Below are 144,179 nucleotides of genomic sequence, written 5' to 3' on the forward strand. Positions count from 1 at the left end.
TAAGTCAGAAACAATGCAAGTGGGCCCAGCAGTCTGTGCATGAAAACACCCTCCAGATGGTTCTTTTGCTGGCTAGAGTTTGAGAATCACTGCTCTAAAGCATCGTTCGTCAGCCCTGGGATGAAGTCCAGCTATGTATCCTTTCAACATCCCTACCCTAAAAGCCAACGATTTACTTCACAGCCCAAGGTCAGCGCCTCCCTGGTCCAGACCGTCTCAGGAGCACAGGGCCCACGTCCACCACTAGCAGATGCAGGAGCGCAGGTCAGGAACCCCTGCCGGTCCTTCCTCTGTTTCGAACAGCAGCAGAAGACTTGTCCTTTATGACACACAGAGGGAAAAACTGGAATGTTTTTACAAGATAATCTGGGTCAGCTTGTCTCCAGCTAAAGTCCGCCTCATCAACCACCTGTTAACATCTTGTCACAAGCCTGGCCGTTTAGAAGGCCCCACTGTAATGTGTGAGGAATTGGCCACTAGTGGGGATTAAGACCATGTGATGTTTACCTGGTCTATAAACAAAGTACTAAAGTTCTGCCAAAAAGGCCACTAATTTACGATCAACTAGAATATACCTAGGACATACAGGTTGAATTTTTAAACTTCAGAAAATATAATGTAATTTGACCAAGATAATGGCAATTCTAATTATTGCATTCTTTCATCTTTCAAACTCAATATTATAATAATGAAGTTTAATGCTATCCATGTTTAAAAAAAAACAACTTTGTCTTTAGCTAAAAATTCTCAAGAAAACAATTTTTTAAACAACAGGCAATACCTTACCATATGTAAGTACCATAGAAAAATTCTGATAAAATTTCCCTCCACTGTTAAGTCTATATTCCTGCCAAATTCTAAATTACGTTTTCAGAAATGTTTCAATTATGCAAATCAATGTTTTGTTACGTTTAAAAATAACAACCTTGTTCTCATGTTCATGAAAGCTAAACAAAAATGTACAAAAGAGGCTGAGACTGTCTGTTGGAATGGGTGCAGCCTTCCCTCCTTCCAGCCTTCCCTTCCTGCTCTCTTTTTTCTTTCCTCTTGCCAAAGTCTAGTGGAGAGCCCACAGATGACCTGCGGGATCAATTTGCTCCCCTCAGGGAAAATACTGTGCGTATACATCTTAGGTTATACGATATTAACAAGAATTGAACCTCGCTTTTCTTTTTTCTCCCTGGCTCACTCCTGCTTCCCAAGTGGGGGGATTCCAGTTGCACCTTCCCACACTATCTAGCCAGTCATCAACCTTTAAGCACCCCGATTCCAGTCAAAACCCATCCTCTGCTAAACTGCTTTCAGGATTGGGGCCTGTAGAGAGACCACAGATGGCCAGTCTTGGATGGGGCAGGCTTCTTGCCAGACACCAAAGTCATAAGACTCTGGAGGGAGTAAAGTGGAAGAGGTCGGGAGGTGGTGAGGAAAATGTTCTTTATCCAACGGTTGCTTGTTTCTATAAGACTATCAGTCTTCCACTACATCCTGCTTGGAAAGAATAGGCAATTCTTAATGCTATGCATTAAGAAATATGAGCAAGTGAAATCTATTTAATAGCATCAGATCACACAAAAGTCAGTTCCTGCTTAGCCTGAAATACATTATGATTTTTTTCCTATGAAGTCAGTTTCCCCTCCTAATAATCATGTAAACGAGTTTGCTTTTAGTGAGCACACACCAATTGCTCTATGAGATAGTAGGAAACATGGCAAGTAGAAGGAAGGAAGAACTTAGAAGAAAGCTTATAAAATAAAATATATATATACACACACACACACACATACACACTTGCCGTAGGTAATACACAAGGTGGGTAACCTACAGATAGCATGAACTGACTATGACAATATAACATACAGCTGAATAGTAATTTACTTTCATGTATATTACTGGGAAATAGCTTTTAGGGTTAAAATAAATCTAATGATTTGGAATGGACTCTATTTTCTTATTCTACATAATTTTGTCATGTATTTCTTTCATTCCTAATTGTCTCAAATGAAAAATATAAGTATAAACACCAAATCCTATTAAATCAGATGATGCAATAACACGCGGAAGACAAGAAGGGACTGGCCAATACAGCAAAGTCATAGAAGGCTCGACAGGAGAAGGAAACATGACCACGTGGTCCACAGGGGACAATTATGTAGGGTATCTATCGTATGATTCAGGAAAAAACTTTTCTCCATGCCTTCCTATGATCTTGAAATAAAAGCTAAAAATAGAAACAACTATATTCTACCAGTTCTTTGAGCAAATTGTTGAGACAGAGAATAACCACAGTGGAGAATGGTACCCTCATGGTCTAGAGAAAGAACAAGGATATTAGGGATTTACTTAAGATGAAGTACAGTCAGCACCACCCAATTGGAAAACATTCACGCGCATCAGTGGAATTTCAACACTTGGCGCAGGTAGTGGTTGAAAAAGAAAGAAGTTTCCACAGGATTATTCGCTACAATTTGAAAGCGGATTTATATCAGTACCTAGGACAGCGCTGTAGCCAAGCAGCAGTGCTAAAGCCACAACTGTTCCCCCGATGGGCTCCAAGTCACAGGGCAACACCTGGCCTATCTCCCAATGGCCGACACCATCTATGGTGGATTCAGCAGCACGTATTAGCTCATTTCCTCTGGATACTTCCTGTAGTCTGGACACAGCATGGAAACACTCACCATTAACTGTGAAGGGAAGGGAGAAAGTAATAGTTCCTAAGGCCAGCACCGCACCAGGCACTACTCAAAAAACAATAAAATAAATATTTTCAGAATGCCAACTTTCTGTTTCAGAAAATTCGTTGCCGTCTGAGAATTTAAAAACGCAACCCTGGATACAGACGGTGGGGGGAGGGGTATAACGGCTCCCTATTCTCACCGATGGTTGACCTTGCGCATGGCCACAGCTAACACAAAGGGGCTTTTTCACTGTTTCTCACCAGACTGGTTTGTGTGTTTAGAACACTTTTCCCCAGGACAGAGACTGGGTCCAGCGACTTCACTTACAGCACCAGAGTCGATGGTGTCCCTCACAGGGAACCAGAACACCCTGAAAGAAAAGACTGGCCTCCAAAGAAGGCGCAAGAGCACTGGGAAAACGAGAGCAACACCATCCTGAGGTGTCCTCTACGAAGGGCACCATCCTGGAGCCGGAGGGAGCAGAAACTGGAGCAAAAATGTACCTGCTCTCAGGGAGCAGGAAGAGGAGCAAAGATAGTCTCAGTGAGAGCATGTGAACAGGAGCAAAGGTCGGGCTGCAAGTGTTAAGCTCTGAGAGAGAGTTAATGAGAGAGAAGTCAGGCACACTAGGGGGGGCCACCATTCAGCAGGATGTTGAGGTGGGACTGGACACCTCCTGGGACGGGCCCACAGAGCAGACGTGGAGCCCTGGGACACTGCACCACTGACGGCGGGGTCTGGTGCAGTCGTGCTAGCGGCTGCTGTGCACACCATTTCACCTGAAAACCGCTCTGTGAGGTGGGAGAGCACCTGTCAGCCCTTATCGCTGATGACACCGAGCGTAACAGTGGTTCAGCGGGTGTCCAAGGTCAAACTGCCAGGAAGTTGCAGGTATCTTTTCACCAGGTGGGAAGAGAGGCAGTGGTAAGCAGATGTCCTTTTTGCAAATCCAAGCACATATGGAGATTCCTCAAAAAAACTAAAAATAGACTTACCCTTTGATCCAGCAACCCCATTCCTGGGCATATATCCAGAGGGAACTCTAATTCGAAAAAATACAAGCACCCAGTGTTCACAGAGGCACTATTTACAACAGCCAAGACATGGAAACGACCTAAATGTCCACCAACAGATGACTGGGTAAAGAACTTTGTAGTATATATACACAAGTTATAGTATATATATATATACATACACACACACACAATGGAATACTGCTCAGCCATGAAACAGAATAAAATAATGTCATCTGCAGTGACATGGATGGACCTGGAGATCATCATTCTAAGTGTAGTAAACCAGAAACAGAAAAAAATACTGTATGATATCACTTACATGTGGAATCTTAAAAAAAAAAAAAAGACACAAATGAACTTATTTACAAAACAGAAACAGACTCACAAACATAGAAAACAAACATGGTTACTGGGGGAGGGGGGTGAGAAGGGATATATTGGGTGTTCGAGATTTGCAGACACTAACTATTATATATAAACTAGATAAACAGCAAGGTCCTACTGTAAAGCACAGGGAACTGTACTCATTACCTTGTAATAACCTATAATGAAAAAGAACATGAAAAGGAACATATGTATGTATATGGATGACTGAAGCATTCTCCTATACATCGGAAATTGACACAACATTGTAAACTGACTATACTTCAATTAAAAAAAAAGACAATGGACAACAAAAACAAACAAACAAAAGAGAATTAGCATGGCTACGGGCTGGGAGTGGCTGTGGTGAACTTAATGGGAACAAGAGGTCGGTGATAAGGCTACTGCAACAGTTTGAGTCAGGGAGGATGGCAGGTGCCCCCAACAAGGGCACTCAGTGGAGAGAGGAGCCAACAGACTCGATACACGAAGAAACCTTATAATAACTACAACTACATAAAATGAATGGCCTTATGGGAAGATGCAAATGGAAGTAATTTAGCCAAAAGCTAGATAAATATATTTCTACATTGTTGACTTTGGTGATTGGAAGAGAAAGCAATTTATGTGGGTTCTTCCAGTTCAAAAGAAAGTTGATGATTTTATGATCATCTGGATCTTCACTTTTAAAATCATGCTCCCCTGTCACATTAAATTACTTTGTGTGAGCTGCTGAACCAAGAAATCCATTTACTTAATGTAAGAAGGTAGCTTATTCCATGTACTTCTAGCCACAAAACAATAACCGTTAAGTTTAATCCCACTTTAGCAATACAAATTTTACCAAGCAGAAAAAATAATGGGCAAAACACAATTGAATTCAAAGGGGGGAAAAAAGTAACATTTGCAGTGAGAAATAAGAAAATCGGGGGTGGGAGGATTTTTAATCCTGAAGAAAATGGACAAGTCTTCCATAAACCATCCCAAACAATTATTTGGCTATTCAAGTTTTTCCCTTAAAAGAGAAGGAGATCTTGTCTTTACACATGTAAATTAAATAAGTTCTAGCCAGATGAAAACTAGGTAAGAAAGAGAGAGGCTGTGGATGTGAACCTTCTGAATGTGCAGAAGACATCTAGTGTTCCTTGTTACCTAATGGGCAGACCTGCGGCAACAGCGTGTAGTCAAAAGAAGGGAGTTTGGGATTAGGCTGGGCTGGGCTTCTTAGCATCTCTCCAAGCCTGGGAAAATCACTTCACTCAATCGTGTATCTGAAAGTTCCCAACAGCTACTCAACAGACATCTGTTGTGTAACTATCCCACACTGCTCGGGGTATGGAAATGGACATAACACAAATGTTGACCCAAAAAACTTACAATTCTGTAAAGGCATACAAACCTGTAATCAAGTAATAGCCTTCAAGCGTTAGAGATGTTATAATAACTACTTTAGGGGTGGCAGAGGAAACAAGAAGAAAAGAACAGTCAACTTCACTGAGGGGAGGAAGGGAGGAGACTCAGGGAAGGCTCAAAGAAAAGGCCACCTTTGGTGTAAGGCTGGACAAAAGGGCCGATATTTACCAGGTGTGCATTCTTGGTAGCAGTTATAGTGGTGTGTGTATTTGCATGTGTGGGGGCAGAGTGCTGTGCCAGGCAGAGAACAGACCATGAAAAAGCACACAACTAGAACAGTAAGCAGTCCCCATTGGCCGATACATCCAATTTGAGAGCCAAATCAGAAGAAAACCTGGGGGGTTAGAAAGGTCTTAAAAGTATAAGGCTAAAGCATAAAGCATAAGCCATAAAAAAAGAAATCTGTCTAAATTCTAGTAGGATTTGAAAAGCAAAGGCAAGATACAAACATGACATTGACATATAGGATATGACACACAGGCCATACTGGCATATGGGATAGCAAAGGGTTTACAGTTGGAGGTAATTGATAAGAGATGAACAAACCGATTAAAAATGAATGAAAGACAATTTGCAAAACAAATGTCTACTAAAATGTCCAATAAAAATATACTAAACTATTCATTCTCACTACCAGACAAGGAATACAATTTAAAGCAATAACGTACATTATTCATTTATCAGACTGGCAAAGGTGATACATTGTAAATATCATGTCAGTGAAGTGTAGAAAAACTGTTTCTCCAGTGGCAGTGGTAAGACATTACCAAATAATATTTCTGGAGATAATCTGACAATGTCTTTAGCCTAACCTAGCAATTCCTTCTAGAATTTAAGCTTAATCAACAAATCAAACTACAATAAAAAGCCATAATTTATATATACATATAAAATTAGTATTATTTACAAGAACCAAAAAAAAAATCCAAATGTTCAGCAATAAGTTACTTAAATTAATTATGATAATTATGATATATCTAAACCATGGCATATATAAATAAAACGATGCAGGGTTTTTATTTTTATGATAAGGAAAATAACCATAATAAAATAGGAGCTGAGAAAAGACAGTTACTGAGTATTTCAGTATTTATGAAAAAAAATATGCTTAAAAAAAAGATGACATCTTAGACTGTGGTTAAATTTTGTTTCTTTCCAAAGCGGTCAAAATCTTTAGGAAATTCATGTTTGGAAGGTAGTCAACAACAGCGTGATATTCATGAATTTGGGCACCTCACAGACACACGTCAAGTTGAGAAACAGTAATCTTTTGTTGGTCTTTCTACCTCTATCAAGGAATACACAAATCCAGAAAAAAATAACTACAGATTTATCTCCTTTTGAAGAGGCCAAGAGATATAAAATAAACATTGTTGAAAGGAAAACAAATCCTCCAATTATATATGCTAAAGCTTTAAGCAGATAAAAATTAAACTGGCAGAAAAATTCAACAAATCTGGCTAGATTTTCAATATGACTATGTCAAACAACCAAACAAAATTAACTGTTTTAAAGTTAATGAATTCCAAGTATTTCTAAATACCATATCATTCTAATTGAGAATTATCAGAAATACACATAAATGCATATGTAAGGTGTCACATTTCTAAAACTTAAAATGAAGTATAAAACTATATACAATGAAACCCTCATACTTTGCTGATGGAACTATAAGTTGGTTAAAACATTCTGTAAAAAAGTTGTGAGATACATATATATATATATTGGAATACTCAGCAATAAAAAATAGAATGATGCCATTTGCAGAAACATAGATGAAACTGGAGATTGTCATTCTGAGTGAAGTAAGCTAGAAAGAGAAAGAAAAATACCATATGATATCACTCATAAGTGAAATCTAAAAAAAAAAAAAAGACACATATGAACTTATTTACAAAACAGAAACAGACTCACAGACATAGAGAACAAACTTATGGTTACCAGGGGGAAGGGGGGAGGAAGGGACAAATTGGGAGTTCGAGATTTGCAGATACTAACTACTATATATGAAATAGATAAACAAATTTTTACTATATAGCACAGGGAGCTATATTCAATATCTTATAGTAACCCATAATGAAAAAGAATAGGAAAAGGAAGATATGTATGACTGAAACATTATGCTGTACACCAGAAATTGCCACAACATTGTAAACTGACCATACTTCAATAAAAAAATAAAAATTTAAAAATTTAAAAAACCTTTTAAAAGCTGTTATTTGCTAAAGCTGGAATTACATATATGCTGTGATCCGGCAATTTTGCTCTCAGGTATTTAATCCTCCTGAGATTATATCACATACACACGCACACGCACGCACACACACACACACACACATATATAATATAAACATTTACACACATATGCATCAAAAATGTTCACAGAGATAGAACCAATCAATACATTTCACTGTAGTCACACAATGAGAACAAATTAACAATAGGTTCACTCAACAACATGGACCAATTTCACCATTACCATCAACAAAAGAAATTGTAGTGGATGGTATGGTGTACCACGGAGAATTCCTCCTTTAGCACAAAGCATGGCCGCCAGGAGTGCTGACTGTTGAAAGCTCATGCCTGAGTTCCTCTGTCCAAGGGAAGGACCTCATCCCATGAGTGGCTGTGATGTGAGCCTGGCAACCATTGCTTTAATTCATCAAGCTGGAAACTGTGTTTACTGGATTCTATTTATATATTCTATACTTCAAGAAAATATTTTTTAGAAACCTGTATTTTACAACCCTTCTTGGCAATTCAGAAAGGATTTTGCTTTTGGGGCACCACAAGGTCATCAATACAAGTATGAATTATCATCCTTCATCCTTACGCTCTGAATCTGACAGTCTGTTCAATGCCAGACTTAGATATTTACTAACCATGTGACGCTGGTCAGATTTTCAACTCTGTGGACCTTATGTCTTCAGTCTTTAATATGAATAAAAGCAGTACCAAATGGAAATTTTGTGATTACTAAATAAGATAATTCATGTAAAGAACAAAGGACAACGCTATGAGAGAATACAGAAAACATTCAGTAACATTTATTATGGTTCCTTTTTATGAACAGATTAAAGTAAATTTAAACTATTTCTAGGACACCATCCAGAAATTGCTTTTCAAAATAAGAGATGAGATAGTTCATTTTGTTTTACTCATAGAAAGTAAATAGAGTTACTGACTGTTTAGATTGGAGTACGTGAAAGAGCTACGTTTATGTGATGCTTAGTATATCATCAATGTCACTAGGACAGACGTTTACTCTGTTACAAGAATCGTAGTAAGTAATGTAGAGAGTTTATTCTCTCTTAGCAAAGTGAGAGTCTCTGGCATCTTCATATTATCAAGTGAACATGGGCTATAAAATCTGATAGTCTCAGATGAATTCTGACTTTGTCAATTACTAGCTGCATCAGTTTGTACAGGTTGGTTCTCTTCTGAATCTGTAGTTCTTCGTCTCTAAAGAAAAGATGATGCTCACTCTGCAGGGTTTTCTGTGATATTATATAAAACAACATTGTGTTTAAAACACTGGGTCAAATTGAAATATGTATTTCCTATTCCTCTTCCTGCTTGTGGCCAAGGATATTATGTTTACATAATGGCTGCTAATACTAGAGGAACCATCTTTAGCCAGTGAATAATTTTCAAAGAAATTTTAAATCCAGTGCCATGTCTCATACTCCCTGAAAAACCTTGGAAAATTTTTCAAAATCAGAAAACTTGTACACAATGAATCAGGTTACAGATTTATTAAGTCATTAGAACATAATGCTGCATAATGAACTGCCTTTTAACAAAGGATTAATAAATCAAGTTTCTAAGCACAAATAGTATCTTTACTGTAAATGTGGCTTGTGTTTTTTTCTACTGTTGGAAGAGTAAGTTTGGCGGAATGTAAAAGACATGTATAGATGTTGTACTTCAGCTGACACAGGCTCAAATATAAGCTCTATCACTTACTACTTTTGCGTTTGGAGCTAAGTTCCTTATGTCGCTGACCCTCAGTTTTTTCATTTATAAAATGGGAGTATTACCCACCTCAGAGAGTAATTATGAAGAATAGAAACTGCCAGGAAAGAGACTGAAATACACTAACACACTGAAACACAGTAGGAGTTTCATAGAGCAGGCTCTTTATATCATGGGCATTTGCATTATGAATTACATTGCTTGGGGTCTGAGAATTTATTTCCTTTTAGTTTTTACAGAATCTATCTGTTTTCTTTCTCTGTCTTCCTTTCTTTTAATCGTTTTGAGGTTTCACAGTAAAATATAACCTGCAACACTATTCATTACGTTTATGCTGTTCAATAAGCACATTACAGTATTTCAACTCCATATCTTGGCAAGCATTCTGACTAGAATATATTTTATGCTTCAGGGCCTAAATGTGTAGTGACATATTAATACTCAGGAAATTCCTCAGTCAGGAAATTCAACAAAGATGCAGTGGACTTTAAGAAAGAACAAAGCATATGTTCACACCCCATCACATAATATTGTCCATCCTCTCTTGATTTATTATCAGGTGTCTTGGGAACTGTGTCCCTCATGGACAACTTATAATAATTCCAAATTCCAAAGATGAGCTATACAAGGTTAGACTGCTAACAGGCTGCTAATTTGAGTTATGCTACATTAGAAGGGAATTATCAAATAGGCATATTTTATTAATAACAAATCCTTTACTTCGAATTCCCTTCGTGCATGAAAAATAAAAGAATTACACATTGGTATCAACCATTTTCTAGTTCAAGTACGGATTTTACCATAAGACATGAGTAGAACAACACACAATGTGCATTTTTTAAAGGTATTATACATGTTTGGTTAACATCTGAAACAGTAAGAAATCTATGAATTGCCTGTTTACGTACAGACCTTATAAATCTAAATACCCAAAGGTAATGCTTGTGACTTAACTCCCTATAAGATCCAACAATCTAAACATCATTTACAGATCGAAGGGGTAAGAGATGCTGTTATTAGTTTGGAGAAGACCAATATAGATGCCATAGGAAACAGGTGCTAACTGTACAGTGCACTTTGGCGAGCCCGTTTTCCAACCAATCCAAGACACAATGGCATGGGAGAAAGGTTACAGGCTAAGAGTCAGGTCAAACTGGTTCATGTGACTTCAGTCACGTACTAGATCCACTTTTACATTTATATTTTTCTCTTTCTTAAAATCTCAAAAGTGTAGTGTATTATATGAAAACTGAACTTTCTAACACAATGGGACGTGATATATATTCAGCAGTGTGAGGGTCAGAAGTCAGGGGTATAGTTTCATTTACTCTCATTGTGGGAGGTGAATCCTCATCTCGTTGAGAAGTCTTCAAAATTCAAACTATTTTCAGACTAATACTAAAATTCACTCTCACTCTCATGAGTTTACAGTAGAATTTTCCAGAGGCTCTGTGTTGTGACGTGGCAGCCCCCTGAATGTAGGGAGGAGACATGAGGCTCCAAGTGCGCTGTCTTTTAAATCAGATGGCAAACAGCCTTGGGATATCAGTAAACTTAGTCAACAAAGTATTTACCACTAAATATATTTTGTTCTATAAAATATGTTTAATTTTCCCCAAAAAAGTTATGTGAATATATAACACGTTTATTATTCTAATTTTAAAATGAATTAATAAATTATTTAAAAATCTCAGCTTTACTTTCTAATACAGTTAGTATCTATAACATATCCTACACAAACAAAAGATCTTTGGGGGTTTCAGTAAATTTGATGGAAAGGGGTCTTGAAACTAAAAGGTTTGGGAAATGCTGCCTTAGTGTCATGATTTAGTAAGAAAATAAGAGCTCTAGGGACTTTCAATTTCCATTCAGGAACTTACAGAGAAAATCAGTAAGATTATAGATGACCTAACCATGCAATCAGATTACTTGACATAACTTCTATTTGCATGTACAGAACACCCATCCCAACAACAGCAGGATGTATAATCTTGTCAATTTCACACGAAACATTCACCAGTATAAACTATATGCTGGCTGGTAAAAAAAACCCTTAAAATTTTTAAATAATATAAAGTACATCCTCTAAAAAGAACCTATGGGCCAACCAGCAAAAGTCAGGGAATATTTAAAATATTTTGAACTGAGGAAAATGAAAATACAGCATATCAAATTCTGTGGGATGCAGCTAAAGCAACGCATAGAAGAAAATGTATGGTATTGAAAGGATTGTATCAGAAAAATGACTCTGAAGTCAGATCGCCAGCATTCAAATACGGGCCCACCTTGTACTAAATGTATGTTGGGCAATTTGTTTAACCTCTCAGTGGATCAAATCCCTCACCTCTAAAATGAAGGGAACAATATATTTCTTACTTCCTGGGGGTGTTGTAAGATTAGATGTAATTGTGGAGAACCCTCAGGACAATCAATGTCTGGCATAAATGAAGTATGTAATAAAGATCAGCTAATTTTTTCGTGAATTTCTAATGATCAGTAGACATTTTGGTAGAACTGGAGACAAGCACGATGAACAGTCCTTACCCTAAAGAACCTCAAAGTCTAATGGGAAACAAACATCGATTTATAAAAAGTACCACTCCTAATATAAACCTGGGACCACAGGGAAATGCCGTTTATAACAAACTGGGGGGTTAAGCAAGCTTCCCCGGTACAGCAGATCTCTCACTGAAGGATGTGTGAGTCTGGCTTACACATCTGTGGGGAGGGAGGGATGAGTCCTCGTAGTAGACGATAAAGCACATGGAGCAAGATATACATACAGCTCAGCAACAGATATGCGAGGTTTGAGGTGCTAATAAGCTATCAAAAAAAAAAAAAGGCAAATTTCCAGTGTCTACAGCTCAGCAGTGACATGTGAGGCAGAAGCAAGAATTTGAGACTTAATGCATAGTAGTAACTGAGACGAGACTTCCTGAGGCAGGAGAACTTAGGTGAGGACAGAGACAAGGAGGTGACCCAAGGCACTGGTACTCATTGAAGACAACTGAGGTGATAAGAGAGAATGATAAACAGATATTAAAGATCAAGTGGCAACTTGACCAGGTATTGATGATTCTTGAGAATTTGATTCAGAGATTTTTTTTCCCTTCAAACTAATAATATCTCTTGATCAAGAATGAATTCTGTAAAGGAATACATTAACTTCCTGGGGCTGCAGCAGCAAGGCATTACAAATTGGATAGCTCTAAACAACAGAATTTATATTCCCACAGCTCTGAAGGCCAGAAGTCTGAAACCAAAGAGTCACAAGGGCCACATCCTCTCTGGAGCTTCTAAGGGAGAATGTGTTTCATGCCTCTTTCAACTTTCAAAGGCTGCCAGCACTCCTTGGCTTGTGTTCACATCTCTGCCCTGACTCCCCATGACTTTCTCCCCATACATTTCCTCCTCAAAACTCCCCCTGCCTGTCTGCTGTGGGATTGCACTCAGGGCCTAGACAGATAACCTAAAACACACTCCTCTCCAGAGCAGTAACAGAATCACACCTTTGCATTATAAGGTCATGTTCATTCTTTGGCCATTTTAGGTGTTACCCACAGGTTCTGGAATTAGGACTTGAACATGTCTTTTCAGGGGCCACCATCTAGCTCACTACAAGCATTCTGTCAAAAACTTAAAATAATAAGACTCATCATTAGCAAGGTATTGGGGAAAGGCTAATCACACACTAGTAACAAAAGTTATATTGGCACGATCTCTGCAGAGAACAATTTGGCAAGGTTAAAAAAAAAGGCTTCAAAAATGTGTATGTCGTCTTCAATATCGCAATTATAAGTTTAGAACTCTATCCCATGAAGAAATGTGGTTCACATATGAACGTGCAAGTATGTCCGCCTAAGTCTTTATTGATTGATTGACTGACTGATTGATTGACTGGAGGTACTGGGGACGGAACCCAAGACCTTGTGCACGCTAAGCACACGCTCTACCACTGAGCTATACTCTTCCCTTTCACCACAGTCATTTTAATATTTGAAAAGAAAACCTGGATCTAGCCTAAAGTGCTCAACAATAGGGCTTCAATGGAATTAAATTGTGTGTGTCTATACATATAATATCTGTGTATGTATACTGAATTCATACCATAACATGTACAGCCATCAAAATTGGAAATGTAATTCCAAATTCATAACATGTAAGAGGATTCACGATACCATCAAATCCAAGGTTATAAAATGACATGAACAGTACAACATTTTAGTAAATAAAAAGGCACATCTAAAAGAATCTGAATCAGTTGATTATATAAATATTACTACTGACAGGATCACTGGGATTTTATCAACTCATTTTTCTATAATTTTGAATTTTCCTTGTGAGCTTACTCATATTTTTAAATAGCTGAAAAGTAATTACTGTGTCAGACACATAGTAACTTTTCTTCAAAATATATTTATAACTCTCCTTAAAATTTCAAAATACTTTAGCCGTAACTTATCTTTTGATGGATTAAAAAAATAAAATTATATAAAAATATATACAAGTGAATTTGGATAAAAAAACCAAAATAGTTTTATAAATATTACAAAGACCAAATGCGCAAAAAATTTGAACCACTTGAGTAAAATTACTAATACTATCATTTATCTATGTATATAATAAATGAGAATAAAACCTTTATTCCTAAGTGTAATCAACATTCATTATTTAAGATAAAGCTAGCCTATAGCTGTAAATATACTCTACAGGCCATTTCACAAAGCCAAGTATGTGTATGTGTGCTTGGTAAACGAGACTGTGAAGGAATTATATCAACAAACTTAAATTATATACATAAATTATAAGATTTAATTGTTTCTGGAAGAGGCTCTCATCTTATTAAGCATCATGACTAGTGATGTTATTGCCCACAAAATGCATCTTTCAAGAGTTATTTTGATATCTAATTCATAAAAGAATGATCTTTTATATACCCCTAGTACAGAGTATACTTTACAGCTCAAACCTAAAAAATATCATGAAATTGCTCTTTTGCTATCATTAAATGTGATCCACCAATTCTTCCAAGACCAATAAACATTCACTTCCACTGGTATTTGCTCCCTCAACTGGAAAATGAATTAATCAAAAAATGTCCTCTTAGAGCTTTTATGGAAAACTTTATGTAGCTTTTCGTAAAATGAATAATGAAAATTGTGCCGTGTTCACTTGCAGAACGTCTGCATTAATATTAAGGTGAGAAGTAGTTCACAATTCATTTAACTGTGACAGTGATTAGGTTGCTGTTTGTTTTTACATTCTCTATGACTATCTGTTTGCCTAAGTGCGAGACCTTTCACGTCAAGCTACAGGCATGGTCTTCCCAAATTGTTACTGCAGGTTGGAATCCTCACCTTGTACAACAAATTCAACCTTGTTCACATCATAAATCATCTAAAAGAAAAATTTCAAAATTCATAAAATTTTTACTGATGTGTAATTTATCATGTTAATTTCAGGTGTAGCGAATTCATATTCTACCAACAGAATTTGCTGGATTGTTTCAACACCCTTCAGAAAACAGGGAAGATGTGCTATCTACACTTCTGTCTTGTCAAGAAGCCAGAGCTTCCCAAATGAGCCTCTTCTAACACATGGAAAAGCAGCTTCGATTCTGTCAGCCCAGAGGATTCTTAAAAGGTGGCCTACTCCAGAGTAACATTTATACATGTCCTGGGATGGTGACAGACTGCAGAGACCCGGAGGGCAGGAGACAACAGGTAAGTGGGAGGTGACCAGGAATGATCTTATCATTGCCTGGAAAGCAGAGGGTGGAGAATTTGAAGCCACAGGAATTTACGAGGCACTTGGTGAAGGTTAACAGAAAGTCCTAAAAAGGATGTTGTCGATTATACGCAACAGCCAAGACATGGAAGAAACCTAAATGTCCTTCGACAGATGACTGGTAAAGAAGTTGTGGTATATTTATACAATGGAATACTACTCAGCCATAAAAAAGAATAAAATAATGCCATTTGCAGCAACATGGATGGACCTAAAGATCATTATTCTAAGTGAAGTGAGTCAGAAGGAGAAAGAAACATACCATGATATCACTCATATGTGGTAACAGAAACAGATTCGCAGACTTAGTAAACAACTTTATGGTTATTGGGGAAAGCGGGTGGGAGGGGATAAATCTGGGAGTTTGAGATTTACAAATGTTAGCTACTATGTATAAAAATAAGATTATTTTAACGTTTCTTTTGTATAGCACAGGGAACTATGTTCAATATCTTGCAATAACCTTTAATGGAAAAAATATGAAAGCAAATATATGTATATGTATGCATGACTGGGACACTGTGCTGTACACCAGAGATCCATGCATTGTAACTGACTGTACTTGAATAATAATAATAATAAAAAAAAGATGCAGCAGAACCCTTGCAGATGGAGAGGGAACCTAACCAAAGTTGTTCTTTCTAATTTTACTTGACCCCAGATAAATGAGTTGGTAACATGCTGGATCCTCTATCTCAGACCCCAAGTTCCTCATTCTAGTTTAGAGACAGCATAAAAGATTAACAAACATTTGCTAAAATTCATCTTCTTCTGTTTCTGGTTGTTGTGACAATCTTCCCAATGTTAAAATTATCAAAAAATTTTATTATAAATTTTAACTCATGTACACTTGATAGATAATACAAGGCAACCAGAGTCACTGGGATAGAGAGAACTTTCTAATTTCAAGGATAAAATTAGTCATTTATCCTGCATTCTTATAAAATTAGTTTTTCTTTAAAACCATCTGGGAATGCCTTCAAACTGTGACCAAATAGTCAGCATACTGTTCCCTGTGGGATTCTGATTTAATTCATGGCATATCTGAAAGGGCAGAGTTATTTATCACCAATTAGAAAAAAGAAAAAGCAGCAGTAGTTTTGCTGAAGTATTTAGTTCTTAGATGGCTTTTGTCTTTTTCCTTTTGGGAAGAAAAGTGCAAATACTAGAGATGGGGATGTTAAGTACTAAATTTGCAACTTATTCTTCATTTACTTTTCCAAACTCAATTTATTGGTAGATTTCCCTAGCAGCAGGAATCTGACATTTACTGCCATTGTTTATTCCACCAGAAGAAACTTCTTTTAAATCTAAAATACAGTTATGTCCATCTACCCGTCCCCTCCAGCACGCATGTAATGCCTAGTATACACCAAATGCTGTGCAAGTGTTCAGGGAAATGAACCATAATGCCATATTCTCCGGTGGGCTAAAAATTGACTTGCATTTCATTTACTTTTTTGTTGTTATTTTTTCAAGCTCAAAATCAAGGAAAAATGGCAAAACAAGCAAAAGTATTAAGTTTAAAAAATGATTTCATGAATCATCACAGGAGTTAATGAAAGAATTCATTTATACTTGAGCAAAATAAGATACTGTATATCAATTCTGAAATCCAATTGTGAAACTGTTTAGTATTTGGCCACCAGTACTGAAGGTGGCCACCGGGGACTAGACTCACACATGCTCTCATCTGGACCCGATTCGAGCTCAGGCTCCTGTTGTCCCACTGCTGAGGTTAAGGTAAAGGAAGGTGTCAGCTCTTGCTTTCTAGGGACTGGCTCCTGACACAGCCAGTCTGACAGGACACACTTAGCACAACTTTACATAGACTTGAACTTGTGCCAAGGATGCTGACCCGCCTGCTTGAAGACACAAAGTTAGTTAGTTCTCCAGACACTGATTTCAGGCATGTAGAAAACTACTTCCCTGTATTTTTCACCCCAAACATTCAAACATTTATCAAACATCTGCTACAGCCTGGCATTATGCCAAGTGATGAGGACACTTCACTGACCAAAGTAGACTTGACCACTGCCTTCCTGGAATCTAAACAACACGACACACTGAAGGGAACACCCCAACTCATTACCTCTCTCCATCTGCAAACCCCCTAACACCAGCATAGTATAATGGTTTGGTACTTATTTCCCTAAAGCCCAGCATTGTTTTTGGTTTTATTTCTCTAGTGAATTTGGTCACACCCATCTTTCCCCTCTCAGAGTAAATTCCTTGAGGGCAGAAAGCCTGTATCATAGAAATTCTTAAGACCTCCTCTAATACCCAGTTGCAGTGGTTCCCCTTGACCCAGCACTTTTCTGCAAGATGGGTAAGGTTATATTCACTTTCAGGGAAAAGTAATAACAAAAGGAAGTCACAGCACCAGAACTCGATGAAGCACAGATAAGATAAAAGTTCTCCATGGAGCAGGATGCCCGGGTGATGGCTGTGCTGGTCACGTCACAACACAACTGACATTCTACGTGCACACAAACTGCCAGTCCTTTCTGGCCCCCCAGTGACCCTAATTCTCATCTCACAGCCTTAATGCAGTGCAGACAGGAAATCAATATGGCCAGGTTTGAGGCCACTGTAACAGGAGATGTCCTCCCCTGAAAAACCTCTCCCCAAGTGGCCTGGGAAGGCATCTGAAAGTCCTGTCTCACTCATGCCTTTGAGTTAAAGTCCAGAAAGGCTCCTTTTAAATATAAATACTGGCTGTGATTACTTCTGTTTTTGAATTCTTATACTACTTTCTGTCCATTCTCTCATACCAAGGAATAGATTTATTTATTTAAAAGAGCCATCTTAAGGGGAAAGGGGGGGGGATAAACTAGGGGTATAGGATTGATAGACACACACAACTGTATATAAAACAGATAAACAACAAGGACCTACTGTAGAGCACAGGGAACTACATTCAATATCTTGTAATAACCTATAATGAAAAAGAATCTGAAAAAGAAGATATGTGTGTGTGTGTGTGTGTGTGTGTGTGTGTATGTATGTATGCATATATATATAACTGAATCACTGTGCTGTACACCTGAACCTAACACAATATTGTAAATCAACTGTAGTTCAATAAAATTTTTTAAATTAAAAGAACTGTCTTGTTCAGAAAAGATCTAAAGAGGATGACACATGTATCATGTTGATAAAGTAGAGACCAGAGATGAAGACAGTTGGCACTGGGGACAGACTTCTTGTGTTTGCATCCTTTCTCTACTGGTTCCACAAGCTACTTCCTATGTGACCATGGACAATTCCATGCCTCAGTTTCCATATCTACAAAATGGGGATAATAACATTACTACATCAATAACTTATTGTAAGAATTAAATGATAATACAAATAGCACACATAGCAAACTGTCATCTGCTTAGGACAAAATAAGATCTCAGTAAATTTTCTAGGTATTATTAAGTCGCTGTGTTTTCCTTTTGAACATGCATTATCTCCTCGGTTAGATCTGAAATCAGGCAAAACCAATAAAATATGATTGGATACTTTCAAGAACACTGAGTAGCAGTAATCAAAAGGGAAATACATTATAATGAAAGAGGAAACATATTAGGTTAAATAAGAAGCATATGAAAAGTATTTGGTTAAGAAGACCATTTGTTGAGATATGATTATGAGATTATTGATGTTATTATGGATTATAGAACCATTATACATTTTTGAGTTAGCAGAAATAGAATGCCTTCAAGTCATGGAATTTAGAAATTATAGTTTGTTCAGGACAATATATGAAGAAGCAGAAAAACTAAGAAGGGTAATTCCAGAGTTTTTATAATCTTGCAAAACAAGGTGAGCCACAGACACAGTCGGAGACTAATTAACCAAATGGAGCAGAGAGCCTGCATTCCCAGGCTGGCAGTATCACATGGAGCAGAGCCACACGCAGAGGAAGTGAAGAATAAATGGGGACAGAGCAACAAGCAGATAGGTTAGGTCCACCTTGGGTGAAGGTTGGTGGTGGAGTTGGAAGGGAGTTATGCAATAAACAAAGGACAGAACCCCTGGGACACCCTTGGCTATACTGAACTTTTCAGCTCCAGACCTTCGGAAGTCCTGCAGCTCTGCCAACATTGAGTCAGACGGGGTTTGGGAATCCACGTCACCCCAGCTCATCTGCTGGGACCCCTGGTGCAAGGAAGGAACATAGGGTTGGGAGAGCTTTTGTCAGTTGAATGGCACCTGCTAATGTCACACCTTGGAATTCAGACTGTGTCCCACGCTGCCATCAAGGAGTGAAACCCATCTAAGGAGAATAGCAGGGGTGATGGGAACCCTGGGTGCCAATGCCCATTCCAACTAATTTTAGAGAAAAAAACCATCCACTGCTGGGATCCACTGTTTTAGAAACTCTGGGAGGGTCACAGGTTTACACTGGTAGTTGTGGAGAAAATGCTGAGCTCCGAGTAGATCCTAAAATAACCTTGGTCTCCTAACTCTGTCCCTTCTGATTATTGCTAGGTGCCCATCCCAAGTCCTTATGGCAGCTATAACACCTGAAGTGACCCCCACTGTGTCCATATTCAGTGTCTCATTACAAAGTAACTTCATAATACAAAGTCAGTCTTTTCCGTCAACCCTGAATATAAATTGTGCAGATCTGCGATCATGGAGGGAGATATTTATTAAATCTCATTTGAACTTGGGGCATTTACTGGGTCTGTACCAAAAGATGCTCCACTTCTCTGAGTTTGTTCATCTATTTTTGGTAACAAGTTATTAGAGCACAACTGCTCTTCCTGGATCAGTGGAGTGTGGAAGTGGATACCCAGGGATGCCAAAATTTTACCAGCACATTAAAATAGGAAGCTGGTGCTACCACAACAGATCCCACCAGGGCAGAAAACAACCTATAACATGAGCTAAGAGAGCCTGTGTCACCACACTAGGGTCATTAAATGTCATATAATAAGCATGGTCAGGGCACTTTCCAACCAAGGATCTAAGAGGGTTTAAGATAAATTGTGAAAATCTCAAAACAGCCCAAACAGTTACAGTGTTATTACTTCTGTAAACCTTGCAGTGTAATCTATTTAGGTCAGTATATGATTGCATCCTGAGTCATTTACATATATTACAAATGTAAATGTACATATGTATATATAGATATATAAACTCCCATCTTGCAATATTCTTTTCCAGGATGAGTTAAAACAGCAGGAAAAAATGAATAACTATGAATAAATTGAACTTCACTTAATTAATTCAAGATTATCATTAAATATTAACGAACAAAAAGGTGTTATTGCTGAATACATCAACAACCATCACTCTGTGATGATCTCCCTCCTCTCACATGTCACTTTCTGCATAGAATCATGCTGTGTGTTTTTCTTAATCCTTTTGTCTTAAGTGAGTATTTATAAACTGTTTTATTTTTGCATTCCCTTGTAACATTGTATATGTATTTCTTACAGGAAAAATATTAGACCCGAAAGCACAATAAAAATGACCTTTGAATGCTAATATCCACCCACCAGATTGGCAAAAATTAAGAAGGCTGGTGACACTAAGTGTTGGCAAGGATTTAGAACATTGGGGACTCTTATATGCCACTGGTGGGAGTCCAAATTGGCCCAGCTACATTGCAAAACAGCTGGGCATTATTTTAAAAAGCTGGGCCCCTGCCCAGCCCAGCCTCTGCCACTGATGTTTCATGAGACATGCCTAAGAAGGTCTGCGCAGCCTGGTTGGTAATAGCGAAAACAAACAAAAGCAACCAGCCAACCAACCAAATATACAGAAACGAGAGAACGGAGGAGTGAACTGCACAACAGTCACAACCTGGAGTTTCTGTGACACCAAAAATATACTGACTGTGCCCATCAGCATGGATGGGTCTTCAAAGGACAGGATTCAACGCAACAGGCAAGGCGCATACAAGGAGAATACAAACATTTTGCTGCCATTTTGATCAAGGTCAAAAGAAAGGAAAGTTATTGAAAAACTGATTTGTAGGAATAATGCATATAAACAGTAACAGAATAAAGAGCCGAGAGAGAATGACAAAAAGGAAGCTCCCGAGATGAGGTCGCTGTGGAGGATGGGTGCCAGGGCCTGCTGGGAGGAAGCCGAGGGCACGGGGAGCATCTCGTGGCTGGTGGCGAGGCTCTACCTTGAGATGGATGGCACATTTGGGGGACACGTGGAGCCGTTAATGCTTCACAGCACACACAGACATTTTACAATGAAAAAATTTCTTAAATGCACCCCCTTAATTAAACCCAAATACTTCCTTTAAGGCTGTGTATTTCCTACCTAAAAAGCAATATTCACTTCTTCCAAATGAAGAATTCTGGTTTCTGTTTCTGAAATAGTCACTAAGAGTTTTGTGACCTTGTACACGCCACTTCATCTCTTTGAGGATTCTTCTTTCAACCGGAAAATACAGGTCTTAGGCAACAATCCCTTGAGTCTTTTCTGGAGAATATTCCTATGACTGTGTCAACCTCTAAGCCTTCTACCTTGGGCGATGTCGCGTCTACCTGGACTAATTCTCTCATTCTCAAAAACAAGCCCACAAGGAGTTAATCAAATGTACAAGCGTCCACGTGTCTTTGCTAAACAGTAATTTACTTACCTGTACCTCAATGTTAATTTCCTCCCCGTTCCAGAGTTCTGCCACCCTAGGATTTTGCAGCAGTCACACAAGGTGGCTTCTCCCTGTGGGAATTTAGCAAAGCCAGATGGAGATTTCTTCCTCACAGACTTTGAGCTAAGACTTGACTAAAAATCAAGGTGGCCTGCAGTCTTACACAACGGAAATAATACCGACTGCATTTTAGAAGCCAAGTCCTAATCTTGGCTTCGACATCTACTACTTGGACGACTATGGTTAAGTCATTCAACTTCTCTCGACCTCAATTTATTCATCTGTAATAAAGCACCAGAAATAGATTAAAGCTCTCTGGGAACATTTTCTCTTCCAGGACAGTGTAATTCTACCTTAATTTAAGTTTGCTCTTGGGAACAGTTTTTTTTTTTACCTAATAATCAACTGTTAACAAAAAGTGTTCAAATTGCTTGCAGAAATCACATACCACAAGATTACACTGTATAGTACAGGGAAATATACACAAGATCGTATGGTAGCTCACAGGGAAAAAAATGTGACAATGAATATACATATGTTCATGTATAACTGAAAAATTGTGCTCTACACTGGAATTTGATACAACATTGTAAAATGATTATAAATCAGTAAAAAATGTTAAAAAAAAAAATCACGTACCAAAACCAAACTTCTAAAACTCACTAAGTTCCACCAGGAATACCTTGTTTTTGAAGAGGTTCTTTAGGGAAATGGGAACATAGAACGACTGAGACATGTACACAAATTCTCAAGTTCTTTTGTTCATCTAATACTCAGGCATATACTAGACACTGTTCGAGCCACTGGAAATACAGCAGCCCTCACAGAGCTTATCTCTCCGTCACAACCGAGTAAGTGCCCATTCTGAAAACTCCTGATCAGTGGATGGTAAGGATGCTCATTATCACTTTGACCATTTATTCTGTGATCTCAACACCGGAATCTGAAAGCATCTTACCTTTTAAGAGACTGGGTGACATCAACCCCTATCCATGTCTACTTGACTCACCTATTCCTTTTTCAGCCATTTCCAGCTTATCCAAGTATCAAAGTTTGGATGGGCTATAGAGAGAGCATTCTGCTTTTACAAAAAGATGAGGATGGGGCCTGAGATGGGTATTTTATTTTTTTGCACTTTTTTCTTTTTCACTACAGTTTATTACAGGATATTGAATATAGTTCCCTATGGTATACAGTAGGACCTTGTTGTTTACCTATTTTATGTACAGTAGTTTGTATCTGCTAATCCTATACTCCTAATTCAGTATCTGCAAATCTCAAACTCCCAATTTATCCCTCCCCTTTCCCCTTTGCTAACCGTAAGTTTGTTTCTATGTCTGTGAGTCTGTTTCTGCTTAGTAAGTAAGTTCATTTGTCTGGACTATAATTCGAAAAGATACATGCACCCTAATGTTCACAGCAGCACTATTTACAATAGACAAGACAGGGAAGCAACTTAAATGTCCATCAACAGACGACTGGATGAAGAAGATGTGGTATGTATATACCGTGAGATCAGTAGTTTTTAAAGTTCCTGAGATGTTTCCGATGCCTAGACAAGGTTGAAAGTTACTGCTACATGGAGATGTAAAGTTAAATGGTGACAAGTTAGCTCTGCTTTGGATTCAGCAGGGTACTCTTCTTTAAGGAAGTAGGCTTCTCTCTTTAAACTATGGGCTTAAATTCTTCATGGGGTCTAATACTGGGTATGTGTGACCAAAACATTTTACTTACAGCTCCTGCTTACTTGAAATTCTATTTATGCCAATAAAGTACTTCCGGTAACATCATCAATAATTTGTCAATCATCACAGAAGACTCAATTTATACTTAGGAGAAAAGGAGAAATCTCTAACAATGGAGGGAAGACTTTGGTTTTCTCCATCTATGCTGCTAAGACTTAGAAGAAAAACAAGTTTTCCAAAACGACGACAAAGCAGCCAAGAGGAAAATCCAGTAAAGTTGCCAAGGAACGACTGCACTCTAGGGACAGAGGGGCTGGTTCATATCTGAAATTTTACAAAGAATATTGATGGACTGAAACATTGACAAAGATTTTTTAATGCAACTTTGGAGACAGGGAATATCATCAAATCCCTTGCCACATACTTGCCAAGTGAGATATCTGACTGAGGGGATAATGTTTTTACCTTCTTTCACATTTTTTGGAATTACAGAATAATTGATCAACTAACAATAACTAATGGAATAAGTAATGCTGGTATGCTTGGTTTTATTTACCAATTTCTTACCAGGTGGTAATTATGAGAAGCAAATAAGTAGTTCAAACAAAGCCTTGTTATTATAAGCAAAAAATATTAAGTTATTGAGAACTTATTCATTCATATTCATTCTTTGGACAAATACTTACTAAGGAATAATATTTGACAAATATCTATTAAGAATTTCTATGCAAGCCAGGGTGCTGAGCATATGGAGACAGGTTGAACTACTTTACAAATGGTGGCAAAAAGTGGCATTAATCAGAAAAAGAAAATATTCATGTGAAAACGAGTCAGGTGTAGGATTGGGGGCAAAATTCCAGGCAGATAGAACAAAATGTTTTAGAAAATATTAGTTATCCTTACATTCTATACCTAAACTTATGTGACTCTGTGATGTAAACCACGCAGTTCAATGATAGAATTTCTAATAAAATGCTTTGACTTATACATGTCATACGTGTGCATACAAGTTAATTTTAAGAACATGTCTAATATAAATAAATTGAATATGAGTTTCAGTGGAAGACACTTGTAGACTGACAAACGGCAAAGCCTTTAGCCATACCTTTCCCGTCTCCCACAAATTAATGCAATACTGTTAGTACATCACTTTTATATTAGTATCGGTCTAGAACTTTCACTAAGTTTATACCCTAGTCAATTCAACACTCAAACTTATTTTGCATAAGGAATGTAAAGCAATTTTGAACAAAACAAAAGCATTAGAGATAATCTATGCAGAAACATGCAAAGAAAGATTGAAGACACTGCAGTTACAAAATGCATTTGTTTTCTGCAACCCTATGGCAGCAGGGACTTTATAAAAGGCACTCACTCTTCTACTAGTTTACATGCATCCATCTTCATTTCGGCTTCTGTTCATTTACACCAGCCAAACATCATACTGGTATTTATTTACTTTAGACAGAGATGCTTATATAGTCAAATTGCCTTTTCCTTAAAAAATTAAAGTAAAACCAAAAAAACTATTGCACTATCCTAGTATTTTATAGTTCAGTTGAATTACCTAGCTCTTGAGTTAAGGATACAACAGTGTTGATTTACCAATGTCTGTTTAAACAGAATGAAGTGTTTAAATCTATCAGACTGAACTTCAAAGAATCCTAAGAGGCAGTGAGCACTTTTCTGCTGGGATTCTTAGGAGGGCAATCTAACATCTTTGTTCCCCCTTGCCACTGAAGTCCTTATCTGAACCTCACCCCAGGCGCGCCAGCTCTGTGTGCCGGCTTCCCTGAAGCGGGTCCTTCTCGGTGCATCCTCTGTCCTGGGGGGATGCTGGTTTGTCCTTTCCAGTAGATTACGTGATAGGAAGGAGGAGCTGAAGTTTCCCTTGCAGCCAACAGATCCTTTGTGAGAAAGAAGGGACTGACCTTCTTCAGAGCAAGCAGATGGTCCCATCCCTATAAGGGTCCACAGAGACTCACCTCCGTCACACAGAATTTCTCTGACAAGCGGGAGGAGGCAGGTAGGAAACGGAAGGTGAGCCGAACACAACGCATTGATGCCCTTGGTCCTTGGAGCCGTGGAGACGCCTGCATCCTGGAAGAGCCCACGGAGCAGCACTAGTTGCAATTAAGGTGAAACAAACCAAAGATCTGTGGAGATTCCTTAATAAACCAGACATCACAAAACAAAAAAGCTTCCCTTCCAAACTAGAGGGTTATGATTTTAGCAGAAGTAATTCTGTTTCTATTGTGTTCTCCACAAATGACACTTAGGCATTTAAAAAATACATATTATTATTATTATTTTAATGGAGGTGCTGGGGACTGAACCGAGGACTTCATGCATGCTAAGCATGTGCTCTACCACTAAGCTTGTTCTCCACAAATGAGCTGTGTGGAAACAGGAGACAGGATTCAAAGAAAAAGAACAGGAGTTTCGCTTCAATAATTCCCAAATAACCACCTCCTGGGCCAGCAAGGCTGTGAAGTGAAACAACTGGAAAGAAAAAGGTATATCTTGTAGGCCACTGGAGACACGTGTCTGAGAGTTAGTAGTTTGACCAAACTGCCACTGATTTGATTTCCATTCACTCCATACTATATATAAAACAGATCAACAAGTGTGTGCACAGCACAGGGAACTCTATTCAATAGCTTGTAATAACCTATAATGAAAAAGTGTGTGTGTGTGTGCGCACGCGCGTGTGGGTATACATGTAGCTGAATCACTAAGCTGTACACCAGGAACTAACACAACACTATAAATCAACTATACTTCAATAAAATAAAATAGCACTTTTATACCAAGGTGTTACTTTGACATAAAAAGATGGTTGGCAGATGAGTTCTTGCAGATAAAATATATTGTTAATAACAGCATTTACTAGTTACCCACCATAAGCCCACTGAATTAGATACTTTAAAAAGGCTCACTGCATCTTTTCAAGAACTCTGATACATAAGTTGAATTATCCTCACTGTTCAGATGAGGAAACTGGATTCAGAAAAATTCACTAAGTTGCTCCAAGTCCTCTAGTTAGTTAGATATCAGGGGAGCAGAGTCAGGACTGCGGCTTGTGGGGCTGGAACACAGAAACAGCTGCTGGTATCATGAATCTAATGGCACCTGTAGCAAATAATGCCCTCATCAAGACCTCAAATTTTTATCATTTCATAAAACTCAGATTTCATGTTCCCCAAGTTGTTGATGGGACATATCCAATATCATCTCAAAAATCAACATAACTGAAACAGAGCTCAAGTTGTGCTCACGGCAGTTTAGCTCCCTATCCCAAATCCTTCCATGGTTCAGCAATGTCACTATTCCCAATGGCCCCACATTCCAAGTCTCCTCTCAGCCCAAGCCATGTTCAATAACGAGTTACAGTCATCAAAAAAGCAGCCACCACCCATCAAAAACTCTTCTGCTGGCTACTGGGTTTAGACAAAAGCATGGAAGCCAATTCATCAGGAGAAGCAGCTGATAATCTAGGCATATTCACATAAAATGTTTTAAAAGTAAATCATAAAGCAAATGATCCAGAAAAACACAACTGGAACTCAGAGCAGAGTTTACCCCGGGCTGGGGTGGTTGTAAAACGCTTCATGGGAGAGGCAGGATTTGACGGGGACTTGAAGGAGAGAGAAAGCTTTGAAACAATGATTGGAAAAGAAATTTCTTGTCCATGATAAAACATTCAAACTGTACAAAAGGACCCAAAGGGAAGAGAAAATCCCAGACCCCACTTGTCCTGGTCCCAGGAGAATCTTGCGAGTGATTTGTCAAGTTGACAGAATTTAAATACATGAAGAAAAAAGAAGGTTAGTGCAGACCTGGTGAGCAGGGGTGGTCAGGGTGGAGAAGAGGTTTGCTGGAAGCAACGAATGAAGAAATGGAAGGAGCCGGCTGCGCCTCCCTGCCTGGCCCCTCTGCACATCAAAGGGACAACCAACCACGTTCCAGGTACCTGGAGGATGCAGGCCGGAAAACACGGACTTGACTGCAGTCCTCACTGGTCTCACGGGCAAAGTCTGAGGAGTCTCACAATGACTTTGATGGGGTCTTAGAGAAGTCAATTGAGATGCAAGTTTAATCAGGAAGAGACCCGGGGGCCAAGCAGTTCCATTAAGAGACTTTTGCACATTCCAGACATAAAAGGTTGAAGCCTTGAAGTGGGGTGGCAGCAGCGGCACCCTCACAGCACAAATGCTTCAAAGTGTAACTTCATGAGCAGGAAATGATGCCAAGAGACGCTAAGCGTTGTGCCCAAATTGGGAATGTAATTAAGGGCTTTAGGGAATAGCCTTTGATAAGAAAGTCTTGAAGAACTAATGGTGAACATAAAACTTTAATATTTTATGAGCTATGACAGGGTGATACCTTTGTCCCTCAGAACTGGAAAAGACTTCTTAAACAAGATACTTATATTATAAAGAGTGAAAGTCAAAACTGCATTTATTTTAAATTTTACAAATAATCTTTTCACTCAAAGACATCATAAAAATTAAAAGACAAGCCACCAGTGTGGAAAAGCCCACTGAAATGAGCCCAATGAATTTTTGAAATGAAATTGCAGGGGGGAAAAAAAAAGCCTCTGGTATCCAGAATATATAGATAACTCTTACAAATCAGTAAGTTTTTTTTTTAAGGCCCAGGGAGAGAGAAGAACACATATCACTATGCATTTCAAAGAAATCGGAATGTTAAGAGAAGAAAAAAAAAAAAAGGTCAACATCTTCCTATAATTCTCCAAGGAAGGCACCCTAAGGAAAGTCTCCTTTGTTAGCACAAGGAGATGTGTGTGTGGACGTTCACAGCAGCCTTGCTGGAAAATACCCTACGCGTCAACAGAAATTGACAGATGAATCGCTATATATTATACAATAAATGGAATACCACCTAGTAGTAAAAGTGAACAAACAGTACCTACACAGACCAACAAAACACTGATCAATTAACGTTGGGTACAGAGAACTAAAAAGAGCCTGTTACTATTTATACAGTTTTGAAACAGCAACACAAGACTCCACTGTGGAGGCACACACACATACAGAGTGAAGCATGAGGAAACGTGGGAGAACGATAAACACACACTTCACGCCCAGGGTAGCACTGAGGGGAGGTACGCTCGGAGAGGGAGCACTCTGGGAGTATCTGACAGGATGCGCAATGACTGGGTACACAGGTGCTTATTACAATATTTAATGTTTTGGTGGGGCTGATATATTTCGCAATAATTCTTAACTAATAATAAAGAATGGAAAAGCAGTTTGTGACACAGGGATAAGGTAACAGAGGAACAGTCAAATATTGCTTGAGAAGCTTTCAGAATATTTCATGTCTTGTTCTCTTGCGTCCCTACATCCCAAGACCTAAGTCTCATCATTTACACCTGAATTAGTGTCATAGCTCCCAAACACTCGCTTCTGTCCCAATCTGGTGGCTGACTGATCTACCGCCATCGGTCCAAGAGGCCACTTCACCATGGCATCATCTATTCAAAATCCTTCAACACTCTTGTTCACTGTAAACACTCTTGTACAGTCAATAAAACCCTCCACAGCATGTCTCCACCCTTTCCAATCAAATTCATCCAGGTCTAATTAAAATGCACTAGAGGAGCCAGAGCTGAAGAACATCTCTCTGACCCAGGAATACACCAAGTTGTTTGCAGCTCCATGTCCTAAATGTTTTGCCTTTTCTGAAAAGTCACCCCCTATTTAAGTCATCCTCCTATTTAAGTCTTATCCCTCCAGGAAAGCCCAGCTTAAGACCCTCTTCTTTCAGAAATATTCCAAAATGAGCCCATTTCTTCGGATTAGATTTGCAGCTGCCCAAGGATTTGAACCACGTGTTGCATTTCTATACTCCCCGTGCTAATGAGCACAAGGAAGACAGTGTAACTTCGGGTGCTTGTTTGCCTGTACTTGGGAAGGCTACGTACATGCCAAATACCTGACGCTAATCATCTAAATCCCTTAGGATTCGGATCATCAAAGCAACATATTTTAACTTATTAATAAGGTGAAGGCAAATCTAGAAAAATTCTTAGGCATATTATAAAAAACATGGGTCTTGTCCATGCTGAGTCTTACAGTTCCTCACAGACCCTTAAGGCTGAACAGTGGCTGTAGCACCTGTCTGGCGGGGTGCCAAGGGCAGGTGAGCAAACCCACCCAGCTGGCCCATTGATCGCACATGTCATTCAAGTACCTCAGAAGCACAGAGTAGGACAGAATATACTACAGGCCTGGCCAGGAACTAGTGTAAGAAAACCAAGGAAATCTCTAGAAGGCTATGATTCCATATAATTTAAAACAGCAGACTGCAAAACCCGCTACGAGCAAGAATCGCCCCACGTGGGTTCTAACTAAGTGCCTCTACAGAAATCAGTCTCCAGCAAGAAAGTCAGCTGTCACCACTTCTCCCCTGCCCACCCCCTCTCTCTCATCCGGGGATCTGATTCAATCTTTCAATCCTTAGTGCACATCATTCTAAGTGAAGTCAGCCAGAAAGAGGAAGAAAAATACATATGATATTGCTCATATGTGGAATCTAAAGAAAGAAAAGACACTAATGAACTCAGCTACAAAACAGAAACAGACTCATAGACATAGCAAACAATCTTATGGTCACTGGGGGGGAGGGGGTGGGAAGGGATGAATTGGGAGTTTGAGATTTGCAAATATTAACTACTATATATAAAACAGATTAAAAAAACAAATTTGTACTGCTTAGCACAGGGAACTATGCTCAATATCTTGCAGTAATATCTAATGAAAAGAATATGAAAATGAATACATGTATGTATGTGTATAACTGAAAATTTATGTTGTACACTAGAAATTGACACCTTGTAAACTGACTATACTTCAATATTAAAAAACTGAAAAAAAAATCCTCAATGAATATTTGCATCTCTTCCATATGCAACCCTCCTCTTACCCTCAATCTCTCTTGTCCCTTGAATTTATGGTCTCATAGAGGTTGACAAACACATAAACAGAAAATGGAATATAAGTATGCATCAGATTCAGTGGAGACACAGAGAGGAGCACTCAATCCTCTGGGGTAAAGGATAGGAAAGAAGCCATTAAGCATCAAAAAGTGGGGGAAATTCAATAAAGGCAAGTAGGGAGGTTAAGCTATTCATATGTTTTTTCTGAGCAAGAAGGGGGAGAAAGAAGAGGGGACAAATGATTTTTTTGCAGGGGGGGTGGTTGTATTGCTTTGTTTGTTTGTTTGTTTGTTTGTTTGTTTGTTTTAATCCTTATCTTATTTCAGAACCTCCCTCTGTCTACCAGAAGACTGCAGCTTCCCTAGCCAGGAAATACAGCACAACCAAACCCATCGTATGTTGGCCATGCTGATATCAGCCATGTATTTACCAGGTATTATCAGAGTAAGCTTAGGACCAAAGAAGGCAGGGCTTGAGACTGCAAGGAGAGCCAGGCAGAAGCCATGTAATACTCAGAGTTACGGTCCTGACACAGAATACAGATGTGCGAGCACTCATCTGTTTATCCATTCATTCACTAAACCAGTGTGTACTGACTGTTCCCTAAGTGCTAGGTGCTGTGCCCGACAGCAGTGGTATTTCATGAACATGCTGTATTTCCTTCTCATGGAATGAGTGGTTCAGCAAGGAATACAGTTGATTGGATACTCACAAAAGTCAACGCATCATTCTTTACTGTAAAAGGACCACAATACAAAGTATAAAGCACTAAACCTGCATGCAGCTGGAGAGAGTCATTGATTAAATGACTTTCCAGCTGAAGTCTAGGAAAGAGGAAATTACGCCAGAAACCATGTTCCAAGGGGCTCACACAGTAAAATTCTGTGCTCCCCTGCTACCCCTTCCCAGCTCCAAATGGGACAGCTCATCCCTGTGTGAAAGAATGAAAAGATGACTTTGCTTCTAGATTAATGTCTGGGAAAAGAGCTTCAAGGGGAGCAACTGTGTCTTCTTGCTCTTGCTGGAGTCATCTGATGAATCATACTGAAGAAGACTTGTTTGTAAAGTCTGAGACAAGATCAAAATGCCATTTTTCTCTCAACCTGCAGCATGTGTTTTGCAAAGAAATCACAGTGATATCTAGCAGGGAAATTTCTAGTGCAGAAATAGGCTTGCCATTGTTTTTCCAACTGAAATTGAAAGGAAGAAAGCCGGGGTCCCCAGGGAAAGGGTGTAAGCTGGAGGTCAGAGTGAGAGTTAATGCAGGTCCTCCTGGCAGATACCTCCTAAAGGCCCTGCTTTCTCTCTGCTGCATCCTGAGAAATCCTGGCACTGGGCAGTTAAGACAATGCCAAACCACATGCATCACGCTTGCTTTTGTGTTGTTACTTACAAATCCAACACGGAACATTGAGAGAAGATGTAGACGTTGTCCGTGACAAGAGATGCACAAACTATGATGGTTAGTGTTGGGCAAATCCAGGAGGAGGGGGGGTTGGCATCTTCACAGAAGATCCAGAGCATTGCTACCTGGTTCACAACCCCAAATGAGGCAATGAGATCCCAGCTATAAGGGGTTCTCACCTACCCAAGAAAAAAAGGCCCAAGAAACTGGGCCAAAGATCTGTGGCAACATATCCAGAGGGCTTCCTGGGTGCGAGCTGGGCTTCCCAAGTGGGATGTCACTTGTTAGTCAGTCATCATTACCTCCTACAGGAAGGTGACAACAATAAACACCACCCTGGAAAAATCTGAAGTCAATAAAGGTGGAGACTATCTCCAGTTTCTCACTCATGCACCAGTTGGCGGGCCCGACTGCTTTCTGGAGTGAAAGATGTAAAATGTATGGGTCAGGGCAGTTCCTACATAGTACCAACCTCTGTGCAGAGAAGGCAAGAAAAGACCTCAAAGAGAAGTTATTCACCTTTTTCACCTCCTTCCATCCACATCCCATTCTTTCTGACTCAACCACGTGTCTTCCTCTGCAAGTTTGTGTGTTGCAGAGTTACAAAAAGAGAAGCAGCAAATATATACATATGTACGTAGACATGTATATATGCTTTAATGCTTTATACATTAATGGTATTAACCCCAATAAGTATGTGTTAAAAGACAAAAAAAACTGGTACTTGGTATCTCATACAATGAGTTATCAGTGGGTGTTTAATAAATTAAAGTGAAGTCCTAAATCCTCCTCTGTGTAGAACAGTTTAGACGTTCCTGTGACCGAAATCTTTGGCACCTTCATTGGGCAGTAACAGGAAACCGGCTACACACGCCCCATGATTTAAAAAAAAAAAAAAAAAGGAGGAGGAGGGGGAGGAGGAGGAGAAGAAGAAGAAAGAAGAAGAAGAGGGAGGAAGAGGAGGAGAAGAAGGAGAAGAAGAAGGTCAAAGAAGAAAGGACTGTTTTCTTTGAAACTGAAGAATTACAAGTCCTGAGGATCTTCTGGAAATAGGAGACAGCACAAGACATGATGGGGTGCTTTTGAATCTCCAAGCGGCTCAGCAGCACAAATTTTTTTAGAATTCTGTAATAGGGTCTTCTTGTGATTGTGTTTCTTTAAAATAAAAATGTATAAAGAGAACAACATATCGTAGACATAAGGCAGAGATTGTAAGTGTGGGAGGTGAAGACTGGAGAAGTGTTTAGATTTTTCAGAAGTCCTTTCAGCCCTCCTGCTTTAATGATGCTCCTTTGGGAGCAGGGAGGAGAGAAAGGAGAAAAAGAAACAAAAGAATTTACAACTACATGGCTATCTGAAATTAACCAAGGAGAGGCAAGCCTGATTTCTCCGGAGATGAAGTCTTCATGAAAGTCTTCCAAATGAAGGCTTCCTAAAAGGAAACAGATCCTTCTGCGTGGAGCAGAGTTGCTTTGCTCAAGGGTAGAACAATTTGTGGGAAGGATGGAGAAGAGAGCATAATGTGAATTTGACTCTGTCATAGAAACGTCACTATTAAAATACACATTTAGATAACATTGTATTATTCTTTCTGAACTTGAAATGCCACATGACACCAAAATCAGAACGCTGAATTTTGTTTTCAGAAGAAGTTGCTATTCAAAGAATGTTACTTGTCTCAATTGAGTTGTACCTGAAACGATTACTATGCCACATGTCTCTAAATGAGTAGTTGGTAAAACCTCCGACCCCCTTTGCAGTTTTAAATTTATTTTTAAAAGATAATCAATCTAGACAGCAATATGGAACAAAGGCATACATACCTAACAGAGTTAAATCAAAGTGCATGCAATTTGTATTTCCAAATTTGATTCAATAGAGCACTTAAGCCTAGAAGAACTTAGAAAGTATACGATCACTTATTTAGTTTAGACTATTTCTCTGTATAGGCTTCAGAATATTGTGACAAAAAGGTCTTGATTTGTATAACCATGCCTGTCAAGGTTTTGGTCCTGGGAGAGCAAAGTTTACACGGAAGGAGAAATTACAGATGCTAACCCGTGAAAAGTCCCCACAAGGAAAACTCAAGTATCATTCCTCCCAAAGCACAGTTGCTAGTGTGTGATTTGAAGAGTTTTGTCAAAAAATTACTTTCACAAATTCTTTAAGAATCCTTTCACCAGGTCATTTTGCCAATATTTAGACTGTCTATAATTTTTAAGAGAAAATATTTTATTTGGCAAACTATTCTTAGGATAGAAATATACAGAGAAATAGATGTAATTTTTTCAATATTCTGTATGTGTGAAAGCATTCAAGTCTCTTCTCATACAAAGTAGATAATCCTTTCTCCTGTATGAGTCTATTTTTGTTTGTTTTTTAATAGTCATGAAATTTTAGCTCTAAAACTAGGAATATTTCAAGGCAGTACTCCACTGCAGCAACTTTAAACTGAACCAATACATCCAAAGGAAATTAATAAGGCCACTGACACCAGATTTCTATGAACTTTCCTATTTCATGGCAGAATATGAATTTTCTGAACCATGGGTAGCTTTTGTAACCTAAACGTTTAATTTTCATACATTTTTGCATAGACATTCAATACTTCTTTATGACTTTGAATTTCCTTTTGAAAAATTTTAGCGAAGAAAACTATCCTTTTGACATTAGATAAATGAGAACACTTGTATCTCTTGCTTCCATGTCACTTCCGTTCAGTTGGGATAAAGGCTACTGCTATATATGCAAAACCACATAGGCCAACAGAAAGTTGTTTCTTGAAGCTGAAATTCTGCTATAACAGTCAAAAGGCAATTAGCTCCTTCCTGGTAAAAATAATTTGCAAGATGTTTGCATGGTCCTAAAACTGCTTTCCTAGTTCTAAACACTCCCCACCCCAGGGTCTGACTGCAACTTAGACTGATCCATCACCACTTTACAAAGCCATTCATGAAGACAATAAAAGCTAAAGATCCATCTTTAATTGTGACTTTTATTACAGGTCTTTCATCACTGTAATTCCATAACTTCACGTGTTACGCTGTAGGGGAGACTAGGAGCCTCGGTCTCTCAAGAATGGAGCTGGGCTCACGGAGGCAGGAGTGTCCAGTCTCGCCTGAGTCCATAAAGGAAATAGCATCTCACCCCCGGGCGTCCCGGTCCCGGCCTTCTCGCCGCCTCGAGCCCTCTCCCCTTCTGGGACTGAAAATTCCGCAGCGCTCGGGGCCATAAGGGAGGTGAGACCGCGAGCCCAGGGGCCGGAGCGACCGACAGTGTCACGGACGCAGGCACCTGAACCACCGGCTGCCCCTTCCCACCGCCTCCCGGGGCCACCAGGCCAGGCCGGGCCGGCTCACCTCCCGCGAGGAGCACCGCAGCCGGAGCCCCGCAGGCAGGGTCTTCATCTCCGCGCCACCCACCCCCCACCCCCCGCCACCGCAGTTCCTGCCGCCCCTCCCAGAAAGTGCAATGTGTTATCTGTCATCGCCCGGAGGAGGGGTCCCTGTCTGTCCCCAGCTCAGCCCCGCTCGTTCAGTTTGCCCCGTTCATAGCCAGGTCTCATAGCCCGCCCCGCTGTTTGCCCGGAATTGGCGTCGGCCGCGGGCACGGGGGGCGACTCTCCAGTGACCTCTCTCTCGGACCCTGGTCTCTCTGTGTCTCTCTTTCTGTATCTCCGTCCCTCCCCGGGTGCCTCTGTCTCTTTGTGTCTCTGCTTTCTCTCTTGCGCGCGTGCACATACACATACACACACAGGGGAGGGGGCTGTCTCCACTGCCAATGCCAAAATGTCACCTAAAAAACAAGTGCAAAAACTTGCTTTGCCAACGACCCCGAAGCTAGTCGAGAAACCCGCCGCAGGGAGCAGCCCCCTCCTCCCCTACAAGGTGCATCAGGGCTTGGGGGCGGGGGTATGCATTTGGCCTGGGGACGCGACAGGGAAGGCTGTTCTCCTCCCCTCCCCCTTCCAGGACCCTGTCGCAATTAGAAATCCATTTTCTCCCTCGGGAGCCTCGATGACCGCAAGCCCAGAGAGGGGCATGCCGGTCTCCGGGTTCCTTGGGTTCCCCCCCCCGGGGGGGGCAGAGCGGGAAGGCGCCAAAGGCGGCGGAAGGGGAAGGAGAAGCGGGCGGGCGACCAGAGGAGCCCAGCCCCTAGTCCCTCCGCCGGCGAGAGACACCCAGCGCGCGGCGACCGCGGCGGCGGTGGCGGCGGCCCGGGACCTGGTGGCCGCCGCCGCGAGCGCACGCCCCAGCCCCCGGCGCAGCCTGGTGTTACCTTGCCGCTTCCCGCAGTCCGGCCCTCGGTCCTGTGTCCGTCCGTTGGCCCACGAGTGTCGAACGGAGGATGAAAGAGGGGTCCCGGTGGCCGAGACAGGCTCTCAACGATGTAATGGGAAGGACTCGAGAGAGAAGCCAAGGCGGCTGTGGCCGCTTCCGCCGCTGATGCTGCCGATTCCCCGGGGCCGGAGGTGTCGGAGAGGCCGCGTCCTCCGGATTGCGGCGCCGGGAGCGCTGCGCTCACCTCTGGCGCGGAGGCTGAGCGCCGGGACGTGGCGGGCTGGGGCGGCGAGGCTGAGCTGGTCACCCGCCCCTGGGTGCATGTTAATACGATGCGGAGGAGGAGTCCCGCGCTTCCTCCGCCCAACCGCCCGAGCCGGCGGGCGGGTGGCGGCCGCGGCCCGGAGCCGGTGCTCCCACCACCCCAGCTACTACGCCGAGGCCACTCGCCCTGGCCCGAGCCCAGGGGAGGCGCCGGGCGTCTCCCGGAGTGGGCTCCCGGCCTGCGGGTGGTGCCCGCGCAGCCTCTGGGCAGCAAGTGCGCTCACACCGCACAGAGGGGAAAGCCCCGCATCCCGGAGAAGGAGCCGCGAGGCGGCCGCGCGGTAGTGGGCGTGCCCGGTGCGTTCCCTGCGCCGTCTCCGGAGAATTGAACCTGCCTCTCCTCACTTGTCAGCTCTTGTTCCTCACCTAGGCTTTTTCAGGGAGGCAATCCGGAGCACTTAACACTCTCCATCACAGGAGATCACGTTGGCGGGCAGAGGGTTTGATGTTCTCCCTCCGTCCTCGGGGTCCCTAGTAGAACTTCTGAAGAAGCAATCGCCAGGGAGGAGACTAGGGAGGGGGAAAGAGTCTAGTCTCACAAGGACCGACGTTCAAACACAGCGCCATTATTTTCAGTTATTCCTCAGAGCCTCAGTTTCCCCATGTATACCATGAAGGCTCTTTGGAGTGTAGATCAGATTACACGATATTATTCCATCGGTTTCTCAAGGTATTGGCCTAAAGGTAATTAGAAAAACGAGTTTCTCTTCTTCCTGTCTTCTGATCTCAGTTGGGCTATCCGCCCCAAGCGCGTTTGGAAGCCACGCCCATTCACACTGGCTAAGGACCACACCACCATGTGCTCTGAAAGTAGGAAGACTCCATAAGGCTTCAAAGTAAGAATAGAAATAAAAACTGTGTGAACAGATGAACTGAGATTTGGGTCAAAGAGACAAAAGAGTCTAGTGTTTATTGAGCTCCCGCTCTAACCACTTCAGTAAGATGTTCTGGAAGATAATAGTTAAAATAATCGTGGTCAATCACTGCCTTCCTGTTTCCCTCTACTCAAAAAAGAATGGGCATCTTCACGGAGCATGTCTGTCCTTTGTGCTACAGCTCCCCGAGAGAACATTATGCCAAAGAGTGTGTAATCTTCTTTATGTAATTGTACCCGTAAAGTTATAGCATAAGATTCAGCATCTGCTTTGTGTGATATCTAATTATAAATATTAATAGAATATCCTTTTTAAAGAAAACACTTCTAAAAATGCAGAGAAGTGAAAAACAGTTTCCATAAAAATATGACTCAGATAAATAATCACTTTTCCACAATTTCACTGAATGATTTTCCATGAAAGAGGGGGAAAAAATCTTTAAACCACTAAACAGAGAAATGGAGGTAAATCCTCAACATTGTAGCGCGGTGATCATAAAGCTTTAACAAAGCTCTAGAAGATATCCCCGGGCATTTCAGGAGTGACTGTATAGAATCACTTATTCTTCAAATAAAATTCCAAGGAAAGTCGAAATACTGACATAGGAGAACAGCATGCATAATCCGGAAAGAGCAGCTACCTTGCCTTTCTAGATTTGTAAGCATGTTTAATCCATTGAATTTTTAATGAGGTCACATAAATGAGAAGGCCATTATAACTGTCAAGCCCTAAATCAAATTAGGTGGCTTTAGTGAATAAACTTACTTGAAGCAGAAAATCAATTTTCTTATACAATTCTTATGGTAGATTCAACCAGGCAATAATAATATCTTTGTAACACTGCTATTATCAGGGTTTGCTGACTGTGACAGAAACCAAATTTCGCTAACTAAGGAGAAAGGTATTTATTGGAAAGATACTGAAAGCTTCCAGTTTTGAAACAGGCAGGATTTGAGGCAGGCCTGCAGTGTGGGTAAGTTAGGAAGACAGAAGCAGTTTTGTTTGGTGCCGCACTGTCAACATCAGTGTCAACTGTGTCTCCTAACCTCACACTCCTAGATCAAGATTTAAGTCACTGGGCAGAGCATTTGACTGGCCAAATTTGAGTCAGGCACCAACTCCCCAGGTGTACCAGAAAAGGGAGAGGAAACATTTGGTTCTTTGACTTCCAGAATGGAAGGTAGGAACCTAGATGTATCATGCTTCCAAAAATACACATGATCGGAGATAGGTAATTCTTCAAAATAAGTTCAAGGAGTTATTAAGAAGGAGAATTTGATTTGTTTAAAAAAAAAAAAGAAAAGATAAATGTCTGTTACAATGACTGGCCATTAAATTTATATTGTAGAGTATTTGGAAATAAGCAGTGATTTTGTACAAGTAAACCTGAACATTTGCTTCAGTTAAAGAATGTTGTTCAAATACTGTATGTATGGCCAATTACCTTATTTATACAAGCATAGTGCCTATTATGAGCACTACTGCAAGCCAGGGTGAGCAGATGTGTTCATTTCTCGTCATGGACAGTGTGGTAGCTGAATAATGGCCCTGGAAAGATGTCCATGTCTTAATCCCTGGAACCAATGAATGTTATCTTACAGGACAATTTGCAGATGCCATTAAGTAAAGGATCTTGAGATAGAAGAGTCATTCTGGATTATACTAATGGCCCCAATCTGATCAAAAGGGCCCTTATAAGAGGGAAACAAGAAAGTCAATGACAGAATAAAAAGATTGGATGATAGAGGAAAAGGTTGGAGTGATGCATTTTGAAGATGGAGAAAGGCAACCACAATCAACGGAATCTAGAAGCTAGAAAAAGTAAAGAACAATTCTCGCCTGGAGCCTCCAGAACACGTCACTCTGGTTTTAGCCTAGTTTAACTGATTTAAGATTTCTGATCTCCAGAATGGTAAGGTAATAAATTTGTGTTGCTTTAAGCCACCAAGTTCACTAATTACTAACAGCAGCTACAGGAAACTAATACAGATAACTTACCTAACACTCGGCAGCACCCTCCCCAAAGCCCACACTGGTGGCAGGTGGCCCGAGAGCCTTTACTGTAGAAGAAACGCAGAAAGGTAGACCTATCTACATCTGAAAATGACTCAGAGCGGGGCTGAATCAATAGTATGTTGGTAGGACAGGAAATTGGAAACCATGGACAGAGAGGGTTCCTGCTCAGGAGTTTCCATTTCTCTGGTCCAGTCAAAATGCTGGCCTCCCTCCTACCACCCCATGGTCAAACAGGTGAAATCCCATTAAAACAAAGTACAGTTGTGAAAGAAGAAAGAACTGGAAGGACAACCTGAATGGTACGTGTGAAAGACACACCAGTTTCCTTCAGCATTAACAAAGCATCCTCACTCATTCTCATGATTTTAAGTAACATTTAAATGGTGATTCCAGATCTGTATCTTCAGCTTTGACCTCTTCGCTAGGTTTCGTATTTGTGAATCCAAAGACCTGCTAGGCAAATCCACTTGAAGCTTCCACTGTACCTTAAACTTAATGGATCCAAATTAAACATCACTTTCTGCCTTTTCCATCCATTCAAATTTTTATTCCTTTTCCTGTGGTACTATATAGCTTCATGGCATCATCATCCACCAAGTCACCCAAACCAGAGTTATCCTAGACTTCTACATTCACCAGTCACCTCTAGTCCACCACCAAACACTGCTGACTTCTCCCACCATCCGAACTGACCTTGACTCCCTCCTCTATTTCTACTTCTATTATATACCCCATCCATCATGCTGTCATCTCACCTCTCGGTTATTACCCTCCTAACCTCTTTCTTTTTTCCCAGACTTGCCTCATTTTCATTGCAGCAAGAATGGTCTTCTAAAAATATAACTCAGACCACGTTACATCGAGCTTTACCTACAGTTTAGTGCCTTATACCTTTATAAGATTTAGTTCCTTAAAATGACACACAAAGCTCTCCATAAACTTGCTTTCCTCTCTTTCTCTGGCCTTTGTTCTCGGGGTGTATGCATTCTGCTTCAGCAAATCAGACCGCTGCTTATCGTGCCATTCGTGTGGCATGCTCTGGAACGTATCTGTGAGTGTCTCAGTTCTACTCTTTCTGTCTTGACTGCCCTCTCTCTGCTTCTGCTGGCAATATTTATTTCTCCTTCAAAGCTTGCTTCGACCTGAATCATTAGGTTGGATTAAATGTTGCCCAGGCTCACTGAACCTACTACAATCTTAGTTTTTACGATATTATATTAACTTTTTCAGGTTATCTAGGTTGTCTTCTTGAGACTGTAGCTATGCCTATATGGATTCCCAATACCTAGCATAGTCATTGCATCTCAAAAGAAAATCAATACATATCTGTGGGGCTTAACCCAAAGGATTTTGAGAACATTCTGTGATGTTGGTATGTATCATAATATGTTAGTAGACGCCTATGTGGGATATAACATAACCTGTAGCCAAATTCTAAAACCCATCACTCATCAGGTTTAATAAGCGGAAACTTTCTTTTTTGTTTAAAAAGCCAAAAAAACTGAAGAAGGACGTATGAAGATACTATGTCTAGTTTTTCCTTTGAACAGCCAGTTCATTGAAAGGAAATGGCCTTGTTGTCCTCAAGCAGTTTTCAATGAACATTATTGCTTTATGTTTTATTGAACATTTTTATTAAAGATATAAATACTAGAATCCAGTTGATTTAGCTTCTGTCACAACTCTTGTTTTATACTCTATCATTCCTGCTTACACATTAATCTATATACATCTCCCGTTCCTGTCATCTCCCTAACACCCCCCTCCCCCATTTTCCTTTTCCCTCATTGCAATATGGTGTGAGCCTTGTGCAGTGCGATCTGGCTTTGTTCTGGTAGAGGTGGTCTAATTTTCCCAACAAAAAGACGCTTTGGAGTTCCCATTCCCTTCACCTCCTAGTTAGAATTTCATGCAGTGGATACCTGATTTTTCAAAATTTCCACTAGAAATGCCCATTATTTTACTGTCTCCTGGTTTTCCTTCTCGTTCTCTGCTACTAAGTGTTCTTACTTCCTCTCCTAAACTGTAATTATTGTGTCCTCAAGATGGCAGCTGAGGATACTGGTGAGAATGAGGTCTCCAAAGAGAAAGTGTTCTTGGTCAGGATGATGGCTTTTGTCTGCAATACCCACCGGTGAATGAGGAAGAGCCCAGCATCACAGGTGGGAGGTAACTCAGGAAAGAAGTGCCATGGAAAGAGCAGTTCCATGCAAACCAAAGAATGAGAGAAGTTTAGGAGACAGGACAGTTTGATGCTGAATTTCAAACCAGCATTTCTACGTGTGTAACATCTCCACTTGCAAGGAATGTACAGACATCACAAACTCAGTAGGTGCAAACCGTCCATCCTCCATCCAGCAGTAGTGCTTTCCCACATAGCCTTCCTGTTGACGGTCCCTTCCACCATATACCCAGATACTGAAGCCACAAGTTTGGATGTCATCCTGGTAATCCTTCTCCTACCTAATCTACTAGATCAAAATTAGTCACCAAGTTTTAAGAAATTCATACAACAATAAGCTATTTCACTCTACTGCTTAAAATTATTCAGTACCTCCACTTTGCCTTCAAGATAAAATCTGAAACCTTATGCATGACATGCAAAGCCCTTTACAATCTGATTCTTTCTTCATTAAATTATCAAACTAACTTATGTGAGTGGAGTGATTTTCCATGTACTGGATTAGAAACTTTATTAAAATAATTTTAACAGTTTGGAAATAAAAATTTATAGTTAAAAATGAATAAATCCAAGAATAATAAACGCACAGAAGAACGTATGTCCGCCCATATACACTAGGGACTGCTGACATATATAGTACACGCACGTATGCCAACTATGTATCAGCACATAGTGCAAGAGGGGGAGTAATCAGAATACCCTCACAACAAACGTAAATTGATGTATTACTGCATACATTTGAGGAAAGAAATACTGTAGTTTTTTGTTTAGAAGTATTGTATTTAAAGAGTTCCTTTTAAAACAATCCCAATCCCTAAAGTACTTAGAAATAAATTTAACCAAGAGGTGAAAGACCTGTGCACTGAAACCTAGGACACTGATGAAAGAAACTGAAGAAAACAGAAATAAATGGGAAGAGCTCCGTGTGCACAGATTGAAAGAATTATTATCTGTGGCTCCAACTTCTGTGGCTGCCACCCGAGGAACGGGCCCAGATTTCCGGGCCCTGATGGTCAATGAGGCTTGTGTTCACAAGTCCCCTCGGACTGCAGCAAACAAAGAAACAGCTCTTAATGACCACAGGAACATCCCTCACCCAGCTCTACACCTCAGCCCAGCAGAGAAGGAGCAGGCAAAACACCCATCTCACTTTTTCTCCTGCAGGGACTTAGGTACCTACTTTCCCAGCTGCTGCCTGAGGGTCCAGCTTCCAGTCAGTCTGCATCTATGTGCTGACTGCAACAGATGCTGTCCCTTTAGGACACTGACTGATCTTTACACACCTTAGGAGCCACTAACAACAAAGAGGGAGTCTTAGAGACTCACAAACGTTTGAGAGACAACTCTGAAGTTGAATCAGACTTACTGGAGCTTATTTGCAATAGCCAAGGTATAGAAACAAGTGTCCATCCACAGAAGAATGGATGAAGAACGTGTGGTACAGATCTACAATGGAATATTATGCAGTCTTTAAAAAGGAAATCCTGCCACTTGCAACAACATGAAGTTGGAAGGCCATATGCTAAGCAAAATAAACTAGATAGAGAATGACAAATACTACATGGAATCATTTACCTGTGGAATCTTAAAAAAAAGAGTCAACTCATAGAAAGAGTAGACAAGTGGTTGCCAGAGGTTGGGAGGGTGTGAGAAATAGAGAGAGGTTGGGAAAAGGGTACAAACTTTCAGGCACATGACCAATGAGATCTGAGGATTTAATGTCTAACATGTTGACTACAGTTAACACTATATTGTATAACTGAAATTTGCTAGGAGAGTAGAACTTAAACATTCTCACCAAATAAATACATAAATAAAATAACTAGGTGAGGTGACGGATGTGTTAATTAACTCAATGGGGTGTATCATTTCACAGTGTACACATGCATCTAATCATCGTGATGTGTACTTTAAATATCTTGCAACTTTGTCAATTATACCTCAGTAAAGTTGAAAAAAATAGTTCTCCCTTAAGGATTTTAATTGAGCAAGACAGTTTACCCTTTCAAGAAATCGCTTATAATTATGTTGTCTTCTTGTTTCTCCAGAGACATAAATGCTTGTGACAAACTACAGTGAGTAAAATTGTTTAAAAACAAATAATAGGATTAGGATTTGACATTTACTTTTACATGCGAAGTATCCAGTCAACTGAAGGAATACATCAGAACATTATTGGTCTTGATGATGTTTTTTCGCATTACACTTAATTTGATTGATTTTTTCAACTCCAGTTCATATTTAAAATTTTCATATAAAGATAAATATGAACTTGATATGTCTAGAGGAAAAATGCCATTTTAAACTTTACTCCTGTTAAAGAGAATCTAGATTAAAGGATAATTTATGATCTGAAATGACCTGAAATTAGCATAAACCAGCAATAAGCATGCACACTTCTGAAGAATTCTATGTTTCTACTGTTGTCTTCAAAAGCAAAACATCTCTCTCTTTTTTAGTGAGAGAATATGTTATTTAAGAAAAATCAACAGTGAATTTTCAGTGTTTGTGTGGATAGCTGAGTAAGTTACTCACAAAAAAATTCTGTAAATAAGCCATATTCTCTTGAGAATCAGTTTGTCAGTTTCTGTCGACACAAATTTGTCATATGATATAATTTATCGAATCCTCAGAAGCATAGCATTATTAATATTGACACGTCCATCCTAAGACACTTAAAGGTCTATTTAAAAAAGTGGTGAGCCAAACATAAAAAACAAATTTATGGTTAACAGGGAGGAGGGTGGGAAGGGATAAATTGGGAGTTTGAGATTTGCAGATACTAACTACTTTGTATAAAATAGATAAACAAGTTTCTACTATACAGCACAGGGAACCATATTCAATACCTTGTAGTAACCTGTAATGGAAAAGAATATGAAAAGGAATCTATGTATATATATTATGACTGAAACATTATGCTGTACACCAGAAACTGACACAACATTGTAAACTGACTGTACTTCAATAAAATATTTTTTTAAAAAGGCGGTGAGCATACATTCATGTCCAGGAAGCTAGGAATAACTGACGTAGATTTCCTAGGTGTTAAGGTTTTGTTTCTAATCTTCATTCTTTCAAAAATATCAGTCAGGGTCTGTTTTCAGTCTGCTCCCTATCAGAGTGCTTGCAGGAAGAAAATAACAAGGTTTGCCTTCTGTATGTAAGAATTCTCCACTCTAAAACAGAACCTACTGAGATAATGTTGGCGAAATGCATCACCTGATGCTTGTTGGAAAGTTGGAATTCAAGTAAGGTAGCTGATGACATCCGCGGGGATGATGATTATGATAATTCTGTAAGCACTAGTGTTTAGGGTGATAACACATCACATAAGAACTCACATATCAGTGCCCTCAGCTCTAAAACACAGCGCTGATACAGGCTCTGTACAACAAGCAGCTGCCACCACAGCTATGTCCTGACGCCCACCTGCGTGCTCCCCAGACCTCCGTTCTTACTCTGCACAGGGCATGCGGCAGAAACACACTAGCTGTTCGCGAAAACTTGGCTTCCATTTCTTCTTAGGCTACAGTCGTTGACTCTGTTCTGGCGAAGCGAATACTGCTAGAAATGATGTCTAGTACCTCTAAGCCTGGCCCACAGAAACCTCGTCCAGTCTCCAGCACTACCCGTCTCTGCATGGCGGGCTGGGCACTGACACTTGCAGGGTGCTTGCACTGCTCACCACCCGCTGCCTACTCCCTGCCACCAACCGCACAGTCCATAAGCAAGAAATGCATTTCTACTGCATTTAGCCATTGAAGTTTTGGAGACTTATGAACTACAGAGTTAATGTTAATTCATCTAATACAATGAAGAAAGGAATGAAAAAATCTGATGTGCCTACCATGTACTACACCTTGTATATAGAGAGTTTTATTGATCCTTGAAACTAAACCTATGAATTAGCCAACAGTAGTCCCATCTCATGGTAAGGAAGATGAGGCTTGGCTAACATAACTTTCCTGGGACCGACAGCCAGTAAGTGACAGAGTCAAGATTTGAACCTGAGCTTTCTGACCTTAAAGACTATATTTTTACGACACATCCTCCTATAATCTTTGGTGACTTCTAAGGGTTACATTTCTATGACAGATTTAAAGCAACAAATCAAAAGACAAAACTTTTGATATTTGAAATCACAGATAACAAATAAACTCTAAAAAGCTGAAACAAAATTTCACAAACCAAAGAAGCCCAGGGCCACTTGTGTGGGTAACAGGCTTAATTTCACCAAGAGAGACCAACACTATTTGTATACTACGGTTCTAAAACTTGGTTAATATACCCAATAATTATGCTGAGTTGGAAAGGAAATTTTATTTATATTAAAGGTTTAAGATGGCAGAGGACTATGCAATTGTATTAAGCAGCTTTGAAATATACAGTAAACTGCATATGGTAAATTTCTGCATGTATGTGTGGGCGCATGTGTGTGTACGTGAAACCCTCATGAAACCTTCACCACAATCAAGAGAATAAACGTATGCATCCCTCCAAAATCTTCCTCTGTCCTTTCACCTCACATTTATCAAACCCGCTCTTTCCCTGCAAACTCTCTTCTCCTTCTTGTCACCATAGATTATTTTCTAAAGTTTTGTAGAAGTGTAATTACATGGAATGCAGGTTTCATCCCCTGGCTTATCTCATTCAGTATGGTGTACCTGAGAGTCATCTGTGCTGTACCCCTCGCATCTTAAAGAATGCTGGCACACAGTAGGAGCAAAATAAATATTTTTGGAATGACCACATCGGTTAATTAATTAGTTGTGATTAGTTAAAAACTATTAACAATTAATTAATTATAATCAAGTAGAACCATTAATCATTAGTGAAAAACTAATCCTGTCTTCCAACTGTGGTCACAACCCTCTTTGAACCCCACATAGGGAACATATTCCTCCACTGTCTTATTTCAGCAAGCATTCTTTGAACAACTTGTATGTAGAAAGCATTGTGATGGATGCTGAGGGGGTTGCATAGACGTGTAAGACTTAATCTTTGCCCTCAAGGAATTTTCAGTCTAGAGACTGAGAAATAGGAACAGTTAATACAAGACACGATTATCTATATGCTGAATCTATAGAAGCATTTCTTTGGCAATTAGGAGTAAAAAAAAATTTAGTAGGAATGCCTACTTCTGAGTGCTCGGATGATAATCTATATGGAGTAGGTCCTAAATAAATGTTGCTAATTTACTGGAAATTTGGTAATTTTCAGTTAATTAGTTCTGTGATAAACGAGGGAACTTTTCCCCGGAAAAGATTCTGCTTAAAAAGGCCAGTGGCGTAAGCGCATCACACGTTTAGAAAGCACCCTATACCTTCCACGCTGTGCTCCTGTCCCCCTGACTGTTTAGTTTTGAATTTCAAGCACCTGTTCCAATCAAGTCTGGATCTAGTAGCATAGATTTATGTTCTTCACTAGCATTAAATGAAAACAAAACCTCCTGATATTTCAGCCAATTCTTTCTCTTTTTTTTCACCTTTTTTTTTTCTGGTTGACAATAGCTAAGTTAAGAATAACGAGGTGGTCCCAGATATTACTCTAAGAATGGAGACTTCACACAGTTCTTTTCTTAAGATGCCCCGATACTGTGAGGGCATCTGGAAAGAGATTTCAGGTGGAAGTGTGACTATTTCATGTTTAAAAGCTCAGCTCTTCCAATCTTATTTCACAATGTAACCCCCTGCCTCTGCTTTGTGGTGCAGTGCTCGACTCTTCACGCCCCTGGGAAACAGGAGGGTCAAGCGCTGGGAGCGTGCAGTGCTGTCTGCTTCTGCTCTGCACGCGCACACGACACCCTCAGCGCTGCCCCAGGAAGGCCACCAGCGTGGCCTCCTTGAGCAAGACGCAGTGAGCTTCAATGTAGCCAGGAGTAGGAAGCCACTGGGGTGTTTTGGTCAACAACAAGGGACAGTAAAAATATATCAGGTATCATGGGGGCAGTAAGAAAGAAGAGAGACATCAAAATGTTAGAAAGCAACATTCTTCATGGCTTGTTTCTATTTAAATAAAGTCTGCGAAAGATTCAATTTGCTTGCTCTTTAAATCCCTAACAGGAAAATGCAGGCGAATAGAAACTGGAGACCTTGAAGAATAAAATGAAGAAAAGATGGGGGGCTTCTGCAGACCTTCTCACTCCTGACATGATCCTGTAGGACTGAGACAAGACACCAACCAGAGGGAAGCCCATTTTTGACTGATACTCATACCTTAGCTTAAGGAAAAACGATGGGATTTGGTCATTTTAATGAGCTCAAGTCATTTTGGCAGAATATTTTCCTTTTTTTTTTTGAAGGGAGAGGTGAGGGTGGGAATATTAAACTTGAAAAATACTCTTTGAGAAAGTAGAACAAAGCATTATTTCACATTTACAATATCCTGAGAAATGCACTCATTTTTTAATAACCAGTGTTCTATTGAGCAAAACTTCAGAAGATTAGATTTAATTTTTAAAAATCCTAATCTGCCAAGAACCAATACATGTAACAACATACAAAATGTGCTTGACTGTTACACCAACGTTACATTTCTAGAAGAGTTTTTAAATGTTTACTCTTATTTTTGGTACTAATCTCCCCACAGTCCAGTAGTACATCTTTGCAGACCAGCTCCAGTCTAGAGTCTTTTTGGAGAAGCTGAGAAAGAGAATCGAGTTTCAAGGGGACCACCATCTACATATAAGAGGTCAAGTGGCCCATCAAAGTGGAAAGGAGGAATGTGTCCTGGAACACCATCCAAACTCTAGTCTATTTCTGCGTTTAGTATTCCTTAAGTGCAGTCAGGCGTCAGCGAGGTACTCGAGACTACTTGATTTTGAGCCACCAGCCTTCCCCCTGCCCCTCCTCAGATAACCAGTCTGCCAACCTCAGTGTCCTTGCAGGTTGGGCAGGCTGGGGGTTGAGCTGACTCCCTCCAGGACCTAGCTCTTCTGCATCCTTGCTGATGTGTTTCAAACACTACTGGAGACATGGTCTCCAACAGTTTCCCACTGGCCAGGCCGACATGTCTAGCAGGGATCCTCCCGTCTGAGCCAGTGGTTATTTACTGTTTTCTTTTCCTTTCCCTTCAGAAGGGGCCCCATGACATAAACAGATAAGAGATAACAACACAAAAGGCATGGACAGAGGAGAGGGCTATTCATTTGTGGAGAGTTCTAGATCCTTGTGCTTCAAAAGGACTGGCTTTGGGGAAATCCTAAAAATAGAGATCGAGTATTAATTGGAGTGAAGGATTTGTGATGAGAGCTAAGCAGATGGCGGCAATGGATGATTGGGAGATTTCGTAAGTTAATGTATGAAGTGGCACTGGGAAAACTCCCACCTTCCACCTCCTCGGTACCCACACTGAGCAGGTGCGTGAGGCTAGAGATGCACACACAGCCATGCTGCCCTGTCACTGAGCATCACCAAGCACAGCTGCCTACTGTGCCCAGTTACTCCACTCCACGCGCCTGGTGTGTTGTGCTCTCCCCACGCTACGTTAAGCAGATCCCCAGATGACTAGAGCTTCTGACAGCCAGGAACTGACCATCTGCCTGGGTTCTGCACAACACTTCCCCCTACCCTGCAAAGTTCTGGAATAAAGAGTGATGGGTCCTAGGTCACTAACATGGAGATAGGCTACCTGAGTTCTCCCATAGAATGTAGCTCAGCTCTTTCGAGAAGAGCCTAGAAAGTTTCTTCAGGGCAGCTTATTATCAAATGCAGCTGCTCTACGTGCCAGGCTGACCATCCATGTTATTTTCACCTCCCCTGTTTGTTCCCTTCCCTTCCCTGGTCTTACCAACACCTCCGCACATGCTGGTCCAGAGCTTCCTGGAATCCATTTCACCTGCCAGCGCTGCTCTGTTAAAATATCTTTTCTATTGATGTCCCCAGTAAGTATCTAGTGCATTGAATACAAAGTCTCCAACTAGGGTATATAATCATAAAAATCTAAAACAAACTAGGGTATATCATCATAAAATTTTAAAACACTGCTGGTAAAAGAAGAATCTCAGTATTCTCTGGAGAAAAAAAGAAACATGTCTTAGACTAAGAATGGCACTGCCCTTCTAAAATGGCACCCACTTAAGAGGACAATGGAGCACTGACCCCCAAATGAGTCCTGCTGAAGGACTTGATGTAGATGCCCACATGCAGAAAAACAAACAAAACCCCCCAAAAGTTTTATATATGCCTTATACTACATAGAACCATGAACTCAAAATGAATCATAGAACTAAGTGTAAAACCTAAAACTATAAAATTTCTAGAAGAAAATCTTTGCAACCTTGAGGTCTGTGAAGAAAAGCACAATCCATAATACATACACACACATGTATATACATATACAAACACACACACATATATACATATCAACTGGACTTCATCAAAATTTAAAATTTTTGCTCTGGCAAAGACACTATCATGTAAAGAAAAACACAACAGAAACCCTTGAAAACTCTTTTTGCCCATCACATACCTGACAAAGGCACTGTATCTGGCATACATGATGAACACTTAAAACTCAGTAAGAAAAGAAACAACCCAATCACAAACTATGTAAAATATTTGAACAGACACTTCACTAAAGAAGATATACAGATGGTAAATTAGCCCGTGACTCAAATTTCAGTACCATTAGTCACCAGGGAAATGCCTAAGACTAAAAATAATGCATGATACCAAATGTACATGAGGATGTGGAATAAGTGGAATGTTCATGCCTGGCTGGTAGAAATGCAAAATGTTACAGCGTTTTAGAAAAGAGTATAGTGGTTTCTTACACATTCAAATATATACTTGCCATATTCAAAGCAAACCTTTTCTAGGTATTTAAACAAATAAAATGAAAAGCTATGTTCACACAACAGTTAACATGTGAATGTTTATTGGCTTCATTCATAATTGTCCAAAATAAAAATAACCCAATGCTCTATAGTTGGTCAAAGATAAGCAAAGTGTGGTACATCCATACAGCGGAATACTACTCAGTTATAAAATAGAGCGATACATGAGACACAGATGAATCCTGAAGGCATTATGCTGAGTGAAAGAATTATGCCAGACTCAAACTCTACATATTGTATGATTCTGTTTATAGAAATCTATAGGAAATAGGAGCACATTGGAAGCTGCCAGGAGTTGAGGACAGGGGGAGGAGCTGGCCGCAAAGAAGTAGCACAGGGAGTATTTGGGGATATTGGAACCATTCCATATCTTATTTGTCTTGTTTAGACTTCTATCAAAATTCAAAGAATTGTACACCAAAGTAAATTATATGGTATGAAAGTTAAAATGACAACCCCAAAGTCAGTGAAGAGAAAGATGAAAGACACCATAAACTATTTAGTTTGGTTAAAAAAAATTACAAATAAAATAAAAAGGACTCATTGAATGCATAGAAAGATGGGTCCTAAATCCACACATATATACATCCCTGGGAACTCTCATAATGCTCAGAATTAATGTTTTTAAATCTGAGAGAGACAGAGAGACAGAGACAGAGAGAGACAATACAAAACTTACAAAATAATCAACATCCCAACAGATTCACAGACATAGAAATAAACTATGGTTACCAAAGGGGAAAGGGGGTAGGGGAAGATAAATTAGTTCAGGACTTGTGGATACTAACTACTATATATGAAATAAACAAAAAGGTCCTACTGTATAGCACAAGGAACTATATTCAATATCCTATAATAAACCATATGGAAAAGAAAAAAATCCCACTGACAGGAAATTTACAAACAATTAATTTATAATTCTATGTCTGATCAATCTGTTACTCAATTGTGGGTATAAAATAAAGAGAATTTAATTCTTGCAGTAATAATGACAGTTTCCTTTTGATGTACCCTTTTGGAGGAGATTTCTTGAGGTTGTGCTTCAGCAAAACAAGGGTAAAAATCAAGGAAGAGAAACCCTGCAACTGAGTTAGGAATGCAGTGAATCAAACATTGGAGTGACTTGCTCATAGTAAATCTGGAAAGTAACTGGTTCAAATTAGATCCCTAAGACAGTGATTTCCAAGAAGAACATCTTTAAAAGGATGGGATACGTTCCAGCTAATAGATGAAATAACAGGAAACTGGAGATTCTTAGTGTTATGTTGAAGAATGCATATATTTATTCTCTCAGCAATGAAAATGTAAGGAAGATGAAAAATTCTTTAAACAACTATACTAAAAAGTCATGGCTAATTTATGAAACAAAAGAAAATAAGACCCGATTTCAGATGACTGAAGAAGAATATAAAAAGTACATTTGTTTGATTGGGAGTTAAGGAACATTCTTCTCAAGTGGTCCTGGAATGTGACATTGGACACCAAGAGATTAAAATGCCAAGCTAGACCAGTGTGTTCTTTCTTGGCAGTAGTTACACAACTGTAATAATGTAAATACTATTTATTAGTTTCAAGAAACTTATATAATTATAGTTATAAAATAACCTAAAATATGATTGGCATTTCCATTATAAAGATAAAACTACACCTGACAGAATTTAGAAGGTAGATGTAAGGAAGATGAGGAAGATAATTTGGAAAGCTAGTAACTTCAACTGAAGGAGAGATTGAAATTAATGGATCAATATTACAAAATCAAGCAATGACTGAAAAAACAGGTATACTTCGGAAGTACTGCATTGTGATTCCAGACCACTGCAATAAAGCAAATATTGCTGTAAAGCGAGTCCCGTGAGTTTTTTGATTCCCAGTGCATATAAAAGTTATGTCTACACTATACTGTAGTCTGCTATGTGTGCAACAGCATTATGTTTAAAGAAGCGTACATATCGTAATTAAAAAATACTTTATTGCTAAAAACTGCTAACCATCATCTAAGCCTTCCATGAGTCATAATTTTTTTGTGATAACATCAAAGATCACTGGTTACAGATCACCATAACAAATATAATAATAATGAAAATGTTTCAAATATTGCGAGAATTACATAATGTGAAACAGACATGAAGTGAGCGAATACAACTGGGAAAATGAAACCAACAGACTTGCTTGAGGAAGTGTTGCCACAAATGATCAGTCTGTAAACAATGCACTGAAATGTCATACAACAAAGCCCAGTAAAACTAAGTCTGCCTGTAATAATATAATTCATAAAACTCAGAATATTATGAGGTGGCTAGATGTTGGGGGGACGGTATTTGAACTTAACTAGTGCTTAGTAATTTGTAGGAAAATTAAAATTTTGTTTAATAAATCAAGAAATATTTTTATACTATGAGTTATAGGCAAAGAGTCACTAGGAGAAATTTTAAAAATGCTTGCCTGCCAGCAGCAGGATTGGACATGATAAGGAATGAGATGAAATATTATCAATTATTTAATACTATTTCATTTTTACCATGTATATGGGTTAGTTTGATAAAAGTGAAATAAATGTGTTTATTATAAGTAAAAATGGCAGAGGAAGTTATTATAATGATAGGAAAGATGTTGAGTATAATCGGACAAGACTCCCTCATTTCCAAAATACATGGAGAAAATGATACAATCTAATAGTGAGAAACTCTTAAACAAAATAGTAGCCAAGAGGGATGAAACCTTCTAAAATTAGTACAGTCACAAATTATTCCGAACTGACAGAGTAAAGCTTCTAAAGAAACAAAATTAGTTTCAGAGGAGGCTTTCTGTTGAGCTCAGATTTTGAAAATTACAATTTTAAATGTTATCAAGAGAAACATAGAACCAAGGATGTCTATGAAAACATGGTCCAGACTCCACTTTCATGATTTTAATATAAAGGAAACACAGGACTTTATTTTTTTAAAATTGGAATAAGACCAAAGATGCCCTAAGCACAATCATTTAGGCAGATGGCATAATGTTATCAAACTATTTGTCTTATTTTCTGTGTCCTTTTTGCTGTTACTAATATTTTTTTAACTGAAGAGAACATTCTACAATACAGAAGTTTTAAAACCTTTATTAAGTGATACCTGAAGGAGACGAAAGATAGTAAGGAGATGAAAGATAGTAAGTCACCCTTCAGTACTCAAAATGTGTTTAAATAAAATATTTTCAATGAACTTTTAGATACAATCGAAGAAATATTGTCAATGTCTTTTTTTTTTTAAATCCTGGTATGGAGCGAAGTGTTGGGTGGCTTTAGATTTACCAATGTCACCATAGTATCTTTTCAAAAGGGGATAAAGAAAAAGCTGTGATATTAAATACTGCCAAATTTTATATCAGTCTCCAGCAAAATTCTACAAAGAACGATGAAAAAGATAATTTAATAAATCCCTTAAACAAAGAAGTTGATTATCAGTATAAACAAATAAAGAAATTCTCATGGACTCACTTGTAAATAAAAAATAGGATTATTGACTAGGTCAGAAGTTTATACATACTGAGGAGGTATCTTAATTTTCAGTAATTCACATAAGCGCTGAAAGTGAGGAAAGCTTTTCTTTCCTTCTAGGGTCTTTGGCTGGTCCAATAATTAAGTCCACATAAGACAGACTAAAAGGAGAAAAAAATTAATTTTGTATGTATGGGAGTCTATAAAAATGAAACTCAAATGACCAAAGCAGGCAGGTTTTATACCTTTTAGACAAGGAAACAATAAATCTGTGAGGAATTGACAAGTAAAAGGGGTTTGGGCTTGGGGTAGCAAATTAGTGAAGATGTAACAAGGTTTATTTATACAGCCTTTTTGGCCCTAAATTACCTATCTCTGGTGACAAGGATGCCTTCCACCTCCTGGTACAGGGAGGGTACCCCTCACATGGTAGGTTTATTTCCTGCTTTCAAGAAGATACAGGAAATCAGAATGTCCTCCTCGCACTGACAGTTTCTTAAGTAACTTTAATTCAAACTAATCAATATGCCAAAGTGGCTTATTTTGAGGGTGGCATATTCTGCTCCCCTCAAGTACGACACTCGTAACCTGAGGACAAGAGGGAAAAGTGTGGATTACATTACAGTCCAGTGAGTTGAAATCATTTATATTTGAACAATTTTATTCTAAGAGGGTTGATGAATGCCATCTGTCAATCACTGAGGATGACAAGCAGAAAAATCAATAGCTGCATAGAACAGGGTTCTCCCACGTCCTCTTTACAAATGGATTTTGTCACTGGATTGAATAAGGAAGCCAAGCTGGTTAAATCTTCAATGCCACAACGCTCCTAGGACAGGTGCCACGTAAAGGACCAAAAAATCACTCACAAAGGTCTTGGCATGCTCAGACAATGAGCTACAACAACACAAACCTTGTAAGAAGAAATGTCACGGCCTCTTGTTAAAATTTTTCTTAAAATTTTAAAAGATCACTTGATTAAGCAGATGAAGTAATTTTACTGACAATTTAGTTTCTGAAGTGACAAGCTTAATATAAACGCAATGTGAAACAAAAGTAGGCATGCCTACCTTAAAATTTAATGTAAGACATAATTTCATTAGCAGACATAATAGCTCTCTGATCTGGGGAACTGAGCCTTCCAGTGTTTACAGCTTATTTCAGTCAATGGCTGAAGGGTTAAAACTCAATCTGCTAGTTGTATTTTGAGTTGACGGATAAGACAATGGAATATGCCCAGAGCAGGACAAGCAGAATGATGCAGAGACTAGAATTCGGACGATGTAAGAAAGAGTTGGAAAAATAGTGATCGGCTAGCCCAAAAGATAGAGAATTTGTTCATCTTGTATTTTCAGTTCCTAATAAACTTGTCACTAAATGTTCATGGAAAGATTAAATCTGTTGTGTCTAAAACAAAGGTATATCCAAGAGTGATTACATTCCACTAAGACAAAGAGGTCTTTTCCATGTATAAATATTACATGCTAATGGTTTTTTAATCCTTGTCTTAAATGAATTGAGTTCTACCCTTTTGTGATAGCTCACACATTATTTCCTTCGTCCTAAGGCACTTAAAAGTGAGTCAGGCTTTACAGAGTGTGGTTTTTATAAACAGACTCATCAAGTAAACTTTCTGGCAAGTGACATGATGAAGAAAGAGTTGAAACCTTAGCCATGTATTATTCAGAATTAACTTAGATTGGCCTAAAATAAAGGCACTTGTCTGGTACCTGAGTTTTCTTGATGTTTTTTTTATCTTTATATCCTCTAGGTAAGTATTTGGTAAAAAGGACTCCGTTCGAAGTGATTCCTGGATGTATTCACAAAAGCATGGGTAATTCCATTATTTCTCCTTAAATTCAAGCCTTGGCCCAACAGTAAAGTTCTCACTATTTTTTAGGTACTCTGGGATATATAGAGAGAGACTATTTTAGTTTTAGTGGCCAAAAACAAAATATACGTTGTTTGTTTCCTTTGACATCTTTTAAGAAGGCAAAGAAGGATGATATTAGGGCAGAGGTGACAATATCCTCCTACTCCTCTTCAAAATTCCTTCTGGTATTCAGGGAATTTAATCTGTATGTGGAAGTCATCCAATTCTAAATTGAAATGATCTCAACGACAGTAAGGTCCCAACAAACTCAACCTTTATTTTTATGCAAACTATAGCCATGTTCTACACTCTTCAAATATCTGAAATCTCTTATCTGGAAAAAAAGCCTCCTAATTTTGGTCAACCTTCTGTATTCTTTATCACAAATAATGGTATCACAATCTACCCAGTTTCTCAAACTGAAACCACAGAGGAATCTTCCATCATTCTCCCTCCTTCACATCACACATCCAATATGGACACTTCCCAGGAATGTTTATGGAATTTTCCACTCCAATCTGTCACTGCTAAAATCAGACTCTAGAGTATTTAAAGATTATTCCAGATTCTTTCTAGATTATTTCAAAAGAGCCTTCTACATTTGTCAATTAAGATCTTTTACAATCTGTCCCCAACAAATACCACCACTATTACATATGACCACATGCTCCAGTTATACAAAACTTACCATTATTCCCATGATACAACAATCTCTTTTCTAACTCCCTGCATCTCATCTGTCTGTAATAGTCCTCTTTCCTCTTGTGAGCTCTAAGACAAATCTTCAATTCCTTAAACAGAGAGAACTTAATACACGAAGTAGAGTGTTGAAAAGACAAGTACTAAGATCAAGTATGCTCTCATAGTACAGTAGAAAGAAAAACACCTAAAAAATATAAAATAGTATGCTGTGTAACCTAACAAAGGTGTGTACAAGGCAGGAAAATGGAACAAGGAAAGAAATGAATTTTTTTTGGTTTGTTTTGAGGCAGGGAGGGGCTCAGGGAGGAGGACACATTTGAATAGGAAATTGAAGGACTGTGGAGGGTGAATGAAACTTTGCAAGGTGGACATGAAGAACAAGAGAAGTCCTGGCAGAGAGAACCCCCCACGGCATAGCACCCAATACATACCCCAATACATACATACAGGAAAAGGTAAGTCATTTGATACTTTTGCAGCATCAGGAAGTTGGCCATATGACTGAAGAAATAAGGAGTCTGATTAAGGACGGTGGTAGATGTTTGCTAAGGGGTTGAGACATGCAGACTTTGCTCATAGGCACTGAACAACTGTATCTGCATTTTAAGCCAGAGAATAAGAAGCAGCTTTGTAATTTTATGAGATTATTCTGGTCATCTTTGAAATATAGATATTTTGAAGGCAATCAAGCATGGAGGTTGGAATGTCAGGAAACCATGGTTCTGGTGAGACTGAGAAAATTCTATCAGGAGTTGAACAAAGAGGATGGATGATTGGGATATCAAAGAGTTTAACTCAACAGTGTGTAGAGGTTTATTACGGCAGGAAGTTAAAGCCTTAAGGACAGGGATGTAAGTTCTAAGTTTCTGGATCCTGTGACAAGGTGGATGGTGCTGTCAGTAACCAAGACTGAAGATGCCAGAGGACCAGCACAGGAGGGGCATGAAGCTCTCTTTTGACTACCCTGCGTTTTAATGTTGTTGCCTCCAGGAGGCAAATGGGCGGGCACCGCTGAAAAGCTTGATTCACCACCACTGCCACCACCTGGAGCAGAACTGTCCCAGTGGGGCTGCTCTGCAAAGGGATCAAGCAAAGCCGAGCAATGCTTGTCATTACTGGTTAAGTGAGGCTCGCAGGCTAATTTCTTTACCTTTACTCATTTCTTCACGTCAAATCTCTCTGTGATTCCATTCATTTAAAGAACACTGATGTGATCAGAGGTTTTGTAGCCAGGTTAGGCTCTCCGTACAAACTGTCCTCAAAGTGCATGTGAATAAACACTTACGAGAACCAAAACTGTGGTCTGTCATGCTTTCATCTCGGTTCCCCACAGCACGAGACAGTAGTCATGGGATGAGATGACAGAATCGAATGTGGCATATAATTTGCACTCCCTAAGTAGTATTAAAAAATATTTCACTGAAAAAAACAAAACACTCTTTCTTTACCATTGCATTAACAAACTCCTGATGGCACAAGAGATACTAAATTTTACTTCATTAACAGAAAGAAAGGAAATGGACAGACCGATTCCCTCTCCCTTGTCCTTCCTCCCCTTTCAGTGACCACGTAGCTGTTACCAGCGGCAACGGCACAGGGTTTTCTCAGCAACAGTTAGCACCAGTGAGTATACTGTTGTTCCTAATTATTTTAGAAACTGAAATTATCCCCAAACCTTAAATCCCTTAATTTGAATATGCTATTTTCTCTTCGTTTCGTAACCCCTTGAGTCACACGGTACCTACACGGGAGTATTTATCCAAGTGTAAGCTTTGTTAAAGAGAAAACCGTACGTCCAAAATGGCATCACTTGTGCTAAAGCCGGTGAAGTCAAACCTAGATTTAACACCTGACCCCTCTGTACTTTCAGCCTTCCCCAGGAAGGAGGTGAGGTCATCTTAACAGGCCAGTGTGGAATGTTCTGGTCAGCACCAAGGATGTAATCTGTAACGTGGACCTGCTCCACTCCGTCTGAAGGAAGAAGAGGTGATCTGCTTGGTGACAGTCTCATCCTTCCCCCAAACGGTGACCTGGCCTGAAACAATCCTTTCTTTTCTTTTGCTAATAGCTTCCTCGCTTCCCCCCACCTCCTTCTGCCTATAAAAACCTTCCATTTCGTACAAGCCCTTGTAACACCCCTCTATTTACTGGATTGGATGCTGCCTGATTCATGAATCCTCCAATACAGCCAGTTACATCTTCCGATTCACTCAGTTACATTCTGTTCTTAACAGCTTGGCCAGCCAAATTGTCTGTAAGATCACCCCATGTAATTGATTGAAAACATTGGACTAAGCACTGTTTCCTGCAATTGGTTCGTGATTTATTCTGTGTGGCAAACAATTTTATTCATTGTTTTTGATTTCATAAAAGTATCTTTATTAATTTAAAAGCACAGATAACTTTATTTTCTACTTTTTATCTACAAACAGCCTGATGTGCCCCAGGAGAGTGAGCATTCACAACAAAACAAAAACCCCAAAACTTTAAGTACCAATCACAGGCTTCCTCATACTTAACTGCGAAGTGCTCCATTTTCGAAAAGTTTATTTTACACATTTCTGCTGAGATTCTCTCTCATACCTGCTTGGCCCCTGGCCCTTTTTACAACACCTGGCCCTCCTATCCCGCCTGTCACTGAAAGCACCTGACCACCGCTCCTTGTTCTGCCTACAGGAGCTGATTTCCTTTCCTCTAGTTTAGGCCGTTACTTGCATCACTGCCTGGAGGCCTTTATTCTTGCTTCTTCCTGTTCCTTACAACACAGGAATTTAAAAAAAGAAGATACTGATTTCATGATGATATTGCTTCTGGACAAAATGAATCATTTACCTTCCTAGGACATTTTAGAACATGGTTAGATTTGTAACAAAATACATTACACATCTGAATTGTTGAAAGTTTAGTTGGAGGAAAAAATAATCAGAGATGGTGAAACAAAACAAAACTAAAGTAAGAAATAATCCAACAACTGATCTTAGAACTTTCAAGAATCCACTAGACATTCCACAGCAATGAAATACTATTCAACCAAGGAAACACCAAATGGAAACATTTCTAAACTAAAAGAGATGCACATACACATATGAAGAAAGTGATCACCAAGTGGTATCAAAATAGGAGATCTTTGAAAATTGATGGAGTAATGCATGCTTTGTTAGAATTTCTCTAAAGCTGGTATTTAAAAAGCTTCCTGAATAATCTATGAGGTACACAAATATATAAAAGGGATGAAACTGTTAAAGAAAGGTGCCACGTATAGAACGCCTGAAGAATTGCCTAGAAAACAAATTAGAAAAAAAAAATTAGAAAAGCAAATAAAGAGTGTGCTAGCAGGACCATAAGTTAATCAAAATTCATGTGTTTGTGTGTGTGTGTGTGTGTATGTAAACACAAGCTTTGCATTAATTATTTGATGATTTAAGGAAAAGAGACAGACAATTTAATCTTTGATATTCATATATGAATAAAATGTACTTTTCATTATTTTAAGAGCCTTTCAGAATTTACTTCCTCAATAATAAATGTTAAACCATAGGAATTATGACAGTGGCTAAATTGAAGATCATCTTAAAGATTTTGATTCTGGGTTCCCTATCCTGTGATTTGTACTCAGTAGTTCTGGGGTTGGCCACAGGAATCTGTATTTCTACTGAAAACCCTATGTGTATTCCATTGTCCGTATAACCCATACCATGTAATTTTATTTATACCATAGTTTATCAGTTCATCTACTGAAGGACATTTGACTTGCTTCTAGGTTTGCTGATTACGAAAAAGTTTCTGCAAACACTGATGTGCAGACTTTTGTAGTTTTAAAATCAGCTGGTTAAATACCAAGAAGCATGATTGCTGGGTTGTGTGAAGCTATGTTTAGCTTCATATGAAGCTGCTAAATTGTCTTCCAAAGGCGCTGCAGCAACCCTGCACCCTCCCCAGCTATGAATGAGTTTCTATTGCTCCACACCCTTAACAGCAACTGCTACTGTCAGCTTGCTTTGTTTTTTAATCCCTTTTTAGCCATTCTGCTAAGTATGTTGTGATACATCGCTATTGGTTTAATTAACACTTTCCTAGTGACAAATGATGTTGAGCATCTTTCTGTGTATTTGACATCTGTGTATCTTGTCTGGAGAAGTCTCTTTTCAGATCTTTCACCTGAATTCATTATTTTATTTTTTTGTTTTGTTTTCCTTTTATTAACTTGTAAGAGTTCTTTGTCTATTTTGGACTCAAGCCTTTTGTCAGATATGTATTCTGTAACTATGTTCTCCCAGTTGGTGGCTTATTTTTTGATTTCAGTATCTTTAGCAGAACAGAATTTCACATTTTAATAAGATCTCATTTATTGCTTTTCTTCCCTATATCCTGCTTTTTGAGCTGCCTTCTTTATTGAATGATTAAAAATAGCTTTATTCTTCACTGAAGGATAGAATGATTATGGAATAAATGATACTTTCAATTTATACAGTAACAGTCCTGGATTACATGTATCTTTTAAGATCCCATCCAGCTCTGAAATTACCATTAAATATATACATCTCTAAACACTGATTATTTCCATAATGTTTTCTGCATTGTGTGTACACAAATTTGTATACTTTATATTCTCCTGGTTTCTGCTGAATCTGTTTTATCTTAAAATATCCAAGTGTTTTCTATCTTTGTAGTTTTCACCCTTTAACTTGAAAATATTTCTGTATCTACTACATAGCTTTTTGTCCTGATAGCCTAGCCCTTTGTCCGAGTCCACAGACCAGTGGTTACAACAGCAATCTCGGGAAACTTAACTCAGCAAATACTTTTCTTCTGTTGAATAGGTGGTTCTTAATACTTTTGTATTAACTAAAATTCTTCTAGCTGTGCATACAGATTGGTGTTCAGCAGCATGCTGACATAGCTAAGCCGATGTGGCCCCAACTCCAAATGTACTCCCCAAGCAGTGCTCAGGGATCCTGGAATTCAGACAGAAGGCAAGGATCTCAGATGTTTGCTGGCAAAAGTATTTTAACCACAGGGCCCCCTTCTTGATTCAGGCAGGCAAGACTGTCCTCATGGCCTCCTTGTAATGCTGAAAAGATGACTTTGGCAATTCCTTGTATGGCTCCACTGGTCCCTAGGCTCTGGATTTGAATCCTGAGATATCTGCGAGAGGTCAGGGCACAGCCACCAGCAACCGACTCGGGATGAGCTGTTAACGCCAGCCCTGAGTAAAGCTGTGAAATGTTCAACTTTCATCTCCATTCCTCCCCATCCTCACATTCTTCACTTTCTCTTCAAATATTCAGTTAAAATATGAGCTCTTACCTCTTTCTAACCAAAGTTCATTTTAAGAGACTTGATGCACTCTGAATTATAAACAATAACTAACAGGTGAGAATACTGCGTCCTTTTTAGGATGATTTAGGTTTTAATAAAGATTCACACTATAAACCAAGCGAAGCTTCTGCTATAGTTTCACGGCAGTTAGAGGTCTTTTCGACGTCTTGAAAATTCCTCCCACACAAAGTTGCCCGTCCTGTCTTAAGCCAGTTGTGTTTAAGGGTAAACTTTCACAGCAGTAAATTGTTAAGTAAGAAATGTTTTCTCTTCTTGTATATCCTCATAAAGTAATATCCAACAGAGGAAAAAAGTCACAATATAACTATCACTACGGGTCTGAAAATGCTTTACTTACCTATACAATTACAAGTATTTTATAGTAAAAAATCAACAGTATGTGCATATTCAAATCAATTTATGTAAACTATTTTTCACTATACATTTTTTTTCTGATTTTTAGGAGCTTGTTTATTAATAAGGAGCCTTAGAAAATCAGGTTTTTATAATTGGAAGTAGTACTCTAAAATCTTTAGCATTTCTAAAATGTATTCACGATTAAAAGTGCCCAAAGAAAGACGGGGGAGGGTATCACTCAGTGGCAGAGTAAGTGCCTCCCATGCACAAGGTCCTGGGTTCAACCCCCAGGACCTTAAATAAACAAACAAACACACCTAATGGCCTCCTCTCCCAAAAAAACAAAAACAAAAATTTTTTTAAAGAAAGATAATTTTAACTCAGAACAAACTTAGACTGATTGTTTTTCTATTTTAATTCAAATAATTATTTATAATCCATGTATTACATTGTTTCTTTCTAAACATCATCATTTGCATCACTCACAGTTTTTAGCTGTATATGTGTTCTACCTTACATTTGCTCACTCTATATTTTGTTACCTTTTATTAAAATGTATATATTTCAAATATTTTGTATCACTGCCATGTATTTAAAATGATCTCACTTGCCATAAGTAGAGCGATTATAAATGTAAATATGATTAAAACCAAGCTTTTATGTTAAAGAATATATAAGTAATGCTAAATCTAGTCAATTTGCAAAACTGCATATCCAAAGTTACGTTACTCAATGAGAAAAACGTAACGTTTTTGATTAGTCAGAGACAAAGGTACAACTGGCTTAGTATTAGGTTAAGAAGAGATTCCTGAATAAAATAATTTTGTTTTTTAAAGTTTATAAACTAACTAAAGAATCAAAACTTTGCATGTGGGATCAGAAAGAAAAATAAACAACTTATTTCTCTAAAATAGTTGGACACCAAGGGTTAATTCCTGAAAAGATACGTGACCTTTGTTAGACTTTTGTTTCAAATTGTCCTCTGGAGTAATCCGCAGAATGAATGAATCTAGTTCCATTAGTACTTTGCCCATGCATGATAAGAAAAGGATTCATTATCCACTCACCAGAGCCTTCTGACTGAGTAGAGTTCGAGATATGCAGATACGAACCACTATATATAAAACAGATAATCAACAAGTTCCTTCTGTATAGCACAAGGAACTACACTCAGTATCTTGTAGTTACTTCTAATGTAAAAGGATATGAAAACAAATACATGTATATGTAGAACTGAAACATTATGCTGTACATCAGAAATTGACCCAACACTGTAAACTGAAGATACTTCAAAAAAAGAACTTTTTTCAAATATTTCAAGTGCCTTTTTATAGCAATTCAAACGGTTTAAGAGCGCAACTCCAAACAAGTTCATAAGCAGTTTAGACAACAGGACGTCAGTTTGATCAGGGATGTATATCTACTTCTAACTATGTGATGCTTCTGTTCTTTTTGACTCCATACTTAAGCACATGTAACTTGTAAGGAAGCTAAGGTGTCATTAGGAAGCTAACAATATTCTAGTTCTCATGATTCCTGGCCCACGGTAAGCTCGAATTTCACACCTTCTTGAAATCCGCCATGTGACATGCTTTCGTGAATGGAATGTCGTGGGTCACTTTCTGGTGGAAGATTTAAAAGCCAGTGTCCACTTCCTTGTATCTCCTTGCCCCTGCCACTGGCAACTGGCAATGCTTCAATGGTCAGAGACTGTCCCATCGGGTTCCAAAATGAAGGCCACCACTGTGGAACCAGGTTCTAGCCACACTGAGAAGGACACAGGCTCATGTTTTGCATGTCAAAAATGGGGCACTGTTTATTGCCACAGCTTCATCTAACTCATATGGACTAATACTCACCCATTCAGAGTCTTCAAATGAGCAGTTACATGTACAAAATTAAGTTAATTTGCAAATTCTTGCATATAAATCTTAATGATTAAATATCTCTTCCAGAGACAGTTAAGTTCTAATTACTTGATGAAACACTGTTGTGACTTGGTCAGAGTCAACCTGATTCAGTCTGAAATAGCAGTTTTTTTGGAAACATTCCCTATCTCTTCACAAATAGTCAAGAATTTGGAGGTCTATCCATAAGACAAATGAAAATTTCAACAGATGTTAAAATATTTTTCCAAAATAACTGTGTACAACTAACGGGACAAAAACATTCCTTATGTGTTCAACACAGAATATAATTTGCTTCTGTTGGAACACCTTAAAAGCCTGAAACAGGTTTTCTTAGCCTAAGACCAAATATAACTTTAGTGTCAGTGCTTTACTCAATATATCATGTTGAGTCTGTGTTACTAGTTGGGATGGAGTTGTCAAATTATTTAGAAATCTCTAATCATAGCTATTTTCAATGGTTAAATGAAAAAAAAGTCTTCACGGAATTCTTGGTCCACTCACACTTGAAAGCCAGTTGTTAAGGAATTGTATGCTGCCACACTTGAGGTGTAATCATTTCTTTGGTTTCTGCCACGTCTAGAATATTAAAATAAACTTTACTTTTTGATGAAAGGACTTTATCGATTCTTGTATTCATTCTGTGCCCAAACAGGATTTTCATCATTTTTAAATGGCAAAATTACTAAAGAACCTGCCAAAACTTCAGCGTCTCTAGCCCTTGTGTTTAAATGGGACACTGAATGCGAGTACTCCAAAGCTTTTGCATTTGTCCCCATCACAAGAGACATTAATTATTGGGATGCACCTGAATACCCTTACACTTAACTTCAACTATTTTGATAGATCCCCTTGGTATTCCTTGGGTACTTCAAAATTATGCTTGAGGTTGATTAGCTTAATTTGTGTCTTTAAATATATGATCAGAATGGAATAGAATAAATTATGTTGCTAGTTTATAAAAACAAGAAACATCAAATATACCTGTATTTCATTTTTTAAAAATGCACTGAGGTATAGTTGATATATAACACTGCATAGTTTTAGGCATACTACACAATGAGTCAATGTTTGTATATATTGTGAAATGAACACAAGTAGTCTAGTTAACATCTGTCACCACAGTCATGAAGTTTTTTTCCTTGTGGTGAGGACTTTTAAGGTTTACTTTCTTAGTAACTCTCAAATTAGCGATACAGTATTATTAACTCTAGTCACCATGCTTGTACATTATATCCCTGTGACTTATTTATTTTCTAACTGATGGCTGGACATTTTGACTCCCTTCACCTATTTTGTCCACCTCCTACCCTCTACCTCTGGTAACTGCCATCCAGTTATCTCTGGCTTGATTTTGTTTGCTTTCAAAATTCTAAATACAAATGAGAACATATAGTATTTTAATTTGTCTGACTTATTTCACTTAGCACAATACTCTCAAGCTCCAACCATGTTGTCACAAATGGCAAGATTTCATTCTTTATGGCTGAATAGTATTCCACTGGATATACAGCCTATGTCTTCTTTATCCATTTATCTAAGAATGGACACTTAGGTTGCTTCTATGTCTTGGATATTGTAAATAATACTGGAACAAACATGGGGGGCACATATGTCTTTTCAAGTTCAAGTTTTTGTTTTCTTCAGATAAATACCCAGAGGTGGAGTTGCTGGATCACATGGTATTTTTATTCTTAATTTTTTCAGGATCTTCTGTACTGTTTTCCATAGTAACTGTACCAATGTACACTCCCATCAACAGTGCATAAGAGTTCCCTTTTCTCCACATCCTCACTAACAACTTGTTACTGCCTGTCTTTTTGTTAATAGCCATTCTAACAGGTGTGAGGTAATACTTTGTGGTTTTCATTTGCATTTCTCTGGCAATTAGTGATGTTGAGCAATGTCTCATGTACCTGTTAGCCATCTGTATGTCTTCTCCAGATCCTCTGCCCATTCTTAATTGGATTTTTTTTTTTTTTTTTGCTACTGAGTTGTATAAGTTCTTTGTATATTTTGGAAGCTAACCCCAAGTCAGGTATATAATTTGCAAATATTTTCTCCCATTTAATACACTGCTGTTTCATTTTGTTAATGATTTCCTTTGCTGTGCAGAACATTTTTAGTTTGATATAGTCAACTATTTTATATATTTCAACAACATTTTAAGGGTTTTTGTAGATGACATTTATAAAATGGTAAGTAACTTATTTATGTAGTCAACTATTTTATATATTTTAATGACACTTTGAGGGTTTTTGTAGATGGCATTTATAAAATGCTAAGTAACTTATTTACTTAGTCTTCATAACTCTTTGAAGACATCTGACTGTATTGCTACCAGTACCATGACTCTCATTTCTATCATTCTCTCTTTGTGCTTTAAAAAAATTCTCTTTTAAACATCATTCATCCATGATGGGATAACCAACAACAAAATAAAAACCAAAACCCGCCAAAAACCAACGGCAGGTCTTATTCCACCACCATGTTGCATATTTACCTAGAATCACCAAAACCAGAGACAAACATTTAGGGCAACTGAAATAGCACAATGTAGTATGAAATTATTTAACTATCTTTTCAAAGATTTTATAGTTATTAATCAATTGCTTTTTCCCCCTTTTTTGTTTTATGTGCTACAGTCACTTCATACTCAGTTCAAAACAGAGAAGTTTCCTGCAAGCAATGTGACTTAAAAAAATGGTTCAGACAGACTGTCAAAGCCTTCTTTAAGAAAGCTCAGGGGCTCTCAATAAGCCGACAAGACAGTAAGGGACATCTACTGGTCAAGAACAGAGTGGAAAGCAGCATGACAGTAATTTATTTATTACAAAGTAAATGCTTCTTCACGCAGTTTTACAGAACAGGTATGAAATTGCCTAAAGCTCATTTATTCTGCTGTTTGAAGCAAAGTATCATTTTAAAGTAAGCTTTCTAGAAGACAGCAAATATGTCAGGTAACTGAAAATTAATATTTGTAATATGTCTTCAAAACACATAATTAAGTTTTACCAAAAGTGATTTTTTATAAATAGAGGTACAAAGTAAACTATAACTGTTGCAAAATACAACTCTTGTATTGACTTCCGCTGACAATATTGACTACACATCAAGCTACCTGATAACATAAAATAAGAATTGTATTTTAACAGTATTTTTCCTAAAATCATTATTTATGACTCCACATTTAAACAGTTAAGATTTTAAATAATTTTAATGTTTAAATATTTCTAATTTAAGTATTTTGCATAATCCTTTTCTCTTAAATGGCAAAAACTTTTTCTGGGAGGCTTTTAAAAAAATTGAAGTATAGTCAATTTACAAATGTGTTAACTTCTGATGTACAGCATTGTGAGTCTATTTTATATATATATATGTTATATATATATTCCTTATTCCTTTTCATATTCCTTTTCATTATAGGCTATTATAAGGTACTGATAGTTCTCTCCTGGGATGCTTTTAATGCACAAAGAAGTAATCTGTTTCAAGAACCTAGTCTACAGTTTGCAGCACTAACACCTAGGGGTGTTGTGGGTTGAACTGTGTACTCTAAAAAGATACACTGAAGGTATAGCCCCCGATGCCTGTGAATGTGACCTTATTTAGAAACAGGGTCTTTGCATACCTGATCAAATTGAGGTCCTACATAATTGCTGATATCCTTACAGGAAGAGAAGACAGAGACAGAGACACGGGCACGCAGGGTACACACTGTACACCATGTACAGGTGGAGGCAGCGACTGGAGCAATGTATCAACAAGCCAAGGGATGCCAAGGATTACCAGAAACCATCAGAATCGAGGAGATAAAACAGGGAACAAATTCTCCTTCAGAGCCCCCGAAAGGAACCAAACTGACAGAGATCTTGACTGAGTTCTACCGTCCCGAGCTATGAGATAACACACTTCTGTTGCTGGAAGCCACCCACTTTGTAGTGCTTTGTCACGGAAGCCCTAAGACACTGACACAGATTTTGGTACCAGGAGCAGGGTGCTGCTGTAAAAAAAAATACCTAAAAATGGGGAGTTCTTTGTTTATTTATTTATTAAAGTACAGTCAATTTACAACGCTGTGTTAGTTTTTTGGTGTACAGTAAAATGATATATAAAGAAAGATACATATTCTTTTTAATTACAGATGATTACAAGATACTGAATATAGTTCCCTGTGGTACACAGGAGGATCTTGTTGTTTATTTTATATATATTGGTGTGTATCTGCTAATCCTAAACTCCTAATTTATCCTTCCTGTCCCTCCCACTTTGGCAATCAAAAGTTATTTTCTATGCCTGTTTTTCTTTCTGTTTCTGTTCTGTAAATAAGCTCATTTGTGTCACATTTTAGATGCCACGTGTAAGTGATATTATATATTTGTCTCTGTCTGACTTACTTGACCTAGTATGATAATCTCTAGGTCCATCCATGTTGCTGCAAATGGCATTATTTCATTCTTTTTTGACTGAGTAGTATTCCATTGTATACATATACGTGTGTGTGTGTGTGTGTGTGTGTGTGTGTGTATGTGTGTACCACAGCTTCTTTATCCATTCATCTGTTGATGGACATTTAGGTTACTTTTGTATCTTGGCTATTGTAAATAGTGTTGCTATGAACACTGGGGTACATGTATCTTTTTGAATTAGCCTTTTCTCCAGTTATATGCACAGGACTGGGATTGCTGTATCATATGGTAACTCTATTTTTAGTTTTTTAAGGAAGCTCCATATTTTTTTTCCATAGTGGCTGCACCAAATTACATTCCCACCATCAGTGTAGGAGGGTACGGGGAAGCACTTTGGAACTGAATAATGGGTGGGGCTAGAAGAATTTTGGTACCTAGACTGTAACCTCAAGGAACAAAATTTAACTTAAAACAAAAGCTCATAGAATCAAGAGAAAGTTAGACATTATCCTTTTAGAACTGTGTGGGACTATGACAGCGGTGAGGAATATACTTTACATTTAACTTTAAATTTAATCAAATTTCACAAAATATTAACTCCTACAACACATGATGCACTCTAATCTGTCTATTCTGTTCTAGTTTCCCTGATGTCATAAAAGAGGGAGGACCATGACTGACCAAGCTGATTTCATGAATTAATACGGAAAGTAATGTGTATGGGAAGTGCTGCCCTAGCACAGCCTAACCTTCTCACACTATTCTCACGGAGGCAAAAGTAATCCGCACTTAACTGCATACTAAAATGGTGTGTTCTCTTACATTATGTTTTATTCTTGTCTGCTACTCTTAATATTATAAACAGTCTTTTAATAGAAAAATATTGAGATATATTCACTAATATGGTACATAAGGCACAGTGCCTTCCATGAATAATCTGACATATGTTCACCCATTATTTTTACGCTCGTTATGTAAAGAGAACAGGGAAGTTTCCAATCTGCCCAAGTGTTTATGAATAAATGTTATCATCTTGATAAAACTTTCCAATGTGGCAAAATATATAAGGTGGCAGATAGTCATGTGCTGATGCCATTTATTCTGGTACAGATTCAGCTCTTGTTTATCAGTGAGAGAGGGGATGAGAAAATCACCGAAATAAGAGAGAATTTGCGTGGACTTAAGCAAACAGTGATTGGCAGTGGTAGGACATCGGTGGTAATCTACTCGTTAGCCAGGGATGTTACCATGGACACCAGTGCAGTACAGAAAACCATGAGTGGGAGAAAAAATGAGAACCAAGAATAGTATCTTTACATAAACTATGTATTTCTGAAAGATAATTATTTACTTGCAGTTTTCTTACTGAGTTTTCCCTTTGTTTCAGTCTCTGATCATTTTAAATGTCAAAGTTCCTCCTAGTAGAAGCAGATAAACAAAAGACCTTGATGTAAGTATTATTAACTACTGTTTCCACTCTACTTCATTTTGGTCCTCTCTGTCTGTCAGTTTGTAAAAATGTTTATAGAACGGAGGAGAAGACACGTGGGCTTTCCTCTAGAATAGACAGTCTCATAAACAGTACGCTCCTCTGATGTTGTGTAATGTTTGTTATGGTGGAGATACAAATACTGTAAACTTGCTTTTGAAGAAATATTTTCAACCAGTCATTGAGCTCTATTTTCAAATACTTCATTCATATACTTATATTTTCATTTATTTCATAGATTAATAATGTCTAAAATGATATTGAGATTCTGAAATAAATGTGTATCATACATGTATAATGTCATGGTAGCCACAAATTTGCTACTGTATTCGGAAACACTGATGGGAACTTTTTCATGTTTTTGTTCTGGGCATGATGTATGTATACAATGAAAGCTAAGGCCATACAGCAGTGTCCCACAAAGAAAAAGTGGAACATCGGTAGAACAGAAGACGTATCAGTCAGGGTTCAGTGAGAGAAGAAGAAACCAGTAGGTGAGAGTGAGAGAGAGAGAAGGCGTGAATGCATGTGTGAATTTCTCTCAGGGGATTGGCTTACACTATTGCAGGGGCTAACCGAGCAGTCTCTGCAAGACTGACGTCTCCTAATAAAACACTAGAACTTGAAGTTAACAGGGCAGCGGTCAAGAGGAGGACAGATGCGAATGGAGAAGACCAAAAGCAGGATGGGACCCACCACCATGAGCTGGAAACCCACGTGGATGAGCTGACTCCATGGCTTGTCTCTGGCCTTGGTAATGAATGCATAAGTCATTCCTTTTGTCATGAAGCTAAAACCTGCAGCACAGGGGGCAAAAAGCAAAAGGAAGTTCCAGGAAAAGGCGGAACAACCGCAGGTTTAGCCACTGCCTCGCACTGACGCGGTGAGTCAGCAGATCTGCAACAGCACTGTATCAACTGCAGTGTTGCTGCTTACTCTCTGCCTTCCAAACAGCACAAGGATATCCCCCGTGGCTTCCTCTTGGGCCTCCGCTGTCCTTTCCAGGTACAGTTAGAAGTTCCTCCTCTGTGTTCTCTTTAAAGGCCTTTATAAATCCTAACAATTGTAACAACAGTTAATCATGAACTGAACATCTGCTACGCAGCGGGCACATGTGTTGTCTCATAAGTCTCAAACATTTCTTGTGAAGTCTACTAATAATCCAGTTTTACAGATGAAGAAACTAAGGCTTAAAAGGATTAATAAATTTGCATAACTCAGCTATAAAGCGGAACCATGGACAGCACTGGAATACAGATCTCAGTGTCTAGGATCGTGCTCAGAGTCTGAATTTCAAAACGATGCCTGGCTTTACAATGACACACATGTGAATAAATTCTAATTTTCTCTACATATATGTGTGCGTTTTCACCAGTGTGCTGGAAACTCCTTAAAGGCAACAGAACATCTCAGTCTTCTCCTCTCTCATGTCAATTTGTACTTCTTCTGATACTTTGTACTTTTATCGCTCTATAGCCAGTTTATTATTTTATTTTTCTTTAAAAAACCAGAATAGAATCTAATTTTAAGATACCTTCAGTAAATTATGATAAAATGCTTCTTTGTGGCAGTGACTTTTAGGCAAATAATTATGACTATGAAAGCTCCAAGAAGATTCCAGAAGCTCAACAGATTTTTTTAATTATCTAAAAACATTCATCAGTTCTTGGGAAACAATAAACGACCATCATGGTCTTGTACATAAAACTTCAGCATCATCGTGTCTGATAATGACTGGCCCAGGGCCATCAGCATAATCACCGGGGAGAAGGGACTCTGCTGTCAGGCACCAGAGAAGTGCTAACGAGAAGGTCACTTCTCTTCACCACGAAAACAACAGCCAAAAGAAAACAGAGACTTTGGTGATGACAAGATGATAAAGAAATAAAATTAAAAGGAAATTAAGAAAAGAAAAATATTAAATAAGGAAAGCAAAACCAGAATGAAAACAGTGGTACCCATATTAGGAAAAGGATCTTCATTATTAAAGAAGACTTCGCTGACAGCCTCCTGAGCGCAGTAAGCACATTATTGGAAGAGATGTCATTAGAACAAATCTTCAGATAGAGCATTTATTAGCACTGGCTAGAGAAAATTACTGAAAATAGAAAACAGTTTTAAAAAATGGTTCTATAAGAAAGCAGAGGATTTTTATCACTGATTCTTGGCTTGCACCTTTAGAAGTATTAAATGTGTGATTCCAAATGCATTTTGAGCTGTTCTTAAAAGGCAGGCATTCTGCTAGCTTCTGGGTATACAGTGGTGAGTCAGTCGAGGGCCTTCACCTTACAGAGATGACAGTATAACAGGGACACACACAGGAATGAGGTGATTCCAAGTCAGGGTGAGAAGTGCAACCACAGGACAAGACACAAGAGGGGAACCCGACCAAGTGTTAAGACTTCAGAGTAGCCTTTCTGGAGGTTACGTGACACAAAGGATAGGTAGAATTTAACTAACGGAAAGAGCTGAAGAATAGGAAAGAATATTTAAAGCAACAAAATGATCAAGTGAGAGAGAAGATGGCGTGTTCTGGGAACCACAGTCTCTACCAATCAAAGCCTTCTTTTTCAGAAATGCACTACGAATGGAAAACCATGGTTGGCATAGGCAAGGTGTCATAAGAATCTGAAATCAAATCAAATAAATGAGGGAATATATCTATGCTTTAGAAGGTTATCTTCTTCTAAAAGCAAACAGTCCACTGGAATTAAGCCTCTACTCCAGTGTCGACTGAATATTCAGTTTATTTGGAAATGTTTTTGAGTTATGCTTCTCACAAGCCTAGTCTCCCACCTACTTTATGTTCCGCACCTAACTGTTGAAGTTTTGAGCTAGTCCTATTGCACTTACAATCATTTTCGCAGTTACTGGCAGATCCTCGCTGGAATTTCTGTAAGTTATCACGGAATTTAAGCGCTTGTCTTCTCAGTCTTGTGATCACTTCTGTACTCTTCCTCTCATAATTAATTCCATATGGTCTTCAATGTAGGGGAAACAATGTTTTGTGTTGTTTTTCTTTAAAAAGACTCAATATAACTTTGTAAATCATGAAATGACATGACACATTAAAACCATTTGTTGTGTGCAAGTGTACCAAACCGTACCGAAACCAAGAGCAGACAACTGCACAGTGTGGTCAGAGCATAAAATAAGGTGAACGTCGAGAGATGAGATGAATGAGGTGAGGGAGAAAGCTATAAAGCCTTTTCATGTTCAGTGAAAGAGCTTGGGATTTATACTGAAAGCAATGGTTAATAGCTAAACAGATTCAGTTAGGTTAATATTATGAAACATTATCTGGTGACTTTGTGGTTTGTGGATCTGAAGTTAATGAGACTGACGAGAGGAAAAGCAGTGGGTTTAGATGATGATAAGAGTTGGAGAAAACAGGAGATGTTGATGGCCTCAACGAGATGCCAGTGGATACCTGAAGTAGAAGGTGTATTTGAGATATATTTAAATAGGACCACCAACAAAACCAGGTGGCTGAATGAGGAGTGTGAGTTCAAAAGGGGAGTAAATGTTGATGCTCAAGTCATTCACTTGCAGAGTTAGGTGCATTAACAGGTAACAGATCGAGAACAGAATCACAGTGGTTGGACAGAGCACTGCAGTTGAGCACCTACTATGTGCCAAGAGCTCTGTTGTTGGTTTTTCAAACACTGTCTCAATTTTCCCAATAACTCAATTAAGGAAACTGAACCTCAGAGAGTTGTTTTAATAATATGTCCAATGCAACACAGCTGGTGAATTGGGAAAGTGGATTTCAACGCAAAAGCCCAGCCTCTTTCTTTCACTAGCTTTACATGTTTTGAGTTAGAGGTCCCAGGACAATCTTCAAATGAAAATGTCAAAGTGGGAATTTCAAATTTTGAGCTTAAGAGGGAGGCTATATAATTTGGAAATGTGAAGCCATGATAATGAATGTCTCTGGGCATGAAGAGTGAGGCACAGAGTCTAAGACACAGAGCTGAGGCAGACACAGAATAGAGCATGGAGGAGTCAGAGAAGACAGACAACAGGCAGCCATATAAGGGAATCAAAGAAGAAACACCAGTGCATCATAGAAGCCAGGAAGATAGCAATTTTTAAAGGAAGTGTCAGATGCCCACAGCTAACACTACTCCATGATATGTGGGAAAGCTGTTTACAGAGGACAGCCTACTCACCCCAAGGAGAATATTTCCTTCTCTTCTTATTGCATCTACACGAGATGATGCGTGTTAACTAAACCTGCTGTGGTAATCATTTCAATACATATGTAAATCTAGTCATCATGCTATACATCTTAAACGTATACACTGATGTATGTCAATCATGTCTCAAAAAAACTGGGGGGAAAAAAGATTAAGTAATAACCTGAAGTTGGCCATGGAACACAGCAGCATGAAGGTTGCTGGTAACGATGAAGACAGTCTTTCAGTAGAGTGTTTAGGGTGGAAGCCAGCTTACATGGGTTTTCTTTGATGACAGAAAGGAACGGACAAGTGCGGAGTGCAGCTGTTCAAGAAGTGTGACAGAGAGGGGGAGGAGAAACAAGGGGAGAGGCTGGTTCTAGGAAGCCTATTTGTAATTATTAGAGATTCTTAAATATGTTTAAATGCTGTCATAAAGGAGCCACACAGCCAGGCTTCCTGTGGAGGGAATGCAAAAGGTCAGGCTTTGATTCATAGTTTTGCTATTTTGCAGTAACAAGGTAATGTTTTATACCCGTTTACCAAACCAAGTCATCAGGGAGACGCAATATATACAGGCTGCTAACTGACATTTTGGTAAGACATGAGTATTTTGCACCTCCTTTTCTCCCGAGTAACATCGTTGCTAAAGTTAAAAGGCTCAACTGTGAGATTTGTTCAACACAGACAATGTAAGTAGGGTTCCCTGGTGATAGGAGCTTTTAGGCTGTGAGGCTCTTGCAGTAATTATAAAGTAATTATAAAAAAATGTGGCCTTGGCCGATCATTATCCATCACCAAGAGAATATGGAGAGAAGTGAGCAGGAGTTTGGGGCGTGGGACATGGACATAGACCTTCCTCTGGTGGTATCTGTTGGCATTTCACAAACTCATGAAATGAATGGAAATGCAGTGAGATGGATTCCAAGACACAGTACCTCAATAACCAAAATAGTCATATTTGGGCAGCAAAAGCATAGCACTGCTAGATCAACTGGTAGATTATCTATAAAAAATATTGCTTTTGTGATCTTACAAATACTTAATACTTTGAATGGATTCACAATCCTTTATTTTTATTTCTCCAATAAATCATAAATTGGAAGTAGGCTTTTAGTTTGTTTTAAAATCAAACCTCTTTTGATTTTTTTTGATGCCCCTCAAAAATATGAATGATTGAAAATAGGAAGTTTAGGTAAAAGAGCATTAAAGGCAGAGAATCAGTTCATTCTTAACTGGTGCCTGGCTTCACTGGGATAGGCACCTTCTAGCCCTGAGCAGTGAGGCGTGCTAAGGGAGCCAGGCAACCTCCCTTCTCCCACAATCAAATCTACGCTTTGTTACGAATTTCTGGACTGTCAAGCATACATATTCAAAGATAACAAGAGATAGTAGAATTGCATTTGACCTTGAATAATGACAGAATTACATGAAGGGGAAGAAACAAAAAGGACATTGCAGGAAAGAGTATAAAGTCAGAGCGATAGTCACATGCGAGGTAAGAGTGTAACAAAGGCTGTTCAGGGGACTGTGTAACAGGCAGAGTGACAGGCACTGTGGGTACAAAGATAAATACGACACAGTCTCTGTCCTCAAAGTTTATCCACTCAGCCACTGATGGGCACTCAGGTTGTTTCTGCACTTCAGCTATGGTGAGTAATGCTGCAGTGAACATGGGAGTGCAGACTCTCTTCAATATCCTGTTTCCACTGCCTTTGGATATATAACCAGAAATGGGAATGCTGGATCATATTGCAGTTTTATTTCTAATTTTTTGAGGAAATTCTACACTGCTTTCCTTAGTGCCTGTATCAATTTACATTCACACCATCAGTGCACAAGGGGTCCCTTTTTTTCCATGTCCTCACCAACATTTGTTATCTCTTGTCTTTTTGACGATAGTCATTCTAAAAGGTGTGAGTTGATACCTCATTGTGGTTTTGATTTGTATTTCCCTGATGATTAGTGATGTTGACAATCTTTTCATGTATCAGTTGGCCACTTGTATGTCTTCTTTGGAAAAACATCTATTCAGTTCCTTCACCCATTTTTAAAAATTAGATCTGGTGTCGTTGTTGAGCTGTAAGTATTCTTTATATATCTTGGATACTGATCTCTCATCAGATAAAAGTTTTGCAGATATTTCCTCCCATTCTGTATGTTACTTTTTAATTCTTTTGATTGTTTCTTCTGCTGGGCAGAAGCTTTTTTAACTTGATATAGTCCCAGTGTTGATTTTTGCTTTTATATATTGTATTTTTTATTTTGTGCTTTTGGTGTCATATCCAAAAAAAAAAAAAAAATTGTTGCTAAGACCAGCATCATAAAGCTTTCACCCATGTTTCCTTCTAGGAATTTTACAGTTTCACATATTATGTTTATGTCTTCAATCCATTTTGAATTAATTTTTGTAAGTGGGGTAAGTCAGAGGTCCAGTTTCATTTTTCTGCAGTGTGATTACCCAGTTTTCTCAACACCATTTACTGAAGAGTTTATCCTTTCCCCACTGAGTATTCTTGGCTCTTCGGTCACGTAATAGCTGAGTGTATGTGTGGGGTCTATTCCTGGGGTTTTTACTCTGCTGCTCTGGTCTCTGTGAGCACCATACTGCTCTGTAGCGCAGCTTGAAATCAGCGAGTGCGATACCCCCGGCTGTGCTCTTCTTTCTCAGGATGGCTTTGACTACCTGGGGTCTTTTGTGGCTACCTACTAATTTTAGGATTGTTTTTTCTATTTCTGTGAAAACAGTGTTGAAATTTTGATAAGGAGGCACTGAATCAAGAGACAGCTTTGGGTAGTGTAGACATTTTAACAGTATCATTTCTTCTGATTCATGAACATGGAACTTCCTTCCATTTGTTTGTGTCTTCAGTGTCTTTCATCAGAATCTTGTAGTCTTCAGTGTGCAGATACTTCACTTCCTTGATTAAATTGATCCCTAAGAATACCACTGTTTTCAATGCTATTGTGAATAGGGCTGTTTTCTTTATTTCTATTAGATATTTCATTGTTAATGCACAGAAACACAACTGATTTCTGCACGTTGACTTTGTATCCTGCAGCTTTACTTAATTCACTGACTAGCTCTAACAGTTTTTTGGTGGAGTCTTTAGGATTTTTTGTATATAATATGATGTTATTGGCAAACAAAAACAATTTCACCTCTTCCTTTCCAATATCTTTTATTTTTGTCTTGTCTGACTGCCCTGTCTAGGACTTTCAGTACTACACTGAGTAAGAGGTAAGAATAGGCACCCTTGTCTTGTCCCTGAACTTAGAGGAAAAGCTTTGAACCTTTCACACCTGCGTATGATGTTAGCCGTGTGTTTCTCATATATGGCCTTTATTACAATGGGGGTATGTTTCTTTTTATACTCAATTTGTTGAGGGTTTTATCATGAAATGATGTTAAATTTTATCAAGTATTTTTTCTGCATTTATTGAGATGATCATATGATTTTAGCTTTCATTATATTAATGTAGCATACCACATTTACTGATTTGCATATGTTGAATCATCCTTGCATCCCAGGAATAAATCCTACTTGGTCATTGTATATAATCCTTTTAATGTGCACTTCAATTTGTAAAAGTGTTAAAATTTTTGCCATATTTCTGTTGGCTTAAACCTTTTATTCAAAAGTAATTTTGTTGAATAATATATGTTGCAGACAAATCCAGAAATTTCCACAACTAGGTCTATTTTAGTTAGCATCTGAACATACTGCTATTAAATAGTAGTTAACACAAATTTATATTTAAATAACCAAGTAGGTTTTTACAATATGAAAGAGATGAGGTGAAAGTTGCATGTCATTGAAATAAAATAATCTTCAGTGTGTTTAATAAAAAGTTGAGAAAATATACATTATGTACTTATTTGAATTTGATTCTTTTAAAGCTTTGCTCATAATGAAGTTTACCTTTTGAAAGCTTTGCATTTAAGAGAGACTTTTCATTGAAAGTGTTCTAAGAGGTCTATATTCAACTCTTTTAAATATTTTAATAAATTAGAAGGAAAGAAATGTGGTAATTGGCTTTAACATTAACCAAAAAATTATTTTACCCTTTAAAGAACATTATGTTCTCTAGTACTACTTGTTCATTCCTTATTTTTTGAATATACTGTAAACAGTTATGACGTAGAATTGCATAAATTCTTCCCAAGGTATTTCTCAGATGTTCATTTTTCTCATTTTGACATCACTCTCTAGAAAGTAGTCTGAGTGATTACTTTATAACTAACAATATTCGTTTTGGTTATAAAAGGAAATGTCACTTCAAAATGAAGTTACTCTGTAATAAAATATAATAAAGAAGACAGACAAAATTCTACTGGCATTACGACAATTTCAGAAGTACTTGTTTTATTTTAGAAACTTAGTCTTGTTTTCTGAATAATTGTTGAAATTCTTTTAAAAAAGGAATGTGAACAAAATAAAAAATTCAATACTCATTTTTTACTGTGGTGGTGACTGTCATGACTCATTATGATATCTGTTGAAATGAACTAATGGATATTTTAACAACTTTATCTCCATGTGTCTTTAGGTGTTTTTACCCTTGCATTCAAAACTGATTTAGACACTTCAAATAACCCATTTTGGCTCTTTTAGTCAGCAATATAACATGCATTTATACTACAGGATGCTAAATATTTGATCAAGGTTTTATAACAACCAACTTTAAAAATCAACTGTACTGGGATGTACAGACAAACTGATATAGTTAATTCATCCTCTAATCTGCTGCAAACACAAAGCAGTAACCAATGGTATATTCAAGTTCAAACCAAAAGGACTTACTGAATGGAAATATCCAAGAACAAGTGAAGTGAGAGCCCTGGGTCTTCTAGAAGAGCACGAGGGCAGCCTGGTGTCTGGACTGGCCAGAGCCTAAGAGTGGGTTAGTCAACTGGAGAACAGTTATTAGGACATCACCTAGACTGTCACCCTGAAACACGTGTAAAACAAAAGAAACAAACGAAGGAAAACACCTAAGGGAAAAAAAATGCATAGCAAGGCGCCTACATTCATGCAACAGAAGCTCAATAAAAGCAGAGTAGAGCAAATGTCAGAGCAATAAAATGTGAAGAAGTAATTGCTGAAAACCTCCCACATCAAAAGTGTACTTCAGGCACTCAGCAGGAGGACTTAAAATAAATGAATCCATAGCCCTGTGGCGGTAACGCTGTACAGCATTAGGAGAAAGAGTAACAACACGTTCCCAACCACGGTCTGACCGGTTACACCAAGAAGAGACCTTCAGCAACAACAGATGCTAGAAGACAGTGTGTTAATGTCGATTGTGCTGAAGGAGAGTAACTGTAACCCTAAAACTTCATACACAGATAAAATGCTTATTTATGAGTCAATGAAAACTGATGTTCATGCTTAAAAGTACCAGAATAATCTACCACCTACACAGACTCTCATTTAAGAACTATTAAATATATAATTTAGCAAGCAGAAAACTGAACAAAGAAGGAAGCTGAGGTAGTCAAGAAACATGTGAGTTCCTAAATTGATTAAATGCTGGGAAACTTCATTAACTATTGACTGTAAACACTAAGTAAAAACTTGTATCTTAAAATAAGGATCTAAAACTAATAGCCTACACAGTAACAGCAAGATCAGAGAGGTGTCTTCATTTAGAAATTAAAGAGTTATCTTTTCAAGTTTGGGAGAAGGGGCAAAGAATACTGAATCAGTTTAGACACTTTAAAGAAAAAATGTAAGGGCAGAAGAGTTCAATCCTATCTATACCTTTTAAACCAGAAGAGGGTTTTTTCTTACGTTAACAACATAATAAAGTCAGAAGGAAAGAGACTCAAAGTAAAATACAAAATGGCAAATAGACAATTATATGATTTAAATAAGCCCCAATATTTCAGAAATCACAATGACTATAAAAATTATGCTCAGATATTAAAAGACAAATTGTATTTTGAAAATCCCCTTCATGATACTTCAATGAGAAACATCAAAAGCAAAATCAGTCAGAAAGTCTGAAAATCACCGAAAACCTTGTAATATCCTTAATATATTGGAAGATGCCACTGAATTTCAATTTCTGTTTATACAGGAAGTATGGAGCTCACACATCTGTATAAGCAGAGACCTGCAATAATTTTGCGGTACTATTTATATTAAAACATAATATAAAATTATACTATTTATAATAGTCAAAGTTTATATACTTCAAATGTTCATCAACAGCAGCGTTGATACATTGCTATATATTGATACAGCAGTAAAATGTGCAGTGATTAAATTTAGACTTCCAAATTATCATACATATATAAATATTTCCCCACATATTTTTGTACCCATAATCATTACGCAAAATTTGAACAGCATATAAATTCTATCACTCTTTTCCAATTTGCTTTTTATTCTTACCAACAGGATTTCTTTATATTGTTTCATATAGATCAAGCTTATTCATTCTTACTACTCTTACATATTTTATCAGAATTGGATCACAAATCCTTATTTTCCTAGAACCTGACCACAAACCACTTAAAAGTTAACTAAGAATTTGGAGTATACTATTGAGTATTTTCTCCATGATCCTCTTCTTTTGGATGATAATGAATCTCAGTACCAACCCTGGACCCCCACAAACTTGTGCCAGCACTATTAACCAGACGTGTTTCCCAAAATATAAATGGGGTCTCTCTAAACGGACAGTTGCCTTATTCCCACTCATTGTTCTGACGTGCAACCTGAAATGGGAGATGAAAATTCCTCCATCTCTGGTAAACTCCCAACTAGCCTCTCATCTCCTGAAGTCTGCCTTCTGCACTCCAACCTCCTGTAGCTTTCCTCATTACCACCCCGAAGCTACTATAGCTATGTTACCAGTTCAATGACATGGTGAGTTCAGGAAAGATACTGAAGTGGGATTAAAGAAGAAAGAAGGCATATCTATATGTCTGTCTGTCTAAGAGGAAATTGCATCGTTTATAGAAAATTACTCAGTATACTTGTTTTAAAATGTACAAAATTTCTCCATTTACTTATTCATGTATAAACTTTTATTTATAGGCTGTTATTTGGCTCTTGTTATGAGCCAGAAATTGTGCTGGTTGCTTGAGAGATAAAATATCATTAAGATAAAGTGATGGTCCCACTGGGTCTCACAAATTGTGGGCAACAAATTAACCTATTATCTAAAAATAGATCAATTCATCAATGCCATTACCTCTTGAGTTGGTCTTTTAATGCAACTTCTACTGAACATTATGAAGATTTTAGCCATTGGCAAGAACTGTAGGTCAGAGCAAAGGGTGTTAAATTTTGCATAAGTAATTCAGCTAAGTTAAGCAAAACACAAGAAACCTCTGTTCTTCAAAGCAAAAGAGTAATCGGGTGGATGACTCAGAATGAAACACTGCCATTTTCTAAAAGGTCAAACGTGTATGACTTAGAGCCAATTAACCAATGGACTAATGCTATCAAGATGTGTTCCAAATCGAACAGCTGTTTTGTAACCATTACGTCAATGGTTAAATTCTACCCACCTTGCTTCCTCTGAATACACCAAGGTGAACTAACCAGCCAGTGGCATTTACAAATCCAGTGCCAATGGAAGAGAAAAAACTACCGCAAAGGGGATTCAAGTGAAAGTCAAAAGCATGTACAGCCAACCTGGGAAATTAACATAAACTTGCAGGTTAACCTTGAAGACTAGATATTGCATAAAAGAAACATAAAACTCTACCTCAAACAATACATTTTTAAAATTCTAGAAAAAAATAAGAGAAATAAATTTGTCAGTGGCCCAAGAAGGGGATCTAAGCAGCTTTTTGGGGAGCAGGTTCTGAGAGCAGGGGCAGGCACTGATCAAGGCTCTGACACTGAAACAGGTATCAGAACGACGGCACCGAGTGGGAGGGAGGTGGTGACCAGGTGGGTCGAGGGCACGGGGCGGGCTTTGTGTTTGTGCATGTAGTCACTTTTTTCCTTGATATTCCTAAAACACTTGGAACATGCTGTTATTAACCTCACCCCTTACGCCATGCCGTATTAATTCCTCTCTGCATAACAGAATGGAATCGCCCCTGGCAAAGCCTCTTTGTATCTCCTGCATGTACTTCTGAAGATAGAAGAGAAAAAAAAATCACAAATACGCCTAAAAGTCAGACTGATGACAGAGTATTTTTAGTGTCCTTTCTGATCTGAGTGACAGAAGTGGAAAACGAACTAGATTAAACAAAAATGGAATGCATCAGATCATAAAACTGGGAAGGCGGAAGCCAGCACTGGCTTTATATACAGCAGGATCCAGGGACTCAGGAGATGCCACCAAGGCCCTTGGTTCCCAGGAACCCTCGGCTCTGTTTGTCCTTGGGCAGCTTCATCCTATATCCAGCTCCAAGCACACAGCAGCTGTTCACGTATCAGTTCCAGAAAATGACTCTGATCGTCTCCACTGGGGTCTCCTTCACACCTGTCTCAGGATTAGGGGGAGGTACAGTGACCGCAAGTTCTACCCCACAGAGGAGGTGAATTCATGGAAGACGGAATCACTGTATGACAACGTGTTGATTCTTTTGTTTTAAACTTTTAATAAACTTTGACTTTGGAATAATTATAGGTTCACAGAAAAGTTGCAAAGGTAGTATAGAGAGTTCCCACGTATGTCTCACCCAGCTTCCCTTAATATCAATACCTTCTTTTTCAGCTTGATAGAGGGAGAATTGACAAATGAAATTAGAATATATTTCAAGTGTTTGAAGCAGTTATTCTTTAAGTAGAGAAGAGATGAGAGCATCCTTGGGAACATCTTCAGACCATAATCACCACCTAAGAGATATTCTGCTATGCCCCACAAAATTAAAAAGGACACATATTCAAGGTGTTAATAAACAAAACTGGCTTGGCTTGCTGTGACAATGAGTGACCAAAATGGTTTTGATGTGATCTGAAGAAGTTGAAGCAATGAATCCAAGCAAGCAAATTTAAGTTAAACAGATAAAGATGTAAAGTTCCATGTGCAGATTTTAAAAGGTCTAGAAACAGAAGGGAAAGGCTTAGAAGATAATTTGGGAGGGGGAACTCAGGATCAGAAAACTAAATTAGGACGTGATTGTTGGCATCTGTCACTTCTGACAGCTCAAGATAACTGAATCACTCTCTGCATTTTGCTATTTTCCTACATTGTGTATCTTGCCTTCTCCACATGAAATTAAGCAAAAACTGTTATTTCCTAGCTTCCTTTATCGCCAAGGTGCAGACATGTAAGGTGCAGACATTCCACCCATGAGATGCAGCCACATTAGTCAGGTCAGAATTGAGCTGCCTGAGGAAAAGGCATTGATTTGGGGGTACAGATGGAGAGGCCACAATGTCTGGGCTCAGTGGCTGCCAGACAGCTCTAAGCTGTGGTTCTGGGAGCTTCTTCATGTGAACCTATTCTTAGAGTCACCCAAGAATCTGAGAACTAGCTATAATTTTGTAAAACAAGCAAATGCATAAACAAATACAAGTTTATTCAAATACTACTTCAGTCATCAGAGCACTTGACATATTAATCATCATTGTTTTTAATTATAATTTTTCTTGATAGCCGTGCTGTACCAGGCAAAAGTGAGGTGGGAAGCCCCACAAAAAGATCAGCAGGACCCCCAGCCAGGGCCACAGCTTTTCCGCCGGCGCCATCTGGTTCCCCAGCCCAGCGGCATTCTCTCGCTTTTGTGCTTCTGTAAAACATCTTGCTTCTAGGAAAACGAAACTTACCCCTAAAATTCATTGAGTCCCAAAAGCTCACTCCTGATTGCTCCATTTCTAACACCTCATTTGTATATGGCACAAACCTAACCAAAACCTGAAACTCTATAAAAGTATATGTAAACCTACAAACAGGGTCCAGAGCTTGGAGTGTTATTAACTCCTCTGGGCCCACCAGCATAATAAACCTGAGTTCTCCAACCCTCCAAGTGTCGCTTGGTCTCTCGCCGGGATTCAGGTGCTGTAACACTTTGCTGTAACATAAGGAACTGCTATAAACAGGCCTTTAGAAATGTGGTGGTGAGGTGTCGGGGGGTGGGGGGAAGCACCCCACAGTACTAGGATTAGGTCCCAGTCTCTAGTGAACCTGTCCTCTGGACTGTGAACATGACAAGTGTTTCTCAGGTTTTGATTCTCGCCCCTCAGGTGGGACAGGATGGTGAGAGTGGCCTGGAGTTGGATATCTCCCTTCCCCAGGTCAGACAGGCTCCGATAATACCCTAGCATGTTAGGCTCTGCTTCACTGTTTTCTCCTGAGGACAGGCCTTGTGAAGAACAGCGTGCTCTGCCATATTTCAACATATTTCCTATTCCTCTCCCCCTGCCGGGAGCCCAAGGAATTTTTCTCAAATATTTACTGTGAGAATCTGATAGAATTCCTGGAGGTAAATTTCACAATATTTGGGGGCCCTCCCTAGGACGGAGTTCTGCTGAAGTTTTTAACTCTGAGATTCGTCTCCATTGAGCCTCCAGCAATTCATCACTTCTACTTCGGGGCTTCCTACTCTGGCACAGGTCTCTGCTTGTGAGTGTGCTCTGGGGAGCCCGGGTGACCTGTATTCACCTACCCGTCCCTCTAATCTTAGGGGCAGTGATTTACTACTGCATCCTCCCCTCTAACAGATCCAAGAAGAATTGCTGGGTTTTTAGAGTACTTTGCTTTTTATTCGTTGTTAGGATGGAGTGACAGCTTCCCAGCTCCTTACATGGGAAACTGGAAACTGGAAGTCCCTGCTTACTCTCTTAACAGATCATTAACTTCACAATGGACTGTGGTAGCTTCCTAGAGATTTGCAGTAGGAGATTAGAAAGAACTACGCCAACCCTCGATCCTGCTATACGTTCAATACAGTTACAGCATCTGAGCTCTGGGGTAAAAAGGGCCTGACCCAAGGGCAGACAAACAAATGCCTAGTGTTTTGTCACCTGTTTTTCTGTTATGTAACTGTTCTTTGCCTGTGACACTCTTCCAATGTTCTTGTGAACTCCATTCTTGTATGTAGGTGACAAAGTTAAATTTACAAGAATTGCAACTTTTTTTTTGAAACAGGAAAAGAAATCTGTTTTGGCATTTTAGTTTTTATATTCTTCTGTATTACATTAGCCCTAAAACTAGAAAAGTCAAATGAGAACACAAGCTATCCACTCTGAATATACTGTTTTGATATCCATTTTTACTATGCACCAGGCACTGTGCTATTTTATAGATAAGTGATCTCATTTTACCTTTACCCCAGCCTCGGACATAGGTTGTCACAATGTTTATTCTATGAAAGGAAAACTGAAACATAGATAGGCTGAAATACTCAAGAGGTAGAAAGTTCTGGAGTCAGTACTGGAACACAGATATGATCAATTCCAGAGCCCACAGTCTCAACATATAAATGCAAAATTATCATCATTGTAATTTCTTCACTTTTTGAATGAGGAAAGTAAGACCTCAAGATATTTAATGATTAAGTCTAATTATGCAGGGCCACAGAACACAGTTGTTCAGGTTGTGCATTCCACAAACCTCAGGGCATTAGATGTATCATGCTGCTAGAACAAAACTGGTTTAATGCATTTTCTTCATGGCAGCCCTGCAAATATTTGTAGATTCCTATCACGTGAACCTAAAACCCTACGTAACTGCTCTTAATTTTTACTCATATGATTCCAATTTCTTATCAAGTTCTCTTCAGTTCTGATATAGTTAGATTCACTTGTCATAGCCTGCATCATTTCCTGGGATCTGTGAGGTATCAGCTGAATTTTTCAAAATTTTTCATAAGGTAAAGTTCACCTTTTGCAGCAAATGGTTCTGTGAGTTGTAACAAAGGCATAGTGTCGTGTGTCTACCAAGCCAGTACTCAACAAGGTACTTCATCTAGGGTCACCAACAACCCTGGTTTGCCTGGAAGTAAGAGGCATTCCTGGCATGGAGGCCTTGCAGCTGTAAAACCTGGACAGCCCTGCGAAAACTAAGATGAGCATTTGGTCAGCCTACTTCTATCGCCCTACCACTCCTCCCCTGCAATCCCTTGTTGTCAGCCCCGTCTCCAAGCCTCACCCCCTGGCAACCACCCATCTAGGTGCCATCTCTGTAGCTTTTTTTTCCAGAAATGTCATATAAATGGGGTCATATCACATAACATGTATCTTTTGGGGCTGGCCCTGTTATCCAGTTCTTTGATGGCTTTAAGAAAAGTCATTAATTTGCAGTTTGTCCAGCTTTTTTCTTATTGTAGGGGTAGGTATGTTGCTCTTTTTCCAGCTCTCTCCATTTCTGAGCTGAAACCACTCATCTACTTTTTAAATGAAGGAAAAAAATGTCTTAAACAACATAAAACCCAAATGGTGATCTAACTTCATGACTTTCTCACATATGATTAGCAAAATGAAATACATGACAGTTTGATAGCTTTTTTTCCAAAGATGATGCAAGAAAAGGAGAAAGCCACAACAAAAGGAGGATATGAAAATGTTCAAAGTCATAGAGAATCCACAATGCAGACCTATGTGCTACCCTGACTACTGGAAGACAATGGTCCCTGTGTGACCATTTGTGGGGGGGAATACAGGCTGAAGCAGCTCTCCGCTAGCTGTTACTGCACTCTGCTATTGCCAATTAAAGACCAATGTTTCAAGGACAACTGTGACTGGTATCATAATTCTCTTTACATGGTGCTGTAAGGGACAAACTGTTGGCAATTGCTGTTTCCTAATTGACTTATCTCCTAACAACAATAATAAAATTACTACTCAGCAACCTTGTGAATGATTACAAATGACTGCAATAAGCAAAAGGTATGCAACCTCATAACTGCACAGTCAAGGCATTTCCAGATTAATCAAACAAATCAGTAATAAACAAATGAAGCATTTCTTTTCACAAATAGAAATGTATATTGTTCTCTGTCCCCACCCCCTCTGTAGGTTTGAAAATGTGAAAGGAAATTATGGTCCTCTTCAGAACGCTGCCGCTGCACCACATAGCACAGTTCTGAGATTTGCATGTTTAAGCCTCCTTTATTAAATACAAGAGTAATAATTTTATGTCAATATTTAAAGAGAGAAATTTTACCCAGGGTAGCTGATGAGAAAGGGAAAAGACAAGTATTGTGTAATTCAGACTTCCAAATAATTTTAAGAAATCAAAGCTGGCAAAAAAAAAGTTTTTGTTTTGTTTTGTTTTTTTTCATTTCAGCAACATCAGCAGAAGCACATCAAACCCTAAGGTCATACTGATAAAAGCAAGGCAGGCCCACTCCTCTCCCCTATTTTAGATAACACAGACCCTAAGGTACAGTGAGAAACACCAAAACACAAAGAAACACACACACACACACACACACACACACACACACACGAATTCACTGGCTAAATCTGGGTACAGAATGGGAACTACACTTGGGAACAAGACAGGAAAGTCCAGTTGCCAGAATTGATTTGACTTGATGTCAATTCTATAGAGTTTGGTCAGCATGAGACCCTTTCCAACATAAGGATTTCAAAGCTAAGCCTGGAGTTGTAGATAGAACAGCTTTAGAAGGTAAAAAGTACAGGTGACAGAAGTTGCTAACCTGACCAAGTCTACAAGAGCTGGCGAAAAGGCACAAGTATGCTTGCTAAGTACATCCATAATGCCTGCTCAACGCACCCTTTGAAATCGATCTCAAAGAGGCTGTCCTAGTATAACTGTAAGAGGCCAAGCTGTCTTGAGGATTTCAAGGTCACCTTGTGAGGCACATGACACTAGTTGCCTACTCCGGCATCCACCTTGCTTCTTGTAACAGAACCCCACATTTTAGCTGGGCACACTGCCTCCTGAAGCCAGAGACTGTTCCCCATCCTACCTAACAGCTGTATGTGACATGTGGCCAAATTCTGGCCAATGAGGTGTAAACAGACATGAGGGACTTCCAGGCTCTCTGAAAGGGGAGGGGGCCAGCCTTTTCCCCTTTTTGCCCCTTTTGTTGCTTAGAGAACAGAAATGAAGAATGGAGGAGCTCTACAATTTTTCATGGACAGAGGGTTAACCTTGACAATGGAAGAGATGTGTGGAAGAGGGTGGAGGAGAAAAGGGCAAGAAAAACAGAAACCCTAAATCACTGACAGAAGAGCCACCATACCCGCCCTGGGTGGTGTACCTGCAGACTGTGTTCCTGTGAAGAAGAAATAGACTTCTATCTTAAAAGAAAAAAGTTTTCTTCTCGACATTGTTGTCATATAAAGCCAAACTTAATCCTAAAAAGCAGCCTGTATTTGTTTTAGACTATGGCGTGTTACCATGAGACTTGTGTGTGTGTATGTAGTTGGTTGGTGGCAACGTAACTAGAATTCATAGGTTTTCAGAGTCATGAATCATTTTTAAAAACTTATGTTGTATCTATGAACTCATATGTCCTGGCCATGGTCAGGTTTACCTGTTAGCTTGACAAGGCTACAATTCCAGTTATGCAATCAAACACTAACACAGGTGATGCTATCAGTTATCTTGAAAATTTAACTTAAGTCCATAATCAGTTGACTTGAAGTAAGGAAAATTACCCTAGACATTCTGGGTAGGTCTGATCCAATCACTCAAAAGTCCCTAAAAGGAGCCTCAGGATTCCTGATGAAGCGACAACTCCATCTGTGGATGGCTATTCCAGCTCCCCCCTCCTGTCTGCCCTTCCTCACAGCCCATCCAACAATTTCCAACGTACTGAAACAGGAGGGAAGAGGGCAAGGCACAACCATTCAAAGAATAACTGATGAAAGGACATAAACTGGTTAGAACCAACTCGGCCCAAGATGACGGAAGACTCAACTTCCAGTGGACCTTGAGCCCTATTATATGCTCATTCTAATTCTCTATATTCTCATTAGCACGCTATAGGACACACCCACAGATGCCATGACAGTTCTGAGGCTGGCCATAAAAGGTCAAAAAGTGGCAATGGACTAATTTCTGGAAATCCCAACCCCTTTCCCAAAACAGCTAGAATAATCTTCCTACTTGTTAGCATATGAAATTACCAAGCCCATAAAAACTAACCACTCCTGCACCCCACCCCTCGCCTTTTGAGATGGCCTGCACCTGCCTTTGGAATGTGTGTCTCCTGTGGCTGCTCTCGCTGCCCTAGATGACCCCACGCTCTGGGGCCACCACTCCCCCTTCTGAGCAGCACGGACTGCATTCTGTCCATGGAATGTGTATCTCCTAGGGCCACCTCTCTTGCCTGCTGCGACGGACTACGCTCTGTCTATGGAGTGCGTATGTCCCTGAATAAAGCTACTTTCACTTTACTATGGCTCTCTCTTGAATTCTTTCCTGCACAAGACAATAATCTATTCTCCAGCAACAATGCCAAGCCAGTCCTACAAATCACATAAACCAACTCTGTGTAATAAATCCCTTAATATATATCTCCTCCTGGTTCTGTTTCCCTGGTTCAATCTTGACAGATACAGTCCAAAATCAAAAAGAATAAAAATAAAGAACAATTTTTTTATAGAAAGAGAGATGAATTCTAGGAAGAAATTTAGCTCTGATTTTTACTCTCTCACATGTAAGTTACAATTTGAGAAACATTTTCTTTCTCCCTCCTTTAGCCTTAGAAAACTTGCCATCTTCAGTAAAGTTACTCTGTGCTTTTTTGTTTCTCTAGGTACTCTCTCAGATGACTTCATCTCATGACATTGCATGAATCAATTTCACCCACGTTTTCCTATTAAGACCACAGCCAATGGAAAAACCCCATTTTGACTTAGGAAGGAGCATTTATTATATAGACAGCTCATTTTGATTCAGCTACTCCATGAATTTAGTCTATCAATTTCTAAGATAGAGTCTGCAAATGGTTTCTAACATTCACAAATTAGCTCTAGGATTGATTCCAGAAGTCATGTTAGGGTCTTTGCTCAGATTCTTTGTTCTAACAGGTAAGAGAACAGAGTGTGTATTTTGAGCCTTGACTACTGAGACTCTGCGTGTCTGTTATGCTAATTATCTCCTGGGTGGGCCGCTGGAGGCCACTGGTCACAGTAAGTGGCTGGAGCCTGAATCACTGTGATGTTTTGAAGTATTTTAAGGATAGTAGGTACTCAAGACAATTTGACACCGGAATCAGTGTATTTCCTTTGATCTGATTTCCCTAAAGAGTGTTTTTGGAATACAAAATGATGGACATGTTAGTTGGTTTATAAGAAGAAGAAAGAAAAAGATTTCCTAGTTGTATGGACTGAGTGTGTGTGGCCAAAAGTCAAATCTACTCCCCAACGTGATAGTATTAGGAGGCAGGGCCTTTGGGAGGTAAATTTGGTCTTGAAGGTGGAACCTCCTGAATGGGGTTAATGTCCTTCCAAGAAGATGCCAGAGGGCTTGTTTGCTCTCTTCCCACAAAGTGAACGCACAATGAGAAGTCAGCAGTCTGTAACCCAAGACAGGCCCTCCCCAGCACCTGACAATGCTGCGAGCACAGTGATCTCAGACTTCCAAGACTCCAGAATTGTAAGAAATAAATATCTATTGTTATTGCAATCATCTGAAATGACTAAAACAACAGTCAAGTAATTTGGGGGAACAGTGGGTTAAAGTGAAAAGATTAAAGTCTCTATTGCAGGACCCCTGAAAGCCTCTGACCTGCTAACACGCAGTGTGCACTAGCCAGAGGGCGGTCTGCGCACAGCACTTCCCACCCTGCAGAAGCCAGCGTGGGGCAGGCTGCCCCAGGTAACCTATCTGATGGACTGCTGCCAACTAGGATGGCCTTCACCCCAGGAGCTCCTACTAATGTGGGACAAGTTAGCTTATTCCAACTAATACATCTTATTATTATATCTTATTACCTTATTTATTCCAAGTAACATGACATAAAATACTATGAATTCATCTACTGAGATTTAGAATTCGACACTGAGAATTCCTGAATCATCTTAGATAATAGATATCACTTCTGCTACATCTACAAAATGAACTTAAGAGACTTTGCGACATCTTATTCACAGTTTTACTTCTGTTTCTAAATACCGAGTATTTTCATTTCAGTTGCCTCCAATGCCTGCTGCATACAGAAGCTATCATTCACCTTTGTTTTTTTAACACCTTTATTGTGGTATAATTCCTGTAAACTACACGTATTTCAGATGCACAATTTGATGAATTCTGAGAGATGCATACATCTATGAAACCACCACCACAATCAAGACAGCTAACATTTCTATCACTCCCCAAGAGGTACAAATTTCGAACTCCTAATTTATCCCTTCTTTTTTTCACTTCTTGCTCAAAGCTTTTACAACATCTTGGAAACGGGCAGAAACCTTGTAGGATTTTAAATAATGGGCCTACTAGTCTAATCTGTATGAGGCTAACATTCATGCAAAAATTTGTTTCTGATTTTGAAAATGTGAGGTTTTTGTATGACTAGCAAGAGCTGGGGTTTTCACCAGGAAAGGGAAGGGTGTCATCGCTCGTCGAATTAGACTGAGTTTTAGCTCATCTACGAGGAATAAGGGTGCATTGCCCAAATCTGGCATGACTATAGCATTTGTGTATCTAGTACTCATGCATTTCTTCTCTGTGTTCTATTGTGATCTCCTAAGCAGCAATTTCAACTCACATCTCTACTTGCTGTGAGGACTACAAATTGGAGATGTACACGTGGACAGCATCAGTGCCTGGCTGGGAGCACGCCAGGACTAGAACAGGCATTACTGAGGATATATGGCGCTATCACATCTTCACTGCTGAAGCCTAACATAATTCTCTAGAGAAAGTGAAAATGCATCTAGTTACAGTAAAAAAAAAAAAAATCATACTGACTCGGAAAAAAATTAAGGTAAAATTTGATATATTACAAAACTTCCCTAAAAAAAGGTGTCACTTCCTCCCCACAGTCGCCTCAAAGGTTCTAATAAGATTTGTCACCTTTCTTATTTAAAAAACACAAACTTTAATTTTCTTTTCAATAGTCTCAAGCTAAAATAAATCGGATATGTATTGTATGGATTAAGGACAGACTTTAATTCTACTTTAAAATATTAAATTTGTTTGAAAAGCCCTGTAAATTGATTCTCTTTTATTCAGACAACTTTTCTGACGTTCTAAAAAATGACTTTTTTCAAAAATACGCTAAAGCAATGTCATTTTTAAAATAGTACAACTAACTTGTAAAATGTCTTAAAATTTCCCCTTATTTTTCTGTATTTTTTTGAGGAGGAGATAACAAAAATAAATACATTGCTTTAAAACATAGCAGAGAAACTTACCCCCTCAAAAAAATCATTGGTTATCCTGCAGCCACTGGAGATAACAAAAAGCATTTGTTCCCTCCCTTCATTCTTTCCTCGTGACTCTATCATATCTTTATAAAGACATTCATTCTGTATCTGTAAGGTTACGTGCAAATCATGTAAGGCTATGACCTACAAAGTTTATTCCCAGAGCAACGCAAAAAGGGACTCAGTGCATGAAACCAATAGAACTCAGTGTACAAAACCAATGGAAAATATAAAACAAGCTGCCTAGTGGTTTGTTATTGTCTTCCATAACACATTAAGAAAGGTACTTCTTCCCCTCACCCTGTCCTTTCTCTCATACACTACATCTTACATCTGAATCTGTCTCCTCCACAAACTGCAGAGAAACAACCCAAAACCTTTCTCAGGCAATGGCCTCACATTTTCCCATTTCTCCTCATTTTGTCATATTGCCCAAAGGACCTCCAAGGTGGGGAGAACAGTAAACCCCACAATTTGTTTTAGAGCACCAAAGAAATGCCTAGTAAAAATCTGAATTATGAAGAGTTATTCTCAATACACTATTTTGTAATGCATTTTCTCATATACTTTTGAAACATTTTAACTGTTTCTATATTAGTCTTACCCATGTGCAATGGGGGTGTTTACTCCTTATCTTACTGATCTTTACATGCATTCCAATGTTTAATCAGTTGTATGAGTAGCAAAAAATAATTTTTCCCAAATTTATCATTCACCTATGTCAATTATCCATACATTTCCTTCACCTATCTGTCTACTTGGGTCTTGGTTATTTACATATGTATTTCAATTCATTGTCAGTTATACAAATTGCAAATAGTTTGCTCAGTTTCCATTTTCAGGTCATTCATAACAACTTGTCCAAACAAAGTATGAAATTTCGTATTATATGTCCACATGCCGTGTTCATAGTAACACTGATGTATATTTCTTCGAGCACTTCTTCGGTTTCTTCTAAGTATGAACGAAAGGACCTGACTTTAATTTCTCCACTTGGTGTACTGTCACCATTAATAAATAAGGAAAACTGAGAGGCTTTCCTTTGGTTGCTCAAATCTTAAGAAGCCGAAATAACCTAAGAACTACCTTTGCATAAATGTTTGAATAAATCTATTTGTAAATCAGGCTGGGTCTAGGCCTTTCTAGATGTTATTTGAGAAAAATAACCTTCATGACTTTCCCTCCTTCTCTATTTGTTGTGGTTTTCTGGTTTTGTTTTTGTTTTTTGAGCCTGTTCTTTTAATTTCTTTTAAAAACACGGAAAGGTGTAAGTAATCTCAGAAAAGGGAATAATGTTGACACTGGGGGATGGTTTTTAAGTATCTCCTCTAATACCACCTATCATCTGTTCTCACCCTTCCCAGGCTGAGAAACTGTGAAGGATTTGTCAGCATCCAGGACAAAGAAGGTGTGTTCTGTTTATGGCTTTATGTGGTTAATGCTTATTTTGTGGTGGGTTCTCATCTTCTTTTTCTACCAGTTTGTCTGGGATGTTTGCCTGACCTAGAGCACCGGTAGGAACCACCAGGCTGACCACCCTCACTCCATGCTTTCTGTCTGCCATGGCACTGGTTGGTGTAGGATCAATCAGAGACTTGGAATTTGCCTCAAAAAATATTAAGGCTAATTAGTCTACTGCCCAGACCACATATTTTAGCCCAGTTAACCAGAGTTCAGATTAGAGTAGAGCCCAGCCCTGCCTGAGTGCTGTAATGCATTTGTGTTTCTGTGTTATTATTCTCTGGTAAGCATCTCCCTTGAGAGCCTCTTGAAGAGAAGTCTCTGTAGGATTTGTTTATTCCTAGGTTTCTGGTCCTAATACCATTTAGTCAAATACAAATTCACCGCAAGTTCTCATAAACATTATGTGTAAGGGCTTCTAAAGTCAAAGAGCTTCATGCATTTAAAAAAATACTGGATGAAGGCTAATATGAATGGAATTTAGAGTAAGGAAAGAAATGGCTGACAATGAGGCTTAAAGGGTCACGTGGGCCCAGAATATGCAGAACCTCTCTTTTACACTACGTGGAATATTTGTAATTCTATCCTGAGAGCAAGGGGAAGGCTTCTGAGGGTTTTAAACAAGGGAACAAAATTATTAACCTTTTAAAAAAATTTTAATGAAAAGGAATACTCTTAACTTTGTATTGCTTGTTTGATAGCTAGCTTGTGGTTACTTATAATTCTGCTGTATTTCTGATTATTTTATTCATACTCTTTTACCTTTTGATTTTATTTTTATTTTATTTACAGATTAAAGACTCAAAATGGTATGACAGAGGCCATCATTACTGTTGGTTTTGCCCATTTCTATTTTTTTGTCTCATACATATTGATGTCATTTATTTGGCACCTAAAAGTTTCATGAAAAATGTATCTTTCTTGTAAAGAGAAATTCTGATTAAAATGCCAAATGCACACAAATCACAGCAAAATGAATGCTTAACCATAATTAAAATGATTTTTCAAGGTTTGTGAAATGAATTGCTTTTTGTCTGGATCTACAATATACAAAGCAAAACTTAAAAGTCCCCATGAAAAACTCACTGGAATTGGAAGAATGTGAAAGAAAAATACTACAATTTTATAATCACTTTAGAAGCTTACCTAGCTCTCCAGCTCATTGTCAGTCTCTGTTAGCTGGTCCCCCAGGGATCAATAAAAGCTGTTCTGGTTGGAAAACCCTAACTACTAGTGCAGAAAAGAATTGTATTGGGTTTATTTAGTCATGTCATGAAGCCTGCAGGAAGGCACTAAAAATCTCTGATACTCTCCAGAAAAGCAGAAGCTTATGACATGGAAACTAATGTTCTAAAAAGGCTTTAGTCCTTGAGGGGAAAAAAACCAGTTCAACTACTTTCTAGTGTAGGGAAAGAGAAGCGGTGCATCCATGGAATATGGCAGATATCCGATGGAATTAAAAGAATTCTTGGGGGAGTAAAAAGTCAAATAACTCATTGAAAACAAATGGACAAGGGATCTGAGTAGACATTTCTCAGAGGAGTGTATACACATGGGCATTAAGCACATGGAGCACGTGGGAAGAAGTTAAACATTATGAGTCATCAGGGAAATGCAAATCAAAACCGGAATGAGGTGCCACTGCATGCCACACTAACATGGCTAAAATTTAAAAGGCGGATAAAGACAAAGAGGACAGAGTGGAGGAGCGCTGGGACCCTCATGCACTGCGAGGGAGGAGGCAGAAGGGTGCAGCTGTTCTGGCAGTTGCTCAGAACACTCTGGTAGTAGCTCAGGATGAAACCTGCTACCTCACGACACAGAAGCTTCACTCCTAGGTATGTACCCAGATTATAAATGTGTGTTTTCTCCAGTAGCTACCCAAACTGGTGGCAAAGTGCTGATGCAGAGGCGTCAAGGACAGTTCTGCTTCACGGGGTCATCCCAAGACTAAGAAGTCCTCTACCTTGCTGCCTTGTGTTTTAAGGCATTTTTGTTCTGGGCCAAAGTTATTTCACGTCAGTATATTTGCTTCCCAGGTTTTAGAAAGAAAAAAGAGAAGTTTGGAACAGTGACAGTTCCTTTAAGGAAGTGGCCCTCATTATTTCTATTCATATTCCATGGGTGAAAACCATCATGTGGACACCTCTAGCTGCAATGAAAGCTGGGCAGCCATGTTCCCTGGTAAAACCCAGTGAGTTTCCATGGCTTGAGCGGAGGATGGAAAATGCGGGTGAAAGACAGATTCCACTCGGTGTCAGTGCCAGAGCTCTGAGACGACCTCATCTGAGGCCCACGGTGATCTACTGGTTGAATGCTTAGTGTTCTCTTATATTTTACAGAGGCTGAAATTAAAGCTGGGAAGAAGAAAGTAAGTTTAGATTTATATCTATTATAACCGAAGCCAAGAGATAATTTCTAAGAGAGATAGGTAAAGAAATAGAATAAACATCAGAAGAAGCACATGCCAGAAGCAACAGCTTTCAAAGCTAAAAACGCCCCTCGGGAACAGCACTTGAGGTTTGGGGAGGGTGTGAGGGAGACTGCTGGTTTTCACTGTTAAGAGTTTGGTTTAAGAAATAGACTCACAGACATAGAATATAAACTTGTGGTTGCCAAGGGGGTGGGGGGTGGGAAGAGATAGACTGGGATTTCAAAATTGTAGAATAGATAAACAAGATTATACTGTATAGCGCAGGGAAATATATACAAGATCTTATGGTAGCTCACAGAGAAAAAAATGTGACAATGAATATATGTATGTTCATGCATAACTGAAAAACTGTGCTCTACACTGGAATTTGACACAACATTGTAAAATGATTATAAATCAATAAAAAAATGTTAAAAAAAGTTTGGTTTAAACCAATTGTTAAAATATATGCATATATGACTTTGATAAGAGTTGAATATGTAAATTTTATATATATATTTGTAAAATCATATATATAAACCACCAGCCATAATTTAGGCAGATTGCTTCCACTTATCTCTAATGGCCCCTGATAATACCAATTCTATCTCCAAATGCTCACTAGGGAATGTTAAATTTCAAGTAATGATGGCTTTTTGAATACAGATATATCAAAAAATTCACCCCATCACAGAGCTCAGTCCTCAGCACCTCCATATCAGAAAATCACCACGTATTTGAGTGGTTAGATGGAGAAACCACAGCTGTTACGCTGAAGCGTTTATTTGGTTGAACATTTGCTAACCCCTCCAATTTCGAGGAGTCATGACCTTCACCAGTTCTATTCAACTTGGCTAAGCAGGGCAGGGGAGGAATCTAGAGGCCGCAATGCCCTTACAGATGACGGTACACTTAGTCAAAATATGAAGCTTATATATCACACGTTTGATAACTGCATGGTCATTCAGCATCTTCCCAAACCTTTCATGTGATGGGAGCTCACCACCTCCCGAGCCATTCATCCCCACACTCCATCTGTATCACCCCTCTTCTTGTACCATCCTGTATTCTTTACAGAACAGTAAATTTTTAAAATTAAAAATTTGATTTTGGAACACTTCGACTTTCAGCTGTTTCCCATTATCTTTAGGATGAAGTCCAAGTGCCTTACATCTTTACTCCTCTCTGAACTTCTCCACATGCTGTTCTGTTTCCCCTTCCTGCACTTAGATCAATCATCTTTAGTTGTTAACTTGATGCACTTCCTTTGGGAATCCTTCTCATCTGACTAGACTGGGTGAGACAGTCTGTTATATGTGTTCCAGTAACATCCTTGTACTTTCTCTAAGTGGTCCTCATCACACTACGACGTGATCATCTGTTTGTTCCTCCAGCTGAATAGCCAACTGCATGAGGGAAGAGAATCACAGCAGGCAGGTTCATGGCTGCATCTTCAGTTCCCTGCACTGTGATTGGCTCTTGGAAGATTCTTAAATGAATTCTTTTGTCCCCACTTTAATTGCTAGAAATATTTTCTCTATATTTAACAAAAATCTGTTTCCCTCTGAGGCTACACAGAGTAATCCCTATTCAAAAAGGGTCCTTCACATATTTTAAAAGCATGATTATTCTCTACCTTTAAATCATCTACATTCTTTGCTAAATATTAATACCTTTAGGCTGTTTCACAATAGGTTTATCTGAGTCTGAGGGAACGCAATAATACAATTTTGCCCACAAGACTTTGGGTAAATTAAAGGACACAAAAGTCACCTGGATGGAAACTTATTAAAGATGCAAGCTAAATGTAAGTGTGCAGTTTAAGTGTGAACACAATGGGTTTGCCACCACTTACGCCTGGTTCCTGTAAACCTGGGTATTGGAACAGTACAATCATAAATAACTTGATTTTGTAGAGAAGGTGCACATGCCCTTAATGCTGTCTTGAAATGGCCCAGGCTGGAGGGGCAAGAGTGGCTTCCAGCACTTACACATGTATAGAGGATCAGCCCCACCACCAGTCGTGAATTAACGATTGTGACCCACCAGGCAAGCAGGTCATGGGGTAAGAAAACAGGAATGTCACTGTATTACAAGCCTCTCCATATAGAAATATGAAGCAAGAGGAAAGGCATTTCTCCTCTAAAACTGTAGTTAAACCAGGCTTTGCAATTCTATTTCATGTCATTAATTTGTGTAACTTTAATGGAAGAATTTCTATTTTATTAGTCAGATTTTACTATTTATTTCAGACCATAATTTCAGACTGTCGAATTTGTTCTGTTTATTGAAGCTCCACTGAATTGATTTACCACTCTCCCCAGCTTTGCATAAACTAAGACTTTGAGAAGTAGTTCTATTTTCATCAAAGTCATGGGCTGTACTCTTTGACAGAATACATGATACAGAATCCTGACACAGGCCACCAGAGACCTCTGACCATCCTGAAATCCCACTGAGAAGGATGCTGCACCTGGGTGTGCCACTACAGGGCCATTGCTCCCACAGCCGTGACACACCCTTGCGCTGCTTCATATGGCAGCCAAAGGCTGGAGCCACGTGCTGTTGTTTGAGGGCAAAAAAACCAACAAACGTATCCATGCCCTATCACTTCTTGGTCTTATCTGTAGATCAATTTACTTGACTTTACTTCCAGCTAATAGGCTGTTTACAGGTAGAGACATCCTCTTACATGCAGGACTATGCAGGAAACAAAGTCCCGCTTAACACTCCTCACTGTCTTATTACAAATCATTTCCTATAACCACAGTGGTCTTTTATTCTTTTAAGAAAGTCTCCACTTAGCACTTTATGGTTATGGGTATATTACATTCTGAAGAGCCAAATCAGTCTATTTCCTCTTCTTTTTACAGATTTGTTAGTGAGGCAAGGAAATTATCACGCGATTTACTCAAGGACCATTGCACTTCACACATCTCCAGAGTGAGAGTGTGTCATTACAGCTGTGTCATCTGCAGTTTCCACATTATTGTCACTGAAAAAATTCCCAAACCTCTGTTTTTGAAAAACAAAATGAAATATTCTTACCAAAATTTGCCATTTAATACCAGGAATTTGGTGGGCACTTTTAAAACAGCATTATGTTTTAGTAAAATGAATCTACATGAGCAGGAGCTCCTATTAGTTGTACTTTTATAAATAACATTCAGCTTTCTATTTTCATTAAAAGTTAATTCATGCATTTATTACAGATCTCAATTTTATACATATTGTGCCTTTAAAACTCATGGAGACCCACTACTCACTTTTGTCATTTGAAGTATAAAAGGGAACTCTGTGTTATTTCAAAATCTCCTATTCTTCCCATGATCTTTTTTTTTTTTTTAGATTTTTTAAAAAGCCCTTACACCTACATTAAAATATTCATGAGACACAACAGATCACATCCAGTCACCCAGAATGCCTTTCATGCTGAGTATGTTTGTATAATACATTACAAGTGAAAAACAGTCTCACTACACTGTCTAATTTCTCTGATTTGTCTTATCTAGTATTTCAGTGAATAGGCAGGAGGGATGCCATTTCCTCTGTTTCACAGGTCAGGAATCATAGCCTCAGAGAAATTACGTTTCTGTGATGGGGAAACACAGCTTTGGCAGGACCAGAACCTGAGCCCTGGTCTGCCAAAAAGATAATGGATATTCATGCTAGAGATAATGGTCTTTCTTAAAATGACCTTCCATCACATTGAGGAGATTACGTTGGTCATCCATCATATTGGAGATCATAATTGTGACTTACAGCAGTTCTTGTTTAAGAAGTTCATGATGTCCAAATCACTTTGCCTGATAATTTTAATGTCCCAGACCTCGCGGACGTTTTTGTGTTTCCAGGGTGGTAACCATTTCAATCAAACAGATGCTAAAATATGTGGCAGGTGTTGAAGAGAACACTCACCATGTCCTTGAAAAATAGCTGTCTGTATGTATGTGTGTGTGTTTGTATGAGCTTATCTGTGATAAAGCTAAAAGCACACAGGACAGAGCAGAGAAGACCTGGTTCTTGCCCAGCTCAGTCACATCCTGCTCAAGTGACCTCAGCCGAGTCACTCCAAATCCTCCACTCAGGTTCTCCTCAGTGCGGTGTGCAAATAACAAACCGTATTCCCAGAGCTGAGAAGGCGGTCGTATATGAAAACACCCCTGAGAGGTTTTGCAAACTATAAAGTGCTGTACAAATGTTCAGCATCGTTATCTTTAGTCCTAAGTCATTTTCAGTCTGGAAAAGAATATGAGTTAAGTTTGCTTCTCCAAAAAAGCCAACAGACATTTTTTTAAAAATGGTCCCTGTTGGAACAAATAGGTAGGCTACAGCTAAGGATTTAAAATTCAGCCTCTCAACTGTTTGCTTACACTTTGTACCAATGTTCTGGAAATAAAGAAGAAATTGTTCTGTTCTCTGGCTGTGAGCACGATACCCCGCACAGGCTACTGTATTACCGAAAACAAGACCTAATTTGTTCACTGTGCAAGGATGCTTCTACTCAGGTGGTTTAGTAAAAGCAGTATTTCTAGAAAGTGAAAATGTTATCTTGTTGATCTGCCTGAGACCCAGAGCCTAACAGTTCAGAGATGCAGAAAGAAAAAAATGTCTCGCCCCTGACTGCCCTCCACAGACACTCGGACTGGGCTGAGTACCTGCAGGGGCAGAGAGGGGAGAGCGGCCGACTCAGCCGGCCTCTGTCATCTCTCAGCGCTTACTGGTGCCACCAGAGCCTGCACTGCCCTCCAGGGGAGCCCTGCTCACCCTTTCAAGTTCCAACTCAGGTCTGCTGAAGAGGCTGTACCCCATGTGGCCTGGCCTCTGAGCAGTGCTGTGATCACAGAAACTCCTCCCAAAAGAAAACCTTTCACTTGTTTTGCATCAATGCCTTTCAGACCCCTCATCCACAGACAGATGCCTCTCACCTGCTCCAGACCACCTGCCAGTGAGTCATCTTCCCACATGATTCTATCGCACTTCCTTGTTTCCCACCTACAATCTTTCCTCTGGATTCTACATCTCAGGAACGCGCGCGCACACACACACACACTCTCTCTCCATCTGTCTGGCAGGGCGGCTCCATCACTGAAATGAAGGGAAGGGAGACACCAGGGACCCAGTCAGAGTCCTCTTTGGTGGTAGGAAGAAACTAACCCTTGACACTGTCTGTAGTTACCTCCAGAATAGCTGAGATAAAATAATGCTGAAGGCGGCGTTACAAGTTTAATATCGACAGGACTATGGAAATAAACAAACAGTCCATGAGGAATCAGCTTCCTCCCCGACTCACGCACTACATCACATGTGAAGGCCGGGAAGGCAGCCTCACTCTGGGTCTAGACTCTGGGTAGGCAGCCTCAGCGCACCGTCCAAATTCCTTAATATTCTGTTTCACTTTTAACTCCGGACTCCCAGAGGCTGGTTTTCACCTGATCCTAACTCTTGTTTTTGGCTTCATAAAGTACAATCATCTTTTTTTTTTTTAATGGTCACAGTGACTTCCCTTCTTGGAATAAAGAGAAAGATGTGAGATCTTCATAGGGCATAGATTATTTAAGTCATTTCCTTCTAAGGAAATTTAACTGTGATTTGGTGCAGTGATTTTTCAACTTCATCATGCTTTTGGAATCACCTGTTGAATTATCAGGAAGTATCTGATAAAATGCAGACTCATGGATCCACCAACACAAAGATTCTGAATCAGTTTTACATGGAATTCTATAATGTGCACTCTGGATCCATGCCATTGTTTTCTTCTCAGTGGTCCACGACCCATAATTTAAGAACCAATGATATACTGGAGAAGGGAAGAGCTTCTGAAGCAGGGAAGACGGTGAGTAAATCCCAGCTTTGTCAATTACCAGCTTTGTCACATACAATGGATTTTCTAACTTTCTGAGCATCAGTTTATAATATTGTTAAATGTAGTAAGAAACAAGCAGAAAGGTACATAAAACACAAATTCCCAGATTGACAAATGGCGATAAAACAATAATCTCTGACACACTCTCTGGATCAAGACGTAAAACACAACCAGCTCCCCACTGCTGACCCTCCCCAACCATCACCCCTCCTACCCTCTGGCAACAACCACGACTTTGAACTTTAAGGGATTCCTTTCCTTGATTTTGTTCACAATTTTATTACCTAAGTATCTCTAATATATTCAGTTTATTTTCACCCTCTTTTCAAAGTTTATACAAATAGTAAAATGTACTGTTTATTCCACCTGTGCCTGTCTTCGCTTACACAATGTTTTGTCTTTATCATTCACCCATGCAGTTGTGTATTTCTGTAGTTCATTTCCAAAGCTGTATAATGTCCCACAGTGTGAATATACCACACTGTGTTTACCTATTACTGATGGCCATTTGATTGTTTCCTATTTAGACCTGTCTTGAACACTTCTATTCTGTGTATTCTTTTGCATGTATCTGAGGATATTATAAGCATACAGTATTGTAGACTGAACATCCAGGAATAGAAAAGGGTGTATGTGTATCTTCAGTTGGAGTCAGTACTGCCAAATTTTGTTCCAAGCAGTTTTATAAACCTCTGTTCCCATCTGCTGTGTGTAACAATTCTGATTACTTCACATCCTCACCAACATTAGCTATTGTCAAACATTTTAATTTTTGCTCATCTGGTGGACTCATACTGATATCATTGTAATTTTAATTTATATTTCCCCCAAATTAATGAGGTTGGGGACATTTTTGGTCCCACTGATACTCTCTTTTGGGAAGCACCTGCTCACATCTTATGCCATTTTTATTAGATGCTTTTTTATATTGGTTTTGTAAGCATTTACACATTTTAAGCATAAGCTCTTGGTTGGTGATGTGTCAAAAATATATTTTCACAATGTGGCTTTCCTTTACCCTCTCTTTAGGCTGTCTCTCAACAATTTCAAAAAATTCCATGTAGTCAGGATTTATCCATTTTTTATCTTACTGATAGATGCCTTCTGGGTCTTGTTTTTAAAAAATGTTTTCTATTTGGAGATTGTGAGGATATTCTATGTTATGATCAAAATGAATTGATTTTGATGTGCATGAAATAAGGTAGAGGTATATTTCTTTCTTTTTTTCCAGTATGAATGTTCCAGCCTCATTTCTTCAAAAGACCACCTGGCTCTGCCTGCTCTGCACCATTGCCTCTGCTATAAATCAGGCACTCCTAGACACCTCAGTCTGTTTTTATTCTGCTGCACTTGGTTTTTCTGTCTGAGACAGGAGCACACTCTCATTTCCATAGTTTTAGGCTAAATCTTGACTTTCAAGGCAGCAGGTCCTCTCCCCTCAGCTCTTCCCAAGTGTCTGTGATTTTCTCTCCACTGTATTTTCCTCTCGATTTTTAGAATCAGCTTTTCAAGTTCCACCAAAAAGAAAAGAAACCTGTTCCTGTATTTTTAAGGTATTCAGATTTTGGGGGGATAGCACTGTATCTATAAATAACTGGGGAAGAAATGACAATTTTATAATACTGAGCTCTGTGACTGTGACCATGATTTATATCTCTCCCTATCTCTGCATTGCTTTAGATTTTTCTTTTATTGCAACTTTATAGTTTTCTCTGAGTCTTGCATATCTCTTGGGAGCTATATTCCTAAGTATTTAATAATTCATCTCTAGATTCTTTTGCATTCTAGGTATATACAATCACAATAACATAATAAATTTTAATTTCTTCTTTCAATTCTTAAAACTCCATTACTGTATCCTGTCTTACTTCCTTAGCCAAGACCTCCAGGACAATGATGAACAAAACGTAATAACTTTTAATAAAAAAGAATATGGAAATGAATATATGTATGTATATGCATGACTGGGACATTGTGCTGTACACCAGAAATTGACACAATGCTACTGACTGTACTTGAATTTTTTTAAAAATAGACATAGCAGGCATCTTTGTTTTTCAGTCAACCTCAAGGGAAAACGTTTTATGTCTCCGATAAAAATATATATTGTAGATTTTGTAGATACAGTGAAAAATAAGCAAAAATTATTAAACAAGAAGGTTATCCATAAATCCTGTCAACCTCTCACCTCGTACGTCTTATCGACCAGCACCTCTTACCACCTCCAGTACAAGTATCAGGTACCAAATCATCCAATAACCCGTCTTGCGTGGGTTATTTCCAAAGGCTCCCGAGTGCTCCCCCTGATCCTACTTCCTCCCTGTCTTCTCCACACAACCCTCAGATGTCACTTTACATACTCTTGCTCTGCTTATCCCCATCAGTGAGTTCCTATCCCACTCCTAGAAAGCCAAGCCCTCCCACTGCCCACCAGGCTCCCAGTCTGGGTCTGCCACACTCTGGTCTCAACTCCCACTCTCTTCCCCATGATGGTCCAGCCACTCCGCCTCCTCCACGCCCCTCCCTGAACACTCCAGACTGCGCATGCCTGAGGACCTTGGTCTGAAAGTCTTCCTCACATCCGGTATCCCTGTAGTTCAGTTCCTTGTCTCCTTTAGGCATCAGCACAAATATTACCTGGAGACTGAAGCCAAAGATGTCACTTTGACAGTGAGACCTAGCCATTTATACTCCCCTTTTTTAGTGGGGGCATATTTTTATCCATAGATCTTATCACTACGTTTTATTTATATACTCATTTTCAATTTGTAGTTTCCCTTCACTGTAAGGTAAACCTATGACAGCAAGGAGTTGGTCCTTTTTTTTTTTGGTCCACTGATATAGCCACAGCACCCAAAACAGTGCCTGACAGAGAATTCACTTAAATTGTTTCTCAAAATTTTAGACCTCTGGGTATTAATTAAGTACATAGAAAACTATCTGTTATATTCTCAAATTTCACAATTTTTTTCTTTTTGTATTAGAGTTTTGTTCCTAAGGGACTTGGAACTAGAAAAAAAAAGTTGTTTTTTTTTTTTATTTAAACAACAAAAAGGGTCAGTTTAAAATGTGACACACAAACCTTAAGTAATGAAACATGTCTTTGGAGGCAGGGCACCCAAACGCCCAGTGTGCAGCCTCTGCCTGTGACACTTGCTTTCTGGACAGACTTTGCTTCTTAGCCACTCTTGTAACCAAGATACCAGACATCAGAACAACTCCATGCCCCTCTCCCCCATCAAGTTATCCCCCAAGACATAATCCATTAATTAAATGGATAATAAAACTTCAGTTTGCCATTTTCAATTGTTATTAACTTGTGCAAGGTTACTGAGAAAATCGACATGTTAAATTTCACTCTTCACTACCTAATTTTTTGGACAACATTTCCTCAACAAGTTTACAGTGTCAAACCCATAAGATCCACCCCAGGTTAAACGTGTTCTACAAAACACAGTAAAAGGGACAGCTAAGATGATGGTACTAATAATCTGTTTTGACTGAGGGCTCATTCTACTAACAACCACTAATAGACTTGACTACCAGTATGTTGTCATGTACTTAATGGGCTCTAAGTAAATATGTGTTGAATTAATAAATGAAAGAATCTAAAATAATAAAATAATGCCATTTACAGCAACATGGATGGACCTGGAGATCATCATTCTAAGTGAAGTAAGCCAGAAAGAGAAATACCGTATGATATCACTTATATGTGGGATCTTAAAAAAAGAGAGGAAAAAAAAGACAAATTAACTTATTTACAAAACAGAAACAGACTCACAAACATAGAAAACAAACTTCTGGTTACCAGAAGGGGAAAGGAGCAGGAAGGGATAGATTGTGAGTTCAAGATTTGCAGATACTAACTAATATATATAAAACAGATAAACAACAAGTTTCTACTGTATAGAAAAGGGAACTATATTCAATATCTTGAAGTAACTTACAGTGAAAAAGAATATGAAAATGAATATACATATGTTCATGTATGACTGAAGCACTATGCTGTACACCAGAAATTAACACATTGTAAATTGACCATACTTCAATAAATATATACACCAAAAAAATGAAAAAAACAGTTTTCAATTAAAAAAAAAATGAAAGAATCTGTTGTAACCTTTTGCCATTAAGTTAATAAAATTTAGAGACCAGAAAAATAGGTCTCTTTTACTTAGTGAGGAAATTCTTATCATCAGTAAAATAACAGAAAAGCTGGAAGCAGAAGACAAAAAATTTGGATATCTTGTAACTATTATCTATTTTTCTTTCATATTATAGTGATGTTTGTGGTAGCAAATTAGAGGAAAATCTTATTATTTAGCTTATTGTTAATAATGTATCCAAATGATGGCCCCTGAGCTAAGAATAGCTTTAACTTTTTTTTAGTTGTGTAAGAAAAGGAAGAAAAGTAGGCAGAAAAAGCAGCAGCAGTGGGAGCATCATCAAAGAGACCACATGTGTCTGCAAAGCCTAAAATATTTGCGATATGACCCTTTACAGAAGAAATTTGCCAACTTTTGATCTAGGAAATTGTGTACTACATAATCATCAAACATGACAGTATAGACATACACGTTTTAAATGAAATAATGTCACTGTGCATTAAGCTTAAAAAGCAAATTAAAGGATTCTGGGAAGATGCCCAGTAGGAAAAACCAGGAATCTGTCTCCCCACCATGACAACAAGTGCACTGGCAGAATCTGCCTGATGTCACTCTTCTGGAACTCTGGCCTCTATTAAGGGCTTGTAACTTCCAGGACAGGCTCGGACGGTGAACTGTTGCTGTTAATTTGGGTCACTTTCAGCTTTTTAGTACGGTAGCGGCTACTCATCTCCCACCCCAGCCGAATGGCCGGCAGCTGTGCACATGTTCCAAGGCTCATGCCCACAGCTTGCGGGGGCCAGGACGGGCAAAACGGATGGGGTAGCGTCTCCCAAATATCAAGGATCCGCAGTCTGATGACTACGTGCTGCCTCTAATCACAGGGCTGCAGACACAGAGGCAGGCGGCCACCGCTGCTGTGCCTCTCCCAACTGTACAAGCCCCTCCCCAAGCGGCTGAAGTGCCCTCCAGTGCAAAGGGCCAGCGCTCTTCCCAATGGCTGAATGCTTCCCAAATTTAATGAAACGTATCGATGTAAACATCCAAGCTCAATGAACCCCAAGCAAGATGAACTCAAACAGACCCACACCAAGACACATTACAACATAAATTTTGAAAGCCAAAAACTGAGGGAATGTTGATAGCAGCAAGAGGAAAGCTACTTGTCACATCTAAGGGACCCTCAACAAGATTATCAGCAGAGTCTCAGCAGAAACTCTGAAGACCAGTAGGCAGTGGGATGATATATTCAAAGTACTAAAAGAAAAAAATTGCCAACCAAGAATCCTCTATCTGGTTGTCCTGAAAAGTGAGGAAAAAATTAAAAGACGTTTCTAGATAAACAAAAGCTGAGGGAGTTCATGACCACTAGGCCAGCCCTACAAGAAGTGTGCAAGGGAGTCCTGCTGGGTAAAATAAAAGGACACTCAGACAGCAGCTGTCATATGAAGAAAGAAAAATCTTGATAAATACATGGGTAATTATAAAAGTTAGTATTATTCTAACCATGTTTTGCAACTCCACTTTTTGCTTTATACATACTATAGACTAACATTTTTAAAAAACAGTATTAGTCAAAAAACTAGTCGTACTGTAACTCTGGTTAGTAATTTCCACATTCTGCTTTATACATAATTTCAAAGATTATACATTAAGAGAATGATTTGTTTAAATTTGTATAAGATTTATACAATATAAATTGTATAAAGATGTAATTTTGTGACATCAACAACTGAAAGGGGTGGGGATGAAGATATTAAAGGAACAGAGTTTTTGTATGTTGTTGAAGTTCAGCTGGTAAATTAAAATTAGAGTGTTATAATTCTAAGATGGTAAATGTAATCCCCACAGTAACCATAAAGAAAACAGCCATAAATACAGGCATATCTCATTTCATTGTGCTTCACCATACTGAGCTCCTCAGATACTGCTTTTTTTTTGCTTTTTTTTTTTTTAAACAAATTGAAGGTGTGTGGTAACACAGCACTGAGAAACTCTATCTGCACCATTTTTTCTAACAGCACTTGCTCACTTCGTATCTGTGTGTCAGACTTCGGTAATTCTTTCAATATTTCAAACCCTCCACCTGCAAAAAGATTATGACTCACTTAAGTCTCAACTGATGGTTAGTATTTTTTAGCAATAATGTACTTGTCAATTATGGTCTGTACATTGTTTTTAGATATAATGCTGTTGCACATGTAATAGACTACAGTATAGTGTAAATGTAACTTTTATATGAACTGGGAAGTCAAAAATTTTGTGTGACTCACTATTGAAATATTTGCTTTATGGTGTATTTGTTTTTATATAAAAGGAAATGAGAAGGATATTTAAATGTTTCACTACAAAAATAGATGAAACAGAGGAGAAAATAGTAATGCAGGAAAAGAGGGTCAAAATCCACAAAAGAATACATACAGAAAACCAACAGCAAAATGACTGACATCCTCATCAGCAATTACTTTAAATGTAAATGAATTAAACTCTTCAATCAAAAGACAAAGATTGACAGCATGGATAAAAGCACATGATCCAACTATCTGCTGTCTACAAGACCCTCACTACAGAGCCAAACACACAAAAAGATTCAAAGCAAAAAGATGAAAAAAGATACTCCGTGCAAATGGTAATCAAAAAAGAGCAGGAATGGCTATCTTAAAATCAGACAAAGGATACTTTAAATCAAAAAAAGTTTACAAGAGACAAGGACACATTATATGTTAATAAAAGTTTTAATACAATAAGATATAACAATTATAATTATTTGCATATCTAATTACAGACCATCAAAATATATGAAGCAAAACTGAACAGAACTGAAGGGAAGAACAGACAGTCTAAAATAATAATTGAAGATTTAAATATCTTACTCTCAATAATTGATAGAACCAAACAGAAGTAAAAAAAACTGAGGACTTAACACATTAAACCATCTTGATCTAATAAGACATACATAGAGCATTCTACCTAACAATATCAACATACACATTCTCCTCAAGTGTACATGGGACATTTTCTAAAATAAACTATATGTTAGGACAGAAATTAAGTCTCAGCAGGATTAGTCAGAAAGACGTCACACAAGTATCTTCCCCAACCAGTACAGCATGAAGCCAGAAATCAGTAACAGAAGTAAAACTGGACATTTCACAAATCTGTGGAAATTAAAAGTACACTTTTAAACAACCAGAGGGTCAAAGAAAAAATGACAAAAAGGAAATTTTAAAAAATACTTAAGAGACAAAGGGAAATTAAAATACAACATACCAAAACTTATGGGACACAATGAATGGGATGCAAAGGGAAATTTAGAGCTAAAAATGCTTACATTTAAAAACAAGAAAGATCTGAAATAAACAACTTTACAATTTAAGGAACAAGAAAAAGAACAAACTAAACCCAAAGGTAGCAGAAAGAAGGAAATAATAAAGGTTAGAACAGAGATAAACAAAATAGAAATTAAAAGAAGCAAACAATAACTGATAAACCTTTAGCTAGATGTATTAAGAAAAAAAGAAGACTCAAATTATTGAAATTAGAAAAAGTGCAGACATCACTACCACAGAAAAACAGTAAACACACATGGAATCATGGTTTTCAAGAACCTGGATCTCAGACAATGCTGGGCAGTGACTCCCGAGAGCCTGAAAACAAACGAGGTCAGATGTATGCATATCCCAGCTGACAGCCTGGAGATGTTTCCAGGCCACTCTGGAGGGCAGGCACACAGACAAACTCCCCACACTGAGGGGACGGAGCTCAGAAATCAGAGAATGAGGCAATCAGAGTTCATGCGACTAAGAGGCAAAGAAAAGAGAACTATTCAGAGAGAGAAACCCATACATCTGAGATGGCAAACTATCGTACATGAATGATCACAGCAACTTCCCTTCTAATACCCTAAAATTTGAACTAATTAAGACTTCTATCAACAGATGAATAAACAAACTTGTCTATCTATACAATGGCATATGACACAGCAATGAAAAGGAATTAACTAGTGGTATTTGCTACAACATGGATGGACCTCAAAATACTTAGGAAGAGTGAAAGAAGACAGACGAAATCATTCCTTTTGCATGATTCTATTCATATAAAATGTCAGGAGATGCCATCTAATCAAAAGTGACAGAAGATCAGTGGTTTCCTGGAGAGTAGGGGATATGGAGGAAGAGGAGATAGGGGTGAACGGGAAACTTTGAGAGAGATGGATATTGATTGTGGTGATGATTTCATAGGTGTATGTCAAAACTTACCAAAGCAGATGCTTTAAAATACGTGCACTGACTTGCAAGTTTATTATCGCTCAATGAGGATGTTAATAAAATGAGGCAGCTGGCAGAGATGTGGCTAGGAAAGGGATAAATAAACGGACAAGCAGCAGCAGGAAGCAGGAACCACAGCGATGGTTTAAAGGCAGCGGACACAACAAGCCTCTGTTGACGCAAGGGCTGTTGCAGATCCAGCACCCCAGAAAGAAGATGCTGATTGTCTCAGCTGATTTCACATGACAGCCTTCATTTCTCCTGTGGGGAGTGGACTCCCTTCAAAACTACGCGTGATGTGGGGAAGGATGAGTCCTCAAAATAAACACGGGGACGTTTGAAAAGGAAATGTATGTAAGACAGCCAAAAATCAGTAGTCATGGTAACTACATGTGATCTGGGGGATTTTGTTTTTGTTTCTGCTCTTGGTGTTTATGCTTCCCTGCCTTGGAAACTACCAGTAGCAAAGAACCTATTTAATCCATACACTTCTGTTATTCACTCTTCATTGCAATTCTCTTATTCTTTATTGTTTAGTAAGATTTTGATTTAAACAGAATTTCTGCTGGGATTCAGTACACCGTTCTATTTGTGTGTGTGTTTATGTGTCTGTGTGTCCACCTAATATCGATCCCTAAATGACTTAATAAATCCTGTAGATCTCAGAACAGATAGCTTTGCAGTTCACAACTTCTTAGGGAAGTAAAAATGTTCATTCACCTCTTCGATACAGTAGCACTCCTTATTCACTCTAACTTAATAACAATTGGTTGGCACCCACTGTACCTGACAAAGCGTCAGCTCCCTCATCACACTACAAGCTATGAGAGCCTGAGCTCTACGTGCCGACAGAGCTATATTACACTATATTTCTTTGTCTCCAAAACAAAGAGACATGATCCTCTTGTTTTAGAAATGTTCACCCATGAATTCCCCACGTTTTCTGCCAAAAGCAGAATGTAGGGCAACTTTTAAGAGGCAACACAGTTAGCACGCTGGAAGCAAAGCCAATTCTCGTGGGTTCATTTCTGCTTTTTGTGGCTCATTTCACAGAAAATTCACTTCTGTGTCTTAATTTCCCCAGCTATGAAGAAAGAAGAAACTATTTCTTTTGTGAACACAGGAGGAGATAAAGATTTAACGACCAGGTTTAATGGATTCACTGAATTTCCTACCCAGAGCTACTAGTAAATATCTTCTAATTTGAAAAAAAAAAAAAAAGCACGTCGTTTCGAGGCTGCCAGTTCACATAAACTTATACATGAGAACCAACCAGTCTGTACACACTGTCGTGACGACATAAATTCTTATGCACATTTCATGGTGCTGTGGAAAAGTGTACGAAAATGACCTTAGGATGAGTTTAACTAGTTATGTTTAAAAGTCACTAGTCAAACAAAGGAACAGAATTTGTAAAGAGCTGACTCAACAAAGAACTCCATAGCTTACCTCTAAAATGTATAAATCCAATGCAAACCAGCTGAATTATATTCTCTATTTAGTTCCTTTGGATATTGCTGACATAGATATTTTGTAAGATTTTCTCTTCTTCATTGGAGAAACTTTTTATAGCCTTGTCTGAAAATTGTTTCTTTACAAATAATAAATGATTTGTGAGGTCTAAGAAAATTAACATAGTGGCATGAATGGTAATTCTAGCCTTATTCCTAAGTATGTCATGTTGGCTGTATATTTTAATCTGTGTTTCAGCTTCTTTATCTACAAAGTGAGCGAAAGACAGCACAGAGAGGCTATGTAAGCAGCACACATGCCTGCCGCCCCCCAGCCTCCTACTCACTGCAGGCATTACTAATCAATCATACATTAGACATTACTAATCAAGCATAAAACTCTTTCCTGTTAAATCCACACACTGCTTCCAAATCCTTTTTTATCACTGCACATTGCTGGATTAGATTTGGCCTGGCTTTACTGCATGCTTACTATTTGCCAGGTAGTATTTGAAATGCTGACCTGTATTAACTCATTCAATTACGACACCAACACCTGAGGTATGCACTATGAATCATTTACCTGGCAGATGAGGAAAACAAGGCCTGGACGTTCACTTACAGTCAGCGACAGAGCTTGAAATCAAGCAGCCTACGCTATTCAACACTTTGCTGCTCTGCCTTTGAGTTCACCAGAGTCCATTTCAATACAAGCATCATGGTTAGTGCTGCACGCATGGTACACACATTACAAGGTAATAAGTCTCCTATGCTCTTCGGGGTTTTTTGTTTTTTAGTTTATTCAGTTTTATTCCCAGCACTGAGCCCAGTGCCTGGCATCTGGTGGCGACTTGGTAACTACTGATGGAATGAATAAACGCTGCAATCCACGTAGCCAGCATTACTGTCTTCTTTAAAATTACGCTTTAACAACATTTTCTCCTTATGGGACATCAGTCTGTTCTTCTGCAGAGGCTCTACTGATCATTTTCAAGGCAGAATCTTACTTGGTTTCCTATCCAAAGTTCTATCTTACTTCTTTGCTGGTTGAGTGTTTATTCTCATTTTAATAATTTATATGGAGCCAGTAAGTTAAGAGTTCAACTATGGGCCATTCTTAATAGTTGGAACGGTAACGATGCTTTGTCTAGGCTGACTTCTTCTATGCAAAAGCAGCAGCCTGAAAGAAGGGTGGTCAAGCGCCAAATTGGGAAAAGGCTTGACTGACTGAAGAACAGATGCTCTTGAGTGTAATTTGTAGAGACATGCAGTGACCTAGGTAGTTATTTAACTAAAAAAGGAAACATAAAAGAAACCAGAATTGGACTCTTGTGAGGGGATTTCGTAGTGAGTCACTAAACAGAACTTAGTGACACAAAAAAGAACAAATTGGTAAGCCAGTATTTATAGCAAAGTATATAGAATTACAGTCAAGACAACTTAAAACTCATGACTTTTTTTTCTTAACTCTTATGTGCTAGCAGAATAGTCTAGTACCGAACTTCTCTGAATTATAAATTTTAACATAAGGGCTACAAACAACCAGAAAAGCACACAAATTTAGAGTGTGCTTACCAATGATATCTCCTACAAGTAACTACAAGTACATCGAGGGAGTAAAGAATCTTATGAGCGCCTGACATTCACATCTGATAATCATGATGTGCTGAAACCATTATATTTCTCTCAAACACAAGTCTAAAATCCAGGCATCAAGGCTTGGGTCAGCTTCAAATAATGGAAATAAAAGTGTACTGACATCTACTGCAGTGTGTAAGAAAAGAACTAGGACAGAAAGAGAACAAAGATATACCCCAAAAAAAACACTGGCAGGAGCTGGAGAAGGATTAAAGGGCAGAGAAGCCCAAGAGGAAGTCCTAGCTGATGCTCATGGTGCTGTGGCTGCCGGCTGCCTCACTGAGTTCTTTTCTGGCTGGTGTAACTCTCCCAAAACACTGGGTACCAGCTGCTGTCCTCCAGGGATAATTCTGCACAGCTCTGAGAAGCAAGCATTCCACGTATATATGGGGTTGAAGGAAAGGTAACCAAAATAAGACGGAGATACCATCATTAGAGCAAGAGGGAGGAAAGCATTTTTTTAAATTAGAAATGACCAATATGGGGAGACGTAGCAGGATGGAGGAAGAAGAGAGCTGCTCTTCCAATGCCACTGAGAAGTCACGGCCACAGGCAGTTACCTGCCTAAACAAACATCAGCAGCTCATATGGAAGGATGTTCCCTGTTAGGTGGAACAGTGGTCTCAGTGGGATAAGATTGTAAATTTCACCTACACGTGGTCAAGCTGCCTCGGCTTCTTTGGCCCCTCTTGGCAATCTTGACCCAAAGAGCAATTTCACACCACTCTGTAACAGTCCACAGAGCCTTCTTTTCAGATCTGTGCATTTCCAAAGAAACTCATGTGCCAAAACTATTCCCCTCCTCAGCCCCCCAGTTCACATGTTGAAGACCTAACCTACATGTGACAGTATTTGGAGAAGGGGCCTTTGGGAGGTAATCAGGTTTAGGGGAGGTCATGAGGGGGGCCCCTATGATGCACTTAGTGTCCTTATTTTTAAAAAAAGACATCAAACAGCTTGCTTTCTCTCTCTCTCCATCTTCACACACGGAGAAAAGACCAAGTGAGGACACAAAGTGAAAATGCAGCACCTAGAATTTAAGGAGAGAATTTAAGGATGATTTCTGGCATTGTGATCATGGACTTCCACCTCCAATACTGTGAGAAATAAGTTCCTGTTGTTTAAGCCACCCAGTCAGTGGTATTTTGTGACGACAGCCTGAAATAAGAAATCCCAACCGCCCCATGTCATCAAAAGTCACATTAAAGTATAGGCAATATATGGTATAAAAACTTTTTTTCCCACTTAAGGAGTCAAATGACCCAAGTTCTGCTAAGAGTTAGTCACGTGGACTTGGCCAATTCAACTGCCCTTGAGATCACTCACTAAATGAGGGATTCAACCGGCTGATCTCAAAGAGGAACTCTGATCTTTCCATCCTGTAGTACCAGAATCTTTCTAGAGCTCCTTGTTTGTCAAATGAATACAACTGGCAGAAGTTCTGCAGGAGATTCCTTGAGAAGGGACGTTCCCAGTGCTCACGGTATTCATCTCCACCGCTACGAGAGAGAAACCAGGGCTAACAAATCGGCCTTCTGCTCCTGCAGCCACCGACCCCTGGTAAACGTGAGAACAGACGGAAGACAGCCCTGGAGACTTGGACAGGTGCCAACAGCCATCAATACTGTTTGCTCCGTGGCCGTCACCCTGTCCTAAGGACTGAATGGTCAACGGACACCCCTGTTTCACATCGTTATACTCGGAGTCGTTCTGCTGAACTGATGCTGGTAGTGCTTCTGCTCAGCGAGAATCAATCCCTTCAGGAGGTACCGTGTCAGGTAATTGGGCACTGCCCCTGGTGAGGGTTATTAAAAATGATACCTTCTCCGGGATTTCTGTAGGCAAAAAAATCAATGTTGCAAAGTCTAAAAGGAGACCATCTCTATCCAGTCCCTGTCATCCCATACCTCAAATTTACCTATAAAGCCATGTGCTAAGGTACATGAAAATTACTCCAAGGCATTTCAACAAAACGGGCTCACACTATTCTGGGATGTCTGCACTCTGTTATTTCAGTCCCTGACTAAAATATAAATGGTATTTAATAGCAACATGTTACTCAAAGAAAGGAGACTTTTCCTCAAGCAGCAGGTGAAGAAAGGTAATTTAAGTGACAATCCTTTTAACTTCTCCTCACCTTTGCCCAAACAACTTTGCCCGTGGTCATCTAAATTCTACCAGAGTGGAGCTAATGTAAAAGGAACTCTGAAATAAATGACAAATGTGAGTGACTGAGACAGATGAATGATGCCTTTAAGAGTCATTTGGACTAAAAATAACTTCAATAATTCTTCCAGATTTCCTAGGAAGCAATGAAAAACTACCCAGGGTGCACTGTATTCACAACAATACGACCTTTGCTTCTGAAACAGATAGAGTCTTAAAGTATGGGGAATTGGGGAAAATGTTTAAAGTGATATATGACAAAGACCAGGGTTGGATCCAGGAGAATGTTCCCAAGTTCACAAAACACCGCTAAACCCGTATATTCAGTTGTGGGGAAGAAAGGCAAATCCTATCTGGAAAATAATGCTCCTTTCAATATTAACTGTAGAATTATGTTCTTTAGAAGTCAATATTGTATGTGGAACAATCATGCATCACACAGACGTAAAGCAGTGTTTCTCAATCGGGGGGGATTGCTTCTCAGGGGTTTTATTCCATATTCATTCATTAAATGAATGTTTACTGACTGCCTACTATAAGGCAGCCCTGGGATGCCTCTGAGCACACAATACTGGTCATCCTGCTATAACAGAACTTACTATCGAGACGGGAAGACACACATTCTAAGGAGTTATTATAACTTAAGTCATTACTGTAAATGCAGGGGCATAAACAAGGGGGCCGTAACATAATCTGTGAGTCAGGAAGCCCCTCCAAGGGGGTGACTTAAACGGGTAGAATTATCCAGGGGAAGAATCAGAGAAGGCAGATGTCAGAGAAATGGTTTAAGCTAAATATCGTTAGTACCTTTCTTCCCTGAAATAGTTTAAGGTTCAGGAAAAAATTAGCCTATATGATAAGAAGAAGAAATTTTCCTTACTACCATCCGATTCCTTAGTACTCCTTTTCCAGGTCCCTGTGTACCTATTCCTGCTGGATTTCTGCTTCTGGAAAGCACGGCTACAGCATTTTTTTTAAAAGCTCCTAAATGTTCATTGAATTATTCTTTCTCTGGCTTCCTTTCATGTGCTAGGGAATCTAGAGACGACTCTATACATGAAAGAAGTTATTTATTCATCTTAATAAGGACAGTTGGCAGTGATGCTACGCTTGATCAGGGAACACAATGCTGTGAGCGCCAGTCTGCAGTTTTTGCTTTCACGGTTGGATGAAGTAGAATTCGAGAGTAGCTGATGTGTTGTGTCACGTGGAAGAGCACTGACTGTCAAGGTGATGGCATTTTATTAAAAAGTAAAGATGAGAAAGTTTGCTACTTCTCAAAAACTATGCCCAGAAAGAAAATTTTTCGATGGGATCGTCAATAATTAAAACATTTCATGATCTGTTTCTGTCTTTTAGCATAAAGCAGGCTGGTTCTCTTACCTGGTATAGACTGGAGGGGGAGCTGACTAATTCAGTTAGCACCTTACTCTGACCCAATATTGTAGTGCTGTGTAACCTCTACCTAGAATGCTTCCTCGCTGATAATTTCCACTCATCCTCAAAAATGATTTTAGTGTTTTGAATAAACAATAGTTCGAGAGGATTTTTGCTAGGGATACACGTGTACACACACACACACACACACACACACACAAATAAAACTAAGTAGGAAAATATCTCCTATTCACCCGGGTGACCATCACTCAGATGTAACTGACATACTCGGAGCCTGAAGATTCAGTGGAACTAGACGGTACTCGCTCCGGGATGAGCAGGCTCTCACTGAGGACTGTCTGAATCTTATCAGATTCAGAAATCATTTTTACTCACAAGGTAGCAAAGTAGAGAAGGATATTTTATACCCATATAGTGTGGAAATTTTAAGAGGTGATGGATATGAATGAGTCTTCTAGGCAGCGGACCACTGTGAAAGGAGACCAAAGCATCTCATAATTTTTGTGCCAAAGGGAGGTTTGAGGAATCCAGATACTATTTGTCAATATGTTTAAATATATATGCTGTTTTTTTCGCAAAAGGCAAGGATTAATGCACTCATCCACTCATCTCCATTTGACAATACCCAAAGATCAGATGAGGAACAATTACTTTCATACTAATATGTAATACAAACTCTTTCAGTAAATTAAGATTTGAAAGCAGGAAAGAGAAAGTTCAAGCAAAAAGTTCTTTCATATTCAGCCAAAAGAAAAATAATATTGAAGAGGCAAAAATGTATAGTTTTTTATTATAGAAAAGTAGAATGAAAACAAACTCCCGAATTTAAATCCCCTTAGAGAAAGTGATTCTAAGAAGTATTTATTGACTATCAATGACACTACAACTATTATCCTACATAAAGTTCAAAACAACCCTACGATTTCTGGCTTACATACTTTTATTCTTTTAACAGATTAGGAACCTTCAGCCCTGAGGGGTGAAGGCATGTACAGAGAGCTGCAAGGCTAATAAAGAGCAACCTAGCTGGGTGATTAGAGACAGAAAGCATCAATTATTTATGCCTGTTGTCCATGTGACATTGGTATAGGTACTCAGAAGCACAAGGGAATTTGTCCAGCTCTCCTGGATTTAACCTTGTTCTACACTAAATAAATGCTAGAAGGTTCTGCAATGGAAGTAAATATGGAGCCCAATGGAAGCACCAAAGGAACAGTCATTTCCCTCTCCGCGAAGGGAGATGAGAGCAAAAATTTATAGGATAAACAAGCTCCAGTGATCAGATGTTCACTCTGAAGGCCTGAGCAGGGTGGCGCAGGGCAGGGAGGGCAGAGGAGCGGAGGCCCAGCAGTAAGACGCAGCCGTGCGTGCAGCCCAGTATGGCCGAGTGCGCACGGAGGGCGGGCACGGCAGGTGGCGTGGGATGGTGAGAAGCGCCGCCTCTAGAGAGAGAAGGAGGAAGGCATGAAAGGCTCTACAGCCTTTGCTAAGACTTTCAGGTGAAACGTTCTTCACCACTGAGAAACATGCAAGAAACTTACGTGTGCTTAAAATTTCATTCTAAAAGCTCACACTTTGTAGAAGAGACAGCGTAACACGGAGCCACATGGGAGGCACGAAGAACAGTTGGGAAGGTATTCAGTGAACCAGAAGAGACTGGGGCAGCAGCTTGGGTTGCTTTTTCGTGTTTCACACACTGTCACATATAAATCTGTAGAGTTATTATGAAAAAGCAATTTAGCAGTATGTAGCTAGAGGAACAAAGTTGCTCCTGCGGATGAAAACAATGTGCATTATTTTTAAGAGAAGAGTAATTAATATATTCCATAGATCAGAACCTCTATATTAGTAAGAACAGAATGATGGGCAAAGAAAAAAATCGTAGAATAACTTCAAGTAACCATTAAATATATGCAAAGAAATGTCCATAACAACAAATAATTTAAGAAATAAATGTAAAGCATAAGGTCTACCATTAAAATAGGAGAGGAAGAAAGTCCCTAGTTGGCAAGGCAAAGTGACATCTCTAAATGTTTTTGGTGAGATTGTAAGTTGATCCAAATACCTTGGAAATAAATTGGATAATAACTACAAAAGAAAGATAGTTTTTTCACATTCTTTACTTCAATGATTCAAATTCTAAGAATTTACTGGAATTAACTAACAACGCAGCCTGGTATGGTTGCATGGTAGTGTTGGATTGGTAGGGCTTAAATCTAACTACCGCATATATGACCTTAGGCAAGTTCCTTAACCTTTCTGTTTCTCCTGGATTTAACAGACTCTTCTACACTAAATAAATGCTAGGAGGTTCTGTGGTGAAAGTAAATACAGAGCCCAACAGAAGCACCAAAGGGAGACTCATTTCTCTCTCCACAAAGAGAGATGGGAGCAAAAGTTCTTCAACTGCAAAATGTGGATCATGAAAGAATTGGTGCTAAAGTGTTGTTCTGAGTCCGAAATGAGTGAAGATTGTTGAGCATAGAAAATACCTACATAGTAAGAATTAAGTGAGTGTGTGTTTGTTAACTAAAAGTACATACAGATCTATGTAAAAGCATGCTCATCACAGCATCATTACAGGGTAAGAAACAACTTCAACAGCCAATAGTAAAGGAATGAATAAAGTGCATTAAGTTTACTATTCATACCTGTAAATCAGATAAAAAAGTTCCACAGTTAGAAGCACCAGAATAGGCAGCCCAACAGTGAGCCATACGACAGACAGACGATAGGTGTATCAGAATTTCATTCCTTTTTAAGGCTGATTACTATTTCATTCTATGTATATGTCACATTTTGCTTATCCATTCGCCCATCAATGGACACCTGGGTTGTATGCACCTTTTGACTGTTATGAATAATGCTGCTATAAATGTGCATGTCCAAGTATCTGCTATGCTTTCACTCCTCTGGGATATATATACCCAGCTGCGGAACTGCTGGATCATATGGTAGTTCTAAGTGTAATTTTTTGTGGAAGTGGCATTCTGTTTTCCATAAGGGCTATACCATTTTACATTTGCACAGGTGTTCCAATTTCTCCACTCCTTGCCACCATGTTGTCTTCTTTCTTTTCTTTCTTTTTTATAATAGCTATCTTCATGGGTGTGAAGTGATAGCTCATTGTGGTTTTGATTTGCATTTCCCTAATAGTGACCAAAGCTGAGCATTCTTTCATGTGCCTATTGGCCATTCGTATGTCTTCTTTGGAAAATGTCTGTTCAGATCCTTTGCCCATTTTCTGTTGTGTTGTTTACCATTTTGGTGGTGGTGTTTTTGTTGAGTTGTAAGAGTTCTTTATATATTCTGGATATTAATACTTAATTAGATATATAATTTCCAAATATTTTATCCATCCCATGGCTTGCCTTTTCACTCCATGGATGGTGTCTTTAGATGCACAAAATTGTTTAATTTTGATAGTCTGATTTATTTATTTTTTCTTTTAGCCTATGCTTTTGGTGTCATCTCCAAGAAATGATTACATATCCAATGTCATGAAGCTTTTGCCCTATGTTCTCTTCTAAGAGTTGAATTGCTTTTTAATTGGCTTGTTTTTAGAGATTTTTTTCTTTGACCTGTTGATCCAAAGTATAAAAATACTCAATATGGTTTCTAATCTGTACCATAACATTTGAGTTTCTCGGTGATGTCAAAAAGGATATTCATTCAGCTCAACAGTAATTTCAAAAACAACAATTATATTCATTTGCAAAAGAGTTATATATAAGGTGGCCAAAAGATCCCGAAGGAAACAAACAACCTGATGCACTGGGCTATATAGTCTATGGTACTTCTCACATTATGGGTATGTGTTGTTCACACGCTGCAAGTGGAACACACTGTATGAACTATGAACTGTATCAAGTCACTGCGGGTTGAGTAGTTGTGAGAAATGAGTTCCATCTGCTCAAGCAGAAAATCTAGGAAGTCATTTATCACTTTTATTCTGTATTCAGTGGATGTGGACCTAATGGAACTAAATTATAGAGATGATATTATACAAACACTTAAATGCTAATGCATCAGACTACTTAACAAGCTACTAAATGACAGACTGTCTGCATTTTGGATCCAAGAACAAAGAGAAAATGTAAAAGGCCAGTGAAGTTTTTGGTTCCTTATAGCTTTATTTCAAAAAGGTAAAGCAATTCACATTCTGGTTTTGAAGGTCCTAGTTTCATACATAGTGGCAAATGATGGAAAAAGGATAAAGAACTTAGGGGCCTGAAGTCACTGTTCAGATCAAGAATACTTCTTTGCTGGCTGTAACGGCTATAATGGATATAGTCCGCCTTTATTAAAACTATATTGGTGCTAGAGTGCCAAGACAATTCAAATTGTGTTGAAATTTGGTTCTTTTCAACACATGATGCCTGAACAACTGGAATATCCACAGGTGAAAGAATGAAGGTGAACCTACACCCAACACTATAAACAAAACCGACTGTGAATGAACCAGTTTAGAAGCAGCCAGGCTGCCGTTCTCAGAAACAACACCAAAGCCACACTGACAAAAAAAAAAAGTAAGTTGGACTTCAACAAAATTAAAACCTTTTGTGCTTCAAAGGACACCATCAAGAAAGTGAAAATACAAAACACAAAACGAGGGAAAATATTTGCAAACCATACATCTGAGAAGTAATCTGCATTCAGAACATGTAAAGAACTCTTACATAATAAAAAGGCAACAAACTCCATTTAAAAAATGGGCGAAGGATCTGAATACACATTTCTTCAAAAAGATATGCAAATTTCCAATAAGCACGTGAAAAGATGTTCAATGTAATTAAATGCAAATCCACTGGAATACCGAGCCACACCTACGACGATGGCTAGACTCAAAAATCAAATACAATCAAAGGTTAATAAGGATGTGGAGAAGCTAGAACCCTCACATGTCACTGGTGAAAATGTAAAATGGTGCAGTTGCTATGGAAAAAAGTTTAGTGGTTCCTCCAATGAATTAAAATTAAAACATAGAGTTATCATATGAAAAATCAACTCCACCTTTAGGCACATACCCAAGAGAAATAAAACATATGTCCACACAGAAGTATGCATGTGAATGTTCATAGCAGCATTTTCTGTAGCAGCCAAAAAATGGAAATAATGTGGTGTAGCCTTACAATGGAATACTATTCAGCCAATAAAAGGAATGAATTACTGATGCATGCTCAAACATGGGTGAACTCTGAAAACATTATTCTGAGTGAATGCCAGTCACAAAAGACCACATACTGTATGATTACATTTACAGGAGATGCCCAGAATGGCCAAGTCATTATAGAGAGAGGGTATATCCATGATTGCCTAGGGCTAGGGTCAGGAGGAAGTGAAGGTTATGGAGAGTGACTTTTGGGTTTAAGGTGATGAAAAGATTCTAAAATTAAATTGTGTTTATGGATGCACAACTGTAAATATATCAAAAACAACAAATTATACACTTTAACTAAGTGAATTGTATGGTATAGGAATTAAGTCTCACTAAAGTTGTTAAAATTATATTGGTGTTCAAAATTTTATTTGGGAATCCTGAAACTGGGGGTAGAGAGGAGGAAAGTAGGCTGTGAAGTCTGCAACTGAGGGAAAATTCATCCCATCTGAATGGTTTTATTACTATGTTGAGTTTGACAATTAACTGATGTGTGGCTCCTCTTCAAGGCTTCCATAATATTCATTTACGCCTAGTTACTGTTATAACCTAAGCTCTGGAGATACAAACATGAAAAAGAAAACCCAGACTACCTGCGGTAAGTATGACAGAAATAGGGAATCAGTGCATTGGGAGCACAGTGTAGAGGACCTGACTTGGTCCACGTGTGTATACTTGGGAGCTGGGCATAAAGATGAATGCAATCATAGGAACTTCCTGGATGCGTGGATGGAGTTTATGAAGTGGTCAGCAGAGGATGCATACCACAGAACGCAGAGGATGCAGGAGACGGAAGAGTCAAGGATGAAATTTCTTCCTTTAATTCTTACGGGCTTCATGGACTGCTGCTGTTAGATTGATCATTTGTAAGGAAAACAGTATCGTTAACGATGAAGAGTGATTTTTCCTAACCATGTTCACAAAGCCCATGTTTGGCCAGAAAACTGGAGGTTTTTACCTTCTTTACCTACACAGGAAAACTTTGTCCCCCATTGAAATATCACAATATATAGTTCTTTTCTCAATCCGTAAGTTGTATGAAAAGAAATCTGAGCTGGATTTCTTCCTTCTTACTTACTAACTACATGTTTTGTGTGATCCTTGGCTTCCTATAAATTGCATGAAAATGACAACAGTTACTCAATGTGGTTCTGTGAAGATGAAAGGAGAAAACAGCAGAAAAAGTGCTTTGAGCCTAGGAGAACTTCCATACGTCGTAGCCAGTATGGCTTTAGTATCCAGAACAAGTAAAATACTAGTTCTAGTTAGTATTTTATAATTACATTTTCTTATATTGAACAGATGAAAATAAGTTTTAATTTTCCCAAGAGTATTTTAATCTTTTTTTAACATTTTTTATTGAGTTATAGTCAGTTTACAATGTTGTGTCAAGTTCCAGTGTAGAGCACAGTTTTTCAGTTATACATGAACATGCATATATTCATTGTCACATTTTTTTCGCTGTGAGCTACCACAAGATCTTGTATATTATTTCCCTGTGCTATACAGTATAATCTTGTTTACCTATTCTGCATATGCCTGTCAGTATCTACAAATTTTGAAATCCCAGTCTGTTCCTTTCCACCCCAAGAGTATTTTAATCTTAAAGCTTTTCCAGCTTAGTGAATGGTACCTAGGTCATTCAATATATCTACTGCTCGCTGACAGATGTAATCAAGGTGAAGAGACAGAAAATAGGTTCTTTGTTACAATAAAAATGCCAGAGCCCAGAGCACAGGGACAAAGGCTAAGGAAATGGAAGCCAAACTGGCAAGGGAATCAGGCCATGTATGAATAAGAGAAGACAAGGCAAAAGCTGCTGATATAATAGGCAGCCAATGTAGTAAAGGTAGAGGGCAGGCTGGACTCTGAGGTCAAGCTCAGCGGCACACGGTCGTCAGGCACCAGTTAGAAGCCAGGAAATTAGCAGGGACTGAAACAAATTGGCTAGTACTTGCTTCCTAAGATGGAACGAGTACATCTCTTTTAGGTCTGGTTTCCAGCGCAAAAGGTGGAATACTCTCACTGTGCTTCCACACTGCTTAGACTGACTGATTTGTATAGCCAGGACTGCCATTGTTCAAATGAGATTAAACATATCCGTGTATCTACATACACACATTCATATGTACATACACACATATACACGTGACATTTTTGCCACATGCACTGTAAATTTCTTCCATAGTTCAATAGCCTAAGTGCTCTTTCCTTCTATGTGTGGCTGCTTTTACTGAGACCACGCCTACGTGTTCCTCTCTGTACCATCAGTGGATAGAAAGTTGCCAGATTCTTTTCATAGTTCTTGAATGTTGAGCTTTGATGGTTTCTGAAATATCTCCACTAAAAAGTAGAGAACAGCAAAGTGTCAGTTCCCACACTTGACTTTCATTAAGCTTTCAATGGCTTTTCAAAAAGCTACTCCATGCAGGCAGGTAAAATGCTGTAAAAAAAAAATCTAGATATGATGGTTACCAAATGGGAAAGCGTGGGGGAGGGATCAATTGGAAGTCTGGGATTAACAGATACACATTACTATATACAAAATTGATAAACAACAGAGACATACTGTATAGCACAGGGAGCTATATTCAATTTCTTGTGATAACATAACGGAAAAGAATATGAAAAGAAATTATATGCATGTATATGAATGACTGAATTCCTTTGCTGTACACCTGAAACATAGTAAATCAACTACACTTCAATTTTTTAAAAACTCTAGAAATGCAGACAGAAGGCACCATTATTACTACTAGTACACGTTCCTGCCTGTCCAAAGCATGGTCTTCCCACACAGATCCTCCTCTGTCCAGCAGCTTTCTTTCCAAAATAAACAGAATGGCCATTCAGCATCCCTCTACTGAATAGAATTATGTCCTCACAGTGTGATTTTTCCAGACCTACTTTTAAATTTGCTTCTGAAAAGAAAATCCATCAATTAAATTATTATTATTGTCATTAATAAGCATTTAGTATATCATTTTCAGAAAGAACAGACCATAGATAGGTCCTCTGGGTAAAGATTTCACTGAACTTAATGCCAAGGATTGTAACTCACTCACTGTTGCTGACTGGTGAATTCAGAGTAAGAATTATAAGACTGGTTATGAGACATCAGGGAGAAATATTATGTGAAAAGAAATAGACGTTTTGGGTGCACTCATTTAAAGTCTACTTTTCTTCTCTGCACAGAGTAATCTTTTACTATGATTCTAACTTTTCTGGAACATGTTTATTAATGGTTATTTTTTGGAAAAAAAGTAGTTTATATCAGTCTGTTTATGATCATATGCAGAACAGTCTTACGTATCTCTGACTCTTACCACATTAATGAATTGTTTTAGTCTCATTGCCAAAACAAGTCAGAGCCATGGTAATTTTTTAAAATGGAACTAAAGCTTGTATTTTCCCAGTGAGACTTGCTATGCAAACTTCCAGGATTATGGGTCTTGCTTTGCTATTCCTCAGGTGTACTCTACTTGTAATGATCATTTTTCAAAACATGTAACAGGATTACATTTCAACAAATATCATCTGAGTGCTTGCTGAATTTCCAAGTACTTTCACAGTTTATCTAATTGATCAAGAACTACTCTGTGAGGTACAATTCTCCCCACTTAACAGATGAGGAAACTGAGCCAGAGCTACACAGTGACTTGCCCAAGACCTCACAGCCAATCTGTAATGGACACAAGATCACAGGGCACAGCAATGTCTCCCTCTGCCCCTGACCAACTGCACACTCTGTGGTCTTAACTGCCTCATTTCACTTCTTGAAAACTCCGCATTTAATATAAGCTGCTAAAATTTAAAATAATCAAGTGTCTCACATATTGTTTGTCATTTGCATTTTTGGCAGTTTGGATAGGAAAAATACCTCTTTTCACTAAAGTGAATGGGATTGGCTACATAAAGAAGATTCCATACAGCTGGAAGGGAGGGTCTGAGACGGAAAGAGAAAGGATTGCTAACAATTTCCTACTCATTTTTATGCCAAAGTTCTTCTGTTGATCTTCATTAATCATCAAATTTGAATTCCTATGTGAAAGTCTGAGCAAAAATTCCTCCACAATGAAAAAACCGTGCAAGCAACTGTAGAGTAAGAAAAGATAATTTTTTCTCTTCAAATAAAAATAGCTAATATAATGTTTATAATTTTTGAACCCCAATATACTGATTTTCCCCCACAGGAATATTTGTATATTTCAATTTGTGTGTGCGTGTGTGTGTGTGCATGTGCGTTTAAGTATACCTTTACATAATTTGAGCTAACACTATGAAGGGTAAGCCACTTAAAATTCTTTAATATAATATAATATAAGTGTTTTGGTAAAATTTTTAAAATATCACATTCCTGTTATCGATGCAACTTCCCTGCACTTTCACAAACTATGACAGAGTTACTAACAGATACTATATGTAAGATACTGAAAAGTGCCACCAGACTGTATGAAATGTATACTTTTATTTAAAAGGATGTTATAAGCTGCATTTGTTGATTCTTCCCCATGTGTCAAGAAACAGGTCTTTTATTTAAGCCCCTCGTCAAAGAAGGAGCCACAAAGTTCTTTAATCCTTAATGTTGAAAAGAACCAACAGGTAAAACTTCCAGAATGATGAAATGAGTACCTGAGTGACTCCATGCTTCTGATAAAAGCAAAATCACAGCAAAGGTATCAATACCAGTCACTGCAGAAGGCTAAGAACAGTCACAGGCACAGAGCAAACTGCAAGATGCTTATTCACAGAAAATGACTAAACCCAGTAGGAACAGTTGGGTCCACGGCAGCGAATTTACAGCGGTGGCTGCTTCCATGTCCCCTCCCTAAGCTCATGGAGCAACAGCCATGGAAAGCTGGCAGCCTCACATCCAACAAAGGAGACTGATCTGTTTAGAATGCTGTTGAAAGTCGTATCTCCAGAGCACAGTCAGTATTTTGGCCAGGCTTGTAGCTCCCTAGAAAAATCCCTGATCCCAGAGTACTGGTCACTATTTAATCTGACTCAGAGCTCAGCTCCACAGGGAAAACCTTGGCCCCAAGCCAATATCAGAACCAACAGCAACACAGTGGAATGTCAGTATCACAGCTGCCTGAGTCTACTTTCAGTTGGGGCAAACAAGAGACTGGCCCAAAATTTAAAAGGAAAATTTAGGAACCAGTCGATCATACTGCACTTTAAAAATTTCTGCCATGTTCATGGATACCTAGAAGACTGTACATATGCACAAAGTTCCTGGTATACCCTGAAAGAGCTGGGAAGAGTGGGCCCCAGTTACTCACTTACGGCTGGTCCCGGCTTGCCCTCTGCAAGCAGGAAGTGGAAGACAAGGCTGATTTGTGAAATGCCTGAAATGTGAGGTATCCTTTCACGCACAAATCTCCTTGGCACAACACTGGATCAAGATATTGAAGGAAATGTTCTAACAGATCATTGGTGGACCATGAAAAAAATGATGATCTAGGGAGGAACCCTAGGAATCCAGGCTTAAAGGTGAAAAAAAATAAAAAAAAAAAGAAAAAGAAGCAAGCAAAGAAATCAGCAGCCGCACCCCAGAGGGAACACATCATTAAGAGCAACCAGAACAAATATGGGGGGCGGGCTCTGATTCCAAAGTTGCTTCAATATATTTTCCAATATTTTTTATTTTCAACAAGAAATTATAAGACCTGCAAAGATATAGGAAAGTATGGTCCATCCATGGCAGGGGAGTGGGTGGGATAAAAAGTCAATAAAAAAATGCCTCTGAGGCGGGTCCAGATGTTGGACTTGGTAGACTAAGTCTATTATTTGAATAATTGTGAGAATTTTCCAATTTTATGAAAACCATCATCTACACATCCAAGTGACTAAACAAATTCCAAGTAGGATAAACTCAGAAAGATCCACCTAGGTAACTCATAATCAAACTGCTAAACATCAAAGGCAAAACGAAGCAGAGAAAAGCGACTCATCACATACCACAGGCACAGTATGTCAGACTGAAAAGAAAGGACCTACACGGTAACTTGTGCCACACAACGAAGGAAAACACTGGTAAAAGTGATTACATATGCAATATAATATAATATAATAGACAGCGTAACATTTTTAAATTCTTTTCTTTTTCCAACTGATTAAAGACACTTGCATAAAACTATAATTATAAAAATGAGTTGATGTCTTTTACATCATTTGCATGACAAAAACAGCACAAAAGAGAGGGAGAACTGTTAGAGCAGAGCTTCTAGTTACTACAGAACTCCGTTAACAGTAACTTCAAGTAGATTTCCTTTAACTAAGATATACATTGTAATCTCCTGAGCAGCCACTAAGAAAATGACTCAAAGCATAGTAAAAAGAAGAGTTTAAAATTTTAAATGGTACACCAGAAAGTATGTATTTAAAACAAAAAATTAGTAATGGAGGAATAGAGGAACAAAAAAAGACACAGAACACAAAATTTCAGATGATGTAAATCTTACCATAGCAGTAACTGCATTAAATGTCAAAGGATTAAACACTCCAACTGTAAGGCAAAGGCTGTCTACTAAACAAAAAGAAAAAATCTAACTATTACTGTCTGCAAGAGACGTACTTTAGACTCTAAGACAAAAAAAAATTCAAGTAAAAGGCGTAACATAAAGAGAACTGGGATAGTGATACTAATATTAAGCAAAATAGGCTTTAAAATTAAAAAAAAAAGTTACCGTAAACAAAGAAGGATATTTCATAATGAAAGAAGAGTGAACTCATTCAGCTCTTCCGCATGAGAACAAAGCAAACATGACTACTCTTTCCATTCCTCTAATATTCTATAGGAGAATTTAGTCAATGTAATCAGGCAAGAAAGAGATATAGATTGGAAAGGAAAATGTAAAATTGTTGTGATTCTCAGACAATACAATTTTGTATACAGAAAATCATATAAAGAATCTACTCAAAACTAGTGGAACTAAAACTCAAGGTCAGTATGGCGGCAAGATACAAGACCAGCACACAGAAATCAAACTTATTTTTCGCATACTAGCAATGAAAATCTGAATATGAAATAAAGAAAAAGATTTCATTAACAATAGTATCAAGAAGAATAAAATACTTAGCAATGACTTTAACAAAAGACATCATATTTGGACATGGAAACTTTTGAAACACTGATGAAAGAAATTTTTAAAAATTCAACTAGAGACATTCCACGTTCATACTGTGAAGATGATCATACTGAAGATAAAAATTCCCCCAAATTTGTCTATAGACTCGATTCAATTCCTAAAAAAGTTTCAGTATTTTGCATTTTTTGCAAAATGATTCACAAATTGGTATGAAATTGCAAAAGATCAAGAATAACCAAAACTATTTTGGAAAAGAACAAAAGTTGGAGAAATTTCACCTCCCAAATCAAAATTTACTTCAAACTACTATTACTTGGACAGTTCTATTGCATACATACAAATGTGAATGTCAGCGGAACAAACCTAAAGGTCAACAAATAAATCCTTATATTTATAATTATTTGATTTTTCACAAAGGTGCTAATTCATTCAGTTTGTTGGGGACTGGACAGCCCTTTCAACAAATGATGGTTGGACAACTGAACATCCATGTGCAAGATGATGAATTTAGGCTATTATCACACACCAAACACAAAAATTAACTCAAAGTGGATTATGATTTAAACACAAGAACTAAAAACTAAGAATTTTAGAAAATAATATAGGATAAAAACGTGAGACCATGGGTTAGGCAAAATTTTTTATATGACACTTAAAGCATGGCCTATAAGACAAGAAACTGATAAACTGGACCTCAAAATAATAAAAACTTCCACCATTTAAAAGACACCATTAAGGAAATGAAAAGACAAATAAGAGACTCAGAAGAAATATCTGTAAAACACGTATCTTATACAGGACTGTGTCCAAAGTATACAAAGGTTTATGCCTTAATAAATAACAACTCAACTTAAAAAATAGGCAAAATATTTGAATCAACATTTCACCCAAGAATATACATGAATGGTTAATAAACTTTTGAAAAGATGCTCAACAGAAATAGTCATTAGGGAAATTCGAATTAAAACCACTAGAGTGACTATTCAAAAAAAAAAAAAGACATTAATACAGGGTAATGAGGATGTGAAGAAATAGGAACCTTGATACAATAGTGGTGGGACTGTAAAATCATTCAGCCACTTTGGAAATTGTTTAGAAGTTTCCTTAAAAGTTAATTATAAATTCAGTCTAAGAACCATCAATTCCACACTTGGATATCTACCCAAGAGTAATGAAAACACACATCCATACAAAGATTTTTACACTTTCTTACTTTTACAATATTCTTAGCAGCATTATTCATAACAGCCCAAAAGTAGAAATAACCTAAATTTCCATCAACTACTGAATAGACAAAATATGGTATACCCATATAATGGAATATTATTCAACAATAAAAAGGAAAAGAAAACTACTGATACATGCTATGACATGAATGAACCTCAAAATATACACTGCTAAGTGAAAAAGTATTACCTCTGAAATGGGTAAACTATGTGATATATAAAATACACTCAATAAAAGTCTTTAAAAAGTGATTCAGCAGGAGACATGCTCTATCTTCCTTACTCCTATGAAGCTAACAGGAAGTCTGCCTTGGCCCTGAGCAGAGTAGCAGGGTGAACGCAACCTCAAGAACTGTAACCTTAAGAAGGTTCACAAATGGATATTAGCCAACTCTGTGCTTGTAATAGATAATTCTTAAGCGATAAATCAATTTCAAAATTGTTCCTAATACTTTCCCATATTTATCTGAAGAGATCAAAAGTGTGACAATATCCTGGATGATTACAACTCTGGACACAGCTTATTTTTCTCTATTGCTGAAAGCTTAAAAGTGAAGTGAACTTAAATTCAGTTCCAGTTTCCTAGAAGCTCACAAATTACAACAGGCAATGTTCACAAATAACATATGTATTTTTTAACTATTTCCCAAGCGAACTCTCGTAGTTTAAGTCACAGAGTTGTGATCCCCTTTCAACGTGGTCTGCGGGAAAGAGCTCCCAACTGAGGCAAAACAATGTCCCTGTAAGACTCCTCCTTACTGGGTATTCTTTCATCTCTAAGAACTAACCTCATACAGGAGCAGCATTTTACTTACCCAACTGACAATTACATGTGATAAAATACGGAAAAGATCACCATCCCTAAGTTGCTGTGAAGGAATAAAATAGCAAAAATCCAGTAAACTCCTTTTTTGTGGTTTAGCCTAACAGGTAATGGCTTGGAATTTAGTAGGGGAGAAGAACAGTAGGAAGGGAGGGAGTTTAGGGGGAAACAGGGGGTGAAGGAAAAGCCAAGTTCACGGAGAGCATCTGAACATAACTTAAAAACCATGTTCTTCAAGGTTAATTGAAATACAAACAGAAAATATCTATTAGACTGAGACTGCTTGCAGTTAGTACCTGAATCTGATCCATCTTTTTATTTCCTGGACTGCCTAGTATAGTATTTCACATGCTGTAGTGCTCAGTCTTAAGTTTTCTAGAAAACAAAGCTCATGTTTTACTTGGGAAATACAAGCTTAAGGCTTGAGTTTTATCTTAAGTCTTTATTTCTAAAAATTTGAAGATGAATGGGTTTCCAACACATGCAACAGGGTCCCAGCTGCACTGCTCACCACCAGTGTTCTGATCTAACTTTCAATTCCACAACCCCGCAAAGCCCACAAACCTAATTTCTCCCACACAATTCCAATAATAATATTCCATTGTTTAAATTGTCCTTATATCTCCCAAGTTTCTGCACGGTTTTATGGTTTTTGCCTCTTCTCTTAACCCATTTACTTCCTACACAATTGGCCTCGGTGCCTCAGTTTCTGAACACTGCACCTGCTACCTCACTCAATTCACCCAACAAATTCATCAGAGTTTTTTTTTTTCCCAATAGTTAAAGCAAAAGAGGAGTTACGATCAGCACTGAGAGATTTAGTTTGTGTGCAAGAAAAAAAGATAATGTTTTTGCCAATACCGTTGCTATGCAACCACTGTAATATGACAACGAGCACTAAAATGAAACGTAAATGCAAGTGGAGGATGGTTTTAAAAGAATGTGGTTAAAGACTGGTAATCAAAGCCAGCACTGTTGGAACTTCCTAAAAAGAATGAGCTGGAGAGGAAGTCAAGGGCTTCATAAGAGTTTATAGAGTTTGTTTTTTTACAAAGGAAGCCCAAGTACAGACCCATGGGGTTGTTCCTTAAATTCTGTAATTATCTCAGGCCGTGCATCTAGAATGCACAACTAATTATGATTAAAGCACTAATGGGCCACCTACACCAGTTATGATGCAAAAGAGACACATCACCATTAAGACTGCTTCAACATTTAAACTGTAGCTGAAATAGAAGGTACATTTTTGTAATGGAGACAACATGATCACAAAGATGACTGGAAACATGAATGCTACAGTTCCTCTATGAAACAGCATAAAACCCAATCATTTGAATATTTGAGGAACATTTAAGAAAAATAATGTATTATTTTAATAAATGTTCCAAAATCTAATAATGGAATCAAGCATTACAGAAAATAAGGTATTTCTTGGGATATTTTCTGCATATGAGACAAAGCATTCTCTATGACTCTTGCAATTTTTTTCCCCTTTTTTGTAGGGTGCCAAAATGTAGCCATAAAATTCACATCTAAATGAAGACCTTCTGCTTCTTTCTTTAGGAAGATGACAGTAATTACAGGGTCTGTATTAGTCAGGGTTTCCTAAAGAAACAGAACCAGTAGGATGTACATCTCTAGAGAGAAAACCCATTGTTACAAGGAATTGACTCATGACGTCATAGAGGCTGGCAAGTCCCGAGATCCCCAGGATGAGTCAGCAAGCTAACTGGATGGTGAAGTTCCAGTCTGGAAGCTGGCAGCCTAAACGCTCAAAAAGGGCCGATGTTTCAGTCCAATTCCAAAGGCTGAAAAGGACCAAACCTCCACCCAAGCAGTCAGGCAGGGGATGGCCCCTCCTATTCAGACTTTCTGTTCTATACAGACCTTCAACTGATTGGCTGAGGCAATTCACATGAGGAAGAGTAATCTGCTTTACTCAGTCTACTGCTTCAAATATTAGTTTCATCCAAAGATACCCCCAGAAACATCCAGAATAGCATTTGGCCAAATATCTGGGCACCCTATGGCCCAGTCAATTTGACACATAAAATTAATCATCACAGGGGCCTTGTCTGAAATGTTCCCTCTGTATTTCAAGGGTCCCACAATCTGACCTCAGTTTAATTTACTTCCTGTTTCACATGAAATGTTGGTGCACATGAGGCTTCTTGTTTTTGGTTATCTGGTTCGGATCAACGCTCTCTATGAACATGCTCACACTACCATGCCTTTGATAAAAGTAGCCTCTGTGCTAAGAATGCCTTCCCTCTCTTTGTCTATCCACATCTCATTTAAGTTCAGCATCCTGGCTCCATTGTCATCTCCAGGAAGCTTTCTTGGACCCTTTTAGCTTGCACATGACTCTCCTCCCTCTGAACTCATATCCAGTAAAAACTGCAAAGGAGGGAGGGAGTCCCTAGCGTGATAGGCTGAACACAAGGAGAGAACATTTTCTGCCATCTCTGTGGAAAACAGGATGGTGCTCGATCCGTAAGATTTACCTATTACAAGCTTGCAGACTGACTGGCTGGCCTCTCCATTAATCTTTACCAAAGCTAACCTTGAACCCATTTTGGGAGTATCTCTTAAAAAAAAAAAAACCACAGTATTTTCTATTTAAGCTCACCATCTTAATATACAGAGTTCTTCTGCCAGGGTTCAGTAGGTACTCTGTGAGAACTGTTCCACATGTAGATGTATTTTTTATGTATTTGTAGGCGAGAGTGAGCTCTGCGCCCTTCTGTTCTGCCATTTTGAAGCCTCTCTCAAATATACAAAGTTGAGTCATTTTGAAAACTTCCCTCACTTTCCCTTCACACGCTGCAACCTGAACTATCACGGCAGTTATAATCCTTTATAAAACTCTTTACAGAAGTTCCAATGACACCTTTGGATGAAATTTTATTGATTACAACAGGTCAGAATGTACTTCAATTCACTAAAAAGTACAGTCACCGTGTTTATTGGTTCTTGGACAGAAACCTGGAGTGCCAGTGATACCAAAAGATATTATTAAGAAAAAAACCACAAAATTATCATTTTAAATAAATGAGCCAAACTAAATACAAATAGGATTTCAATTTTCCATGCAATATGGTCTGAAGATTTGATTGTAAGCTTTATAAGACTGAAAATTGGCCAAATATACCAGATTATGCAAAAGTGCTCACTAATTATATGGGGATAAATGATTTCTATTTGTTTAATATATGGTTATGTATTATTAAAATTAAAAAATTTCCTCACAGCACATAAAAAAATAAATTCAGAATGGACCAAAAACCTAAATGTAACACCTGAAACCATAAAACTCTTAGAAAAGAACAGAGAAACATTTTCTGACATAAATCGTACACATATTTTTCTTAGGTGTCTCCCAAGGCAATAGAAATAAAAGCAAAAATAAACAAATGGGACCTAAACAAACTTAGAAGCTTTTGCATAGCAAAAGAAATCATCAACAAAACAAAGAAACAACCTACTGAATGGGAGAAAATATTTGCAAATGATATGAGAGATAAGGGGTTAATAGCCAAAATACACAAACATCTCATACAACTCAATATCAAAAATACAAATGACCTGATTTAAAAATGGGCAGACCTGAAGAGACATTTTTCAAAAAAAAAGACATACAAACGGCTAACAGGCACATGAAAAGATGTTCAACATCGCTCATCATTAGAGAAATGCAAATCAAAACCACAATGAGGTATCACCTCACCCCTATCAGAATGGCCCTCATCAAAAAGTCTACAAACAACAAATGTTGGCAAAGATGTGGAGAGAAGGGAACCCTTGTAAGCCTCTGGCGGAAAATAAATTGGTGCAGCCACCATGGAAAAAGAGTATGGAGATTCTTCAAAAAAGCTAAAAACAGAACTACAATCATACCCAGCAATTCCACTCCTGGGTATGTATTGGAAAAAAACAAAAACTAATTCAAAAAGATAAACCCACTTCAATGTTCAATGCAGCGTTATTTACAACTTAAAAACTTCTAAAACTAGTAAGTTGTCATATATAATGCAGCTATCACTAGATTTCTCCCGTATCAACAACTAAAAATCAGATAAAACAAAAGAAACATTTTTTTCAGTCATAGAAAGAAACATAAAACTACATTAACGATCTAGAATTAGCAAAAATAAAATGCAATTCACATGAAAAAAGCTGCAGAACTTAATTGGAAGACGCAAAAGGAGATAGAATATATCCAGATACACATGGGGGCTTTTTTAGCCCAAAGCATTAAACAGCATTGAAAAGTCAATATTCCCCAAATTAATATAATGCTTTAATTCAATCAGCATAGTAATTTTGTCGACTTGACAAAATTTTAATATTTCTTTGGAAGAATATGTATAACAATGGTTTTTAAACTATCAAACAGAAATGTTACGATAGTAAGTTACCCACAGAACATAAATAAAGGATATAAAACTACCAAAAATAAAATAGTGCGGAATTGGTGCAAAATATGGCATCACTGTGAAATAGGATAAATTATCTGAAACAAAGCCTAACTCAGTAATAGAATGTACAGTAAAAACGGTCATTGCAAACAATGGGGCTAGAGTATTCAAAAAGAGTTGGGGGGGAATGGCTCTTGGAGAGAATTATCAAATCCAAGCCTCCTCTTATACTGTAACCCAAAGAGTTAAGTGTAAAAAAGAAAACGTGGAAAAATATATGTATTTAACTGATCTTTGGATGGGCAGCGTTTCTAAGTACACCAGAAATAAAAGAATACACAAAGAAGGTAATAACATTTGTCTAGGTAAAAGTTTTAGTTATGCTTGTCAGTTAAAGGCTGTCTTCACCCAGCTCTCACTGACATGCAGGCTGACCTCCATCTTGCCACTCACCTCCCGTCCAGCTCTGTCCAGCCCTTCACGTTCTGTCCGACATTCTGACTCTGCATCTTCCTCCCGGAGCTCCAGGACGCCCAAAGGTCACGTCTCTCTCCTCCGCCTGCTTCCGTATTGATCCTCACCAAAGCAGGAACCTAGATGGGCGCACCAGTTCATGGGTGAGTCCAGGTGTGCTCAGTCCTGCTTGACTAGCAATTGCTCTGACACTAAGTTGATTCAGGTGTTACTGATTTGAACCCAACCCCCCAAGTGCACTGCATCTTGTTGGACGATGCACTAGTCCCAAGGGGATGTAAGCAGCCCATTCCCCTTTTTCTCTTGACATTTGGTTTTGAAGTAGAAATATCAATCTCACAATTCTACCATTGCTTTCTATTCCTTCCAGAGACTTCCGGCTACAGCTCCTTTGGGGGAGGGGAAGTAATTAGGTTTGTTTCCTTATTTAATGGAGGTACTGAGGACTGAACCCAGGACCTCGTGCTAAGCATGCGCTACCACTGAGCTGTGCACTCCCCGCAGACCCACATCCTTTAATTCTCAATCACCAACAGCTCTTCCCCTAAGTTGGTCATTCCCGCAACAATTCAGTGGCCCCTTCTAAGTGCTTTACATCCTTACCTCTCACCTCTGAGACAGTACCATCCATCCTACCTCCTGCACCTAAAGTCTGAAAGGCTTCTGAATCACCTGACCCCCACTGGCGGCCAAAGCTCCAAGAAGCTTAGTTACAGCTGGGGGACTAGTGGAACGACTCTGAAGTTGATGCAGGTTTGCCACTTACTTGATAACCATTTAAACTGAGGTGCAAGTAAATACTGCCTCCAGGGTCTAAACACACAAATGGCAGCTCTACAAATATAGACCAGGAGATTAACGTGTGATCTTTTACCCATAACATAAATCTAGGGCTCCTTTTTCGTGCAGGGGCAAGAGTGTCCATCTCTCTATTTCTCTCTCTATTTGAACATCCTGAATCCATCCCTTCCTGCCTTTGCCATGTGCCATGTTGTTACTCTGCTACCTACTTGGGGCAGGGGGCCCTGTGTCTTTTCTTACACCAATGGTAAGAAACACAGCCCAGCCCAGAGAAACTTCAAATAGCTCTCAACTCAAAAATTTCCCCCCAAGACTGCAGAGAACCACATGCCATGGTCTTAGCCCCTCAGAACATCTTCATGTGGGCATTTCTAGGTCAGTGGCGTGTGCTAGGGGTGAGCCCCTCGCTTCTTCCTCCTGAATGTTTCTATGTCTGTTTATACTGAAATGCATACACAAAAGCAGAACTGTCATGTTCACCTGTGTACTGCTGAGTCGTCCCTGACACACAGTAGACGTGCAGGAAATATTAATTGAGGGAATGAATGACAGAGACTCCATCTGCAAACAGCTTCTCTCTCTTCAATTGCAAACCTCTGAACTGCAGATTCTCTAGTAAGCAAGTCTAACAGGGGAAGAGTTAGCATTGGTCGTGAAAGAAACAGCATGGAAAGGATAGATGACTATAGAGAGAAACTATTCTGAGATCCAATTAGAATGTCTCTTAGAGGAGAAAAGTTGAAAGAAGGAATGTCTTGGTTTGATTCAATTAATTCTCAGGATGGTGAGGTCTTCTATTTTTAACCTCCACTGTCCTAAGAATAAAATTTCTTCTCCTGCTCAGAAGATAGTCTTTTGGCCTCCATCAGCCTTTGCCCTGATTTGCTTTATTAATGTCTTCACATAACTTTCTTTGATTCTGTATGAATGGGGATATAGTCTAATGCACAGAGCCTTTTAGAAAAGCTTTCTTCCCAGGGTTACAGTAATTTTAGAATGTGTTTTTCTTTTGTTTGAAAGCATAAATAGCATACTGAACTTTGTTTTGTTTGAGGTCATAGGTGTTGTATTTTCATTATGTACTTATACTTTTCATTACATATTTTCCTATCCTTTGGCTTTTTTTCTGTGGTTGTGCCTGTAGAATTAGACCAAAGTACTTTAAAGTAAACACTTAAATTTATTAAATTGTTCCCCCTTTAATTTATTAAGCTAAAATTTGACTAGCTCTTGGGTAATTTATCTTCTTTTAAATAGAAACTGAAATTTAAATTTTAAATTTTAAAATCAGTCATAATGTAAAACAACCATGGTTCCTTGATAAACAGACCCTCCAAGAAATTCCTTAAGTAATGAAAAAATTATTAACCAAAAATTTACAGAATGACTTTCATGAAAATTCATGTTGCAATCACCGTAATATTTTGGTCATATCTACTACAATATAATTTAATTATCTGATTTGATAAATTGATTTTGCCTCATGTTCAGTCCTGTGATATATTCACTTCTGATCTGTGAGCGCCCACCTGCATTTATGGCAAAAACCTCAAGAGTGAAGATAATGTAGGTCCTGTTCTCAAATAACTTCTCTATTTCTTCTCAAACTCCTAAAAAAAACTTCTTCAAAATAAAAACAAAAATTCTTAGAGTAACTGAGGTAGATTTTCATTTTGTTTCAGGTAATATTATAACGTCAGCACAAAACTATCAGAAGTTGATAATGACTTGGGAGTGTGGAAAGGTAAAATACATAAATATTCACAAGTCCTTTTCAATGAAATCTGATAACTTTTAATATTTTCTTTTTTAAAATACTTTATTCTTTATTATTTTATTTTCTTAGGCAGGTGGGGGGAGCAATTGGGTTTATTTATTTATTTTAATGGAGTTACTGGGGATTGAACCCAGGACCTCGTGCATGCTAAGCACACTCTATCACTCAGCTATACCCTGACCCCAACCTTTAGTATTTTCTAATAAGGCTGTCTGTGTTATTTTTGAACATGAGTAGTTTTTCTCTAGTCATTTTTCTTTCTAGAGGAAGGCGAATATCTGAAAAGAAGCTTTTACAAATATATTAGCTGGAAAAAAAATGAAAAAGAATATAAAAACAAATATATGTCTGTATATGCATGGTTGGGACATTGTGCTGTACATCAGAAATTGACAGATTGTAACTGACTATACATCAATAAAAAAAATACATTGGTTGGTTGTACTGTATACAGTGGTTCCTTGTGGCAGTATCCTGATGAACTTGTCAACTAAAAAAACACGTGTTTTGAAAACCGGAAAAAAACTTGCAAAAACAAGAGTAGAATCTTCAAAACAGATGTCTAGGGGTGTCAAAGGTTCATTAGATACAGATGGCAGTTTGGAGACTGACTATCTTAACACAAAGCTTCAAATAACAGAAAAAAAAATGGTACCTCATTGCTGTTGACTTGAATCTAGAGCTGAACTATAACTGACCATTTGAAAGTTCCATTCAGGTCTGAGAAGAGTTATTAAACTTGCTGTCCTTATCGATATGTTGCATTCAAGGTCTGCAGTCCATTTCAGGGGATAGTTGTATGATGTTTTAGAAAACTGAACTGTTTCATATTCCTCATGTAAGTAGCTTGAAAATAAGTTGAAGGGAAGGAGATGATATATTTGAATATTCTTACCCCTGTCATGCTTTGAGAAGCCTCCAGTATATTTCCTTTGTGAATTCTGTAATTTGTGGAAGCTACCTTTTAGAACACATTCCTAACTAAATAATTTCAATACTACAAAATTTGAATTGAGATAGTAAAAACAAAGGGGGCACGTTTGCCAAAATACTACTAACTGTTGATTTTGTAGGTGGAAAATAATGTATAAAGCATCTATCTTCTAGTCTATTATCTTACCTATATTATTCTATAAGCCACGATATTATGCCTTTTAAACATAGGAAAACTAATTTAAGAAGGCTGGTCTTGAAATGTCTGTAAGTGACTCCAGGAACGTGTTAATCTCTCTGAACCTCAGTTGCCCCATCAATAAATGGGAGCGTACACTATCCCTACCTAATTTCTCAGGGTCACTAAAAAACTTAAATGAGTTCCACTGTATGTGATGTACACTGGGAGGATGTCAGCATCTCTGGAAGTGAGAAAGACGGGGCAGCAAACCCAGAATATAACAGCAGGGAGTTCAAGCTGAAGATCAGGAGGAAGTCAAATCCATAGACTTTTAGTGCTGATCTCAGCCTGCTGGAGAGAACAGGTAGAGGACATAAGGAGACCAAGGGCGGAGATTCAGTTGTACCATGGAGGTAAATATGGACCACGCACAAATTAAACTCTTGAGCTTTCATCTCTTCACATGAAAATGTGGATAATTTCTATGGTATATGGGGTTTTTTGTTTGTTTGATTTTCCTAAATATTTTGCAACGGACATGATTTCATTTTATACTGAGAAAAAAAATCTTATTTTATGTAAAAAATATTAAGGAAGAGGCAATTCTTACATGATTGTTACAAGAATTAAATAAGATGCTATCATAAAGCACCACAGCTATGTGATTTTTATCAGAATGGTAAAGAACCCTAGCAATAATCTTAGCCAAATGTCCTCATTTAAGAGATCAGTAACCTGAGGTCTAAAAGATGAAGTGATTTAGTCCAGTGCTTGTAATGGTACAACCTCCTGATTCTCTTCCTCATATTGCTTTCACCATACATACTCTTGGGAGCACTACAGACAGAGAACTTGGAGAATGAGATTTAGAAAAGGAAGTCTGTGAGCAACAAGGAAGGGAGAGAGTGGGTGGGCTTCAAAGGGCAGAGCCCTGCAATTCACTCCTCTTGAATCAACCAGGTAATGTGCACCTACTAGCCAACAGAATAGGGAGTCTGGAGGAGGGAAAAAAAAAACCCAACAGCAACCAAAACTAATGATTCGGGGAGGAAGAAAGGTTGGAAATTAAATAAGAAAAAAAAAGGGGGTGGGGAGTAGAAAGAAAGGAGAAGGAAGTGAGAAAAGATAAACATTAGATGCCAATTTTTGGTCTATTTTGTTATCTAACAGACATTTGTACAGTAGAGTAGGAAGAACAGAGACTTGGACATGGGAGCTGAATTTGAATCCTGACTCCACCCAAGATGAGATATCACTTGAGAAACAAAGTCACTGTAAACCAGTGTCATTTTCTGTATTAATAAATTATTGGAGGAGGGTATAGCTCAAGTGGTAGAGCGCATGCTTAGCATACAGGAGGTTCTGGGTTCAATCCTAGTACCTCCAGTAAAAATAAATAATTAAATCTAATTACCTCCCCCAAAACTAAAAACAAAAATTATTTTTACTTCTATCAGATATATCCTGGACACCTATTATGTACCAGGCATTCTAGCCATTATTTGATTATTCTTATGCACCCCACCCCCCAAATTCTCCAAAGCTACTCTACACATCACTAATTTACAGAAGAGGACCCTCAGAGTTGGGGTAGTGGCTGTCAGCAACACTGTGCCCTCACATAACCTTCATGATGACAAATGATCAGTTCCAGTAAATTTAGCACATAGGTTTGATGTGTGGACAGATAACTAGAAGTTTAAAACAAAACTAGAGCACTGGGAGTATTAACTTTGCCACATGGTAACCACCTTCAACTAGATATGACAGAAAAACTGAAATTCACCAGTGAAAAACCTACTACAGACAGCTTGGGAAATCACTTCCAGCTAAGATGTAGACTTGAAAGGCATTCTAGCATGGAGAAAATGGACACTATATTGTATTTTAAAAAAGGAAATCGGCATGTTTTAAATCACAAATGTATGACAATGCAAATCCCAGTGTCACTGGGTACAGCAGAGACATCTTGACAGTTCAGAATAAAATGGACAATAATGCATCTGAAATTAAAATATAATTAATATGTATTTAATGCTTACTATCTTTAAAGAATTATGCTAAGTATTCTACCACCTATCATTTAAAAAATTCTTGAAAGGATTGATGCTACCATATATACTTATTATCCAGACAAGGAAACTGAGGCTTAAAGACGTTACGCAACTTTCCTAAGATTATGCAGCTACTCAGTGTAGCTGTGGATCTGGGTCTCAAGCTTAGTTCTGCCTCTTGCCAAATTCTAGGTTTTGATTTCTACAATACACTGTATCTGATTAAACAGATAAAGGTAAGTCTACCGGCGCTCTATGAGAAAATGATAGCAGGCAAAGCCTTCAAGAAAGAGAAATCAGATGTTTCTTCCTCTACAGCTGAAGCGATGGGGGAAAGGAAGGAAAGGGGAAAGTGACGCCCTTAAAGCTCAACCCAGCCAGGCAGGGTTCATGGGAGACTGCTGTTCTTACACGAGCAAAGCATGTGGGAAACAGTAACTTCAGAAGACTCGGTTTTGCTGGAAGTTCAGAGAGAAAAAGAAAGCAAATAGCATGGGAAAGGAGTTCAGTGAATTTATAAGAGAACAGAATCTCTATTCGCAGAAGGAATGACACTCTATAATCACAGGGACCAAAGGGAATAGGAACAAGAAAAAGCCACTGGAGGAAGGAGGAAAGGAAGCCAGATCGTGCCATGAAAGAGAGGTACTGTGAGAGATACAGCATAAAACAGGAATCTTAACAGTGTAAATATGCAAGCATATCTCTGAGCGAAGACGAGCCGACTAAACTTATTTTTAAATAATATAAAAAACAATGTTGATAAAAGCACTGATTTGAACCTCCACACCAGTCAATGGGGGAAAATTTCCCCACAGAAGGATGTATTTTTATGTTTACCACTCCAAAATTTGGACATTTGAAAGAAAAAAATTCTCAGAATGTCTGGCAGGGCATTGTAAATTGGAGAAAATAAATGTTAGTGATCTTGATTTGAAGAAATTAAACACTTAAGTAGCGGCTCCAAAGTATTCTTATTTAAACTACAGCCTAATAATTCTTCAAAAAAAAAAAACAGGGAAAAAAAAGAAAGAAAATGAGCCAAAATAAAATTTATTTATAAGAATTAATAAAAGTGTGAAATAAAATGTAATGAAACTGTTCAAAAGTGGAATTATTGTCTCAGAAGAAAGAAAATTTGGCAACAACAGAGTAAAGGTGAAGAAATTCTTGAAAAATTAAAAACTAAATGGGAAACGACGAAAGCTCTACTTGCTTTAAAGATGTCAGAAAATGTGAAGAAAATTACATAAAGGAGTAATGCCAATGACAATGAAAAATAAAATTAATGTTTCTATATCGTGTTTTTCAATGTAGAGAGTTTATGGAAAGAAAAAAAAAGATGTTCAGCTGAAGTTAGCTGAAAATCAATGAGCAAGGGTGTTAGTTCTGAGTAGACATAGTACAGATAATGAGAGAAAAGACAACAAGAATTAGAGAACTGTGGGTGGTGGTGGTTTTAATAAATTAAAAAAGAAATATGGTTCAGCAAAAAAAAAAAAAGAACAAAATAAGGTCATTTGCAGCAACATGGATGGACCTGGAGATCGTCATTCTAAGTGAAGTAAGCGAGAAAGAGAAAAAAAGGAAAATACTATATGGTATCACTCATAGGTGGAATCTTAAAAAAAGGGGAAAAAAGGACACTATGAACTCATCTACAAAACAGAAACAACTCGCAGACATAGTAAACAATCTTATGGTTACCAGGGAAAGGGGGTGGGAAGGGATAAATTTGGGAGTTTGAGATTTGCAAATGTTAGCCACTATATATAAAAATAGATTAAAAAAAAAACAAAACAAGATTTTTTTCTGTATAGCACAGGGAACTATATTCAATATTTTATAATAATCTTTAATGAAAAAGAATATGAAAATGAATATAGTATGTATATGCATGACTGGGACATTGGGCTGTACACCAGACACTGACACACTGTGACTGACTGTACTTCAGTTAAAAACAAACCAACCAACCAACCAACCAGCAGTGAACTGAAGAAAAAAGAAATTCTGGATGGAGGTAAAATTGGGTTTATAAGCATAGAGTTATTCATTAAAGCCTTAGAAGTGGGGGAAA

The sequence above is a fragment of the Camelus dromedarius genome, chromosome 32 (genome assembly GCF_036321535.1).
Source record: "Camelus dromedarius isolate mCamDro1 chromosome 32, mCamDro1.pat, whole genome shotgun sequence".
NCBI classification, from domain to species: domain Eukaryota; kingdom Metazoa; phylum Chordata; class Mammalia; order Artiodactyla; family Camelidae; genus Camelus; species Camelus dromedarius.